The sequence below is a fragment of the Ochotona curzoniae genome, unplaced genomic scaffold (assembly GCF_017591425.1).
Source record: "Ochotona curzoniae isolate NIBS_2020 unplaced genomic scaffold, NIBS_Ocur_1.0 scaffold_274, whole genome shotgun sequence".
NCBI lineage: Eukaryota > Metazoa > Chordata > Mammalia > Lagomorpha > Ochotonidae > Ochotona > Ochotona curzoniae.
Genome location: NW_024467101.1, coordinates 10,418,957 through 10,563,135, shown reverse-complemented (window position 1 = coordinate 10,563,135; position 144,179 = coordinate 10,418,957). Strand labels below are relative to the sequence as shown.

General features: G+C 47.8%; 1 protein-coding gene across 1 annotated transcript; it reads left to right on the top strand.

The window, feature by feature from the left end:
* The first annotated feature begins 88,157 nt into the window (after positions 1 to 88,157).
* SEZ6L (seizure related 6 homolog like) lies at positions 88,158 to 139,542 on the top strand. Its single transcript, XM_041003593.1, has 16 exons — positions 88,158 to 88,827; positions 90,260 to 90,393; positions 90,693 to 90,885; positions 93,237 to 93,422; positions 99,238 to 99,406; positions 102,014 to 102,180; positions 103,152 to 103,346; positions 104,759 to 104,897; positions 117,861 to 118,057; positions 122,269 to 122,463; positions 125,779 to 125,970; positions 132,051 to 132,245; positions 134,445 to 134,477; positions 136,432 to 136,546; positions 137,179 to 137,281; positions 139,513 to 139,542. The coding sequence occupies exons 1-16, from the start codon at positions 88,158 to 88,160 to the stop codon at positions 139,540 to 139,542; spliced, it is 2,913 nt and encodes a 970-aa protein (XP_040859527.1).
* The last annotated feature ends 4,637 nt before the right edge of the window (positions 139,543 to 144,179 follow it).

Here is a 144,179-nt window from a genome sequence, read left to right as displayed (position 1 = left end):
TAGCTCTCATTTTTATGGGTCTTTTAAAAGCTTGCAGGCCTCGGGGTTTAATGGGTGAAGTAGGCTTGCTTCCCAACCCCTTTACTATCCTGCCTGCATTTATTGAATCCTGATAGAAGGGAGACTGGGAAGTAGGGAGGGAGATTATGCAAACGAGCTTTCTGGTCAACCCAAGACAATGCATCAGCTGCAAGAAGAAAACACATGTAGAACCCGTGTCACACCGAAGAGCTGTGTTCACATTCAATCTCCAGCCTTTTAGGCATTCCCATCCCAAATGGAAACAATAACTCCGGACAGATGAGAGAAGAAGATAAAGGCGGCTCCCAGTACTCACCATAAATTGTAATGAGTACCTTCTCTAGCAGGGAGCATTTTGATTACTTTTTGAAATGAGAAATCGCAGATTTATCTCCTGTGATCACATTGGGAGCATTTTTTTTCCTATATAAAAGAAGATTTCAAGAAATGCTGAAAGGTTTAGGATAATGAAAGCAAATTGCTTTTACAACAGCAGGGAATTTTGAGCAGTTTGTATGTCTTTGAACCTGGGTGGCAGGTGGGAAAAAGAGAATTCCCCAGGGAGAAAAAAATCCTCAGCAATAATAATGCAAGAAAAACACGGCCATCCTAGGAGCACAAATACGTCAACCTTTGCCACTCAGCAGAGGGGAGTAACACACAGAGTCAAGGTCAAGGGCTGACCGACCCTGGCCTGATGTCTTCCATTACATGGGGCCACCGTGTCCTGAAAGCCTGGGGAATATGTGAATGGAAAAGCTGCTCTTTTTTTCTGATTTGCTTTTTCCCACTTTGTTGGGCAGTTTTGAACATTTGGGAGGCATTGGGTAGAGGAAGCTCATGAGCCCATCCACACCCCCAGGGCAGCGAGAGTGAACAACCTATTATAAACCTTCTCCTCCTTTCATTGCAATTGTGAAAAGCAATTTTTCCCTTTATGCTTTTAGATGCTTCATGTTCAGACGTTCTGTGGCATTCAGTTCTGCTCAGTTCCTGCAATCTTTGCAGGAATAATGACCCTGCTGGAATTCATGGCCTTCCAGATACAGTACAGCCAGGTTGGGTTTACATGCTTGGAAGTCAGGAGTTCTGGTTCTTGAGAGAAAGAAGTTGATTTGGACACAATACCCTGCTTCTCCCGTATCCACCCTCCCAAAGTTGCTCAGAGGCTGACAGCAGATTTGTAAGCAGACAATTATGAGAAAAAACAGGATGTTCTGTTATAGGAATAGAGTTACAAAAATGCAGGGGTGTACCTGTTCTAAACTGGAGATCAAAGAAGGCCTCCTGGAGGAGGGAATTCTCAAGCCAGACACAAAAGAATGAGTAGAAACTTAACTAAGTAAAGATGAGACATAAGCAGAGCCATTGCAAAGTCAAACGACAATAAACTCAGAGGTGGAGGCTAGAACTTTGGGACTAAAAGCAACCTTAGACACAGGTGGACTACACTTCCACAATTCCTTAATGGAAATTTAAGTCTTTTAAAGCCTGTGGTGCCGTTACACAAGTAAGTTCATTCTGTTATCCTTCTTGTCTTTGTAGAGGTAAATAGGATTGCTTATATGCAGGTTTGGGTTACAATTTCTGGATCGTAAAGCAAAGGAGGTGTGGAGCCAATGGACACATAGAGTTCTATCCCCACCCCACCCCCCAAAATCAGAAAACCTGAACCGACACAAGTTGTGGAAACTGAACCGCACATCAGCCTTTTTGTGCTCTGCCATAACTGTCTTATCCAGCCAATGAAATTTAAGAATCTGTATGAATCAACCCTTAGGTGTAGTCATCAATAGAAGAGGGTATTGTTGGGGGCGGAGGGTGTTTAGGAAATGGCACATGGTGATTAGACGTTTACACCCCAAACTTGACCTTCTTTGATGTAAATCCATTCTCCACCACTGATAAGCTTTCTCGCTTGCCTGGGACATGAGGAAAACAACAGTTCCCAATTGGAGAGACTTTGTCTGGATCCAAATGCACTGAACAATCTGGCTCAAGAGCTCAGCAATGCCCTAAGTGCCCTGTAAATGGTACAATTTGCATTATCTTCCTTTAATCCAATCCAAGTTGCCTCCATCCCCAGAAATTTGCAGGACCAGCTGCTTCCACTGCCTTACTCCTTTTCATAATAGCCGGTGCTGGACATAAAGCGCTAGGGAGATGCTGTGTGCTGCAGAACATGCCCAGTGCCCTGCAAAGCCTCACAGAAATGACTTAAGAATGACTTAGTGCGGGGAGCTATTTTGGTTTGCCCTTTGTCTGCTCTAATCTGCTTGCTCAGATAACTGGCCTTCGCCTGACTTTGCAAGACCTATCAGACTGAGCTCAGTTGCAATGCCCCCTCCGACTCTCAAGCTACCTTTGATATACCTGCTGTCATGAGTAAAACAGTTATTATGTGATGAAACAGGAAGCTAGAGTTCGGTATCAGGAATAGGGTAGTGATGGAAACACCCAGCTTTGGGATTCGGGACCCATCTAGTGTTGATGTCAGTGGAGCCCCCTATGCGACCTCAATTGGACCAGCTCCTCACATCTGAGCTGTTCCTAAGATGGAGGCAGTACTGCTCATCTTAAGGTGTGGCATTCTCATGACAATTGGTTGGTAACAATGTATTAAAAAAAGCAACTGGCATCATGCTTGGGATATCGTCCCTAATCAGCAAATGGTAGCTGCTTTGGATATTCAGTCACTTGCAGCTGTTTTAAGTGTGATCGTCCTTCATTTATTTCATGCATAGAAATACCTTCAAATTCCCCGCGAGTGTCACATCCTGCAATAGATGCTAATGCTATAAGGGCAAAGGAAGTCTCTTCTCCTTGAGGCTCAATTTATCCGAAGAGGAAAACAAGACGCCAAGGCATAGGTTGTATAGATGTGTGTGTGTGTGTGCGTTTCCATTGACAGTCAGTGTTGTAGGAGTCCCATAGCTGGCTTCCTTTCATCTCTACTGTATTTCCCATCACAGCAAAAGAAACCATCTGATCACTCAAGCAGTAACCAAGGGAACTCTGTTCATTCTGTGTTCTGCCTTTCCCCTGCATGGATCTATCAACAAGCAAGCTGAAATCCATGCAACATTTGTTCCTTTTCATAATACGTGTTTTCCAAGAACTTTTGAAGTACCCTTCTACAGCTCTACAGAGATCTAGCTACAAACCTACACATAGGAAGGCCAGTGCTGTGACATATTAAGCTAAACCTCTGCCTGTGACACCAGCATCCCATATGGGTGCTAGTTCATGTCCTGGCTGCTCCATTCAGCTTCCTGCCTATAATCTGGGAGAGCAGCAGAGGATGGCTCAAGTCCTTGGGACCCTGCACCTGCATGGAAGACCCAGAGAAAGCTCCTGGATCCCGGCTTTGGATCAACTCAGCTCTGGTCATTGTGGCCATTTGGGGAGTGAACTAATGGATGAAAGACCTCTCTCTCTCTCTTTCTCTCCATCCCTCTGTAACTCTTTCAAATAAAAGACATTCAGTCTTTTTTTTAATCCTTTTCAAAAAAAATCACAAATAGGAGTAAGTACAGAGAGGGCCTCCTTAAGGTGTGGAGATGGGTGATTGGGGAGGGGTTCCAGGAGGAGACAACCTTTATACTAAGATCTGACAGAGGAATAGGAATCCATCAGGGGATGAAATCTCCATTGCAAAGGCCCTAAGGGAGGTAGGAATTTGTCCTGTGTCTGAGAGAATGAAGGCCAGTGTGGCTGAAGTGCTATGAATGAAGACAAGCATGGTGGCTCAGTAACTAGGAGTTGTAGTCCATGTCCCCAAACCCTACACACACACACACACACATAGACCTTGTAAATAGTTGGAGGTGAGCTAAGAACAGTCAGAAGGAATCCCCCAAGAGGTATTAAACAGAGGAATATGAAGTCAGATTTGAACTCCAGTTCCTTTAAATCATTCATTCATTAATTTCAGATGTGAGAGGGGAAAGGAGAGAGTAATCCCACTTGAAAGTTCACTTCCCAAAAGCCAGGACATGGGCCAAGCTTGAGTCAGGTTGAAATTGGGAGTCAGGAATGCCGGCGTCTCCCCTATGGGTGTCAGGGATCCAAAAACTTGAGTCATTACCTTCTGCCTCCCAGGGTGCATATTACCAGGAAGCTGGAACTACGAGCAGAGTCAGGACCCAAACCCAGGCATTCCCGTACAAGATGCAGGCATCCCAATGGGCATCTTCCCCTGAGTTCCACTTTGGAAAGCTCAAGTTTTGCTTCTGGATGAGGAAATCAACTGCAAGGAGAGACGAGGAAAGAAAGCTGTCACAGTCACCCCAGGGAGGCAAAGTGGAGAGATGGACTTGAGTGGAGAGAGGGAGAGGTGGCAGGGTCAGGACGTATTTTAAAGCAAACGTTGATAGATTTGCTGATAGATACAATATGAGGGAAAGCCCCATTGCAGAGCGTCGGGGTTGTCCTCCCATGAGGGGCTGGATCAGATGGCTGCCTTTGCTGTGCTGGTTAAGATTTCAGAGACTAAATGAGCTCAGCTTCGAGGTTCCTGCAATATTGACACTGGATGGGGAATAGCTACCAACTGCAGTGGAGGGGATGCAGCCAGTGGGTGTGCCTTGTATGCTGATGTATTTCCAAGATGTGCATATAGACAACATTAGATATGCATCCTCTTTCATACACACACACACACACACACACACACACACACACACCCCACTCAGACCCATTCTATCATATTTTCTTGTTTTATTTCCTGTAAAGGACCTAACTATCTCCTTTCTCTCCTCTATCTCTCTCTCTCCCTCTCTCTCTCTGTTTAGTATTTTTTCTCATTCTGTCTGTCACATTACAAAACTAAGACTTGAGCCTAGCATGATGGTCCAGTGTCTAAATCCTCACATTACAAGTGCCATGATTCCATATGTGTCGGTTCCTGTCCCAGCTGCTCCACTTCCCGTGCAGCTCCATGCTTGTGGCCTAGGAAAGTAGTGGAGGATGTTCCAAAGCCTTGGGACCCTGCACCTGCGTGGGAGACCAGGAAGAAGCTCCTGGCTCCTGGCTTTGGATCAGCTCAGTCCAGATGTTTCAACCATTTAGAGAGTGAACCAGCACATGAAAGATCATTCTGTCTCCTTCTCTCCATAAATCTGATCTGCCTTTCCAATAAAAACAAATGAATCTTTTTAAAAAAGAATGTTAAGACCCATGACTAAGAGGCACTGATGCATATTCCCAGTCAGTTTCTCAGTGCCTAACCCTTAGCCTGGCACATAATAGTGTTCTGCATGAATTCCTATTGAAAACATAAGTATTGTTTTACATCCAGCTATGCATTCAAGCTTTGTTTATTTTTCTTGCTTTTCTTTCATCTCAAACTCAACTTCTCAAGCCACCCCCTGCTTCCTTTGCTGGGTACACATAAGCAGGAAGTTTGGAATCAGGAGCAGAGCTGGCACTAGACTAGGCTAAACACCTGTCCCAGCTATGTGTACATTTAACTTCCATTGCTTGTCAGGGGCTTAGTTTCATGTCACTAAAATAGCTCAATGGATTCCCAACAGGTCCTCTCCACGGGTTGGGGAAAGCCTGCAGCTGGTCTAAGCCATGCGCCATCACATATGTTGTCCTTCTCCCAGCAGCAATGCTGGTGGGAAGAGAGCCAGGAGGGGTCCTAGTGTTGGGGGCAAATGAGAGGCATGAGCTTTCTGTTATGGAAATGGAGTGGCTGGTGGCCTTCCAGAAAAGCTCTCCAACATCGATTGACTGCAAGAAGAGTTAATAACTACTCCAGGCCCAGCCAACTGGGCTCAGTTGCTAAGCAACTGCCTCCCTGGAGTTATATAATATGTAAGAGAAACACTTTCTTTCTTTTTTTCTAAATGGAACGCATGCTTCCTAGGTGACAGAGCAGGTTCACCTTGATGCTTCTGGTCTTCAAGTCTACTTGCATGACTTAGATGTAAGCATGGCCTTGGGGGAATTTTCAAGTTGACCAACAGGAAGGCCTGTGTCTAACTGGGGATGAACTTAGAGAAAGAGACACAACCAGGCTCTCTATGCAAACGTTCTTTATCTACAAAGAATTCCTGGGGGTCTCTGGCCTGAGCCAGTCTCCCTCCATGGATTTTCCTGGGATGGGATTTTAGTGACATCAAATGCTTCTGAAAATTTGACAAAACTTACAGCTGGATTTGGGCACAAAAGGGAAGTTACTGATCCATCCAGGTTTTCCTAACCCATAGAATTATCTTTACTTTTTTGAGGCCACTGATACGTTGAACAAAATGAACAAATGAGTCAGTCACTCGACAATCATGGAGTAACACCAGAGAGGCAGAGAGATTCTGGGTGAATCACAAGCCGTCCAGCTAAATGGTTTAAACTGAATCTTAACTTCCATTGGGCAAATAAGTTAACCATTCTCATCCTCTAGGGATAAGAATATTAATTATAATGATGGAGATGAAGAGAAAACCAGGCTTGTGGGCTCTTCAGGGCTATGGTTAAGATCTGGTAGAAAACATAGATGAAAATGCTTCAGAAAATCCACAAGCCTATATCAAGAAATATTCATTCCACTAACAGAAGGCAGAACATACCAACTCCAACTGTAAGGTTCTTCTGGAAGCTCAAAGTATGGACACTAATGGCAAAGGCACACATAAATAGACAATTGAGGGGACCTGTGAAAAACAGGAAAGAAATACAGGAAAGGTCGACTTCTGAAGGCATTATTGTGAATTTCATGATAGATGTATATGATTTGCATAATATGCAAATCAAGAGTTGATGTGTGGAAAGACTTCCCATTGAAATCCTTTAATCTTTTTAATCTCAACTACTCAAGGAACTGGGAAAATTTTGAAATTCACAGATGTCTAGACTCACACCAGGGAGTAAAGATTTCTGCTGGATGATTCTGGAAACTTTTTTGAAGCTCCCAGATAATTCCACCCAATGGGCGGAATTATAATGATATGCCAGATGCTAAGGACTTTGTAGTCATCCTCTCAACCTTTACAGAAATCCTGTAGGAAGCATACAATTGCCTCCACTTTGTAATCAAAGAAAACAAAGACACAGAGAAGTGAATTGCTGTCCAAAGTCACACAGCTAAAAGGTGTCTCCAGCCCTCTAATACTATCACCTATCCCAAAATGTTGCTTCTTCAGGCACATTAAACATGTGATCTAAGGCACAACCATTTTCGCTATCCCATTCCCAGAGTCTTAAACCAAGGTAAACTAAATTTCATCTTTATAGATTGTTTTAGTTAGCAAAGGAGAGCAATTACTTTGACAGAGAAATAAAGATATAATTGTGGCTTAAGCAAGGTAGAAGTTTCTTGCATTGTGATGTTGGTGTGGGCAGTCCTGAGCTAACAAGTCAGCTCTGGAATTACCAGGAGCCCAACCTCCTTCCTTTTCAAAGTTTTGTGTCCTCAACATACAATCTCCTTTATATCATCAAACATGGCTACTTCAGCTTTCATTCTCCTATCTGTCTTCCAGCCAATAGGAAAGGATGGACAGGAAACTGGGAATTTCTTACTGAGAGCATTCGCTGGATGCCCTGCCCATCACTTACACCCTTCCCCATTGGTGAGAATGTGGTCACATGGTTACATCCAACCACAAGAGATACTGGGATTTGTTGTATATTCTAGGTGGTCATGTTTCCAACTAAATAGTGATGCTTAATAAAGAAAGGAGGGGAGAAAATCCATGGGTGGTGATATAACCATCAACTCTAGCATCACCAATCCTAGGGGGGTTATGCTGAAGAACTTGGCAGGAATCTCTGGCCACTCTAGATGGCTGAGGACACAGAAGGGACCTGTGTCAACACTCTGGACATGTCACTCAAACAGGGCTGTTCTGTCCATTAGAAATCTGAAACAGTTGAGGCCTAAAGCACAGAAGACTAAGCCTAAATCACTTGCAAATTAGCAAGAAAGACAATGAGCTCACTGTCAGTAACAAACCAATGACTGGATTAGAACCAGTGGCTCAAAATTGAAGACAGAAAGCCACGTCTGGTTCTCAAGAAACCCAAGTCATGTTGCCAAGCAGGGATAGCACATAGCTCCCAACTTCCAGCTTGCCTTCTGGGATAATCTCAATCCTACTCTCTCCAGAGTGGAAAACAATGGGAGGGGGGATGTCTGGGAACCAAATAGAACTTCCATCTGTTCATCCTAGATGAATCCACAGTTTGATGACATTGGGAACTACTTCATACAAAATGATGACTTCAGGGAGAAGCAAAAGCAATCTCTTTAATTACATTGGTTTTGATTCGTCTGCCTGATGCTTTGGGGAAGAGGCTAATTTAATTGATTCTCTCTGATGTGAAGTCCCATTACCTTTGGATGTTTCCAAAACACAGTTATGTGGTAAAACTTGAGCAAAGAGGGGGACAACCAAGGCCAGAGGCAAAGATTCATTTGAAATCGGTGGTGAGGCTTTTCAGTGAATTCCCTTCTGCCAATTTGTACTTGGAGCAAATAGATAGAGCCCTTTTGCAGTGTGCCAAGCTTATCAATGGCTACATATTCAGTCTCACCGGCCTTTAATCTGAAATACACATATAAGGAGGAGGAAAGGGAGCATATATCTAGAGGGCACCTCCCATGGCCTGAGTAATGAGTGAGATGCTTCTCAAGCATGACTTCTTTTCATCTGAGTTCATCAGGTGGAGTGCTTCACATGGAGTGAATCTTATAAGATCTCACAGCATCCCTAGAGACTTGGCACATGCTATTCTTATTCCCAAGATATAGATGAGGAACTGAGACTGGGTAGTCAAGATGCTTAGCAAAAGTCACACAGATTGGAACTATTAGGAAGGGGATTGAGCTGTAGCTGTTGCCCCAAGTCTCTCCCAATATCTGCTAACCAAAGCCCCATGCAGAATCTCATTGTAACTCATCTCCTCTGGCATCCTCACCCCTTAGGACTGGAACCCTCCCTCTTGAGCTCCAATCATTCCTTGTATCCCCTTTCCTATCCATTTTCATTGCTCATCATACATACCTTTTCTTCTGGCTGACCTCTGGGATATTATAGAAGAGATGTGGTTTATCCAGCTCTGAACTCAAGCTAACACCAAAGCGTGGCACACAACAGACTCATGAGCAAAGTCATCATAGTTGATGTCTCAGGGAGCGGTGGCAGAGTGCACTGTTGAAAAACAGTCCAGTTGGCGAGGACTGACGTATTTAAAGCCCAGGTTGCCTCCATTTGTGACCGCTGCATTCACTTCTCTTGTATTTTCTCATCCTTTCTTTTCTATTTATTTATTCATCTATGTTATTTTGAGATGTAGTTACGGAGACAGCAATACTTTGCACCCATGGGTTCAATGCCCAAATGGCACAATGGCCAAGGCTGGATCAGGCCGAAGCCGGAAAACAGGAAGTCCATCCAGATCTCTTAGATGAGTAACAAGGTCTACAGGACGTGGACCAGTGTCTGTCTCCTTCTCAGACACACTAGTAGGAAGCTGGATTGGAAGCAGAGCAGTTGGGACTTGAAACAGTGCTCAGATATGGGATGCTGATATCCCAGGTGGAGACAACTCACCGAACCATAACATCAGTCCAAGTGTTATCATCTTCAAAATGGAAATGGGACTATCTGCCTTCATAAGTAGTTGGCATTAGTTAAATAAACAAATACCCTCAAGAAATTTTCATGGCCTTGACCCAGAGTAGAAGCCTAACAAACAGTGATTGTTACCACTATTTTTTGAAAAGATAACAATAAAATTGTTTTTCTCTCTCCCTCCATACCTCTGGCCATCACCACCTGTATCTCTTTAAAGAAATGGTTACACCTCTGTTTCCTGTAAAAGTGGAATCTATTACTACCTGCCCCAAAAAGAGGTTTGAAAGATTGCTCCCCCTGCCTCCTTCACCACAGAGTGGTATAGTAGAATAGACAGAAGGGTTCTCCTGAATTTCTATAAATTCACAATGGCATGTTTTCTCCTAGACAGTGAAGAGGCATGGGCTGTCTAAGGAATGTTCCTAACGTTTGAGATTGATGGATGAGAACGTCGCCCAGCCTCCTCCCTCTCCAGTAGCCTCCTTCGAGGCCATCATCAGACAAATAATCTTCAACTAGAAGGACAAGCAGGTGGCAGAGGTTAACTCTAATATTCTTCTCCCAGTAAACAATTCATCAATTTTATGTCTTATTATTTTCTGATGAGGTAGGTGGCAGAACAGAGGGGGGAGTTTAATGATGGATGTGGGTGGGAGGGCAGATCTGCTATTCAGTCACGAGCCACCTGAAAATAGAGAAGACCTTTATTTCAATGAGCGGTCCCTGCTCGATATAGAATATTCTCCTAATAACTAACTCTATTATCAAGCTTGCATTTGACAAATCATTAATCAGTATGAACTAAAGTTTAATAGAAATCATAAAAATACTAACACAAGCAGCACTAACTCTCCTTCATCGTAGCACTGACATGGCACTATTGAGTTTTCAAGTTTGTAACGTTTGGGTCTGTCCCAGTGGTTGAGGATGGACTTATCACTGCAGTTCCCCCTGATGGAGTAGTTCCTAGGGTTGCCTCGATACAAACAGCTCTGTGGCAAATCTCAGCCTGCAATTTGGAGCCTCGGCCTTTGTGTTTTAATTGTGAATAGTCAAAGTGGTGGTGATGCCCTGGGACACGGCAGGTCCCCTAAGCATAGACATTTATTGAATGGGCCAATGAAGCTGGCAGCTGTAAGTTGCTCATGCTCATCTTCACCCTTTGCCTTTGGCCTGGGATACCCTCTGGGATAGGTAGGACCTTGGGGTTTCCTGAGTCCCAGAGATGTCTCAGAAATGATACCTCTTGTGGTTGTTGAACTGCATCTCTCAATCTCCCTCTGCAGCCTCAGAGCCCGTGAAGATGAAGGACATTTCTTGTTCATCTCTGCTGACTAGCAGACATATAAAGTGTTTGTACAGGTTCCTTGGGTAATTGTGCTCTGTCATGGACACGTACTGAGCATATGTTATTTATTGGGCACCCTTTTCTCACTTGACTCTCACAAACTCCTCAGGACAATTTATTCACCACAAACTGTGGTGGAGACATGGAGGTTCCATATTATTTTTCCCAAGTCTGAATGCCAATGGTAGTTAACAATAAGTGTGATCATGTGTGTCATGCTGGAATTGACTCTGATACCTCCCATCATCCTAAATACTGTTCATTATATATTCATATATATATTCATATATTCATACCTAGAACCTAATGCCCTTTCAAGTCTGTTTGTTTTTCAGTTTTCACTCCCCAAGGGTATCTTCCATGCATCCATCTTCAGGGTCTTCTTACTGCTGTAAACACACATCCCTTTTTACCTGTGCTTAACTCTTATCTGAGAACGTGTTCACCCACTCCCTTCTCCATTAAGATTCTGATCGCACTTCCTGATGATGTAGCCCACAAAACCCTGGCTTTGATTCACTATTTCATGGCTTCCTAGTTATGCTGTGCCTGTAACTTCTCCCCAAACAGCTATTTCTCAAAGTGTGAATCCTGGACTGCTTATGTCAGAATCACAGGGGTGCCTACTAAGAAGGGGGTTGCCGCTCCGCAGCCCTAGACTCCGCTCCAGCATCTCTATGTGGGGAGCTCCAAAATGGGTATTTCAGCAGCTCCTCCAACCCTATCATACCGTTCTAACCAAATTGCTTTCTTCTTGAATTAATTTGAACTCTCTGGAGAGTCCCCTCAAGAACCAATTTAGCAGAATCTCTTCCTTCTCAAATGAATGAGTCTCCCTTCTTTCAATGTTTCTCAGGATCGAGTCAGTGTTCTTTGTAATGATTTGAGGCCCCCTGCTTCTCTTTTCAACCCCTACAGCCATCACCTTGTCCAGATCAGCATCTGCACTCATGGGAAACATCACGGTGGACCTTCCAATCCCATTCAGATACCCAAAATATGCCTCCAGAATCCTTCACACGGCCTCATGTTGGAGTGGTCTTTCCCCAAAGCAGTCTCTGCATCATTGGTCGTCTCTGTTAAAGCAGGCACATTCAAATCCCCACAGCACATTTGTGATGCTTCACAACTTGGCAGTGTAACCAATTTCTAATTCTCATCTGTTTTCTACCACATGGGTCCTTGAATCTGTGGCTGATACCAGAAGAATCTTATCATCTTCTCCCTCAGGGCATGACTCTTCATCTAGTGGGATCCAACCCAGATTGTCACTTATCTGAAGGAAAGAAGAAAGAATCCATAGCCATCTCCTTTACTCCAACAGTTCTACATAGCATATACTTCTTCAATTTAATTAACGCACTGGCATTGTGATGCAGCAGAATAGGTCATACTTCCAATACTGGCATCCCACCCATGTCAGAATACAGATTTGAATCCTAGCAGCTGCGTCTGTCCAATCCCCTGCTTATGCACCTGGAGAAACCACTGGACCTCTGCCACTGAATGGGAGACAAGGAGTTCTTGGATATTGGTTCAGCCTGATGCTATTGTGGCCATTTTAAGAATGACCCAATTGGTGGTTCTCTCTCTCTCCCTCTCTCTCCCATTTCTTGCTCTAATTTAAAATCTTTTCACTTAATCCAATTATTCATTATTGTATCACTGTTTTTAGCCTTGACCTATATGGCCTGCTACCTAACCTTTCAAAAAAGACTGTGCAACAGGTACTCTCACATCCTCATTTCACAAATAAACAAAAACCCTGAAAAGACAAAAATCACTTTTCCAAGATAAAACAACTAGTGCCATAAAAATCAAGATCCAAAGCCACAGCCTTCCAACACCCAACTGCTGCCAAAAGGAAACATTTGAATGACCACCAAGTACCAGCTGCTCGTGGTCTGGGTCAAAGCTGTGAGATGGTTCCATCATCCACATTGCATTTTCTCTGTTGTAAATGGGAGAATCAGAGTCTCCTAGGAAACAGGAAACAGCACACATCTGAGCCACTGTCACATAACCTAAAGGAATGTGTTTCAAACTCATCTCTCAGAGAAAGGTGAATGAACCCAAAGAAACTGAACCATCTCTTTCTGAATAGAAAATTGAAAATGGCATTGAAGCATTGGCCTTAAAGCTAATCTGCTATGCCTGATGAAGCCACAGTAATTTATTTTGAAAGCTCCAGGGACAATTTATTCCTAAAAAGGATCTCGAGAATAATCTAGTAATTTTTGAACCCTGACAACCCTTATTTCCTTCTTAATGCGTCTAAAATTTTGTTTAAAGCAAAAAGCATAAACCTCAGTATGGGCTTTCCAGGGTTGGCATGTGGGGTCACCAAGATAGACATTGGGACATCTATTTTCTCTGGCGGTGCTCTTTCCCTGTTGTGATCTCCAGCTGCTCACATCCACTGAAGTTCTCATGAGACAGAAAGCGGGAGGGGGCACCTCAGGATTCCAGTCTTTTTTTTGTCTGACACCAACATACATGGTAACCATCTTAAAGGCTTTGTCCTTAACCTGAAGTTTTTGATTCCAGCAGTGATTAACTTCAGCACCTTCAGCAAGACAATCAATCTTCATGGCCCTCCATTCCTTGATTAAGGAAATTAAAGATTCATCTCACAAAGTTTACTCTTAACAGAATAGGATGAAATCATCGAGGCATAGCACCGGACACACGGTAGGTCCCCAGGAAATGTCAACTATCACTGTGCTAGGATTTGAAAATGGCCATCATCGTTATCATCATCATCATCTGTTCTCTCCTTTCCAGTTATTTAAAAATCACTTTTAGGACTGGACTTGAACCTGTCGGTGTTTTCATTATGTATCTTTGCCTGTTTTGTTGTTATGCTAAGGAAAACAGCACTCAATATATTTGAAGTTAATATTCTATCACTCTGCATAACTCTCAGAAACTAGGCAACTCTAACCCTTGCATTAGCCCCTATCTGTTACCATTATTTCTGCCATAATTGTCTTGTATATGACATCTACTAGAAGTCCACAGACAAATGATGTGACTTTTGCTTTAAACAGTCATTTGTATTTTTTTTTAAAAGAGGATAACTTGTTTGCATTGACTCCAATATTGATACATTCAGTACTGCTGATTGTTCCTGAAGGATTTTGTTTCTATCTGGTGCCATTTTCCTTCCGTCAACGGCACTTCCTTGAGTCTTCCTGAGTGATTAATGTGCTTGGTTATTCTGATCTGAAGATGTCTTTTTCAATTTCGTTCCTGGGAGATATTTTAGCTGGATGTAAAATTTTACTTTGAAAATGATTTTCTCTTTCAATCCTTTAGAGATCATGATTCTTTAACACCTGGCCTCTGTGGTGGAAGATGAAAATCTCATGAAATTGCAGATTGCCATGCCTATGTGATATCCAGGCCTGCCAGGAACACAGAATTTCAACTGTTTACCATGTAGGAGACATTGGTTTTCTTTGCATGGTTTTCTAGCCTTTCTCCTTCTCTTTGATTTTCACTGGTTTAATGTTGATGCGATAGGCATAGTTTAACCTGATTGGAATTGGGTGAATTCATTTAATCTGTAAATCAGTGGATTTTTTGTCAAATGGAGAAATGCTTAACTGTCATATATTTAAATGCTTTTCTGCTCCTTTCTCTTTTCATTCTTCTCGACCCCAATCCCGTGTAGATTACACCTTCTGCCATGTATCACAAACACATAAGTGCTGCTCTTTTTAACACGTGTTTCTTTTTCTGTTTCTGATTGCATGTTTCTGTTGATTTTTAATTCAGTTTTATTGACTCTTCCCTCTGACATTGAACCCAGCCAACTATTAAGCTTAGATGTAATCTTCAATTTTAGAATTTCTATTCTCTTAATGTGGTTACTATTTCTCGGCAGGTGTCACTTATTTTCATTAAGCCTTGTTTTATTCGTCTTAGTTAAATAGCTTTCATGAAACCCATTCCACCACGAGATGAATAACCACTGATTGTGTTTTTCCCGAGTGTGTGTCAAATTTGCCTGAATTTTCAAGATATGCGAAGTGGCATTCTCCATGCTGTTAATTTACACTGCAGAAATGTTAACATTTGGTAATCTCCCTATGAAGACGATTAATGAATCAATGGCTTTAGCAGACAATCAATGTACTTAGACTTCACCCGAGCTCTGTCATTCATGGAACATTCATGTTGCTCAACTCAAAGTTCTGTTCAATCATCCTATCTTTAGCAGAACTGCTTCCTGTCTACCTTGTATCATATGTGAGAAGTTCAGAGAGCAAAGATGGGAAGTTAATCCATCAAGATGTAGGGCTGCTCCTCCATAACACTCTTCTTTCGGGATTTCTATTCAATTGCCAAACATTGTGATTATTTCCAGTTTTGTCCTTGCTTTCTTCAAGCCAGAAAGAGTGAGATTTTCTGGATTTGCAGCTTCTCCAAGCACCACTGAATCCAGCCCATTTTAAATGATAAGCCACGGGCAAGTAATTCACTCCACACCACTGACTTCTTCCCAGGTTTGAATATTTTAAGAAACCTGTCTGATGTTCAGGGTCTTTTGTGTCTCTGGTTGTCATCTGTACCTCAAGGCCTTGGATCGTCGCATTTTTTAAAAAAATATTTATTTACATTTATTGGAAAGAAAGATTTACAAAGAGCAAAGAGAAAGAGAGACAAAAAGAGAAAAAGTTTGCATCTGCTGGTTCACTCTCCGAATGGTGACAGTGACTAAAGCCAAGTCAATACAAAACCAGGAGCCAGGAGCTTCTTATCGGTCTTCCACACGGGTGTAGGGTTCCAAGGACTTGAGTCATCTCCCACTGCTTTCCCAGACCGCAAGCAGGTAGCTGGATCATAAGTGGAGCAACTAGGACACGAACCGGTGCCCACATGGAATGTTGGCCCATATGGGCAGAGTGTTTACGCTGAACCATCATGCCAGCCCTGCATCATCATGATTTTATATTTTGAAAGAATTCTCATATTTGACATTTGAGGAAAGGTTCTTGGAATTTGGATTTAAAAAAAAATACTTTATAGCAGCCACAGTAGCAGTATGTGGGTGTGTGTGTATGTGTGTGTGTGTGTGTGCACATGTGTATTCCCCAATCTTGACCTAAAATCTGCAATTAGTATTTTTGTCTCTATTTAATTATAAGTGAAACCACTTCCTTGGTGAACTTAGTTCCAGTCTGATCCAGGATAAGACTGAGTGGACATATGGAAGATTGCTGGGGCATTCCTTGCTATCACCATTCAATCAGTGAAGGCCAAGTGCAAATACTACTTGTGCAGAAGTGGTCTGTGTGACTGCAGTAGATAAAATATGTTAGAAACAATGGTAATTAAGGTGTTCACTTCCATGGTTAGCCAACTATTATCTTTGTTTGAATTTCTTCATTCGTAAACTGTATAAATAATGTTCAATATGAAGAAAGCGCATCTTTGATTCACGGCTGAGATTCCAAAGTCATCTCATGAAGCAAAAATCACTTGTTATGGTGACACAGCTACCTCACATCTAATGTCTAGTAAGTAAATACATCCAGATTCTCATCCATGCTTGCAATAGATTTTTCTTTCATTTGGCCAGATAACTTTCTGTTAGTTAGGGTAGAAAATTCTAAGTGCTAAAACACACATACTCTAGTACTTCAAGAGCAATAAAACCTACTCTTTTCTCATACACTTTCTGTTGCAGAAATTCCAGGTAAATCAGGAACCTTCTGCATGATGGTTTGGGCTTACAAATCCCTTTTTGTTTTCAGGCTAGACCTTCAGAGCTTTGAAGAAACCTTAGAGGCCATCTAGAAGGCAAGGAAAGAATAAAAGTGGAAGATGACCTTGGAGTTGTGATGGGTTGGGCCTGAAAGTGGCATGATCAAGTTTGCCTTTATTTCTTAAACAGAACTCATTCAGTACCTAACTTCAGGAGAGACTGGGCTATATGGTTGATTCAGCTTTGTGTCCAGGAGAGAAAGGAAATGAAACTTATTGGAAACCCAGTGGCCTCTCCACACTTGTCTTATGTTGTGACATAAAATCACTCAGTGGAGTAAGATGCTGACACTTGGAAAAACAGGAACAGCCCGAGACTGACTGTATAAGGAGTAGAATATCTTTAATAAAGAGGCTTGGTGTCAGATGATTTTTGTTTCACTGTGGTCTCCTGTACATATCTGAGTACTTTTAAGGTGAGCCAGGTTAAGTTCAATGTTTAATAGGAAAAGTGCATTGACTGCATTTTAACTTAGGAGATTTTCAGCTTACGATGGTTTTATTAGGATCTAACACCTATCATAAGTTGAGGAGCTTTCAACATGACTCAAATAGGTGTATTTTTGTCCACTATGCTTAGCACAGTGTCAGCAGATAAAGGATGCTCAATAAGTACTTGCTGAATAAGAGAATGAATGGAGGAAAAACTGGAGGACAAGGAGGAAGCATGGGAGGAAGAAGGACAGGGGAGAACAGAAGAGAGAACAGAAGTATGGATCAGCACTGTCATGCAGTAGGTTAAACTGTTGTTTATAATGCTGGCATTCCATATCAGAGCGTCAGTTCAAGTCCTGACCACTCCACTTCTGATCTAGCTTTTTGATAACACACCTGGGAAGGCAGCAGAAGATAGTTCAAGTAGTTGGATCCCTGTCCTCCACATCCAGGGAGACCTGGATGGGCTTCCTAGCTGCTAGTGACAACCTAGCACAGATCTCACTGTTACAGGCATTTGGAGAGTGAATCAGTAGTTCAAAAATTTCTCCTTTTTCTCAAATAAATTTTTTAAGGGAAGGAAGGAAGGAAGGAAGGAAGGAAGGAAGGAAGGAAGGAAGGAAGGAAGGAAAGAAGGAAGGAAGGAAGGAAGGAAGGAAAGAGGGAAGGGTAGACCAACATAGAAATACGTCTTGTGATGCTGTAAAAAAGAAGAGAAAGAAGATTTAGTCCAAGTCCCTGAAAAGCCTTTTAGTAGACATGAACCTTAACTCTCCCCACCTGCCACACAGTGCTCACCCCCCCCCACTCCATCCTCAACCTCCCCTCCCGCCCATCACCATATATTCCATTGCTCTTCTTGTAAAACTCTCAGGCCAATTTCTGTTGAAGAAAAAAAAAAAAAAAGGACAAGGCAACAGTAAACTCACAAGAAAACTTTTTAGTCAACTAATGCAAGGCTTAATAAATTCTCTTTCTGCCCCCAGAGAGGAGGAGGGAGGGCCCACATTCACAAAGCTCATTTTTCTGAGTGGGTTTCAATAAAACACAGAACATTAGGGTTTCTTTCTTTTTTTCTTTAAGAGAACATAATGCTCCTTTTAGATTCATTGGGACATTTTGGAACACAAATAATAACAGCGGAAGGCACTCGTGTGGCGATAATTTAGTGTAATTCTGATGTCAGTGACACGCCATGATGAGCTAGTCAGCTTCCCTGGAGGAAGGCTCTTTTGTTTTGCCTGGGAGAGTGGGTGCGTATACACTCATACACCAGCCCAGCGCCCTCACGCACACTGTCCCTTTTCCCATCTCCATTCTCAGAATGGTTTTCTGATTGCAATCCAATGGACTCCTGGAGGGACCAAAAGAATTTTAGAAAATGTTCCAGACTCCTAATGAGAAGATAGTCCACAAGCCAAAACCAACCCACATGCATTTTGTGGATTTGGCCTAAAGGCATTTTTATATTCTTATTCAATTATTCTGATGCATGACAAGTCCAGTGTTGGGCAAGCACCGGGTAAGGCCAAGGGTGAACTACATGAGATACACATGGCACACATCAACATTTGGCTGGCATGGGATAACCATACCAGGTCCTTAATACACCATTCTCTGATGTGCCGCAGCCACGCCTGATCCACCTGACTCCTTCTAACACCAACAATCATGCCCTTAAGTCTCTGAATTTCCCAAGTCTAAGTGTCCTCCACTGATTAGTCTGGGTGTCTTGATTTTTCTTGGAGATCAGAACCATGAAAATCAACCCAGGTGATTAGGTGCAATAAAAATTCCCCACCCAGGAAAATGAAGAATTGGCTCAAATGCCTGTTGAAAAATTGAAAAAAAAAAATCAAGAGGTTTTGCTTTCAGAGTCGGCTTTCAGTCACACCAAGGCATTTAGTTGACAGATTCCAATGGAATGAGACTGAGTGTGGATGCTGTTGTCCAAACTTATTGCCATTTCAATGAAGGATGATGCTATCTGTAAGCAAGACGGTGGGCAAAAGTAAAACCCAGCCTGCATCCCCTCTACCACCACTGTCTTGGAACCAGAAAAAAGAAAAATCTAACAGAAGATTGACCCAATTCTTCCCACCTGCCTACATGATTACTTTAGTTTACAAACACCAAAGCTGGGACTATAGCTTGATAGAAGGTTAAGCCCATGAAATATCTTCCAATGCTTCATTCTATAGTTTTTTTCCATCAGAATTTAATAGAAATCAAAGAAGTGAGTGGTCAGATCAGAAGACTTCGGTGGTTCCCTTCCAATTCAAGCATCCAAACATATTTATCAAAGGTCTATTTTATGATAGGTCAATAGTGGTGAGCAAATGTAGGCAGAATCCTTGACAACACACAAACATACACATCACATGATATAACTAAGAGGTAAGGGGCATTAAGTGATGCATTTGTATAATAGGGATGCTGGCAGTGGTGTGGGAAATCATAAAACATGAAAGAGAAGTGGAATGCTAGGGAAAGGAAAGCAGGTAGAGAATATTCTGGAGTTAATGGATGAGACAGATTTCAGAGCGCACAGCGAGCACAGGGAGTTGAAAGAACTGGAAGCAGGTCAGTGAGATGAGCTGAGAAAGAAAAAATCAAGAACCTCACAAATCATAGGGTGGGACCCTGTCTTTAACCCTAAGAAAAGCTTAAAGGTTTTCTAGCCCCATAGAATCCATAGAGCCTGCCAGAGACTCTATTTTTATCTTCCTTCTATATTGGGATTCGTGGTATGTTCTCAGCGCAAAAAGATTTGGAAAAACCATTGCTCCAGACCAAAAGCCATCAAGTAGACCTTGCCCCTTGAGCAGGCAAGAAAGGTTATGAGAGCTGTGATGAAAGCAGAATCCAGGACCTGGGGAGCAAGCTTGCACACAGCAATCAAGCATCAGAGAGGCTTCAAAGGGGAAGCTGGAGACCCAGCGTTGGGATCCTCCCTCCTGTCTCTGGGACATCTATTGGCAGGAATCAAGCGCAACTGACAAAGAAGAAGGCTGGGATTCCTGGTGAAAGACACTGAGGCCCAAGGTTGGAGATCTAAGTATCAGAAAATTTGGGTTCTAAATCTCAGAAGACAGGTGAGCTGAGCTCCCTGAATTCCTAGAAATTACATGGCTGGTAGAGAAGAGGCATCATTTTTCTACAGAAACCTGACCTCCAGGATGAGCTGGGGTGTGTGCTTAAAACGAAGCAGTGGTTGCATCTTGGGTACAGTTCTAATTCTAGGTCAAAGGAAAGCACTAAAACCTCAGTGTGAGGAAGCAAGGATACAAAGTTCCTGGCTTCAGATACAGGCTGAGTGTCATTGGGATTGTCCCGACCCCACAGGGCATGCTCATCTTCAGTCTGCAAGAGTGGAGCCAGTGGTGCTTTTATTCTGTCTTGAACTTGGCCTCTACTGTGGAACCTGTCATATGATCTTTATCTGCTTAGAAAATTGTACTTAACTCAAGGCTCTGGACACCTGTCACTTGCAAATGCACATGGCCACGGAGCATGGAACTTCAAGAGATCCACAGATCACGCCTTCAAAAACCTGTCCTGATGCTCCATCCAAGGCCTCCTGTTGACTTTTCAATTTCTTCCTTCCTTCCAGGTCATGGGTTTGACTTGGCCTTCTATCTCCAGTGCCTAGCAATCAGCTGAACATGACCAATTGCTAAGTTAGAACATGGGCTAAACAGTCAAGTCTGGACTGAGCCCATATGACAAACCCAATACTGTGCAAGGTGCAGAGGCAGCTCAGGGGGCCACGGGACAATGGAATTGATGTGCAGGTTGCTTAGAACTCAGTTGTACTCACGTCAGTCTGTTGAGAACTGAAAGACATCTACCCTCTGCAGGAGAAATTAATGACTTGGTTAGAGGGTTGGGGTATGAGTTCCTGCTTCAAGCATCTGAGTGGAAGCTGCAACAGCTGTGGCTACAGAAGAGGCATGGGAGGGCCTGGCATGATAACTCAGTGGCTAAATGCTCACCTTGCAAGCATTGGGATCCCATATGGACACTGGTTTGTGTCCCAACTGCTCCACTGCTCATCCAGCTCCCTGTTTGTGGCTTGGGAAAGCAGTTGAGCACAGCCCAAAGCCTGGGGACACTGCACCTACATGGAAGACCAAGAAGAGGCTCCTGGCTCCTGGCTCTGGATCAACTCAACTCCAGCCATTGTGGCCTCTTGGGGAATGAACCAGAGGACAGACGATCTTCCTCTCTGTCTTTCTCTCTGTAAATCTGCCTTTCAAATAAAAATAAATAAATCTTTTAAAAAATGGCATGAGAGTAAATTTTGGTTGTGTGTGTCCTTGGGCCGGCTGTTTCTCTCTGAGCCCAGTGTTTTCAACTGAATAATGAAAGCAGGGTGAGCACCTGCCTCACAGAGCTATTCTCAAGATTCAATGAGCTGCTGAATGTAAAGCACTTCACCGAGGCAAGAGAAGGGGAGAACATGAGCTATTCTTAGCTATTGATGTTCTAGATCCATTTTCCCAGACAGAACATTCAGCAGGGCCTGGAATCAAAGGTTAAGCATTTCCTGATGCAGAATAAATGGAAGAGGAAAAAAAAAAAAACAAGAACAAAATGATCCAATTCTGAAGGAACTAGAATTACACAAAACAAGAGCATTATGCCAAGTGTTTGATGAAAGAGAACTAGAGGGCCGGAGCTCGAACAGGATTCAGGGAGGAAGCAGCTTGCCCAGAGGAAGGTGTGAACAGGCAGGCGGCAGCACCTTGTTTTTTAAGAAGCCTCAACAAAAGAATTTGGGAGCCAGTTAGCCTAGATTTGGAGAAGGAGAAGAAGAAAGTGGGCAGCCTATAGTTAGAAAAAGACTGAAGGAGAAGGAGCAAAAACAGACTATAGAGTCATGATTTGGAAAACAAATAAGGTTTTGGTTTTGTTTATTTAGAAGGCAGGCGTTGGGTTTTCAAATGACTGAGAAGCTAAATGATTAAACACATAAGATAAAAAAAATAGGATAATGCATTCAGAGTACCTGGCATGTGCCAACAAGGACTCGGGGAGTTACAAGGTACTGATTGAGTAGGCGGTAAATACATGTTTACTGAACTGAAAAGAAAGGCATTGGTTAGCCAGTGGTTAAGATGCTGATCGGGATGTTGTTGCCACCCCCATCCCTGCCATCAAAGTACCTGAATTTAATATTTCACCCTTGCTCCTGACTCCAGTTTCCTGTCAATGAAGATCCTGGAAGGCAGCAGCAATGGCTCAATAATTTGGTTTCTGCTCCCTAGGGAGAGATCTGAAATAGTTCTTGGCTCCCAGCTCCAGCCAGAGGCAGTTAAAGTCTTTCAAGAAGTGAAACAGCTAGGATTAGAACTGGTGCCAATATGGGATGTTAACACTGCAGGTAGAGAATTAGCCTATCACACCGCAGCATCGCCCCCAGCCCTGGTTATCTTGATTGTTGCTTGAAGAACTTCCCTAACAGATTGCTTCCTGCAGTGGTGGACCAAATGGCAAAGGGCATTCCTCCTGCATCGCCACCAGCCCTGGCCTTTGTGGTCATCTGGAGAATGAACCCCCCAGGTGGAAGATTTCTCCCTGGGCTTCTCTCTGCTTGTCACCCTGCCTTTAAAATATAGAGATTAATGAAAGAATGAAAGCAACTCTTTGTGTCATAGCTTGAAGGTCATGCCCCTGTAACCTGGGGCAGGTTTGGATCAGTTTTCAATCCCATGGCTTATCAGCGATCTTTCAAATGCTTTTACCTGAAAGGAGAAAGGAGCCATTTAGCATGAGAGAGCTGTAGGGAGATTAGGCATCTTGTGCGATTAGCTGGGCCTTATCTGCAGAACCAAGTGAATGGCCTAATGCCTGAAGCAAGCTTTGCAAAGCACTAAACCAGCCGCACTTTTCCCTGTTAGGAGTCTGAGCTGGGGTGATTTATCTGCTGACAGGAGCACTTGGTCAAACCTGGCAAATTGGATTTGAATGATTCTCATCCACTCTTTCTCCCACACCCCACCCAGCCATCCAGTGAGCTTAAAAGGATAGCGCCTGTAGGAAGCAAAGCTCAGAGAGAAGGAGCAGAAGTAGGGGGGACTGGTATCTTGCCCACCCAGTCCTCATTGTCAGGTGGTAGAAGTGTTGCAGATGGAGCCCAGCTCTTCACGCAACTTCAACCTGGCATTGAGTTGTCTTAGAGCATCTCTGAGAAATCATTCCACCTCCTAAGGTACAACTGGCCTGTATCCCTACAGTTCTTTCTTTTTCATTTTAACGTATTGTTGTATATAAAGTGAACAATGTTTGTGTACTTACAATAGGATTTAGGAGCCTAGTGCTACTTCCCAGTCGTCATCCTCCTCCTTCCTTTTAATTTTGACAATGGCACGTTTTCTGTGTACTTTGCAATCACAGGCTTAACACTCCACTAGGTAAAGAAATCAACAACTAGCAAGTAGGAAAAAAGCAAACTATTGTTCCTCAAGAGTACAGACAAAGGCTTTAAACAATAGTCAAATCTCAAAATGTTAGTCTTACTGCTCTATGGTTAATCTTTTCATGCTGTGTATATGAGGACAACTTTGGATAGTTTTTTTTTTTTGGGGGGGGCGGTGGAGAGAGGACTGGCTTATTTTAATGAGCATCCGTGGTTTCTCCCATGTATTGCCCTGAGCAACAATCCAGTGAGTAGAGGCATTGTCCTTCTAAGTCTCAGCAGTTAGTCCCTGGGAAGAATAATAATCTCATCCATGTTTTACCAGACACCATGCTGTTCATGCTCATCAAATTCATACCACCATGCCGTTATTGAATGCTTGTTGCTGCCCCCAGTCTGCATACACAAAAGACAATGGCTCAAGACCCACAAAGCTAAGTGGTGAAGTGCACCCCCAAATGTCTAGGACCAAATCCAATGGTTGACTGGGATCTCCTGCCTCTCTGGGGTGGGTGGAGGAGCAAATGGGCAGCACTGGGGTCTGACCCAGGAATTCTGACATTCTAGTCTGGTGTTCTTTGGGGGAGTGGTGACCACAGTCGCTTGTACATTATTACCTGGTTGATGCTGCTGAATAGTTTAATGAGCTGGTATGACGACCTGCACTCCCAGGGTCACACGGCTGGCAGGCGCCAGAGTCAGAGCTTGGAAATAGCCCATTCTTCCTTTTCTCGCACCATAGTGAAAAGCCCCAGACCCAACCCGATCATGCCAGCATATTGAGCATAGCCCTGCCGCTCTTGAAACCACAATTTGCAATGCCTTCGTGACTCAGCCTTCTTACTCATTCCAAATCACTGCCACCCTCCCTCTCTTTCCTTTCCTTCAGAACACTGACTTTCTTCTGGCTCCTCCCACCACAGGGCCTTGGCACCTGTTCTTATTCTTTGCCAAACATTCTCTACATCAAGTCTCCCCTCCATCTCTTTAGACTTCAAGTGTCATTTCCACAGATGCATCTCTCTCTCTCTCTCTCTCTTTTCTGCTAGGATGTACACACATACTGTGATTAATTAGGTACTTATCTAAGATCTTATTCATACAACAATTCTTTTTTGTGTGACTATGAGACAGTCTCCCCTTTCTCTCTCTCTTCCTCTCTCCCTCTCTCCCTCCTTTCCCTCTTTTCTTCTCCATTTTTCTGGGTCTCACTACACCAATCTGAGAAATGGATGACAAGGGCCTGAGGTCAATTCAAGGTGGGCTCCTATGACCCCAAGTGGACCTGGCAAATTCAACATGATCCTCTCTAGGACTTTCAGCTGGAAATTCCCATTTGATCTTGCCATCCGGAAGCTGCCAAGATCCCCTTGCCACCTGCAGTGATGGAAAGCCAGGTGCCTAGCCTTCTCTCATAAGAGACAAATTGAATTTTGGACACTAAAGGTACTTCAGAGACTGGTGTGGACCCAGGATATGCACAGCCACGTGCTCTTCTGTAAAGTTGGCGAGTCCCTTCTCTGTCCAGCCAGCCTCCTGAGTGTGGGGTGCAGGGAAAATTATGGACGCTTCCTGCCTTTTATACAAAGTAGGGAAACAGATGCAGATATTATATAAGCAATTGTCATGTAGAAAGAAAGAAAAATAATAATGCCTTGTATTTGTCAAGGGCATGTTATGCATTAGGCCAGAGCTAAATGCATTATAAATAGGATTTTGTTACCCCTCTGCAGCTCCAACCAAAGCCTTCTGAAGTGTGAGTAATAGACAGGCATGCCCTGGAACCCATTTGCTTCACATTCACAGATTCAACCAACCTTGGGTCAAAAATACTCAAGAAAGAACTGCATCAGTACTGATCATGCACAAACATCTTCCTTATCATGATTTCACCATAATGGAACAACTGCTTATCTTATGTGAGCAAGTCATCTAAGGATGATTTAAGGATACAGGAGCACGGCATAGATTGTATACAAATATTGAACCATCTCATTGAAGAGACTTGGATGGCTATGGATTTCATCATCCACAACAGAGTCCTTGCACAATCCCTGACGGATACCATGGCATGTATGCCTTTTTCACAGCTGTGAAATAGAACGGAGAACTAAGCCTCCATGCCCTACAGCAAATGGTGGTTTGCTCTTTATATTCACCACAAACCTCCCTCTGGCCTCAAATTTCTGCAGAGGCTGAGTTTGAAAGGGGCATGCTGAAGGGTTAGGGTTAGGGTTAGGAGTCTCAGAAGAGTTAGGGTTAGGGCTTGAAAGGGGCATACTGCAATGTCATGAGTTTGAGTTCTGGTTGAGCCACTAATTAGCCCCTCATTTGCCTTCGCTTCAGGACCCTCCACTGGCCAAGGAGAGATCACACCACCTTCTTCACAAGATAGTTTTGACGTCTCCATGAGCCAGTGCTTGTGAATATGGCCAGCTCTTCAGAGGAGACATTGAAGAGATAGGAACTTTACTTCTTCCCACTCAAACATCAGTAATAAAAGTAGAATAGAGACATCCTCACAATAGAAACAGACACAAGACTAGAGCAGGCTGGGCTCTCTGTGCTTTTTCTTGCACTCCAATTTATAACACTGACATTTTGAAAAAATCAAGAAATGAGAACAGTCGCTGAGCCCAAGACTTGCTCTTCCATTTCCCATAGGAACCATGTCTCTGACTCCAGACCCTTTTTGATATGGATTCATATTCAAAGCCCAGGGAATGTATTTATGCCAATGAACTCACTGTTTTCTAAAGAAGTTTTTCAAACACACACACACACACACACACACACACACACACACACACACACACAGCAAAGTCAGCTGAGAGGAGAAGCCCAAAGGAGTCTCGGGTAGCCGACTAGGGCAGACATGGCCTTGGCAATGCAGGCAGACATGCAATGCCCACAGACAGCGATTGTCATGAGACAAAGAATGGGCACCACTACCAAGACATCAGGTTGGTGAAGAGGCAGCTGAGACGGGGTAGCGGCTAGCTTTGACAGTGGTGGAATGAAGCCTCCTAGGAAGTGAAGGGCAGACATGAGCTTGATCTCTAGAACTCTAGATCTGTCATCTAAGAGGGAACTATGGTTAATTGGTTCCATCCACCCTTCTAAGCTCCAGATGTCCTATCTGAAGAATGGAAGTTATCATTTATTCATTCAGTAAATATTTATTGAGTGCTTGCAACCATCATTGCTCTGAGTACTGGGGTTCATGAATCCTGATCAACAGAACTGGGAAACCCTAGCCAAGGATGCTGATGTCTTCATGGAACAGGAAAACAGCAACTGCAATAGTCATGAGCCTTCCCTCAGCTTGCTCCTCTTCAGTGCTCCCACACCCCTTTGTAGCAGGTAGAATAACAGTTGTGTGTGCCCACTGTACAGATGAGGAGACTGAGACTCAGCTGCATAATTAGCATTAGGTCATGGGAGCTTTTGAATCTCCATGCAGGGTTCTTTGCACTTTCCCAAGTGCCTTAAGGGAACCCCATCTTATTGCCAGGGGAGAGCATGGGGCATATTCTGCACCAGTGTGTTCTCCATGGGGACCTCATCAGCCTCATGCCACTGCCTGCCACCTCTGCTACAGAAGCAGCTGCCTAGGGCTACAATCCTTTGCCTAACTTTCCCTCCATGCATTCTAAACTCTCACATAGCAGGAATCACTGAATATGTACAGAACTAACACTCAGGGAATCCACATTGAGTAAAAGAATGGATGAATAAGGGAAGAAAATAAATGGAAAAAGAAAAGCAAGGGAAGTGGGGAGGGGGTAAAGTGCTGGCCTGTTTCGCACAATAAGTATCAGATGGATTGTGCCAGCATGGTGACATAGCAGGCTAATTCTCTGCCTGCAGCACTAGCATCCCATATGGGAGCCGATTCGTGCCCCAGCTGCTCTATTTCTCATCCAGTTCCCTGCTTATGGACTGGGAAAGTAGCCTTGAAACCCTGTACTCATACAGGAGACTCAGAAGAAGCTTCAGGCTCCTGGCTTTGGGTGGGTTCAACTCCAGCCATTGCAGTCAATCGGGAAATGAACCAACAAATAAAGGATCTCTCTCTCTCTCTCTCTCTCTCTCTCTCTCTCTCTCTCTCTCTCTCTCTCTCTCTCTCCTTCCTTCTCTCTGTAAATCTGCCTGACAAGTAATATTAACTAAATCTTGAAGGAAATTTGACTCACGGCTGATTGGTTTAGGAAACACATGAAGGAATGTAGGGATAAAAGATGAGAGCGAACAAAGAGTTACAAGGAAAGGAGTAAGCATGGGAAGGAGGAACTGGAACTGGCAAGCTTCCTTTGAAAGAGGCAGGCAACGCTGAACAAAGAATGAAATGACCTCAAATCCCTTTCTTTGCTCCCACAGCTCAGCTTCTGCTCCTGTCCATCTGACTCTCCCACAAGCCTTCAAAGCCCAATTAAATATTACCTCTGTTGCCTGCTCCAGTCCATGGAGACGCGATGCTTTTCTAACCTTGTAGTGTTCCCATTGTCTAATTGCCAATTAGCATCTTGGTTACACATGCTCACCCCCCTTAATTGAGACCAACCATTGCACTTGTTAACATCCCAGGGACATGGGAGAAAAACTGGCTGGGAAAATCTGGCTGTGCCACATCTTCACAAAGTGATGGGTGAAATGGTTCCCACTCTGGGAGCCTCTCCGGTGCCCATTGTATGAAATGGAGTCCCTGTGCCTGCCATGGAGAGGTGTTAGGGAGGCTGTGAAGGTGCACGCAGTGACCTTGAGGTGAGACCCAGCACACAGCAGCACTCACTCATGTCTGCTGCTATCAGTATTGTTGTTAGGCTTAGCAATGATTCTTTTATTCAACAAGTCAGTAATATTCTAAGAGACTTAGAATAGGATAATGTCATATCCCCTGTTATGTTTGTATGTACAGATCCTTTCTCTCTCTCTCTTACACACACACACACACACACATACACATCTAGCATACAACTGGGTGTCCCCAATGCTTACTGACTGAAGTCTCCTTATTGAATCCCAGAAGTTTTATTTCTAAAGTTCCACAGGATGCATTAAAAAGTTCATGGACAACGAAATTTAAAGATAAGTTTATTCTGGTTCCAAAACAATTGAAATCATGCATATGAAGTGTCTACAAAGAATACACGATATGGTGAAAAATTGCACATGGATTGCAGTCTTGTGCCAAAATATACTTATCTCGTGATTCCATTGGTTTTGAACTTTTTGAAGTATCCTTGTATCGTGAAAGTGGGATGGAATTGCATAGTTATAACATCATTTGTGACCACAACAGCTGGGCTGGGGCTGAGCCAGGACAAAAGCCCAGAGTCAGTAGCATCAAGTGGGTCTCCCACAGGGGTGCAGGGACCCAAGAACTTGGGCTGTCTTTCACTGTTTTCCCAGTTGCATGAGCAGGAAGATGATTTGGAGGTGGAGAAGCCAGGGTGCAAACCAGCTCCCATATGGAACACTGGCACCATGGGCAGAGGCTTAGCCTCATATGCCACAGAACCAATCCCTAGAAGAATTTTCTAGCCCAAGTCCCTCACTTGATAAACAGTGAGGTTTAGAGAGGGCCTATGACTCAGGTAAGGTTATACAGCCAGACATTGACAAGGATAGAACCCATACCATGAAGAGTTTCGTCTGTGGCATCACACTTCTCTTCCCCTCAAAGAAGCCCCATCCAGCTGTGCAAGGGAAGCCGAGGGCCTGGCATTCAGTGAGCCCTTAATGTATACTCAGCACTTTGCTTGAGACCCGCAAATGATCCTGAAAGCCAGGCACCATCATCCCCTGTATTCCAGCAGAGGCATCAGATGATTGGAGAGAAACAAAACCTGTTGGTTGTTTCCCAATATCACAGGGGAAAACTTGAGGAAGGCCTTTCATCATGCATGCAGTGAAAATGATTTTCAAATGGTTTAATAAAAAGAGATATCTATTTTCTGATTTGTGGAACCAGAGTAAGCCACATGCTGGAGCTCACCAGGACGTCATCCATTATCCCCCGACTCCTTTGGGCTAGAATGTTCTCCAAAGCAGCAGTGCTCCACTGAGAGCAATTTGGCTTTGCAGGAGACATTTTTGGGGTTGCCACACCTGGGAGGAGCTACCTGACATATATTGGGTAGAGACACTCTCCACTGTTTCAGAACAGTTTCCCAGCACACTGACCCAGCCCAAAGTCCCATCACGCAGAGGCTAAGGACTCCTATTCCACAAAGATTCCCACATACATAGAACTTGCAAGATAAGTCACAAAACCTCTTTGCATTGAATACCAGCCATAGTTATTTATATCATAGCTTCCCCAAATTTAGTTTCCAGATAACTTCAGGAGGAATATTACTTAGAGGTTTGAAAAGAAGTTTTTGGGCAGTCTGAGTATGAACCCTAATCTTGCTCATCACCAGCTGTATGACCCTAGGAAAATGCCCTCATTTCTCTGGTCCTCAGATTTCTCACCTGTATGTGGGAGTCATAGAAGAACCCACTCAAAAAGATTATTATTCTTTGTAACTTGGATAAAGCACTTTGAAGAATGTCTGATAAATGGAAATCAGCCAATAAGTACTAACAATAATAATTTTAAAATTTTTTATTTTTGTTATTTATTTGAAAATCAGGGAAAGGGTATGGGGAAGAGAATGAGAATGGTCTTCCAACCATGGGTTGGCTTAATTCCCAAATGCCCATACCAGCCGTGGCTGGACCAGGTTAAAGTTAGGAACCCAAAACTCAATCTAACTTACCATGTGAATGGTCGGGACCCAACAACTTTATTTATCACTCACTGCCTCCCAGGATGCACATAAACAGGAAGCTGGATTGGAAGGAGAGCAAAGCTCCAAATCTAGGCACTCCGATATGAAAATACAAGTACCCGCAAGTAGCCTACACACTGCTCCACCAAATACCCATCCAAACAGTCATTATCATTGCCATCACTGTTGGTGTCATTAGAACCTCCAAGATAGGGAGAAGGCAGAGAATGGAACTGAGAGTTTGGGACTATTCAGCATGTAGTATGTAGAGAGCAGAGCTGTGCTGACTGGCTCTGATCACTTGTAGCTCAGTAAATCTGACATGCCATTTATGCTTTTAATGAAAATATATTCAATATCAGAATTAATTACTATTACAATGGCCTTGTTATTAAGCATCAGGGGACCAATGGCAGACTCAGTGGGCTGTCATCATTGAGTAAAATGTCTCAAGGAACAAAGAGGCAGAATTAATGAAGTAGCCTGAATCCACTAAAAAAAAAAATCCCTAATAACACTGCTGCTGTTGACAGTCACCCAGGGAGGCATAAATCATAAAACAGCTTGGGAGGCAGAAATTCAGTTGGGAGGAGAAATAAGAGAAAGCACCGCCACATAGCCTGACTCTGTGGAGGATTTCTATGTAGGCGTCGGGGGGAGGGGCTGTAACTAGGGGAGGGATCAAGGAAATTTGAGGACACCTGTCATCTCAAGGAGGGTCACTCCTGTAGGGCAAAAGGAGAACGAGATGGAGGGTCCAGAAGGCAGGTCCAGGCACAGGTCTGGCCCACTAGGATGAAAGAGAGGGTGAAAGAGAGGGAAGAATGGGAGATGTTAACGTATAGGTAGGGACAGATCACTTTGTGGTGCCTTGAGACCAGGTCAATAAACTTGGGCTTACTCCAAGTTTGGGCTTACTCCAAGTCCCTCTTGGGAAGAAGGCAGACAACGGTTTGATACAGTGGCATGCAACTCAACTCTGATCAGGCAGGAAGTCATACAAATTGGCCATGCAAGTCTATAGGGACTGATGCAGAGCTGGAAGCTGTACAAGGCTCCTAAAATCATTTGGTCTGGCCTTGCCAAGGCAACTGCAGGTGGAACTTGAAATTCAGTACATCTACAGCAGGCTAATTTGCAATTGGGTGATTTTGTATGGCCACAAATGATGTGAAAAACATCCATATGGCCCTTGGAGGGGGAAGAAAAGGGGGGTTCTCTACCCCTATAAGAAGCACAAAGATGTAGGGTGTTGGCCGCCATTTTGTATTGTTACAACCAAATGCCAAAGACTAAGTAATTGATGAGGAAGGTGGGGGCAGCAGGGTTAATCTGGCTCACAGTCCTGGATGGCTGAAAGCCTGGTGCATCTGGGGAGAACCTCCTGGTTGGATTGTGGCGTGATAGATGATGTCCTGTGGTGATATGGAACCAGAATGCCTCCCATTCCTGCAATAACCCATTAAACAGTTACGTGCACAGATCTGTAGCTGGATTAAGCTGTTCAAGAGGGTAGAAACCTCAAGACTTCATCACTTATCAAAAGTCTCACCTCTGTCATTTACATAGGAACTAGGGGATGTGGGAGTGAAGCACAGAGCACAAAGCACATGCAAACCAAAGCAAAGGGTCTGCCTTGGAAGTCAAGTTGAAGCAAGGTGCCACTGGTTCTGATGCAAGGGTGGAAAGGAAGGCAGGCAATGAACAATGCCTGACTGGATCAGCACTGCAGCAGCAGGTGGATGAAGACATAGATTTTAGTCAATCATTACCATGGTGATCCTGGATAACAAGCCACCCCAACTCAGGAATGACAGCAGCTTGAGTCTGCCCTCACCTACAATTCAGCTTCACATTAGGACATCTGTCTTAGATATGCCACAAGCTATGAGTTTCAAAATTCTACAGTGAACACTTTAAAAAAAAATATTAACTTTGGGATCTCAAAAAATAAAAGCCGAACTTCGTAAAACAAACAAAGCTCTTCCGAATAAAAAGAGAAAATAGCAGTTGTTGGTCATCCTGTGATGCTAAAGTGACTTGAAAACATTTGTCTCCACAAAACTATAACCTGGGGCATAAAGAGAGATGTGTAAACTCCAATTTCGTGTAGGCTTAAGCAATTTCAGCTTTCCTATTAGTTTAGTGGGGCTGGAGGGAAGTTGGTTGAGGAGACAGCTCATCAGACCCAACCCAGAATGAACTTGTCCATGATCAGGAAGCTGATTCGGTCAGAAAGATGGGCCGGCCTCCCTCCCTCTAATCAAGGCTGTCCACATTGACACAAAGAATCACTGCTGTTACCAAGCTGGTAATGCCTTCTTCATTACCAGATTCAAACCACAGGATTCCTCAGCCTGACAAAAGCCGATAGCCTCCGGGCTGGCTGCCTACACCCAGGAGGCTGAGAGGACAGGCTCCAGTCCCAGAAGAGAACACTGGGAATGGCTCTGGCCTGGGCCTCTGTGGGTGAGGCATTTGATGACGCCAAGAAAGAAGATAACCCACAAGACGATGCTATTCGTCATGTTGTTGTGCGCCCTGCTGGGGAAAATAAGAAGGAGGAGGTATTAAGGATGTGCCTGGGGAAGATTGTTACCCAGGCCAAATGCAATTTGCAATGTGGACAGCCAAGTCAGTGAATCAGACACTGCAGAAGACCTCTAACAGCTGTTTTTGGGGGAACAAACCCGGCTCAATGTGGGTCCCCAGTAGCTGGAAGGTTCTTCTGGTTCCACACAGCCACAAATTTGCCTTGGCTCACACCCCTCATGGTGTGGTACCCTCCTGTGGCAGGCCGTGTCTCCTCTCTAATATTTGCTGGCATGGTGATCGGTGCTACCATATGTGTGGTTGAGCACAACAAAACCTTGGAAGTCTTCCATTCCTCCTTGAACTCCCTCACTCCTCTTCTCCATCCATGCTGATTTTTTCCCCCTCATAAATATTTTCTCAAAGCCACACACTTGGCTCCAACCCTACCACCACCACCCCGGTCTGAGCCACCTGCAGCTAGCTCCCACCTGGCCAACTGTGGCCACTCTCTCATGAGTCCTTGGGTGCTTGTAGCTTTGCCTTTCCTCAGGTCACTTTCCCCCACTGCTGCCACAGTTGATCTTTTCAAAATATGAATCTGCCAACGCCACCTCCCTGATTTCAAAGCTTTGCTGTGATGCCCCATGGCTTTCAGAATAAAGACCAAAATTATTAATACGAGCCACTGTTCCCAACATACTCTGGTTGCCTGCCCACCTCTCACTGCTGCACAAGCTGTTCTGCCAGTCTGGAACATTCCCCGCTCCAACTCTCACCACAGTCACTTGGGCATGTCTCAAAATCTAGCCCCAGCATCAGTTCTTCATGGCTGATTTCCCTTACCCCCCAGTTCCTTTTGTGTTTGAGGTCAGAGCCTTAAAGAAGAGAAGTTCATGGAGAACAGAACTAAAGGAAAGTGTGCTTGTTGTTGTTGTCTAAATCTGTGTGTATGAGATCTCCCTCAAAAAGTCCATGAAAATATACAAGATGAAAAGATCATGCATGGGTTTCACATTTTGGCGGGGGAAGGGGAGTGCGCCAAAATAAACTTACCATTTCGTCGTGAGGCAGCAAGGTGGAAAGATGTGTCCATGGTCAGAGAGCCCCTTTTGTTGGTTTGCTCTGCCAGATGGCTCTAGTGGATAGAGCTGGACCAAGCCAGGACACAGGATGTCCATCTCTGTTTCCCACATGGATGGCAGGAGCCCATCTATTTGAAGCAGCACTTGACACACTAGCAGGAAGCAGGAGTACAAAGCTAGAGCCGAGAATCAAACCCATGTGCTCCAATATAAGATGCAAGCGTCTTAACGGCTAGGCCAAATGCACATCCTTAAACTTTAGTTCTGTTTTCTCAGGGACTTTCTGGAATATCCTTGTATATTCAGAATCAAATTCTCTTCCTTCTGGCCTTTATTTTCAACTAGTGATCATAACCATGTTTTTCTGGAATTATTCCATTGAAATATATCTCCCTGGAGACTGACTGGGAGAGTTAACAGAATACCAAGACTACTCCTGATCTCCCCAGCCTTTCTCTCCTATGGTTGAATTCTAAGCCTTCCTTGTACCTGGAAGCTGTCACATGACATTGTCGAGCTAATGAGATGTCAGCAGAAAGAGCTGAGGGAGACATGTGGGGAAGACTTTCAAAACAGGACAGACCCTGCTTGGATGCCCTTTGACCTCTTGTCACTTCCTTCTGTCTTTTCTTATTTTATTTTATATTAGAAAATCAGATATTCAGAGAGGAGGAGAGACAGAGGAACACCTTCCGCCTGATGATTCACTCCCCAAGCAGCTGCAACTGCCAGAACTAAGCTGATCCGAAGCCAAGAGCCAAGAGTCTGTTCTGGGTCTTAGGAAGCAGGGCAGCCGGAATTAAAGCTGATGCCCATATGGGATCCCAGCTCATACGAGGCGAGAATTTTAGCCACTAGGCTACCCCACCAGGCCCCCTGTCTTCTTTTAAATAAGATGTGATGGATGGAGGCAGGTGCAGCAGGCACCTTTCAGCTGTGAAGAGGCAATCCCAGGTGGGGGAGCAGAAGGAGTTCTTTGTTTCCCCTGTGGAGTGTCTCCATTAGCTTGGGTGCACCTAACACGACCTCTCACAGCCTTTCCAGAGATTAGCAGCTGAGTTACATGCTAACCAGCACAAGCTCCTTGCAAACGTGAACATGAGCCACTTCTAGATGTGCTTCCCTCCGTGTGCCCTCCACAGCACCTGGCACAAGGAATCGATCAGCAAGCGCCTGTTGAATGAGCTGTCGTTGGAGTCCCCCAGAGTTGGCTCTGATTCCTGCTCTGTCGTTGATGTCTGTGTGGCCTCTTAACCTCCTCTCTAAACTCTCATTTCCCTCAACTGCAAGATCAAACCAATAACAACAGCTGCCATTCAATAGCTGCCGTTAGGGTGATGCTTATGAGGGTTTGGTTCTGTCTCCTCCAAGTGCCACGCTGAGCATCAGTGACTATGTGCAAGGTTTCAAGATAGACACCCGAGGTGATCGAGAGAGCAGAGGGCAAGGGTCTACAGGGAAAGATTTGCACCAGAGTCATGGGCACAGACCCCAGTGGGAGTAGGGAAAGTCAAAATCCTGTGCCTTGGTAGAACTATCTCTGGGAAGAGTGCAGAAACCGGAAGTCTGTTTCTTTAGTCATTTGTCAGTCACCTCCCCCTATGTGCCCAGATGACCCCTGCACCTTCCAAGAGAGGTACAGCAGGGGGTGAAAGATGTGGTCTACCCGAACAACGGACTCAATGAGCAAACACATGTGCAACCAAACTTGCAAAGAGAAGCCAAGGCACTAGACAGGAGACGTTGGCGGATGCAGGGCCCAGCACCAGCCCTGTGACCCTCATGGCGACAGAACATGAGAGTGTAAGAGAAGATGAAGAAAGGTAGGAGTGCTGTCAGCAGGGGAAACACAAGGCTATTGCTTGACCCAAGGTCCTGGAGGTGGCACTGTGCATTTGGTCAAGCTGCTTACTTCTATGGGAATCTACCCATGCAGAGTGCTGAACCACAGCATCCTGTGGAGAAGATCACCCTCCCCACCTGCTGTGAGCGTGGCAGAAACAGAGGCAGGTTGAGTCCAAGAGCTCGTGAAAGTATTCGTGGAAAAGTTTGGAGCTAGAGTGTGGTACATCAATTAAATTGTCTCCTGGGATGCCAGGGTCCCCTTTTCTCAGAGTATCTGGTTCAAGTCCTAGCTACTAAGCCTGCTTCCTGCTAACATGCACAGTGAGCGGCAACAGATGATGGCTTAGCTCCTTGTCCCCTGGCATCCATGTGAGACCTGGATGGAATCCCTGGCTCACGGCTTCAGCTTGGCCCAAGCCCAGGATAGTCTGGGAATATGGGGAGTGAACCAGCAGATGAAAGCTCTCTCGCTCTCTCTTGTTTAAAAAAAAAAAAAAATGAATTTTCTAATTCTTCAAGCTTTACCCTTTCAATGTGTAGCTCTTAAAGCATTTTGAAGAGTTTATGAAAAAATAGGATTTAAATCCATTGATTTTGATGCACATGGTGTTCTAAATTCATGCGTAAGAGAAGGACCCTCCAAAATCTCACAGAATAATGAGTATTGCAAAAGGAAACTATACATGGATCTTAAAAACTTTTTTTTTTTTTGCACCGTGATAACCTTATCTTTCCATTCCATTTTCCCACCAAAGTTTTGGCTTACATGCCAATCCCATCTCAATAAAGCTGCTTGTTAAGCAATCAGAGTAATTACTGTGCAGGACAATTATCCCTGCTGGTCTTTGGAAGATGCTGACTCAATGCCTCAGGAGACTTTGACTCAGCAGCTCCAGGTGAGTCTTAGAAACCTGTGACTTCATCCCCTAAGTGATTCCAACTCTGATGCCCAACTTATCCAGGCAGTTGGTTCTCGACCAAGGCTGCAGCTCAGCATCATTTGGGGATATTTAAGAAATATCAAGGCATGGGTCTCCTCCCAGATCTGTTGAAACAGACTCACTGAAAAAGGACCCTGGACACAGGTAAAATCGTCTTGGCTGTGCTCCCTGTGATTCCAGCGTGCAGGCAGGCTTGCACATCACCCCTGGGCTCAAGAAGCCTTTTTATCCACATCCATCTGGTGCCAAACAGAGTCAAGTGCAGGCGAGAGAACATGCTCTTCTCTGCTGGGAAAGGTGACTTGGGTCTTGCAGAAATCCCTGAAGAACTGCAGATTTCAGACCTTCTTGTTTATTGAGGCTTTCCACCCCCATTCTGCCTTGGGGTTCTGAGTGCACACAGCACCACGTTTGGCATCCCGCATGTGCAAAGCTCTTAGCTGTTACCGAGGCGTCCGACATGGAGGAGCTGAGGCTGAGCTGAAGCCCAAGGCAGTGGTGTTCCCTGGGACAGGCGGTTCTCCAGCGAAGCTCACAGGCCACAGGGCCAAGGAGGACTGAGACAAGAAGAAGCGGAAACAGAGGGACCAGGAGAACAATCTCATCACTCCTCTCTTTACCTGGAGAAAGATAGTAACCAGTTGAGGACTCTTCCAGGATGACTCAAAGTAGAAGGGAGAAGAAGAATTTCCCCCTGCAGTTTGCTTTGACTGTACCCTTTCTCACAGGCTATGGGAAAGTCATTCAATCATCCAACAAATACATGGCAACTTCAAAAGGATCTAAGAAAAAGATGAAGTTAGAAGAGAAGTTTTAGGGTCTGGCCTTGTGACACAGTGACTTAAGCCACCATTGGAAATGCTGGTATCCCATAGGAGCCATGTTCAAGTCCTGGCTACTCCACCACTGATCTGCAGCCCTGCTACTGTACCTGGGAAGGCACCAGTGGACAATGACCCTCATGCTTGGGTCTCTGCACCCATATGGGAGACTTGGATGGAGTTCCTGGCTCCCGACTTCAGCCTGGTGTGGCCCCTAGCACTGAAGCATTTGGGGAGTGAAGCAGCAGATGGAAGGTCTCTGTCCCTCCCTCCCTCTCCATGATTCTGTCTTTCAAATAAGTAAATAATTGTTGTTATTTTTTTAAATAGAGAGGGAGCTTTTATTTCAGTGAGAAAACACATTGATATCTGGGCATATTTTTTTTTATATCATGCATTTTCTATGAGCTTTTTAAAAAATCTCTTTTACACATGGAGCTCAAAATGTTTTGCACCAAAATAAGCTTTTCTTTTAATTCTGTTTTCCACCAACTGCTCCCGGGATAAACACCAGCCACAGGCCAAGACATGGAAACTGCTAGAACAAGGCCAGAGTGGCCATGGAAAGCTTGTGTGAGAAGAAGACCTGTGAGTGAAGTGTATGGGGGTAGGAAGAGGGAGGGAGAGAACCCTAGAAAGAATAGGAGGGAAGATTCCAGAGAAGGATTCTTAAACTGGATGCACGTTGGATGCCCCCAGGGAATAAGGAGAAAGCCACCGAGAGAGGACAGCAAGGTGGCCATCAAGCACTGCCCCCTGCAGGCTAGGGGAGCTGGAATTATTCTCTCTGCATCTCAGGACACACAAACTCCAATCTCTTCTGCGCTCCCTTGCCTGCCCCCAAGATGCAGAATCCTTCCAGGACCCTTTGGCTAAGCAGCTGCTGGCCCCAAGGCATTCCATCCCAAGCTTTGGGACTTAGCGTCCCCCACCCCAAGCACAGGTGTGAGTGCGGGGGAGATAGAAGATGCTGGTGAACCCGCTCCTTGTCATTCTGCAGAGAGCAGGACAGGTGTGTGCAGAGCAGAGCTACATGCCTGGGGATCCCCAGACATCACTGAGCCAGGGCATCATGACAGGCTTGAGTTTTAGTCTCTGCTTTGCCCCAAGCCTGTCTCACACTCCACATCTCCAAGCCTCTGCATCCTTCGCTATCAATGCGGTGCAAGCATTGCACAAGAAGACACAGGTGAGAGCTTAGTTCCTTGCCTAGCACCCAGGAAGCCCTCACTCTTTTCCTCCTAATGTGGGTGGACAAGGTGCCAGGAGAATGCCTCCCCCATGCTGAGCCTCTGCTCCCCACTTCTGAAAGGAAGAGGCCCTCCATACTGACCCCTGGGGATCTCTGTCCCCTGGAAGTCAGCAAAGTCGCACACACAGGCATACACACCTGTGTGAGTGCTGGGACATTGCACACCCAGGAAGCAGAGAAACACATCAAAAGCTCGTCCTTCCCATCCCTGACCGTGCAACCTTGGTGGGGCAGCATTACCCCTCTGAGCCTCACGGCCTGCTCACCTGTGCAATGGGCAGAGTCATGCCGCCTACTCTATGTAGTTTCAGAGGGCTCCTGCAGGCAAGCACTTAGTACAGGATCTGAGAAGTGCTGTTTAAGGGTCAGCTAATTGGTTCCCCCCATGCACACATACATACATGTACATGTCAGCACGCATATACAATAACATACACACATGTACATGCAGATGCATCTACATAAACATGCGTGTCCATGTAGGGGCACATTGCAAGGTACTGACATACCTACATATGTATACCCAAGCACACATGTGCACACCCATGTCTGTGGACACACATATACCTGCTCATGCATGCATACCCACACATGCATAAACCCACACCTGTGCATCTGTTTACAAACACCACACACACAACCACCTACAAGTACGCCCCCCACATGCACACACACAAAACCCTTGGCGTACCCCACAGATGATGCTCTGCCCTGGGTTAACCTCAGATCAGGGCAGAAACACAAAGTCCCTATTTAGAGCCCACAGCCTGCTTTTGTTCCGTAATGAATCGAAACAAGGTTTTCTCTCCTGGCCATCGTCCCTAATCTCTGACACTTTCCTTTTTTTAGAGATGCAGTGGTGGTAGCCTTGCTGGGAGAATATCAATGAGACACTGCCCTCATCTGTCTTGAGCCAAGGGCCTGTGTTGGGCTATTTGCGCTCACCCACCACCCTCTCATCAGGGCGTCCTGCTGCGAGCAGCCGCCTCCTGCCACGTGGGATGCGGCTGTCACCAGCACATGACTGCAGATGGAAGGGGAACACAAGTCACAGATCCAGAGCCAAAAAAGACCCTGCCGGGCTTTGCTGACTCTTCCTGGCCTGCTTCACCCAATAAGGAGGGCAAAGCATAGAGGAGAAGGACTGTCAGGTGTACACAGCCCCCCAGGCCTCTCAACAGCACCATGAGGAGGAGGATTAGTGTGGCCATTTTACAGATGAAGGGCTTGAGGCTCAGGGACATCAAGACCTTGGCCTTTCTCCACTCCTTTCTCATCTCTCACTCCTACCTTCCCCTTTTTTCTCTGTCTCTCTTTCATTTCTCCCTCCCAAACCATTAAGAGCTGGGGCCACAACATCCTACACCTGACAGGTGGACTCTTTATTAGTTTCAATTTCCAGGCTGAAAGTTCAGCTCCTCACTTCTAAGCTGGGGGCTCTTAATCTGTCTGATTTTTCAGGATAAAATTCTATAAAATGCTGCTTCATGCATAGAGTTTGCAAGCAGCTTTATTGAGATATACTTAGTGTTAAATTAATTGCACAGCTTTGAAATCCACAACGTGTTAAGTTTCTTGAATAGATGCAGATCAATGAAACCGTTTGTACAACCAAAATAATGAAATGGGTTCATCACCCTCCAATGTTCCAAGCCCTTCCCCTTCTTCTCTTCCATCCTTCTCCATCTTCCACAATGTCCCCAGGCCACCACAAGTTTGTTTCCTGTAACTGTACAGTCCAGTTTCCTGGAACATGATATAAATGGGATCCCGTGGAGGACAACTTGCTTTTCTGCAATTGTTGGAGAATGTGTTTTCAAATCCACCCATGATGTTGTGTGTGTCCACAGTTCATCCCTTATAACTGATGAGTGACCGATAAGCACATGGGGTGGAAGGACCATGGTCTGTTAGTCCAGTTGCCATGGTGTGCCATCTGGGTTGTTTCTAATTTGCAGGTGTGAAGTGTCAAACTGCTGAAACTTTCAGGTATAAGCTGTCAGGTGGACAAATGCTTTCCTTTCTCGTTAGGCAAACAGCCAACAGTGGGATTTCTGGCAGGCCTAAGTTTAACTTTGTCCTTAAGATGTGTTTGTTTATATTTTGACAATAGGATGCTGTCTGCCATTGTCCATGCCCACAGCGTCAGGATACACTTAAACAGCGGAGTGATGGACTTGCGACTGCTTAGGAAGGACTGCTTTCCCAGGCTATAAGCAGGGAGCTGGATCAGATGTGGAACAGCTGAGACATGAACTGGCATCCATATGGGATGCTGCATTCACAGGCAGAGGATTAGCCAGTTGGGCCGTCGCACCAGGCACTATAAGTTTAGCTCCTGAAGACACTTGCGGTTGCCCTCCCGGGTTGGTTTCACCATTTTACATTCCTGTCAGACAGAAATGAGAGCTCCAGTTTCTCTTCATCCTCCCCATCATGGGCCCTTGCCTGTCTTTGCTTCTAACTCTTCTGTTGGGAGGAACCTTCTAATCGCATGTAGGAAAATGGAATCAGAAGATAAGTTTGTTTTGGTGTTAAAAACATATTGAAGTCCAGGTGTAGCATTTTTATATTATACTTTTCCCGCAGACTCTTTAAAGACCCTTAAAATGCATTGTTTTCGGAATGTGGGCACCACAATAAACTTATGAGTCCATCATCTCATGAATTTTTTAAAGGACCCCTTTAAAGTTTCTCTTGAGATGCAGCGAGAACAGTTTACGTCTTCCCAGCGACTAATGATGCTGTGTATTATTTCATGGGCTCATTGCCTCTTTCTGCTGTGTTGTCTCTTTAAATAGCTTGTTCACCTTGGTTGTGGCAGGGGAGGAGGAGGGGAGGGGAAGGCCACCCGTTTTGTAATGGAGTTTTGAGAATGATCGATCAATCCTGTCTGTTATCAGCTATAAGATCTGCAAAGACTTTCTCTCCATCTGTGGTTTGTCTTTTCAATTTCTTAGTGGTGTCTTTCAAAGAACAGAAGTTCTAAATTTTAATGAGATTCAATTTACCCATTTTTCCTTTTATGGTTTTTTCCCCTGGTCTCTAGGACGTTAAGATAATTCAGAGTCTGCCACATTAGCAAGTGCTTAGTAAATGGCAGCTGTGGTGGTTATTACTGGGAAGGAGATTGCGGCACTGTGCCTCCCAGTCGTGCTGGGAGACCCAGAGCCTGCACCTGCCCTCCTGGGTGTCCCAGCCTAGGTCCCCTCCCTTTGCCGAGCCTGCATTCCCACTTGTGTGTGTGCACTGGGATGTTGCCATTTAAGGGCAGAGGGTCTCCTTGATGGCCCCATCTCCCTTTCTAACAAACACCCTGCGTGGGTGGTTTCAGGGACCCTCTGCAGGAGATGTTGGAGGATGGAGACAGTAGGGTGGGAGGGAGAGGGATGCCTTTGACCCCAAAGATCTGTCAGCCTTTCCTGAGCTGCTCAGGAGCCAGAGTTTGACAGGAAGGGACATGCAGGTTCAGAGACAAGTCAAAGAAGCCAAGAGGAAGGATGAAATGCTGTCATATGCAGCCGCACCGATAACTAGAAGTTATCCCATTAAGTGGGATAGGCCAGGCCCAGAATGACAGGATCTGCGTGTGGAATCAGAAAGCGATGATCTGTTAGAAGGCATGGAAGGGGAGGGCAGAATTGTGGTTACCAGGTGCTGGGGAGAAGAAATGGGGCATCAGGAAAAGGCCAACTACTGGTAGTGGGGGGAGCACTGAATTATCATTAGACAAGAGTGGCAGATTCTGGCATCCTGTTGCACTGTAGAGAGCACGGGTCACGTGCTCTAGATACACGTTTTTTAAAAACTAGAGAAGGAGTAGGCATTGGCCTAGTGGTTAAGATGCTGCTTGGAACACCTGCCTTCCATATCAGGCACCTGGGTTCTAGCCCTGCCTCTGCTCCTGGTCCAGCTTCCTATTGATGGGGGTGTACTATCTCAGGCCCTGCAGTTTCTGCCACCCACATGGGAGACCTCCATGCAGTTCCAGCTCTCAGTATCAGCCCGGCCTAACCTCCTAGCTGTCATAGAGAGGAAAACAGCAGGTAGAAGGTCTCTCTTTCCTCACCTCTCTCAAATAAATAGATAAGTATTTGTCAATACTTAGAAGAAAGGTCTTTCAACATAACATGTAGGGAAACAACCTCACAGATATTTAAGTGTCAGATACCAGTTTTTTAAAAATGAAATGTGATAGCTCAATAGCTAAATTCTCACCTTGCACATGCCAGGATCCCATATGGGCACCAGTTCGTGTCCCACGTGCTCCACTTGCTATCAAGCTCCCTGCTTGAGACCTGAGAAAGTAGTGGAGGATGGCCCAAAGCCTTGGGATCCTGCACCTGCATGGGAGACCCAGAGGAGGCTCCTGGCTTCAGATCAGATCAACTCTTGCTGTTGTGACCACAAGGGGAGTAAACCAGCAGATGGAAGATCTTTCTGTCTCTCCTCTATGTAAATCTGCCTTTCCAAAAAAATAAATGTATCATTTAAAAAATTTCTTTAAATAAATGTGAAGCAACAGAGCTACCACTGGAACCCAGATCTCCATGGTTTCGAGGCACTGTACCTTCGCTTTCCAGCATCCCAACAGGCTAGACACGGGAGCAGGCTGGGAGAGAGGAACTTGAGCCAAAGAACTATCCCATCTGGAAGTCACAGTGCATTCCTTCCCAGGCAGCTGCGAGTAAAAAATAGAGTGGGTTGGAATTAGCAGACCTTTTTTTTTCTCCCCTTTTTAATTTATAGCTCGCGAGTCGATGTGCTCATGGGGAGAACGGCTTGCTCTCTGGCTTGGCACCAAAGTCAGTGACAAAGCAGATGACAGCTTGCAGCAGGCTTGTTCTGACAGGGATCAGGGCCTCGATGCATGCCTGGACCTCCAGACAGAGGTGTGCTCCTCAGATTCCAGAAGGAAGTGAAGTCTCTACCCCTATTGTCTCCATGTCCACAACAGACCTAACTTGATGCTCTTTGCCCTAAACATGAAGTAAAATTACAGCCTGCTCTCTGTCAGCCAATGGAACCAGACGCTGTCCACAAGCTGGAAGGAAAGAATCTGATAAATTCCAGGACCTGGAGTAGGCACAAAGTACAGTATAAGAGAGATTGAGCCTGGGGTAAGGCTTCTGGGGAGGCTATCTACAGGAAGTGGTATTTGCACTGGGTCTTGAAGGATGGGTAGAAGTTCAACAGGATAAGACACATTCCCTGGTACCAGGGAAGGTTCAACGAATGTGAGTGTTCCCTTCTGTCTCCTGGTGTTTCCTCTGGCAGCATCCTCAGATGCTTCAGCAGGCCATCAGCTCACTGCGGGAGGGAAGGACACTTTTGTCTTCTCACCTCATCCCTACTACAGTGAACACAGGATCTCGTCAGAGAGCTGAGCCACTCAGCTCTGACATGATCGGCAAGTTTGTTTGGAACAGGAGGCCAAGCAGGAGGAGGAGGAAGAGGGTACTTCTGATTGTTTGACAGCATCTTTGCCCTTTGGTGACTCAATGCCGGTAGCTCTTGTTCTTTCCCACACCATCCAGTGTCCCCTAGGCACAAAATCTCCCTTGGTTGAGAACCACTGTCATGTCCATCGTAGTGTATAATTTGTTCATTCAATTTCTTCATCATTCATTCCACAAACGTGGACTAAATCCCAACAATGAGCCAGAAGCATGGAGATGTATAAAGATACAGCCCCAGTCACTGCCCTTGCTGGACCAGGGCTCTGATGGGGAAAACACGGAAGCTGTGAAAGTGTGAGAGCTGGGGACAGCTGAGAGAAGAGCAGATTACAAGAAGTCTTCCTGGAAGAGAAGGTAAACACAAACCCACTACTGTGACACACAAGGTCAACGAAGGGAGTCAGGGGGAGGGAGAGTCTCAATCAATCATGGTCATGGCTTAGGCAAAGGACTGGAGGCTATAGAGAAGTCATTCATGCCAGTAGTCTCTGCCCAGGGCGGCCAGGGCAGGAGGAGAGAGGGGACGACACTCTGGTGTCGCATGAAAGAGGCTGTACTTTCTCCTGGGGGCTCTGGAAGATTTGAAGCAGAGAAAGAAGGAAGCTAATTAGACCAGGGAAGAGAGGAACCCTCTGGAGGAAATGTGGCCAACAGACCCATACAGCTGCCTGCAGAATTGAGCTGGGTCCTGGGAGGAGGCTCTTGAGACACCAGAGGTCCCTCCTGGCCTCCTGCAGGAGCCCTGTCCCAATCCTAGGTGAGATCGGTCTGCAGCTCAACCCTTCCCCTTCTCCACCCCTCACCCCTGGAAAAGCCTTTTCCCCATGCAGCATTTCCCAGCTGTGACAATTTCCTTGATTCAGGAAAGTGTTTCATCCACTTGCCCCCCAAGGGCCCCATCATGGTTAGAGCTTGAAACAGACAGGATGTGTACGTGGCACCTCTGCAGAGAGTCGAAGCTGCCTGTCCACTAGGTCTGCTGGAGCTGAATGGGGCGAGGCAACCCTGTAATTGCTTGGGTACTTGAATGTTATGGAAACTTCCTCAAGCCCAAACGATGTACAACTCTCGGCATGGCTCAGGCATCTCCAGCAGCTCCCCACAGCAGACCACACTGCCGTTTTCATTTTGTGTATGTATGCATTGGGCTTGATCTGTTGAGAAGATAAGTGTACCAAACATGGGGAATGGGAGTGGGAGATGGCCAAGGTTTTCAAGACCGCAGGCTTGGATAATTCTGGTCGTGAAAGGTGTCGTGGGGGTGGGGAAGAGGGACGGGTCTGAACATCTCATCCCCAACCCCTCCTTTCTCTCCAACCTTGGCTACCCAAACACAGGACTGTCAAGTCCCTGATCTAAAATGGTATACTGTTCGCGTGTACCTCTGTACTTTAAAACACCTCTAGATCATGTACAATGTCCAACATAACATAATGCCATGTGGATAGTGGTAATTCTGTAGTCTTTAGGGAATAAGCGACAGGAAAAGCCTTCTGCACAGGTTCTGGATAAATGCAATTTGGTTTGTTTGTTTGTTTTGCAGCTTGCACACAAGTTTCCCCAAACACACCAGTCTCTGTCACTTTGAGGCTCCTCTGCTTCCTGTCTCATTGTTAGGACAAATCTCCCCTCCCAAATCCTGCCAGGTGTCCTCTAGGTAATCAGCCGGATATCAAGTCACACAGAGATCTGAGTTCAAATCCCAACCCAGCGACTTAGCTCCGGGCAAGACTTCACCTCCATTAGCCTCAGTTTCCCCATGTGTCAAGGAAGGATAATCAAGCTCCCAATCAGATGGGTGCCATGAAGATGAAATGAATGATCTAAAAAGGCTTTTAGCAGAGACTTTAGCAGAGCTGCCAATCCATGGGAACCATGGCCTCCTCTGTTCCTTGATGCCTCTGTTTTCTGCCAGTGTCCCCAAAGAAGGCAGGGACCAGGTTGTTAATTCCTTATCCTCAGATTCTGTGGCAATACCTAACTGACAAGAGACATCCAGAGAATGTTTGCATGGAAGGGTTCAATGGTGTCTGTGTAGGAGCCAGAGCTGCTTCAGACCTAGGTGGGGAGGTTTTGCCCTCTACTGTACTCAGTTTTCACATCTCCAAAATGGGTCTCCTGGCAGGTGCTACTTTCGGAGGACCAACAGAATTCATCTGTGTGATGCTCTCGGCAGAAAGCGTATACCCCACACTCTTAGGACTTGACTAATCCCACCAAGGAGTTGAGTGATTTATGACTCAGTCCATGTAATGTGGAAGATAAGAACACATTTTACAGTTCACCCCTCATGGTGAGGGCCAGAGAGCTGGTTACTAAAGATAAGAGGGTTAGGACTTCTGGGGTGGCTACATCTGCCACCCCCACCCCCATCCCCATCTGATCCCAGGCGCCTGAGACCAAAGGGAATAATGACTTGGGTTTTTTTTTTTTAATCAGTGTGGTACTGGCACGCTATTTCACACGCTGGCTATTTAAGTGTATACCTTGTTCCAGCTGACTGCTCTGGATGATTGGCTGAGGGAAGCCAAGTTCCCGTTCCTCCCCAGTCAATCTGGGAACTGCAAAGTGGCCAGAATATTCATTTTTTTTCTGCCATCAGACGCCTGAGATTATTCTGCACAGAGCACCTGCCAGAGCCAGGTTTCTGAGAGCAGGTGGACGTGTGAGGGACCCTCCTTAGGAGCTGGACAGAAACAGGGCCTGATACCAACTGGACACACAGGACAATGGTCAGAGGGGGTTGAGGAGCGGCCCTGGGTGGAAGGCACTGGGTTTCAAAGTTGTCTCCTGAAGAGTCACCCTGGCACGCAGGCTGGGATGCTAGTAAGCTCCTACTGTGACCTGTCACTGAGCAAACAACTCAGAAAGGGAGACACAGAAGGATGCATCTGAGTTAAAAATACACCTCCATCTGGAAGACTCTGAGAGCTGGGGAGCCATGTTTATGAAGATGGCCCCAAGACAAGACGGCATTGGTTCAGTCGCTCCTGCATTGACTTGTGTTGATGAGCACCTACGATGAGCCAGAAGTGGTCCCCATCCCTCACAGATGCCAAATGGGAACAATCTACAGACCCCGCCTTCTGGGAGGGACCAGCATTAAGAGGCCAGCCACCATAGCAGTCACTGTGAAAGCAGCAGCACCTGCTGGGTCCTGGGTTCTGACGATGAACCAGTTTCACAGAGTGATTTCTCTAGATCCCACCAGAGCTCAGCGAGAGGAGCAGTCCTATTTTTACCCTGGGTTTGCAGATGGTGAACCTGTGGTAGGGAGAGGCTTCGTGGCTTGACAGAGACTGGTGCAGTTGACAAGGAACCAAGAGGCAAACCAAGCTCCATCCACCCCCAGCCCCTGCGCCAAATGGCTAGGCTGCTATTCTACCTGCTGGGTCAGAGCTACAGAAAGACCACTGGGACTTTGACTACCAAGATTGGGGGCTAGGAAGAGATGATGGGTTGAGCTCTTGGCAATGCGTTTAGGTCCTCCCCCTTTCTCCCATTCCCGAACCTGATGTAGCATCCAGCCCCCTAGTGTTTGCAGAGAGCAGGTGGGTCAGGAGCACCTGCTAGTTGGTGGGTTCTTGCAAAATCTTTCTGAGCTGTTCCTGTGTGCAGGCAGACAGGTCTGCCCCTTCTCCTTTAATGTCATACATCGGTCATTATATCATCTGTTAAGTCCATGAAGAAGGCTTGCTGCCGAGTCTCATGCTGCCTAGGAGAATACAGGCTAGTCAGAAGTGGAAGCCCAGATCACCAGGGACTCTGAAGTCCAAGTTCTTCCCTATGAGTTTCACAGATTCCTCCAGGACAAAGTCAAGATCCGACCCTAAACTCCAGCCCCGACCCCTTGTAGCTGCACCTGCTGCCTCTTCCCACTGTCCAGAGCACTGGTATAGCCACACACAGCAGGAATTGGCTGTCGTTTTCTGATTCCCAGAGCCACTGGGGCTGTAAAACAGTCTCCTTTCCCTCTCCACAATGGCAAACAATCACATCCTTGACCTTGGGTGACTACACACAAACCCAAACACAAAGTCGTTCATCTCATATGTTCTCTTCCTTCGCCAGTTCTGGGCAGCTCCCAGCACTGCTACCCCCTCCTTCGACTTAACAGCAAATGCTCTTTGTTTCAAACTGAGCTAAGGGTTGAGATTTCTTGAACTACAAGTATTATCTAAATTGCCCAACTGGCTCCTTCCTTCAGGGATCACAGGTACTTCATGGGTGCTGCTTCAGTCCCTGCCCCTCCCAGACAAGGACAATCCCTTGGTAAACTCACCTGCTTTTGCATCACACCTGGGACTAGGTCACATAACGACATCTGGTTGACCCCAGCCCCCTATCCCTGAACTCTCCGGCTATTTGTGCCTGCTCTCCAGTTTCACTTCTCTTTGCAAAGGCTCCAAGCCAACAGCTCCTTCCCCATTGAATCCTCCTTCACCAGGTGCCTTTTACATATGGGCACCAAACAGAACCCAGGTTGAGGTGGTGTGATGCCAACCCCTTGCTCATTGTCAACTATGTACACGAAGACAAGTGGTGTGAGCTCCCTGACTCTTAACTGTGGTGATAGCACCTGCTTCTTGTGAACCCCAAGGTGGGCACGCTTCAAGATGAGAATGATGCTCTCCAAGCAGTTTAAAGAATAAATTTCAGGCTGTCACGTAATATGTAATATGTAATATGCCTATATGCCAGGCACTCTTCTGAGCACTGCAATTCACCAGGGAAATAAGACTAGATATCATTCATTCTAACCCCCAGGGCACTTATCTTTGCATAAAAAGAGATTGTCCTTAGCAAACTCGACAACAACATAAGTTACATTGGTCAGTGCCAGGTGTTGTGGAAAGTATAGAGCATGTTAAGGGAGGGAGCAGGTGAGAGAGCAGCCACTGGGGGGCCCCTGTAGATCATCACAGCAACTTTTTTTTTTTTAAGATTTTACTTATTTTTATTGCAAAGTCAGATATACAGAGAGGGGGAGAGACAGAGAGGAAGATCTTCCATCTGATAGTTCACTCCCCAAGGGACCGCAGTGGGCTGTGCTGTGCCGATCTGAACCAGGAGCCAGGAGCCTCTTCTGGGTCTCCCACGCGGGCGCAAGGTCCCAATGCTTTGGGTCGTCTTCAACTGCTTTCCCAGGCCACAAGCAGGGAGCTGGATGGGAGGTGGGGCCACTGGGATTAGAACTGGTACCCATATGGGATTCTGGCACGTTCAAAGCAAGGACTTTAGCCACTAGGCTACCACGCCAGGCCCCATCACAGCAACTTCTTAAAGTTCTTGTTCATTTGAAATGCAGAAAGACAAAGACAGAAGAAAAAAAATAAAACAGAGAAAAAGGGAGAAAACTCCCATCTGCTGAGTCACTCTCCCGAATGCCTGGGACTAGGCCAGAGCCAAAGCTGGGAGCCAAGAATGCAAGCCCTGGTATCCCATGTGGGTGGCAGGAATCGGATGGCTTGACTCATCCCTGTTGCTTCCCAGGGTCGGCTTTGGCAGGAACCTGGAGTCAGAGGCAGGGCTCAAACCCACACATCTTCATCACAGGGTTAACTGATCATTCCCATCCCAGGGATGTCTGATCTCTGTGACTTCCAACATTGATCACAGAAGCGGACTGAGCACCATCCCCAGCACATGTCGATGCTCCCATAGGAGGCAGTGAGCTTTGCGGACACATTAGCCTAGGGAGCCCAAGAAGGGAGCAGTCCTGAATGGAGATGTGTTGGGCATTGTCCTGGGGAAGTGACAAAGCCAACACATGGAGCCTTGGCTGAGGACAGACCTTGAATGGTATAGTTCCAAACAAAACACCAGCCCTTGTCATGCCTCAGGGTGGGGTGCCCTATAGGATCAAAAGGTTTAGAGGCTCTTTCTGCCGCTGCCTCCACCAGCTTCTGAGCCCTTTGATGCACGAATCCAGCCCTTCCCATGTTCCCTAGGGCCCTTGCTTCCTGCCCTCCCAGGGACCCAACACTGGACTATGAGCAAAAGAAAGGGACATTAGCCACCCTCTCCGCTCCTTCTGGCAGTGCTCCTTCTCTTGGAAAGCAAGCCTCAACAGCTGCTCAACCTCGTCCCAGCATATTAAACCGCTGCTGCAAGTGTATTGTTGCCTTTTTCAATACATAGCAATTACATGGCGTGTTTTGCTCATTAGCGAGAAATTGACACAGAGGCAATCCTGCTTTTTAAATTACCGCTAATCTCACTGCACCTGTTGGGGAAGAAGGCAGGAGAGAGGGGGGGGAAAGGTTGTCAATAACAGTTTTGTAATACTTTAGAAAAAAAACACAAACACTTCTAACACTTCTAGAACTCCCTTAAAAATAGCTGTTGGGTTCGCAGACTCCCAGCTAATTCTGAAGAGGAGTCCCTTTGAGATGTGCCTCAGGCTGGCGTCACTGTCCATCCATGTCACCGTCTTGAGAGCCACACGTGTCTGAGTGCACAGGAGCAGAGGACAAGCAAAGCTTCCTCTAGGGTTCTTCAAAGCGAGGTGTAGGGGCAGGTGCTTGGCACAGCTGCAAAGGCGCCAATTGTAACTCCCCTGGCTTGTGCTGGGGTGCCCAGGTTGAGTCCTGGCTCCAGCTCCTGATGCTTCAAGGCAGTAGTGAGAGCTCAAGTGCTTGGGTCCTTGCCATTCACATGTGAGCCTGTGTGGGGTTTCCAGCTTTTGGCTTCAGGGCCACTGTGGGCATTTAGGAAGTGAATCAGCAGATCTCTCTCTCTCTCTCTCTCTCTCTCTCTCTCTCTCTCTCTCTCTCTCACACACACACACACACACACACACACACACACACACACACACACCTTAGAGACTCATGGAAAACTAACTTCAGGAGCAATGGGTAAGGATGCAAGTGCCTTCACACGGGTCCCCAGAATTCAGAAAAAGGTATGCACCTGTTCTGATCGCACCACTTTCCCGAAACTGACACCCAGGGCGCCGTTGGAGCAAGCTGCAAGGATCATATGGTCTTGCTTTAGTTCCTGGGGGTGCTTGTGTCTGAGGGCAGACAGTAAGCCCTCAATACGCATTTAGCTTAGAAAATCATAATGACAACACTAGGTCAGTCCCCATCCTTGTGGCTTGTTTTGGTGAGAGCCGAGGACAATAGCGGGGCTGAAATTGCTTAAGAAACAGGTGATATTTCTGTTATTCTGGAGTTGGTCACTGTTTGGAGAAGCAGGTATGGGTACACAGTCTCAGGGACCGTCTTCAGAACTTAACCCAAGGCTGAGTTGGTTTCCATGAAGACTTGCAAAAAGGATTCTTTCATTCACATAAAAAGCCTATGGGCAAAGTGTCAGCTTTGGGGAGGTCCAGGAACTGGGAATTCACAGCTCCCATCCTCTGGGAGTTGGTCATTCAGAATGGTGAACATTCATACTTTAGGGCTGCCATAATCCAGTAGTCCAGACGGAGAGTCTCACAGCAGTCTAAAGCCAGGAGGCCAGTGAGGGTGGCTCACTTGCTAACACCCCAGAGTGTCACATCAGCAGGGCAACAGACCACCCAAGCCATATGTGTGTTGAAGAGATCAACCTTGTCAAATAATGCATCCAGTGAAGAAGCACCCCTCTCCCAGAAGAATGTAAAATCCGCGTGCCTTTTAATGCAGATTGGTTCATGGACTAAATCCCAGCTCTTGGGAACCCAGAACTCACGGAGGAGAGAAGGGCTCTGTGCTATCACTCAAAGAGACACAGAGAGCCCTAGAACGCATGGAATATCAGGGATGTCTGCCCTGGAAGAAGTGGCAGCTGAGTTGGGCCCTCAAAGGCTCAGATAGGACTCGGAAGGAGGAGTTGAGGTGTGTACCTGCCTGGTGTTGGCAGAGAAACTTCGTGGAAGGAACTTGAGTTCCACTTTGCCCCTGGGACAACTGAAGCTAAGGATATGGTGATTTCAAAAGAAGTTGGCACTTTATATGACTCCCTTTTTTTTTAGATTTTTCAGGGGGAGGGCTGTGGAAAGTTTTGTGCTGGGGAATGACGTGATTGGAACTGAACAAAAGATGATCATTCGGGCAGCATGTGTAGGATAGACCCGAAGGAGGCCACAAGCAGGAAGGTGGGCTGGCATCAAAAAGAAGAGCTGTGGTATGCCTGCCTGTGTCGGCCTCTCTGGTCGGTCCCCTGGTCCCTGTATAGTGGGGAGGTGGGGGAGGTAGCATCAGGGGAGGGAGAACAGGCTGCAGGCCCGGGAAGGGATGAAGGGTTTCCATGGCAACCTTTGCTTGCCAGTAGCCAAGGTAGCTATGCAAATTCCCCAAGCACCATTCCATGGACCTTGAAGCTGGCATTCCCTAGCAGCTAAGAGCCCCATTTTAGAATGGTTGGGATAGAACTGAAGGGCAGGGGAAGAGCGAGTGAGGACAAAGCTATGCTCCTGGAACTGAGCTGTAGGCTCTCAGGCAATCTTAGAAATGCCCAGTACTTGTTTTCCAAGCTCCTCCTTCCTCCTCAACACAGGGACCCTCCCACACCCTCTTGGCACGAATCCCACATTACAGCGGGGCTTGGGCCATATGTAAAATGGGCTGCACACAACAGTGCCTCCCTACTACCACACTGTGTGCCAAGCTGCTTTCACAATGCCCAGCCTAGGGTAGGCAGGATAAAACGCTGTGGAGACTGCTCCCTTTGGCATTATTATTCCAGGATGCTGGCAAGTACTCTGTATAGACCAAGGGCTGGCATTTCATCTTGAAAATCTCTTGTACATTCCCCCACTCCCAGGGTGGCCGGGGAGGGGGTGATGTTGACCCTTGCCTGAAACCCCACAGGCTCCTCTCCACCCCCACTGCTATGCCCATCCCTGCTGCTGTGGTCCCTATTCTTGTGATGTTGCTTTCATTACCGTAAACCTCATACCATTGGTCTCTGTGCCGAAGGACAAAGAGTCCAGCAGGGACTCCTCCATGTTGAGACCTGTCAAACCTCAGCAGGCAAGGCTCTACCTTTCCCCTTCCCTCTCGCAGACATAATCACAAGAGAAGCATTCGTAGCAATTAAATACTCTATTACACATACTCACATACCAAGACAGGATTCCCCCTGGGTCTTGAGACTTATTAGGCAAGTTAATCCTTCATCGTTCCCTTGTCTTAATCTGACTATAATAGACTCAAATCTCCTTTTCCTGATTTTACCATCTGGTTTTGGCTCTACATCCACTTACATCCTAGGTGATGCTAAATGCAATTGAGAAACCCAGGCTCAAGCCGTTGCACAGCACGGTCTTTCCTATAGACAGCTCAGGCAGGGAGGGCCTGGTTGAGGATGCTCCCACACTGGGTTCTGCTCAAGCTGCAGCACCTGACTCTAGCTTCCTGCTAATGCAGACTTTGGGAGGCAGCAGCGAGGGCTCAAGTGGTTGGGTTCCTGCCATCCACATGGGAGAACCAGATGGAGTTCCCAGCCTACCCTCCCATCTATCCTCTCTCCTCCCTTTCTCACTCTCAAGTAAATAAGAAAAACCCAAGGCCAGGTTTAGCTTATCCCTGTGTCCATAATCCTAAACTAGCCTGAGTATTTGGTACCAAGCAGTAACTCATATTTGTTGGGAGGAAAGAGAGAGAGAAGGGTGAGGGAGGGGGACGAGAGAGGAGGGGGGGAAAGAGGCGGGAATGGGAGAGCAGAGGAGGGGAAAATAAGAAAAGAGAGGAGAGGAAAAGGAAGGGAATGGAAGAGAAGAGAAAAGGAGGGGAGGGTAAGGGATGGGAGTGGAGGGGAGGGAAGGGAAGGGAAGAAAAGAATCATTTGCCTTCTGAGCCCAACACTCTCTGACCATTATTCTGGAGATGAATGTAGACACAGACCTCTCAGAACTCTGTGGAAAAGCCCAGTTCCTCCTTCTAATTCCAGATTCTTTTGCTTTGTAGTCTCTAAAACCCACAAGAAAGACTTTCTCTTGGAGGCTGGGAAAGGCAGAGAAACAGAGAGAGAGAGGGAGAGAGAGAGGCAGAGAGGGAGAGAATGCTCCTATCCATTGATTCAGTCCCACCTACCTGCAATGGCCAGGACTAGGTAGGGACCTGGCCTGACAGCTGAGAACTCGATGCAGGCCTGCCACATTGGTGGTAGGACCCTAGCCGCTGCAGCCAACATTGCTAACATCCAGGAACTACATCAGCAGGGGGCTGGAGTCAGGAGCAAGAGCTAGATGTCATACCTAGACGCCGTGACGTGGGATGGGAGCATCTCACAACTCAGCCAAACACCTGTCCGACAGTCACACTCCAAAGGCCCGAGTGCCTCACTGTCACCAACCTGCTAGCAAGTGTGTTTCCTTCCTACTAAGTCAATTAATCCCACAACATCTCTCCTGGGTTGTTGTCCTTAATTGAATTAAATGAGATAATATTTGTTGAGTCGTTAGCACCATGCCTGGAAATGTGCGTGGCGTGGAATTGAATCTGTAATGGGTAGTGACTATTAGTGCTGTTGTTACTGCTCCTAATTAGGGCTATTAATAACTCCCTTCATTAGCACAGCACTTTGGAACTTCCGGCCCAGATTTCGATGTGTCTCCTCCTCACAGTGCCAGCTGGGTCTTGATTTTTCTCATCAGATGAATGGGAGTGACAGGATGAACCATGTAAAGCTGGACTCCACCCAGCACTGGGTACAGCTACTTTCTGCAGGTGCCAGGGGAATCTGGCACCCAGCAAGGACATGTGATTTTCCTGTCGCCTAAGTTCAGAGACAGAAAGATAGCTCTGTCCTAGCTTTAGGAAGATGCCAGGGGTGATTTAACTGCCTGGTGGGGCTCTTTTTCTGCCCTCAGACCAGCCATTCACCGAGTCCAAATAAACTAGCTTCTTTAGAATGGCAGGAGCCCAATGAGGTTAGGACCAAAATAGCAAAGGGCGTAGATTTGGGCTTCACAGAATCTGAATTTAGCTTTGACCTTGAGCTCTGGTTCTGCCTCTGTTAAAAGTCATAGGTTGGTTTGGGTGCCTTCTCCATCCCCCAAACTTCGTGTCTACCTAGACAAGAAGCTGGAATATGACCTATTTGAAAATAGGACCTTTGCAGAGGTAATTAATTAAAATGAGGTCAGGCTAGGGAGGGCCCCTAAGCCCGATGATTGAGATCCACACAGGAAGATTACATGAAGACACACAAAGACACTCTCAGAGGAGGATACCTTGCAACAACAGAGCCAGAGATCAGAACTCCTAAGGGGCCTGCCCTGGCACCCTGACACCTTGGTTTGGAACTTACCCATCAGAATCAAACTGAGCTTTCCTTTTCAGTTGGTGGTTCTTGGTTATGACAACTCTGGAATCGCTGATTGATTCACCATTCTGAGGCCCGTTCTCTGAAAATCGGGAACAAATGTGGTAGTAATGTGTGTCCAATGAGGGGGTCTTCTGTGGTTCAAGCCAAAATCTTAAAGCCACATTGGACTCAGGAACATCTCCAAGGAACGACATGTCAGCCATTGTCAGCTAGGACCCAGGTTCCCTTGGGTGAATGTCCCCCTGTCTACTCCACCAGCTCTCCCAATTGTCCACTCAGCCACCTAACTCTGGTCAAGAAGGCCAGAACTCCTCCCTGGCCCCCACACCTCCATCACAGGACACCGTCTCAGAGAAGGCCATTGCTGTGTGTTTGTGCGATGGCAGTACAGGGACAAGGGAAAGTTGGACCGAGGCCCTGACGACCATCTAGCAGCAGGACCTGTTGGATGCCAGACATGCCTGTATACATCATTTTTGGGGGCTCAGGAACAACAGCCCCACATTACCTCCCGAAGCCATATTGTCTTCATTTTCCTCTGAACGCCTCGGCGAGGATAAACTAAGCAGACACAGTCCCGTGCATCTAACTAGGGACTGTTACTGGTGATCTGAACTGCCTTTTACTCCTTGCTGAGAGACTGAGGGCTAGACAAACACGAGAACTGGTCTGAGGTTGGGCAGCCGGGAAGCCAGTGACCTAGAACTTGGACAGGGGTCTTTATTATCTCATGCATCTCAAGCTGTCTCCAGAAGAGAAGTACTGCTCCCTCTGCCTCCAGTGGCGGGGGTGGGATGGTTGGCCTGGAAGTGGCCTTTTCCACTCCAAAATGGTTAGGTGGCTGCTGCGTAAAACCTCAACCCTGTATCACTTGGCGTTGTTGGAAAATGAAGCTGCTTTTGAGGTCAAGATTCCCACGGGGCAGATCCTATGGTAAGCTTAGCCCAAGCAGCCCAGCGGCAGGAGCTGTTTTGTGAGGCCGCCTCCCTAGGGGATCGTCAGCCCCCCACAGATGCCGTGTGTACTCCCGATTCACATAGTGTTCTCCAGAGGCCACTCCAGTGCCCGCCGAGGCTGCAGTAGCATCGGGTAGCTTGGGTACACCTGTGAGGGAAGAGACCGAGATGTGTTGTTGCAAAATAGAACGAAAATGTAAACTTGTTCTGGTGCAGAACATTTCTGATTAAATCCCTGCATCCAGGCATTTAGGGTTGAGGGGGAAGGGACTTGGAGTCATATTTGCATTCGAATTCCAATTCTGGTAGTTTGGGGGCTGCTGGATGGATCTTTGAGAGAGTGGGGGTGGCGGGGTTGTGGGGGGCTCCCATATGCTTGTTTATTGGAGCTCAGGGTAGGTTTCCCTCATGGGAGGGAGGGATGCAATTACTTGCGTCATCACTCGCTGCCTCCCAGGTGTGCATCAACAAGAAGCTGACTGACACTGGACCCCAGGCACAACTTCATGGGACCTAGGCTTCCTACCCACTAAGCTAAACGTGCGCCCCCTGCTGGATTCGTTCTTGCAGCACAGTCAGCGGCCACCGAAGAGCTGTTCCTCCAGGGGCTGTTCGGGGTGCAGTTGAAAACTTTACCAAAGGGCCAGGGCTACTCCCAGCCCCTGAGCAGGGGTGAGCATCTGTGGCCAAACCAACATTCAGAGCTGCTGTTTAAATCCGAAGGGACAGGGGCACACACTCCCCTGTCCCCCGGCAGGATGTGGGGAGTATGCCTAGATGCTGTTCCATCTATCCCCTATCTCCATCCAAACCCATGGTCAAGCAAGTATCCCCGGAAAGGGGTTAGCAGTGAGCCAGGCAGCAACACAGACTCTGGAACACACCCCCACTTCCCAGAACTCCTGAAGAAGCAGAACCTGCCTCTCTCTGGGATCCCCAGGTGACCCGTGTGCACGGTCAAATTCAAGGATCTCTGGACTAGAGTAAGGAAAAGGGACAGGTGAGAAGCACAGTGCTGTTAAAGAGAGCCGTTGCACATCCTACTTTAAGAACTTTATGTCCAAACTGCAGTACCAGCACAAACTGATTCAGAGGACCGACCTGGGGCAATAGGCTAGCAGCTAAAGTCTCCCGGGGCAATAGTCTTGCCTTGTACGCACCGGGATCCCATGTGTATACCAGTTCTAATCCTGGTGGTGCTGCTTCCCATCCAGCTCCTTGCTTGTGACCTGGGAAAGCAGTCAAGGATGGTCCAAAGTCCTGGGACCCTGCACCCATGTGGGAGACCCAGAAGAGGCTCCTGGTTCCTGGCTGCAGATCAGTTTAGCTCTGAGCATTGCAGCCGCTTGGGGAGTGAATCATCAGACAGAAGATCTTCCTCTCTGTCTCTCCTCCTCTCTGTATATCTGACTTTACAATAAAAAGAAATACATTTTTAAAAACTCAGAACCAACCACAGGCGTAGCAGCTGGTCAGTAGGCCCTGCTGCTGGACTGGGCACCTGTAAGGGCTTATGGGGCTTAACGTCATATCATCCGCACACTCCCTAGAGGGCCACATACTCCCAGGATCCTCTTCTTTTTACTGACTTGGACTCTGGAATGAAGAGAACATCAGCCGGTGCTCTCGGCAAGGTCTTTCTGTTTGACCATGCCGGTCAAATTCTCCAGCGTAATCCCTGGCTTTAGTTGTTTGCACCTGTGCCAAACGCATCTGCCCACCCAGCTCTGTGTCCTGTTGTGTCATTGTTACTGGCACTGTCTGTCCCCTGACTTCTCCGAGGACTGAGCCTCCCTAGTGCCCACGTGCTGCAGGCTTTTGCACTTCCTCACCTATTTGCATTAAAAACACCAGGAGCCAAAATATCCAAGCCTTTGGTTTCTTCCTTGTCGAATTCGCAAGTGGCTAATCCACTGTTTGCATATAATCGGTACTGAGAAACCAGAGCAGATTTAGATCATTCAGTCGGTTCCCTTATTATTTAGTGCCTTCTCATGAGTTTATTACTGAGATGAACTATATAGTTGAATAGGGTTTATTGCACACATTCTCCACGAGGGCAGTATCGTCCCCAAGAGGACAAAAATGACTTCTTGCATTCCTGTGTGTGCACAAAGCACAGAGGGTCTCCTGAAATGAGTGATGAGATTTTTAAAAGGGAGGGGTGCGAGGGATTTAATGAACATAGATTTATAATGTCTAAATTATATTGTATACATTAGAATGTATAATGATTCATTCAAGGTTATAATTTTTTATTTATTTTGTTTTATCGGAAAAAAACAGAGTTACAGAGAGAGAGAAGGAGAGACAGAGAGATATTCCACCCACTGGTTCACTTCCCTAAATAACTACAATGGCCAGAACTGAGCTGGCCCAAAGCCAGCAGCCAGGAGCCACCTCCAGGTCTCCCACACAGGTGCAGGGTCCCAAGGCTCTGGGCTGTCCTCTGCTGCTCTCCCAAGCCACAAGCAGGGAGCTGGATCAGAAGTGGAGCAGCCGGGACAAGAACCGTTGCCTATACGGGATGCAGGCCCTGCGGGTAGAGGCTTAGTCTACTATGCCACTGCCTCCCCTTCCCATGCCCCCCCCCCCAAAAAAATCTAGATTACACAGCACAAAAGTTAAATAATCCAACAAGGATTAAAACAGGGGGAAAACGCCTTAGAAGTGTTTGTTCTTCTTAGAGGTAGGGAAATAGCAATGACGATCTCATTCAGGGACCTCATTACACAGGCTCAATTAGCTGCAAATGTTTAGACCCACAGCACTGGGCACTGGTGAGGTGACCGTAATATCAGTAAGCTCAGATGCTTGGTCATGTAGAAGATTCCCTCAGGAAAGCCCTGTGGCAACTCTGCTCAGCCAGGGCCCCCCAAAAGTCTCCATCTCCTCTGGCAAAAAAAAAAATTTCATGTCAGGGGATTTGTGCTTGGAAATAGATTCCATGGTATCTTGCATTAAAAAAAAAAAAAAGGCCCATTAGCTAGAGCTGGCAAGGGAAAAAAAAAGGAGAGAAAGAAACTGCACAAGGAGAGGCAAGGAGAAGGGGTTGGGGAAAGGCAGGAAAGAGGAGTGAGGGGATGGAGGGAGAGAGGGAGGGAAGTGGGGAGGACAGAGGGACGGAAAGAAGAAAGGACAGGTGTCAGATGAGATACAAGCTGGGAAGGCAAGCCAGGAGTGCTGAGGGAGGAGCTGAATGGGAGATGAAACAGCAGGGCCCAGCGCTGTAGCCTAATGGCTAAAATCCTTGTCCTGCATGTGCTGCAATCCCATATGGGTGCCAGTTTGTGTCTTAGCTGCTCTACTTCCCATACAGCTCCCCGCGTGTGGCCTCGAGTGAGCTCAACTCCAGCCATTGAGGCCACTTGGAGAGTGAACCAGAGGATAGAATATCTTTCTCGCTGTCTCTCCCTCTCTCTGTAAATCTGACTTTCTCATGAGAATAAATAAATCTAAGAAAAAGAAGTGGCGCAGCCAGGACAGGAACCATTACCTATTTGGGATGCAGTTGTTGCAGGCAGAGGCTTAGTTTACTATGCCACTGTCTCCCCTTCTCCTGCAAAGTTACAATTTCTTAAACCTAAGAGGAGCTAGACAGGAAGCAGAGCAGCTGGGATACGAACCAGTGCCCATAGGGGATCCCAGCGCTTGGAGGTGGAGGATTGGCCAACTGAGCTCTCATGTCAGGCCCTCAACTCCTTTACACAACGGAAATCACTTCTGAGGTCCCACAGCGCTCCTTATTCCTATCCGTTCATTCATCCTCGAACTATTGATTGCAGAGTTGCTGTGTGCAAGCAACTGAGTGAGTGTGAGGGCGATCATGGCAGCCAGACAGCTGCTCCTACCCTCACGGAACTCACAGCCAACAAGTACATCCATGACATCCTAAGGTCTCCTTACAGTAGGATGGCCGGAGGGAGGTGTGTGTGCTGTGAGCCGAGGGCTGGGAGAGACAGGTGCGAGGAGAGGGAGCAGGTGGCACATGGGCTGTCTTGTGTGGGTTCCTCCAGTCCAGGAGGTAAACCTGGCTTTTCCCTGGAGTTGGCTGTGAGCTGCTCACTGCTCAGGAGGGAGTTGCCGGAGTGGGAGAAACACAGGCCTTTGCCTGCAGTGGCATTGAGTCCTGTAGAAATCTGGGAGACTTTATCGCATCTAAGACCCTGATAGCATCTGCATTAGGAAAGAGTATCCGACCAGAGTGCTCAAGGAAGATTAGCCCCAGTTCTTTCAGGAGCACAAGTGGCTTACAGCAACCCTGACTGGCTCTATCTGTGTGCACCTGCCAGCCAGCTGCCCTCTCCCTGCCTTGAGACGGCCATGAGCAAGGACTTCTGGAATGACTCTGTCATTTCCAATTCACTCACACAAAAAGAAAAGTCTTTTGTGAGCGTCCATTCTGACTAGGTCTTCAGGGAGCTCAGTACGGGAGGAAGATGTAGGGGAGAAAGCACAGCCTTGGAAATAAACAGACTTGGGCCAGCCTTGTGATGTAGTGGGTAAGGCTGCTGTCTGTGATGCCAGCATCAGCATCCCATAACAGGTGCCGGTCGGTGTCCCAGCTACTCTGTTTGTGATCCAACTCCCTGCTACTGGCTTGGAAAAGATCAGACGAAGATAACCCAAGATCTCAGGGCCCCTGCATGCAGGTGGGAGAACTGGAGGAAATTCCTGGGTGCTGGCTTTGGCCTGACCTGCCCCCAGCAGTTGTGGCTGTCAGGAGAGTTAGCCAGCAGATGAAGGATTCTCTCTCTCTCTCTCTCTCTCTCTCTCTCTCTCTCTCAGTGTGTGTGTGTGCTCTATGTACTCATAAAGCAAATCAAGAGAGAGAAGAGGGAAGATGTAAGAACAAGCCAGCTTCATATCCCATTCACCGAGTGACTAAGCTCCCCTTTCTATGCTACCATGCCCACTCTGCCTTCATCCCATAGTCAATCTTAGAACCAATGTCTCCTCCTCCAGGAAGCCTTCCTGGGCAACAACGCTGCCTCCCTGTCAAATTCTTGTAAGGAAAGTTTTTTTGGCACCTCTCAGCATGGCATGTTGCCTATGGTCTCTTGGATGCTAAATCCCATCCCTTAGTTCACTCATCCCTTGGTCTCACTTCCACAAGCAGCCAGGAGGTCACGGCAGTCCCTCAATGCCAGGATCACTGTAGAGACCCCAGACATGGGTCCCAAGTCCAGCTTGTTCGCTGACTGTGTGGCTTAGGATAACTGAGTTTCCCTGTCTGAGCTTCCTAGGACTCATCTCTACAGGTGGGCTTGTTGTGGGGTTCGCCTCCACCTGTCATGGTACATGGCAGGGCTGATGGAGACCTACATGTCGATCTTTTAGCACAATGCCTGCCTGTCCATGTCTCCGTGCCACTACAGGAGGAACCAAGATGTAGAACAGAAAGAAATGGCACCCAAGGGCCTGAAGTGATGCTAGATCTGAACCCAGGTCTCTGAATCCAGAGCCTGTTCCTCCCATTCCACCCTCACGCCTCTACTCTTGTCTTTGTCTTCTTAAACCGAGCACTTGGGGCACACCGACTCCACGTTCAGCCCTGCGCAACTATTGCATCACTTGACCTTCCTCGCAACCTTCTGAGATAGCAGGTTCCTCCTTCTGCAAGGAGCGTTCTGACAAACCTGGTTCTCTCCCCAGACTGGTCCTCACTCAGAATTTCCTGTGTGGGTAAAGTGTCCTCTCTCATTGCTCAAGCAGGAACCAGTGCACCATTCTTGATGCTTCCAGCTCTCAACCATCAGATATCCTTACCAGTATTCCTCTCCATATTCAATCCAATGCTAAGAGTTCTCAGCGGGAAGCAGATGTGTCCTAAATCTTGGACACCTTGAAGCCTCTACTGCTGCCCATATCTCCTCACTTCTCACCTGGACAGGCATTTTTTTGCTTTTACCACTAAGCCTTCCCCATGTTCCAGCAGGAAAGTAGAGCAAACTGCAAATGTGCTTAGGTCATCCCTGTCCCTATCACTGTTCAGGGAATGTCCAACTCCTTCCCTGGAGACTGCCAAGAGGACCTTTGGTCATCTCTTGGATCAGGAATTTCAGTCACAAAAAAATACCGGTAGCACAAACAGTGAACTCGGGGTCACTCCAATGCCAGATTCTTGGCAGACTTGGAGTCTGTGTTGACTAGGGCAAGCATTGCAGGGGAGTAGGCTGTCTGGAGAGTGCACAGATTTGGTCAAGGTCAACTGGAGGAAGCACGAGGAGCAGAAGAGCGGTTACTCTGGACCCAAGGTCATAGCCCTGGGTCCTAATCTTGCCACATCTTAGCTGTGTGACCTTGAGTTAGTCTCATAATCTCTCCAAGCCTCGATTCTGTCTATTATGCAAATTCCAGTGGGCATGATGGATAAAAGGAGCCACACAGCTTCTAGCACGAAACACAGCAATGAGATATTCTTTCCTTCAAAGAATAGGACATGTCCATTTCTACGTTTTAGACCCTCTATGGATGTACCATCCCACACAGCAGCCATTTGCCACGTGGGGCTACCAAGTGCTTGCAGTGTGGCCAAAGTGAGATGTGGCACAAGAAAATAGTATTAGAGTTCAGACTTAGAAAATAGTTTATGCACAAAACTGCATCAGCATGGATTGAACTGATGACATTCTGAAATAATATTTTAGCTATATAGATTAAATAAAATATTTTAGTACAATGTTTGAATGACATCGTAAGATTGAACCATTTTTTCCTTCCTTTTTCCTACTAATGTAGTCATCTCATGTTTTCATATTCAAACCAAGGGCTGATCAACTTTCCCTCTGAAGGCTCAAATGACAAATATTTTAGGATTTGATGGTTATTTGGTCTCTAAGACCAAATTTAGTGAGGCTTCTGGGGCGTGAAAGCAGCCACAGACCAAAAGAAAAAAGCACGACTGTATTTCAATAAAATTTTACTGACATAAACAAGAAGAGGGTCACATTAGCCCCACGGGCTGTGGTTTGCCAATTTCTGCTTTATTTTTTTTTTTCCTGAAGATTTATTTATTTGGAAGGCAGTGTGACATAGGAAGGGAGGGAGGGATGAAAAGGTAGAGAGGAAGAGAGAGAATCTTCCATCCACTGGTTCACTCTCCAAATGGCCACAGTGGTCAAGGCTGGGCCATTTCCAAGCCAGCATCCCGAGGCTCCATCCAGATATCCCTCCCTGGGTGGAAGGAGCCCAAATCCTTGGGCCATCTTCTGCTGCTTTCCAGGCTCATTCGTAGGAAGCTGAATGGGAAGCAGTCAAGGCAGTTGGGACTCAAACCAGCACTCCCATCTGGAATATCTATATCACAAGTAGTAGCTTAACCCACTGGGCCACAATCAGGCCCCTGCCAACTCCTGTTTTCAATCAACAAACTGTCGATTGTCACAGAGAGGAAGAAATCGCTACAACTGGAATTTGGGATCTCTGTGGAGCCATTTGCACCTGCCTAGCAGTGCACCTGGGGAACTGCCTAAGCAGGTTCCTCTCCTCCTTTTCTCACATCCTCTTCCCAGAAAGCCAACTGAAAAACAGCATGCGACCATCTTACAGGCCAAGTGCACTGGCACTGCCCTGCAACCTTCCTTCCCCAGAGCCTCCCACTCTTCATTACTGTGTCACAGAGGGTGCTGCAGGGATCTGGAGCTCCTCCTGGGGGCATGGCCTCGTGGGAACTTGCCCTTGAAAGAGGTGAGGACGGTGCCTGAGCTTTTGCCTACTCCCTGCCAGGAACCTAGAAGAGTCCTCTGGATCTGATATGAATTCAGATCTGCTTCTGTGTGAGCAGAGCCTCACTCATGCGCGCTCTGAGCTAGGCAGGAAATAAATGTTTCCCCCAAATTAGGCCAAGTAATACCCATCTTCTCTGGGGAAAAATTATTTAAATAGCATGGAAATCAATTTCCGTGCCATTAAATATTCTAGTCTGTGTTTTAATTGAGACGATGGCGTATTCCCCTAAAAGAGGAGAGCTATTTGAAGAATTTTGCCTTCTCTCTCTCTCTCTCTCTCTGTAAGTGACAAGGAAAGCACCTCAGTGAGAAGCAGACAGTCAGTGAAACTGGCTCTGTTCCTACTCGTCTTCTTTAGCATCAACCTTGGTTTATTATTTTTCTTTAAAATTTTTTTTTTAAATGGAGCTCTGAGAGGCATCCAGGGCCCTGGGAACTGTGAGCTCTTCAAATAGGACAAATCAGGTCATTCTCTCTTTCTGTTCCTTAAGGGCTTGAGTTTGCAATCGGGTACAAGAGGAAGATGCTGTTTTTGATGTCTCAGTAGCTGGCAAGGGTGTTTGGTTAACGGGACAAGGGGCATGAGGGCCATCCCTGACTCTGGCTACTCTTTATTCAGTCATCATAGCAGGTGCATCATCTCCATCCTAGTCCCCACAGGAAGCTCCCAGGCTGGTGAGGAAGAAGTCTACCCAAGAATAACACATTCAAAGGCAACCTGGGGAACAGTAAGACTAGAAGCCAGGACCTCAACGTGTGTTCCCATAGCTCTCCTCCTAGTCATAGTTCATGATCTATGTCATTCTTGGCTATACATCTTCCCCTTTTGCTTCTAGACTGAGGGTATTGACGAGTCAGTCTGGCTTTCACTGTGTGTCCAGTGCTCAGAAGAGTTTCAGGCACAGAGTGAGAGTTCATTTGAAACTAAACCAATGATTGAATGGCTGCATGGATGGATGGATGGATGCAAGGTTCTACAGGGGCACAGAAGAAGGAGTCCCCATCTTTTTCAAATGGAGCAGTAAGGCCAATATTGGAATAAAGGGAGGGTTGCTGGGTCACCAACAAGAGGAACAGTATTGCCAGCCAAGGATTCATGTGTAGTCATAAGGATGTTGTTCGGTCAAGAGCTCTATGCTTGCACCTTAAAGCTACCCTGTACTCTCATGCCCATTTCACAGATGCAGATTCCAAGGTCATAGAGGTTAGCTCTTTAATCTCACCCTGCAAAAACGTAATTTCAGTGGCTTTAATGATTCAGGTGATTCCAGGTCTGGTGGCACCCATATGCCTTCCATGCCATCACATAGAGTTTGAGAAAATATCAAAGGATTTGATTTGGCTGGTGGATGACTGCTGAAAGGTAGAACAAGGGCTTGGCAAGATTTTGTGCTTGCATTGAAAGGGCAGTGTTTTCAACAAGTCTCTGAAATTCTGCCTTACATGCTGAAATGTGGCTCAAGAGGGGAGTAGGATGGGAATCCACGAACAAATGGTAAACACAGTTGCAACCCAGATAAACACACTTTCTGCTGCAAGATTTATCAGAGCCGTTGCCATTACAGTTGTCCAAGGGGAAGAGAGAGCCAGCTGAAACTTAACTTTGGCAGCATTTGTCTCAATAGGACATAGGATAGTGAACTGAAGAGGTGCTGGCATAGTTGATAAAGATCCATGGAGAGCACTGAAGACGGGGCATAGCGTGGTCAGAGGAGAGGGCTTGCCAGGATGGCAGGGTTGGTGACTGCAGGGTCTGCTCCCAGCTCGGAGGTGCATGAACACCATCAGGAAGGCCTGGCCTGCATCTGGCCCATTGGCATCCAAGAGAAGTTTCTACTCCTAGTAGGTACAACAGGGAGCAACTCAATCCATGCGCGTACGGCATTGTCTAAACAAAGCCATGTTGCCTCTGTTTAAAAAAAAAAAAAACAATAGACTGGCTTTTCAGAGTGATTTCATGACCGTGGCAAATTGCCCAAGCCATCAATTAAATTCCAGCCCAATTTCCTTCCAAAGCTGTCTCCGTCCTGGGAGCTGCTTTTCCACATGGAGGAACAAATCTGGCTGGTGCAGCAAGAAAATGAACCAGCCAAAATGCACTTGGACTTTGTCTTTGATAAGGGACACCCTCTTAGATCTTGTTGCACCTTCTGAAGGAGGTCGCCCATCCTGAACAGAAAAGGAGGCAGAATTAGATCATAAAACATGTTTTAAGCAGTAGGCAGAGTCTTGAGGAGTCTAATTCTTCTACCCCTGTTTTATCTAAGAAGAAATGGAGGTCAATGAGGAAAGGCAGCATGACCAAGATCATGCAACTATTAAGTGAAATTGTTTAACTGATCCCCCAGGTTTCACTGTTTCTCCACTCCAATCCACGCTCTTTCCAGTAGCCAGAGAAACCCAATTCCTTAACTCAATCACATAACCACTAGTGAAGAAAAAAAAAATTCTAGAAGTTTCCCAAAGAACTTAAGAAAAAAAAAAGTCTGATTGGGATAGAGCAAGGTATGCATAGGCGAGGGTTAGTCCACCTTGGCACTCTGACATTTGGGCTGGTTAGTTCTCTCATGGAAGGTAGAGGGATACCATCTTATACATTGTGGTAGTAGACATGTCTTTGGCTTCTACTCACTGAATGTCATCATCATTCTTTACCCCGGGTGTGACACCTACAAATATCTCCAGGCATTACTAAATATGCCCAGGGGACAAAACTCAGTCCAAGTGGAGACTTACTGGCCAATGGAAAAACCCAAAAGTACCAGGTGTGGTTGAAGGAGGGATAAGAATCAAACACCAGCTGGATGTAAAGTCTGGCGTGAGAACAGTCCAAACCTCAGTTTGCTCAACTATAAGGGGGCAACCTTTCTCTTGCACACAGTTTTTGCTCTAGGATCAAACAGGGCTTTGGATGTGATTGTTCACCATGCATGTGAAAGGACCTTGAAAATGCCATAGGATGAGATACAATGCCACACACTGCAACAGCACTGATGTAATGGCATGGTTAGGGAGGCATCCGGCGGTAGGATATCTTCCATGTCCAGAAATAATTTCCAGATATCAGTGGGCATGTGAGGCACCTGAGTACCTGGTGAAACTGCAGACTCCTAGGATCTACCCGTCCCCCCAAATTTGACTGCAGTACATCTAAGTAAACCTAGGAACCTTCATCACCCCTGTACTGAGAATGATCTTTCAAGGGATGGTCTGGCAAAGACATGCCCAGACACTACACCTTTATCGCCTCTGGCTAGCTGGCAGAGGGTCAGCAACCTAACTCATGTATAACCCTGTAACAGTAATTGATACCAACAGCATTCCAGGCTCACCCTTGAAACCCTGGCCTCGAGTTTAGGGGATTGAGTACTCCGTGTCTTTTCTGTGTCCTTTTGAAAATGTGAGGTTTACCTGTTTCCAATCTACCAGGCTACACCACGGACTTATTTTTGATTTGCTATTTATTCAGCATGACCACCTCCCAAACACATTTTGATGCAAACATGGCCCAGCCTCTGATCAAAAATTACAGTAAAACATTGTCTTGTCATGAGGCTAATAAAGCATGTTATCTTGCCTGTCACAGCAGCTGCCTTACAGATGCTGTTTGTGATCCATCAGGGTCCCGCGTTAATCTTTCTTCTTCTGAACTCCAAGGAATAGAGTCTACCATGGGAGGATCAATATTGAATTATCTCTCCATGGCATTCCAGCTGTGGCAGAAAGGTTGACATATGTGTGTTACAGACCCAGTGCACAAAGAGGATGAACTGGAAGAAGAGGAAAGAGAAGGTGGGGTCATGAAGAAAAAATCAGGGTGGGGTTAAGGACACATAGACAGACCTGAGGACACTGCTAACTAAGCTGGCTTTCAGTTCGCTTCATAATGACAAACTGGGTTTTTTTTCCCCCTGACCTTTAGTTCCCATGTGCATAAAATGGACCCAAAACAGAGCCTGATACTCAGAGATTGAAAACGACATATGGGTCTGGCATGATAGCATAGTGGTTAAAGTCCTTGCCTTGCAAGCCCAGGATCCCATATGGGCTCCGGTTCTAATCCCGGCAGCTTCACTTCCCATCCAGCTCCCTGCTTGTGGCCTGGGAAAGCAGGAAGAAGTTCCGGGCTCCTGGCTTCGGATTGGCTCAGCTCCAGCCTTTGCGGCTGCTTGGGGAGTGAATCATCGGATGGAAGATCTTCCTCTCTGCTTCTCCTCCTCTATGTATATCTGTCTTTGCAATTAAAAATAAATAAATAAATAAATCTTGGCAGCATCATTATCTCAGTGGCTAGGGAGCTTTTGTGAGGTGCCATGAGCCCTCACAAAAGCTCCCTAGCCACTGAGATTCATATAGATCCCAATTATTGATGGCTTGATAGATGCTGCTTCAATATTGCCATTGCCAAAACAACACACACTAATGGGGACTGTACCTCAAGTTTTGGATGTGGTGGTGAACATGTCAGCCTGGAAATGAAGCCACCAGCATTCCCACATGAGATGCTTAGTTCCAGCTCCTGATTCTGGCTTCCTGCTGATGTAGACTTGAGGAAGATGTGGGCGACAGCTCACTTTGTTGGATTCCTGCCACCTATGTAGGAAAACCAGGTTGAGACCATTGCAGGAATGAAGGGAATGTACCAGTTGTGGAGGATGGGACGGGAAAAGGGGGATACATACTCTCTCAGAGAAGCAAAATCTAATTGTTTTGGTTTGGATTTTGAATAGAAAACTCTTTTCCCAGACCATCAACGTGTGACACAATCTTCTCTGGCAAATCCAGGTGGGACACTGAGCTTCACCCTGCTCTCCATCAGTCCTACAATCACAACACTGCAGGGGACTGTGTTGCTAAGCTATGGTGGTCGGTGGTCGATAGGTTCAGTGAGTTCAATGCATCTTCCACTTCGGATAGCATCAACTTAGGAGGTTCTGAGCAATGACCCTCATAAGGCCGGGAGAGTTCCTATTTTTGTTGTCATCTTCGGTATTTCTTACATCACAGCAGAGGTCATTTTCCTTCTGTCTGCCTCAATTTCCCCAGTTCATAAATTCTTTTGCAACAGTGAAGAGGAAGGACATGCAAAGGGGAGGCTTATACTGTAACTTATACTGTAACTGCAGAATGATCAGATTTGAGACACAGAGACGTTGGGTGCTGGAGTTGGTGATGTGCAGATGAAAGAGAACAGTGCAAGTTAGCTATGTGACAACTGAAAAGAGAGGGTTTTGAAGAATAGCAATTGCAGGCTTCTTCCGTGTCTTACCGAGGGAAGACATGGATACGAACCTGCTAGAGATTGACATTCTGGACTGTGGAAGCAGTGTCAGTTTCATCTTTGTGTCCCTGATTTCATCTCTTCCCTCATCAACAGCAGGTCATGTTGGAGTCTAGGGGATGCATTGCCTGGAAAGCTTTGGTTGCCCCAGGGTGGCATCCTGCCGGAATGTTCTCCCTGTTGCCTACAGGGACTCTTTGTCTTTCCTTCTTTTTCGGGAATCCTTGTCCTCTGGCCTTCCAATCCTCAGATATGGATGGCCTTTATGAGACTTCATTACAGGGGTGCCCAGTCCCCTGGATTTGCTTCATTCCAGTTTCAAGAGGAAACTGGGACTGGTGTTGGATACAGTCATGGAGTCCAACACTTGGCATGCAAGCTTCTTTTAATGGAGTGTCTGGTTTGAGTATATCTGAGACTGGGAAGTTTATGTAGAGCAAATTGATTTGCCTCAGTCAGAAATTCGAAAGCCAAGGGCTGTATCCAAGTGAGAACCCTCTCGCTGAGTCATCACATAACAGAAGGTGGGAGGGCAAGAAAGAACAAGCCAGAGAACAAATGGAAGGAACTCACTTTCCTAACAAGCCTGCTCTCATGAGAATGACATTAATGCATGCATAAGGAGAACCCTTATGACATAATTACCTCTTATTGTTTTCAACATGTGAACCCTGGGGGACGTATTCAAACCATACCAGCTTTTAATAACACCTGAAATGGAATAGAGTGAGTCGATAAGGGACTGGCATAGAAGACAGAGCTGCAGTCTGAATAACAGGGTTTGCCAACCTTCCCCAGAGAATTATTTGGCAGGTGAATGTCCTTGTAAGCTTTTTTTTTTTCCTCATCTGAAAAAAAAATAGAGATAGTAGTGTCCAGCGTGATGGCTCATTGGTTAAAATCCTCACCTTGCACATGCCAGGATCTCATATGGGCTCTGGGTTCGTGTCCCAGACACTCCACTTCCATCCAGCTCCATGCTTGTGGCCTGCGAAAGCAGAAGAGAATGACCCAAAGCCTTGGGACCCTGCACCCACATGGGAAAGCTGAAAGAAGCTTTCAGTTCCTGGCTTTGGATCGGCTCAGCTCCGAACATTGAGGCGATTTGGGGAGTGAACCAGCAGACAAAGATCTTTCTCTGTTTCTCCTTCTCTCTGTAAATCTGCCGTTCCAATAAAAAAAAAAAACAAATAAATCTTTAAAAAAGAGAGAAAGAGAGATGGTAACAGCTCCCACGTTACTCGAAGGTTCCCAAGATTAAGTGGGACAAATGCATTCAAGACACAGCATAAGGTTCAACAAGTGGAAACCATTGCTGTCATTATGGGGGAAAAAGTATTAGTAATGCTGTGAATGAAGTTGCAGTTACCATCCATGAGAAAGGGAGGTTGGAGTATTCCTTGATCTGTCTCACAGTACTTCTCTTTCCTGTGTCACAAGCCCCACATGTGACACAACCAATGAGCCATCATGCTGGACCCACATGTGTTGAGCCTACCTTGGCAGAATTGCCTACTGAGCAGACCAAAGTATATCTGTTCTCCATTCCAGTGGAGATGGCCCAGTGCCCATGTGGCTGGGCACAGTGCCCATGAAGGGGTCAGGTGGGTGCCAGGACACTGAGGCTCTCTGTGCAGCCCCTGCCAGGTGGGTGACTGGCAATGGACACTCTGAAGACTATCAAATCCACCCCCTGTAGAGCATCCCAAAACTCCACCCCTGGCACCTGCCCATTGGCAAGCCTGAATGCAAAGGCAGGCTCTGTGCATTCTCTCATCCCCAGGCCCACACATAACCCATGCATTGTTCTTGTTGGCTGCAACTGCTCATTAGGCATTGGGCAAAGGCTGGCTGGATTCCAAGAGGCAGACATCAAGGCCCAGGAGTCAGAGAAAGGAGTAGCCTGATGCTTGGTGTATGTTGGTGCCAACTCACTTCCCAGAATACACTGGGCTCATCTCCCCCTGGGAGAATCTTTGCTATAGAGGATCAGGGTACAGATGTATATTCTCCTCACAGAGATTGCCACTCAGTATGTGATGATAGCATGGGCTGTGATGAGATGGGAATAGAATGCAGTGAGTGAGATAGGATGGAGTATGTGAGATGGATAGGATGGGATATGATGGGATAGGATGAGTGGGTGGGATAGGATGAGTTGGGATAGGATGAGAAGGGAGGAATTGGGATAGAGTGGGCTCAATGGGATAAAATAAACTCAGAACATTTTCTTCTGTTTGGAGCCCAAGTCCTTCCTGAAGTTTACCTAGAAAATGGCAGGTGTCAGTTTGACAAGCACAATAGCATCACCTTAGAGATCCCAAGATAAGCAGACACTATTGCTCCCTCTAAATCCCGTTACCCCAAAAAAAGATATTGTTCCTGAAAGTCATTTCTTCCTAAGACATCGGTCTGGGAGGAATACTGGAGACCACCCTGTCCAGCATTCTGAAAGTCACATTCAAGTCTATACCCCACCTAACCCATTAGCTGTGTTGCTTTCAACAAGTAACTACACTTCTCTAAACCTCCATTTTCTCGTCTGTAAAATGAGGGTCCATGTCCACCCATTTTCTGTAGGAGCTGGCATGGAGAAAGCTTTCACCAGCACCACCATCGAGGTGAGTCAGATTAGAGGGAAACTCAGCAAGCCTCCTCCTCTCCGGCTCCCGATTCAACCCCGGCACTCCCCATTTATACCAATTATGCCTCCAAACCATCTTTGGGTTCAGTCATTTGCAGGATGGACCCACAGAACAGGAAAGGCTGTCACATCTGGAGTGGAAGCTCAGGACAAGGAAAGAAGGTGGAGTCAGTCAAGGGAAGAGACAGAGAGTTGAATCCTGGCTGTGCCACACTCAATTTCCAGTCCCTGCCATCCCATAGTCTTCAGGACAGAACACCCACCTCCCAACAATAGCCTGGCAACCCTCTCAGAGCAATGCCAAGCAGGGACACTCGCCTGAAACCTTGGTGTCCAAGGTTTGCATGCAGGATTGGTCACATAGACACAATAAGCCCCACCCAACCCCACCGCACCATGGGGCTGGCTCCATGCATGCAGAGATCAAGTTGATGCCGAGTGGAAGGCCTCCACCACAATGACATTGTTAGCACCACCACCTGCATGACCTAAGGCTTGCAGGTAAGCTCAGGATACTTCTGCCAGGCATGACACCCCAAGGACTTCAGGCGTAGGGAAGGGCTGAAATTTCCCTGGAATTAGAAAGGCAGATTTACAGAGAAAAGGGGAAACAGAGAGCTCTTCCATCTGCTCTCCAAGCTGCTGCAACGGCTGGAGCTGAGCCAATCCGAAGCCAGGAGCTTCTTCTGAGTCTCCCACATGGGTGCAGGGTCCCAAGGCTTTGGGCCATCTTCTACTACTTTCCCAGGCCACAAGTAGGGAGTTGGATGAGCAGTGGAGTCACTGGAACACGAGCTGACACCATTATGAGATCCTGGTGCTTGGAGGTAGAGGATTAGCCACTTGAGCTATCACACTGGGCCCCCTGAGTTCATCCTTTACCACCACATAATTATGCACAGCCTTGCCTCAACAGTCATGGGGAGTTGGTTCCAGAACCCCTTGTCCTTCTCCATCAATGCTCATTTCCTCAGATAAATTGGTAAAGCATTTTCAGAACCTGCACATCTCTGTTACTAAGTCATCTTAGATTACTTAAAATACATAGCACAATGTAAATAATTGTTACATATACCACAATTGCTTAGGGATTAATGAAGCTATCCATATGTGCTCAGGACAGATGCAATTTTTTAAAAAACATTCTGTCTTGGATTGCTTGAATGCACAGTTACCATAGACAAAGAGGGCCAACTCTACTGTCATAATTGAAAGATAGGATTCCGTTACAGAGAGGGCAAATAGAGGCCCAGGCAATGAGAACAAGCTGACTGAAAAACCACAAAGGAGTTAATGTCCTAACGCTGACATTTTCCCTTCTTTCCAGGGGCCCTCTGTTTGCCCGTCTGTAAAATGGAGCCACATGGGCAACTACCCTTCTGAGGAGCTGGTCGCTCCCCTGCCTTGTTCCTGTAGTCCAGAGCTGAGTTGGAGTCCCTGGTTCTTTGGAACCTGTGGGGCCACCGAGCATCCTCCTTTGGGGGGCCTTTGAGCGACAGATCCCATGCTACTGTGTGTAGCAAGCGATGCCCAGTGCTGCAAGTAGCCAGGCCTGGCTTCAGCGGCCAGTTGGAGAACGGACAGCCAGGAAATCAACCAGGTCTTTGCTTCCATGGGACATAAATTTGGGGGTCAGGCAGCTCCATTTCAACTCTTGCCTCTTCCCTCTGAGCCTCATCATTAACTTAAGGATTAGGAAGATAGTGATTTCTCAGGGATGTTTTATGTGTCCCCAGCAAATAAAGTCACAGGTGTCCACAGCAGGTCTGAGCAGAGAATGGTCCTATGTCTCAAGGGAGATGGATGAGGGTTTGCATGGGTGAAACTGCTTATTCAAAAAATTTTTTATTTATTGACTTGAAAGTCAGAGTGACAGAAAAAGAAGAGACAAAACAGATCTTCCATCTACCGGTCCACCCCCAAATGGCTGCAAGGCCCAGGCCTGGGCCAGATCAAAGTGAGAAGTCTGGAATTTTCCATGTGAGAGTCATGGGTAGACGGGCTTGACCCATTTTTTGCTCTTTTTCCAAGTGCATTATCAGGGGAGCTGGATTGGGAGTGGAGCAGCCAAAACTTGAACTGGCGCTCAGACAGGATGCCAACAGTACAGACGATGACTTACACACTGCACCTTGACGGGTGGTGCTGCTTTGTAAAGTGCTTTGACATTTTAAAAGTCATGAAGACCCAGAATCCTCTCCCACCTCACCCTCATCCCCTGAAGCCTTGCCCCAATTTCTCTTTCTTTAAGGTGGATAGGAAAGATAACAAAATAGGACACAGAGGATCGGAGGGCTACAGCATGCAGAAGGTCACACAGTGATTTGGGGTCAAACCAGTGCTAGAACCCAGGTCTCCTGAACTTCAAGATACTTCTTACCCTGAGTGTGTCCTTGTCAGTTTCCAAGGGTTGTATTTGCCTACGTGAGCGTATAGGTCATTAAATCCAAAGCCGTCTCCCAGCCCGAGGTCTCTCTCTGAGCTTTCTGCTGTGTCCGTCTCCCCAACGCAATGACTCACTGATTTCCCTGTACACAAATAAATCACACTGTGTTCCTCTCTCCCTCACTACCGGCGAGAAACCACAAAGCGCCAGCATGTGAATGGCATGAATGGTATGGGGGCCACAGGAGGGGAGAGTAGGCGTAAGGGGTTGGAGATGGAGGTGGGAGGGGAGAGGTGTGTTGCCATGCTAATCAGTTAGCACTGATGTCAGTCACAGTTAATCAGATTGTTAAACACATTAGGGCAAGATCACACTGTGTTTCCTCCCATCCCCCAGCTCATTCACAGGGAAAGACATGCAGTGCCCAGTGGATGCTTTTCTGAAATGTAATGCGGGACATAAAAGACTGTAAGATGCTTTCTGAACTCCACATGAAACACAAAGGAGCCCCATCCATCCGGGAGAATTGCAGACTCTCAGATAATCACTCTTTGAGCCAAAACCCTGAATCTTTTCTTGCCTGACCAAGCTTGCCCACGCAGCATCTGCTGCCAAGTCTCCTGCAGCCCCCTGGGTTGATTCTAGGTACCAGTTCCTACGTGCAGTTTTCTTGGCACCAAAAGCCATTTGTGCTGGATGGCGCCACCAGAAAAAAAGGAAGAGACCAACAAGCAAATTCTCTGGTTAGGCTTGTTTGCCTTCCTGCTGTTGCCATAAATGTTGTGGTTCAAGTGGTTGGGCTGTTTTTATGCTCTCTGAAAAACGGAAGCGTTGGGGCCAGCATGTTAACAGGGTAAGCCCCTACCTATGGTGCTAGGGATGCTGGTTTAAGTCATAGCTGCTCCACTTCTGATTCCGCTCCCTACTGGTGACCTGGGAAAGCAGTAGAAGATGATCCAGGACCTTGTGGACCCAGCATCCATATAGGAGATCCGGAAGAAGCTCCTGGCTCCTGACATGAGGCTGGCTCAGCCCATCACAGCCACCTAGAGAGTGAACCGTCCAGTTGATAAAAATTCTCTCCCTCTCTGTTTCTCCTTCTCTCTCTGTTGTAGCTCTGCCTTTCAAATAAAAAAGCAATACATTTTAAAACTAAAATAAAATAAAACCATGCTTATCTGGGATTAAATTATACCAAGGACTAAAACCTATGTGTAATACATTGCATGATACCTTAAATAATTTTGTACATTCACAGTGTGGAATTTTCCACTTGCAACATCATAGCTTTACTCAAAATGCCTTGAGTTTGGGAGCATTTCAGATTAGGGTCGCTTGATTTGACTTATAGTATGAACTGTCTACAGGTCTATAATCTGCTGGTTAAAGTGGTGGACTCTTGTATAACACATTGTATCTGGCTCGCCAAGTCACAGAAGTTGTTATGATTCACTAAATAGATAGTTCTTAGGGAGCTACTATGTGTCAGGTCCATGGCCACAGAACAGGACAGTGACAGGGAAGTTGGGATCACCTGCTTGCAAGAAACATGTCTTCTAGGGGAGATAGACAAGAAGCTAGGCAACTATGGTCATGTGATGAGTGCTTTGAATTCTCCAGTGGTGTTAGGAGGGAAAGAAAGAACCAAGCTAAGCAGAGGTAACTGCACCTGCAAGGGGTTGGAGATATCAACTGGAAAGGTAAATAACGCCGATGGAGTGAACTTGGATGAGTTGGAATAATTTAGTTGCAATTGTGAGGCATCTTGCTGGGACCGATCACCAGGAATCTTATAGGAAAAAACAAAACAAAACAAAACAAAAAAACAGGAATCAGAAGATCAGCAGGCAAAATTCCTGGCCACAGAAGGGGTGTGTGTGGCTTTGAAAGCTATGATGGTTAGGATGAGCTTTGGGGAGAGAAGGGCTGGCAAACAGGTTATATACTGAAGTCCAGGAAAGAAAGATGGTGTTCATGATAATGACTACGGGAATAGCAGGTCTGTGGTTGAATGTCTGTGTGCCCACCCCACTGACCTCATGGAGGAGTTGGGTCCCCAATGTCTTGCACTCTTGGTAACAAGAGGGTAGACACTTAACCCTATGGTAATGCTTGAAGGCGAGGTCCTTAGGGAATGATGAGGTTGGACTATATTGTTAGGGCATTGCCCCATGACTGAAACTGGTAACTATTGGAAGGGATCATCAGACATCGAAGTGCCCCATGCAGTCTCTGTGATGTGTAGCTGCCAAGGGATGGGAGAACTGCCACCAAATCCTTCATTACATCATTTGGACGTCGAACACCCAGAGCCATAAGCTGAAACAAACTTCTTTTCCTTATCAGATTGTCCATCTCAGGCATTTCATGTAGATAAAAGAAAGCTGACTGATGCAATTGGGATGTGTAAAGAATGTCTCTATAGGACACAGCTTGCTGTCCTTGCTTCTCCCCTGGGGATGTCCAGGTTCTCGATGTGTTCTAAAAATGGGAAACTGAGTTTATCCAACTCCCCACACAACTGTGTTGAGTGAAACTTTGATGCCTTGACTGTCTGCCTTGAACACTTCCCATGTTCTGTGCCTACACAGCACCTGCCTAAGCACGTAGGCGATTTTTCTCAAGGTAATGAACTTAGCCTAGTGAGGATGATCCCTGGAGGTTCTTCTAAGGGTCCTTTTTACTCTCTCTTCCCCAGAGGGTGGCGTTGCAGGAAGAGGTGAAAAGGCTTTGCTTGAGACATCTCATTTTTCTCCCAGTGCCTAAATCTGAGAGCGAAAGGAAGTTGGAAAGTCTTACAGTTTCCCTGTGCTTCCACAATGACTATGTTGCAAAGTCAGTCAATGAATCCTGCTTCCTCCTCTTCATCTTCCCTTTCACTGCTCTCTGCCAATAAATTCACCTCCAAGTGGAAAGAGAATGCAGAATGTAAATGTGTCTGGTTGAATTCTAAGGAGAAAACTGGATTGGAACAACTGACCCATGAGACTGGCAGTTGTCCCCAGAATAAGATCTGGCCATCAGGGCCTCTGCTGGACATGTCTACATCCTGCCCCTATCACCCATGCACAGACACATTCAGAATTCTAGAACTCCTGGGAGCTGCATCAATGCCTAAGCATTTTCTAGGCATCTTCAAAATGTTCCTCTTCTCCCTTACTAGTGTCTACTTCACATGAAACTCTAAAGAAAATTCAAAGATAAAGGATGTGTGTCCTGTTCCAACTCCCCGGCATTCCACCCGCTTCCTTTTCTTCTACCTTGCTTCTTGGAGGACTCCAGTGAATATCTGTTGGGTGTGTTCTACTTGGGTGATGTATGTTGTTGACACCATTCATAACTCTTTTGCAAGAACCTATTCCACAGACCATCAATGTGGTGCATAGTAGATTCCTTATAAATATCCATCTGTGCAATCGCGACTGCCTGCAGTGCTGACAGTGTGGTAGACACTTCACAAAGGGACAGGTTGTATCTTTGTACATGGCTTACACTATCTGTTACCCTCGAAAAGTTTGTCCTTGGTCAGCTTTATCCTAGCTAAGCATGCTCTGGTTTCTGATCTCATGAGTGAAGAGGAAAGACAGAGAGTGGGACCACTGCTCAACATTCAGGACAATAGCATGTGGCAAGGGACTATCGAGGCTATAAGCAGTGTCCACCATGCTGAGCCATGAAACAGACCACCCAGATTCAGTCTGTTCTATAAGGTTCCTGAAGGTAGAAAGTGACCTCACAGGTGGAGAAGATGTGATCTAAAGGACCAGAAAGATCCAGCCAAGAAGAAGTACAAAGCTGGAGAGAGTTCCAGGCAGAGGGACAGCATGAGCCAAGGCCCTTCAGTGTAAAAAGAACCTGCTGGAAGCTTTAAGGTGCAGGTAAAGAAGTATGAGGCCACAATATAGTGAGCGGGGAGAAATGAGGACAGAAGATGTAAGAGAAAGGAATCTAAGAGCCTCACTCCCAAAGGCCCTGTGGCCCAGTGAAACGAGTTTTGATCTCAGTGTGATGGGAAGTCACCGGGTTTTAAGCAAAGAAGTCCCTGTGATCCCATCAAAAGAACTAGCCACCCACACCTGATGATTCTTTTTCCCCAACATAAAACACAAAATCAGATCATTTGATCATTCCCAAGGACTTACCTGGCATAAATCCATGGTGGGGCCCGATTCAGAGTGATGTGGAAAGAGGGGAATTTGAGGTATCTGACACTCTACAAATGAAGATTCCCATCTGGGTCTGATTAATCTGCTTGGAGGCAGAGCAGAGGGGTCATTACTCAACCCACTGGTCTTCATCTCCAATTTTAACAAAAAAAAATTAGCAAAGGAGCCCGATGGGACAAGCTTTCCCTTTGGCATAGTGGAATGGCAGGTACCAGACAGATGTCTACACTGTGTCCGTCTCAAGATTTGGGTACCCAGACACAAGAAGAGAAACCAGGAAAGAAAAGAGAAAGAGAAGAGGAAAGAGGGAGGGCAAGGAAAAAAAAGATAGGAAGTGGAAAAGGAGAAGGAATGGAGGGATAAGAAGAAAGCAATTCAAGCTTTTCATCTTTCAATTCAGGGACTCCACACTGTGGGTAAGTGCCCATGAGAGCAGAGACTCCATAATCCCCCTATATGATCACCCTCCTGACTTGGAAGAGAAGAGGAGGGACCGAGAGGTAGATAAGAAGTGTTCCCTGGGACTTCCTGACAGCCCGAAGCAGCCTTACCTGCTCCTTATGGAAATGAAAAAACATCAGGGTGGAGCTGAGATGTAGTCCCAGCCCTCTTCTGCAAATGCAATAACAAATCCAAGGGAGTTCATTAACATTTGCATCGCTGCTATAAAAAGCAGCACACATCTTAGCGAAATAACCAAACTGTACAAAATGAAGATGATCAAAAATGAACCTGTCTCCCACCCCAAAACTCAGTGTGTCACTGAAGCAGCCGTCCACAGTACCTGATTCCAAAGGTGTTTCTATTACACGTGGGAGAGATGGCACTCACACCACTCTGTCTTGATTGTTTTCACTTCACACCGACTTGTGCTGGCTCAGACATGACAATCTTTGTACTATTTTTCAATGTGTCACATCATTTTTGAATAGGTAGTAGTTTCTGCCCACACACATACATACGTACAAACATGTATGAACCAGGATGCTTTGAAAAGCCTGTGGCTTGCAGAAATGGAGTTGAAATATAAGCTCATTAAAGTTCCCCAAAATTGTGAAATTCATGCAATTTTTATATGATATATTTTCTGTTTTTTTTTTTTAAAAAAAAGCCCTCTTCTGCATGGATTTCAATGTTTTTACCTCAAAAACAAACTTGTCTTCTAATTCCATTTTTCCGTGAACATTTTGGAAGTGTCCTCATATTCCGGGACTCTATTTCATTTTTTCGTAGTTGTGCTAATACCTTTTCTCTTTATTTGAGAGGCAGACAGACAGCTAGCAAGAGAGTTCCTAACCAGCCATTCACTCTTGACTCCCTCAAAAGCTTTCAATGGCTGGGACTGAGTCAAGCCAAAGCCAGGAGCCAGGAACTCAGTCCTAGCCTCCCCCAAGAGTGGCAAGGACTGAATAACTTGAGCCATCACAGCCACTTCCCAGAGTCTGCACTGGCAGGAACCTGGAGTCAGGAGCCAGAGCCAGAGCCAGGGCTTGACTGCCAGCACTCCCACCTGGAGTGCAAGCATCTTAGGCAGTGTCTTCAACACCCTGCTGAACACCTTCCCACTGCATCCTAGTTCCTACGATGAAGATGAACGTACATGAGTATTTATTACTTTCATCTATAACTCTGTTTGAATGACTGAAATATTTCAAAATACATTTCTTAGTAAGTGACAGAGAAATATATGCCTTGTAATAACTTGGAATGTTCAGACTGGGAGAGAATGACAAGCCTGCTTATGGTGGCTGACAAGATGTTGGGTGAACTCTGTAATTTACAGGCATGATGCACCTCACCCTTGAACAACCCTGAGGACAAGGCTGGTGGAGCCCCACCCTCCAGATGAGAACAGTGAGTTTCAGAGAGGGGAAGTGGCAGTCCAACATGTTACCAACAGTCAGCAGTGGTGGGCTGAGTCTACAGCACAAGACTCCCAGTCACACATGCCCACACCTTATAAGATGTCATACCTTATAAGGTTTAAAAAAAAACAGCTTTGTTAGTTTTGTACCAATGCATTTTTATTTAGGGACTAAACAAGACCGCATTCGCAATGCTTTCTCTGGAATACAAAACTGGGAGACAGGGAGCAGGGGTGTAGGACAGCGATTACACCTTTGATTTCCTACATTTTGAATTTTTCTGATATTTTCTTGAATAGATTCTTTTCTAAGGGAAAAAAAGTGTAAAAACATGAGGAAGAAGCAAGTACACAAAAAACAATCTCAGGAAGCATCTGCCTCCACCTCAATGCATCCTACACTCCTGGATAGATCTTGAGTTGTTTCAGCTGTAAAACCAGAAGAGCAACTTGTCAACCTCACAGGAGTGCTTAGAGCGGGAATGCACTTTGTGCCGAGTGAATGAAGAACATCGAAAGATCAGGATACCTGGCAAGAGTATGCCACTTGAGCCAAGAGATGAGACCCCAGGTTCGCCCAAGCCAAGCCTCACCTTTATCCTTTGTCTCAAAAGTCCCATCAAGCTTTGGACGATCGACATGACTCTATCCAGGAATCCTCATTCCCACAGGGTTAAATGATCTGAGTTTCTCTCTGAACTTGAACAAACCAGAGCTGTGTTCATCAGCTCTGCATATTCACTGCCCGACACAAACATCTGGGTGCCAGCATCTGTTGCCTGGTCCTATAGCTGGCATGTGGTAAAACTGGATGGATGGATGGATGGATGGATGGATGGATGGATGGATGGATGGATGTGACCAGATGGATCAATAGTTAATGAAACAATCATCACATATGAGTGGGACAAGGAAGCTCAGCCCTCACTCCATTCCGTTTCTTTATCTTTAAAATGAGAATCACACTAAGGCCTTATCCAATACCAAAGTTGAATGATACAAGCAAAACAATGGGCTCCAGGAAGAAGGAGGAAGCTGTGCTCAATGCTGAGGGCAGTGTCAAGTTAACTTCTGTTTTGTTAATTATGATTATATCCCTGTAGTCCTCAACCACAGGAGTTTTTCTGAGAAACATTTGACAATGTTTGAAATAGGTTTTGGGAGAAGGTGATGGGAACTTAGGATTGCCAGGAGACTGGGAATGTTGCTCAGTATATACTAGACATTGACACCCTCACCCCAACAAAGATGATCCCACACAGATGCAGCAGGCATTGAGTGAACTGATTGTCCTCCTGGTGTCCAGATTCCCTGGGTTTTATTTTTGGTTTAGTCTGATGTGTTCTGGGACATGATTTTTTGAGCCTCCGGTAACCTTGTTTAGTGGTTGCCACTGACATGCTGTAGCTCTTTCTCCTCTCTCTGAACCTCACGCTCCTTCGCTGAACAATTTGTAATAGTGATCTTTTGTTTTTGTCCTTGTTGGCATCAAGCAAACCCACCAAGGCAGGCTGAGCAATTATTGAGAAGTCTGAAAAGTCCAGAAAATAACCAGTGGCTGATGACTCAAGTAGTGACTAACATTTTAATCGTGCCTTTTACCAGAAATAAAGCCATTGATTCACCCATCAGTCCTTCCGCCCAAAGGTAATCATTGTAAACGGTCCTGGGAGGGAAGAATTGTCGTCATCTATACCAGGAAGCCGTGTACCAAAGAAGGCCAATGAGTTAGTGGCCCAGGGAAGTGTTTACTGGTTACCGATGTGTCTCTGCCTTCCCTAAACCCCTCAACCATAAAGATAGTATTTGAGCTCAGCTCTTTTTGTATATATTTTTTCATTTCAGAAAGTATTCAGTGCTTATTAGGCCAAAAAATAGAAAGGAAAAGAAATGTCACCGAAGATTCCAGCCTCCCAAAGCAACAACAAAAATTATCATTGTGGTAGAACCATGCCTTCCAGGCAAAATATAAGTCTCTGTAACGCAATTTGTTTCACTTGAGTGTCTCTGGTTGTTCTCAGACCCGCCATAGAATTTTATATCTTTTCATTGACCATTGCAGCAGGACCAATGGCCGCTTCTTGCTCCTTGACTTGCATCACCTTGTGCCTGCAGAGTAATAGGCTGTGACATGAAATTCCCTGCCTTTCCCTGGCATTGCTGCCCCTGGGCTTGGAAGATACACCCATAAGCTTTAGAAGGTGTGATTTTCCTCGTGTTGATGAGTTCCTTTCAGTCTAACCTCCCATGTCCACATCAAAGTTAGGAAGAAGGTGAGAGGCAAGGAGAGGTAGCTCTTCTCCCAATTTGGGTGGCCAAGACCACTGTTGTTCAGGGCTGTCCCTAGGAAGTAAAGCAGCATCCGTTTGCATGTCTTTAAAGATTAATCTCTTCTATTCGATCTCTGTATTTGGTTATCAATGGGTGTCTGTCTTCCTGAGCCTCTGAGGACAGAGGCCTTATTTTTAGAGAGTTTTGTGTCAACCAAAGGAGAAAGTATATGCTCTTACGCGTTCATTGGTTGATTGATGGATTGATTGACATCATTTAAGCAAACCATTGAATGTACGTTGTAAAGGAAAGAGCAGCTAAATGTGACTGCTATAACCAGAAATTTTAAGTGCCCTAAGAATCAAACCAGTGGCCGTTGGAGCCCCAGGGGGAAAAAAAAATCAGCCTATTAGAACAAGTTATTAAGTTGCTGGCTCTCTGAGGCCCTAGAATCCAATTTTAACTAATCCTCAGTGGGACTTGGCGTTGCAAGGCATTCGGCCAGCTAATATTCTAGCTAAGAACAGGGCCTGATGCCTGCACATGTTGGGATGCACATGCACCTATCTTGAACTGAAATCCTCCAGCAAGGTCCCAAGGAATGTACTGTCTCAGAAGGTGGTGACAGTGGGGGAAAGGAGGTGAGTTTACCTGCCACGTGAAAAATCTCTTTTTTTCATGGGTACCTGGATGTACTTCCTGCAGTGCTTGGTAGCTGCAGTGGTTAGCACCTTTTAACCTGGAGACTCTGGAGAATGGGGAAGTAGGAGGCAGCAATGAATGGGGCTGCTCTTGCATTGCCCTCTGCCTTTGTTGGCTTCTCTGAGTCTTGGAGGATTTGGATGACGCAGGGAGGCATGTGTTGGGTCTGTGTTTGGGTGATTGGAGTGGAATCACCCTTCAGAAGGTTAAATGAACACTAAAGCCCATCTACCAGGAACATAGATACAAGAGTGTATGTATATAGAAGGGAAGAGGCTGTTTCAAGCTGAGAACAACAATTGACAATACCCCACAGTTTAATTCTCTTATTTCTTTTTGTTTTTTTTTTTTAATCATTCATTTGAGACGCACAGAGACAGACTGCCACTCATTGGTTCACCTTCCAAACTGCTACAAGCTGGCACCAAAGCAGGGAGCAAGAAACTCAATCCAGGTCTCCCACCTAAGTGGCAGGGACTCACTTCAATGCCCACCCCTGTTCCCAGGCATGAACAGGAAGTGGGAATCAAAAATGGAGCCAGCATTGAAATCCAGCTCCTGCAATGTGGAACTAAGAGTTCTTAGTTGCTGAGCCAAACTCCACCTCCACCATCTCACCCTGCTGCCCAATACCCTATATATCTTACCAGGGCAAGTTGTATAGTCTTTCGAGTCAGGGAAATCTAGATCTGAAACAGCTGTGCTGTGTGAGCTCAACATTAAACTTCATGTAAGAAGCCCCAAACCTCTGCTCAGATGTAAAATAAGAAGACAAATTTCTGCATAATAAAGTTGGGGAAAATTAAAGGAAATAAAGCCTTTAGTGCCTGCCTGGCACACATTCAGCACTCAATGAAGCCATCAAAAATAAAATGTTCTGAATTTCACTGCCGTTAGTGCCAAGGCACACTGCTGAGCTTGCTGTCACCTCCTTGTGTGTAAATGACACACATTGTTTTCCCACAACAATTCTCTCCCCACCTGTCTCTCTCTCCCTCCCGCTTCCTTCCCACCTCCCTCCCCAATCTTTCCCTTTCTCTCATTCTCCCTTGCAATCCATGGGAAGTGTTGATGGAGGCACTGCTGAGCCCCCCAGGATCATCCAGTATCAAGATCTGGCAGTCCCTTGGTCCATCTCAGTAGAGTTAACAAAATGGCTCTAAGAATCACTGATAATGACCTGGTTATTGAAAGAAAACACACACACACACACACACAACTAGTAATGTCAGGGTTGGGCATTGGAGGTAGCAGTTAAGACACCACTTGACACATCCACACCCTGCATCAGAGGTCCTGGGTTCAAGTCCTGACTCTGCCTCCACCTCTAATTTCCTGTTGATGTGCGACCTGGGAGGTAGTAGGTGAAGGTTCAAGGACTTGGATCCCCTGCCACCCTTGTGGGTGACCCGGACTGGGTTCCTGAATCCTGGCTTTGGCCCAGTCCACCCTTAACTTGTATTTGGGAAATGAATTAATGAATGGCCTCTCTTTCTCTCTCTTTTCAAATAAGTCCTCCCTCATGGAGCTGCCCATGTGACACAGAGAATACAGAGACGCTGTCCCTGCTGAGATAGACAAGACAGCAGAGACCTGGACAGAGCAGTTACCCAGGCACCTATCCCCAGCCCCTGACAGCATCCAGGGTTGTCTGCATCGAACCACAGCGTGGTTTATGAGCTGCGTGTCCCGAGCCCTCATTCTCTATTCCTTCTCCCTTCAGCTTCTTCTCCCTCCACAACCCACAAAGGCAACCAACATCTAACATTTGACAAAAGCCACTGTGAGCGTCAAAACCACAGCCTTCCAGCACACCGCCATCCACTCCTGTCCCATGGGGCAAGACGGATTGATTCCATTCTACACAGGATCCTGAACCTCAGAAACATTAAGGGATTGAGGGAAGCTCCATAGCCCTTAACTGCAACAGGGCAGGCTTTAAATCCAGGCCTGACCCATCCCACCTGGGACCAGGAAGCCTACTTGGTCCTCAGTGACCTTGACCTACTTCTCACGTCATCCACACCCTCCCGCCGCCTTCTGATCCCCGGGGCCCACTCCTGCTGCATGGTGGCCTTGGCCAGAAGTCAACACTGGCTGGCAATCAATGCCACGCAACAGGAATCTTTGCCGGTGCCAGCTGCAAACTGTCGCCGTCCCTCCAGATGAAGCCACCGCAGCAGCCAAGTCCATGAAAATAAATGGAGGCTTTCTAATGGTGGAGGAAATAAATTTAAATGACAGTGCTGGAGGTCTGGAGGCTGGAGCTCTACAGGATCAGTGGCAGCAGATCGTCAGAGCCCACACTCCATCCAGGAGCCTTTGTCCCAGTGATGTCATTCCTGTCTGTCTCCCCATCATCGTCATGAATGTTCTCAGATTCCAGTTTCCTACCAAGGGGAGGGGCAGCAGGGGCTGTGACGCCAGTAGCGGGGGACAGCAGGGGGATAGAAGTGATGCAGCTGCTGGCATTTCCTGCACATTCACAAGGGTGTTCAACATATCTCTGCCTACTGCACAATGACAGGCAAGAACAGATCCATTTGACAGCCAGGAAAACTGAAGTTCCAAGCTGATTCCAAGCACAATTCTGCCCGAGAGCTACTTGGGTCGGCTGTGCCAGACACAGACAGAACATCCGCAAGCAGCAGTGAAGCTATTGGCTAGGATGTTACTTCTCACCTCAGACTGCCTGGGTTCAAGTCCCGGCTCTGCCCCCTCTTCCAGCTTCCCGCTGATGGACACTCTGAGAAGCAGCAGGACATGGCTCAGCTGCCTGGGTCTCTGCCCCTCATCTGGGAGATGTGTGTTGAGTGTCCTGGCTGCCAGGTTCAGCACGGGCCAGCCCCAATTGTTGTAGGCACTTGGAGAATGAGTCAGTGACTGGGAGTTTTGTGTATAGGAGTCTGTATCTGCCTGTCAATACATAAATAAACATATTTAAAAAAAAAAACTATTACACTCCCTAACTTGAGGTCATCTTACTTGCATTTTTTTGTTTTTTACTTAAGTAATGTGCATTCAGTAGAACCTGTACTTTGAGTTTCGGCTTCTGCTCTTGCCCTGGGGTTAGCAGTAGGCAGTATGTGATTGCTTCTCTCACTGTGGCTGCAGAAACCACTGTGTCAGGACCTGTGGCATCAACCACAGATCAACTGTGCCATCAACCAGGTCTCTGCAGTGTGTGTGCTGCTAAGCTATGCATAGTGAATTACCTGCATTTTAGGCTGACCATTTTCAGTTTCTGATGTGCTTATCGGGGTATGGCTTCATCAGAGGCACCTGCAGGCAAGTTCACGTTCAAGACAAAACTAAATCATGAGGAGATCACGATGGTGGTGAGGCACACCAGGACCTGGCTCAGCTTCAGCCTCAGCACCCTCCACCCCTTCTCCCTTGCAATTCCTCTCTTGCTTCAGCCAGGCTGTGTTTCTCACAAGGACATATTTATATTAGTTTGTAAAAGAGAAAAGCAAAATTGCCCTCCTCTAGACCTGGGATGCGATAAACCCGAGCTGAGGCGCACAGCTTAGACCTCCCCCATGCATTCTCTTAGTTGGATGTCCCTGTGTAGTGTACACCTGGGAGGCATGGTCCTAGCCAGCAGACTGGGCTAGCAGCTCATCCTCACTGTCCGAAGTCTTTCTCTCTCTCTCTCTGCAGACCACGAGATTCTTACACTCTTGACCTCAGACCCAGAGTGACCAGGCTTATGTCTTCAGGAAAAGGAAGGAGAAACGGGAATGGGAGAAGGAAGAAAGCAAATGGGACAGAAGGAGGCAGGAAAGCCAAGAAGGAAAATATGGAGGGAGAAGGAAGGAAGGAAGGAAGGAAGGAAGGAAGGAAGGAAGGAAGGAAGGAAGGAAGGAAGGAAGGAAGGAAGGAAGGAAGGAAGGAAGGAAGAGAGAGAGAAAGAGAGAAAGAGAGAAAGAGAGAAAGAAAGAAAGAAAGAAAGAAAGAAAGAAAGAAAGAAAGAAAGAAAGAAAGAAAGAGGAAAAGACAAGATAAAATGAAGAAGGGAGGAAAGGAGGAAGAAAGTAAGGGAGAAGGGAAAGCAGGAGAGAAGGGAAGTGCTGTTTAAGTTTTTCTATTTACTTATTTGGAGAGACAGAAACCCACAGACATGGAGAGCTCCCACCCACTGATTTATTTGCCAAATGTCCACAACAGCCAGCACTGAGCCAAGCCAAAGCCAGGAGCTGCAAACTCCCACCAAATTTCCCACGTGGGTGGCAGGCACTGGAGGATCTGAGCCCTCCCTTGCTGCCTCCCAGCAGGCAGTAAGTGGGAGGCAGGAGCTGGCGGCTCTCTAAAGTCATGTAGGGGCATCATAGCCTGAAAAGGAGCATCTTAGGTCAAAGGCCACACACCTGCCCCAAGGAGCTGATGCAGAAGCCAGCCTGGCAGGACAGCGGGGACATCCTTAAGAAGGTCACTCTGAGAGCCTGCTGAAGGACCACTCACCCCCAGCTAATGACTGTCTTTTCTCTCCTTCCAAGATGCCAGCCCAGAGGGAGATACCAGCCCTTCGGGTCCTGCTCTTCTACCCTTGGAGGCTCTGGAAGAAGCCAGTCTGAGCAAAGAGAGCTCCCTGGAGGGAATGACGATGCCGCCTTTGCCATCTGCCCTATCGGAGAAAGAGCTTGGCGAGCTGGAGGTAGACGGCATAGCGACCCCTACTGGTCCTCAAGCCCCAGCTCTGTCCTCAGTGCTGCCGGAGGAGGCGGGTACCAAGCATCCCTTCCTCCCCCGAAAGAAGCTGCCTTCTCTGAAGCAGGTGAACTCAGCCCGGAAGCAACTGAGGCCAAAGGCCACCTCTACAGCAGCCACCCAGAGGGCAGGGTCCCAGTCCTCGGGCTTGGATCTTTCCTCCTCCTCCTCCTCCTCATCTGCCTCCTCCACCTTCTTCTCCTCCTCCATGGAGAAGTCCCAGCCCCTGGACGCCCCGGACCCCCTCATGGATGAAGAGCCATCTTCAGAGGTGGCCCTCTGGCCAGACAGCAAGGAGGAGACTGTCCCCACAACACCTGCGCCGTTACAGATCTCCCCCTTCACCTCGCAGCCTTATGTGGCCCACACCCTGCCCCAGAGGCCAGACCCTGGGGAACCTACAGTGCCTGATGAGTCCCATGAGGCTGCAGCCCAGGACATCAGTCCTGTGACCCTGATGGACAAAGCGGAGAATGAACTGACTGGGTCAGCCTCAGAGGAGAGCCAGGAGACCACCACGACCACCATCATCACCACCACAGTCATCACCACGGAACAGGCCCCAGGTATGCAATCCCCCAAGAGTCCCATGCCCCCCTGCCTTGCACCAGCCAGCAGGCACTCACAGTGTGCAGGACATGGGGGAAGCAGTACAGTGGTTCCTTGGAAGCCCACGCCCCACCATCATAATCCATCTACAGAGCCAGGACTTAGAGCTGGGCCTTGTGCCTCACTCAGAATGGGTGATGTGACTTTTAAGGGGAGAGAGAAGCAAGCATTTGGCACAGCAGATAAGACAGCTTGGTGCAACTACATCCCTTATCAGAGTTCCTGGGCTCAAGTTTCAGCTCCACTTTCCTTTGCAGTGTCCTGTGAATGCGCACCTGGAGGGCAGCAGGCAATGATGGCTCAAGAACTTGGGTCCTTGTCACCCACATGAAAAATTAGGATTCCAGCTTCTGGCTTCAGCCCAGCCCATTCCTGGTCATTGCATGTATTTGACAAGTGAGCCAGGAGACAGTAGTTCCTCTCTCTGTCTCTCTCTCTCTTCCTTTCCAAATAAATAATACATGAACAAGTAAGAAATATAAAGAGGAGATCAACTGAGGGTTTGTTGCTCCTGCTTATCACCTGAGACCACACTGCAAATGGGTGGGGCCAGTGTATTCAACACCTTTTTCTCCCATGGGACAGGATCCTGTTACCTCTTGGGAAGCGAAGGCATGAGCCTGGAAGAGATGTTTCCGCTTGTCCCCCACGGCAGTCAGCCCCTTCTCAGCTGCAGCCCTGATCTGCAGCCATGCCTCCCACCAACCAGATCAGAAAACTAACTGTGCCTGTACTGAACATGTACACACCTTTGCCTTGTTGTCATTCTGCAGCTGGTGCAGCATAACTCCTATTTGCAAAGCGGGTATGCATGTCAGGTGTTGGAAAGCACCCGGAGAGGATCTAGGGGATCTAAAGAATGTACCATACTGGGTCCCAGGAACAATCTCCATGGAGACCAGGGGAAGATGCTCCATGAAGATCCCTCCATGTTGTTGCCCTGGCTGTCCATGTCCCAGCTGCAAGCACAGGAAAGGACCCCCAACACACACCGCAGCTCAGCTTTGCATACATGGGATGTGGCCCTGCCCTGAAGCGTGTCAACTCTAGGTGTGATCCTGGTGCAAGAGGCAGAGCCAGCATGGCCCCTCCCTGAGCTCCAGCTCACACTTCTGGGAGGAGTGTAGCCCAGCCAAGGCCATCGTTCCTGTAGACTGCTTCAGGTGGTCGCTGGCAGCATGCCACTGCCATTCTGTGTCAACTGCGGCTGCTTATACTGCCGCGTAGAGTCTAGAGTTGAAGGAGAAAGAAAGCAAGCGCTGAGTAGGGACAGAAATAAAACACCAAGAGCCCCCTAACAGCCCTATCCAACCCACCGCTCAGCCCCCACCACCTCTTGGAGTTTCTGAGTCACTCGCCTTGCATCCTGATTGAAGTTCTTGCCCACAGCTCTTTGCAGCGTGAGCTTCTCCGATCCGGAGGGGTACATCGACTCCAGCGACTACCTGCCGCTGCCCCTCAGCAGCTTCCTGGAGTGCACGTACAACGTGACGGTCTACACCGGCTACGGAGTGGAGCTCCAGGTAACCCTGCAAGGTGCTGGTGGAGGCGGTGCCTCTACTGGGGAGCGTTAGGGGCGGCGCGGAAGGGAGGATTGTTGGAGTCTGGCTATTCGGTGGGGTCTCCCTTGGCTGCAACCAGGGCACCTTTTAGCTGGGTTGTTTGGAGCATAAATAGGAGTTTCTGCTGAAACAGTTTGGAACACAGGAGAGAATGTGTCACCCAGAGGGGTGATGAGGATGATGGCGTTGGTGCTTACAAGCCTGGGAGGTTCCCGCTGTCAGAGGTGGACACGATTCAGGTGTTTCTCCCTGTCGCTCAGGTGAAGAGCGTGAACCTGTCGGAGGGGGAGCTGCTCTCCATCCGGGCCGTGGACGGCCCCACCCTCACCGTCCTGGCCAACCAGACGCTCCTGGTGGAGGGCCAGGTGATCCGCAGCCCCACCAACACCATCTCCGTCTACTTCCGCACCTTCCAGGAAGACGGGCTGGGCAACTTCCAGCTGCATTACCAGGGTAGGGATAGCCCAAGGCTTAATGAGGTCTCACCCTTGCCTCCGTTTCCCCCAGGGAACCATGGATTCTCACATTGCAGAGCCAGAGACCCTCCCACCCTTCAGGCAGCTTGGTAGAACCACAGAGGAATTTTATTTTTTTAAAATCATATCATAAAATATATACACTTTTACAGGAAGCCAGTCATATCAAATTACAGTTGTCAAAATATTACACTAATCTCTGCTACCCTAATCCATGTGCTTCTTCATCCATCCATGAAATCACAATAAATTCTAGCAGTTCTGATCATTACTGTAATTTCACAGTGCCGGGGAGCATAGGAAATATGTCAAGATATTGGTCGTGGCATGAAAGCCTCTGGGACTGCTCTTGCGGTCACAGGTTCTACGCACACATTAGTTTGTTGCCCAGACTCACCATGACACAAGACAACGCAGCTTGGGGAGGGTTGGCTGGAGACAGAGAGCACTGTCCCCATTCGGGTTCTCAGCCCCTGTGTCCCATCCACTGACCCTGAGTGAGTGCAGAGGATCCTGGTCAGGGGCTTGCCTCACCAGAGTCCTCCTCCCTCCGTGTCCCAACACCTGTGGTTCTTCCTTATCAATGTGACTGCTCAGGTCTCTTCCCTTTAGCCCCATGCTCGATCCTTTATCTTCTTCCTTGCATTTTCTCTCTCTTTGCCTTTCAAATCTAGAAATCTTTTTGAAAGAAGATAAATCTGGGCTCAGTGCAGCAGCCTAGTGGCTGACATAATGTGCTGGAATGTGCTGGAATCTCCTTGCATGTGCTGGAATCTCATATGGGCACTGGTTTGTGTCCCAGCTGCTCTAGTTCCCATCCAGCTCCCTGATTATGGCCTGGGAAAGCAGTTGAGGATGGCCCAAAGCCTTGGGACCCTGCACCTACATGGGAGACCCAGAAGAAGCTCCTGGCTCCTGGCTTCAGATCGGCTAAGCTCCTGTTGTTGTGGCCACTTAGGGAGTGAACCAGTGGACAGATCTTTCTGTCTCTCCTCCTCTGTGTCTTTCCAATAAAAATAAATATTTAAAAGAAGAAGATAAAATTGCTTTTGTACTTTTAAACATAGAAAGTAGGTATGATGAGAACTTACAAATGAATTTCACTCATTTTTTTTTTGCACAAAAACAAACATATCTATCAAATCTATTTGCCATGCACCTTTTTGAAAAGTATCTTCCCATGGGAGAATGCTGTTTTCATCAGAACTTTGAAGATTGAGACTCCCTCTTGTCATTGTAGAGAAAGTCAGAACTTATTTTTAAATGACCTACTGAAGCTTGAACTTAAGATGTGTTTATTTATTTGAACAGCAGAGCTACAGAGATAGACAGCTCTTCCATCTATTTGTTCACTCCCTAAATGGCTGAAAATCCAGCAGCCAGGAACTGCATCTGGGTCTCCCATGTGGGTGATAGGGGTGCAAGTGTTGGGCCATTTTCCATTGCCTCTCCAGGCGCTTTTAGCAGGGAGGTGGAGCAGCTGGGACTCAAACCGACATCCTCACATGGGACACCAGTCATGCAGGCAGCAGCCTAACTTGCTATGCCACAAGCCTGGCTCCTTGAGTTTCTTTTCTTCCTAATCAGCCTAAGGAATACTATTGTATAATGCAAGAATGTGTAGGAATGGAACCAGGACAGCCTTAACCTGTGAGAGCCACAAACACCCACTGACAGCAGAGTTCTGTCTGCGGACCCTGTGCGAAGGGGCTCTTCCTCCCAGCACCTCCTCCCCACGCTCTCCCACCCTCCCCATACCTCCAGCTTTACCATGACCTGGGAGGTAGTGGGGGACAGTCATCAACTCCACTGGGAAGATGAGGAGTGTGGCATTCTGAGCAGACACCATCTCAATATCATGGTTACATGATGACAGAGTAAGAGGGCAAACTCTGTGTCCCCTCCCAGCCCAAACACCACCACCCCCCCACAGGGCCAGGGCTTCCCAGCACCCACATCCTGAAGGACAGATATACATCTTAGCTGGTTGTTTAAAAATGCAGGTGAGACTAACCCAGCTAGCACGCTTATGGCGATCCAAGCCCACAGGGAGAGGGGAGCTAATGAAGCATGGGCATTCATCCTCCTCTACCTCCCCATCCGACACCTGCTGTCCTGGCGAAGCAGAATGGAGAGTCTGGAAGCCCAAGAAAAAGTGCTAACCTGGCAGCTTCAACACCACAGATCAGCAAGAATTACAAAAAACACCCTTTCCCCAGGGGAGTCTGGGCGGGAGTGGGGAGGACTTGTATCTGTAAAAATCAGCATGTGGGAGGTAGAGCTGCCCCTCCACAGCGTGACTGTGTCTGCCTCTGCATTTCCCCCCAGCCTTCATGCTGAGCTGCAGCTTTCCCCGCCGCCCCGACTCCGGGGACGTCACCGTGATGGACCTGCATGCAGGCGGGGTGGCCCACTTCCACTGCCACCTGGGCTACGAGCTCCAGGGTGCCAAGATGCTCACCTGCATCAACGCCTCCAAGCCCCACTGGAGCAGCCCGGAGCCCATCTGCTCAGGTAAACCACCAGCCTCTGCTGCCCTCAGACACAATGGCCCAGTGAAGAGGGAAAATGCTAACACACAGCCCCCCCAACCCCAACTGGGAGTAGCCTCTGGGAACAGCTTGTAGCTGCAGGAAGCAATTGTTCCTGACACCACTGAAATCATCTTGTTGGAATAAAACACAAATAACACAAACTTTATCATTCACTAAGACCCTTGGTCCATTCTCAGTGCTACTACCACTATTGTCTACCCTAGGACGTCTTTGTCTCACCCCACCCATTAGCTGCCACTCCATTCACCATCACCTTCCACCCTGGCAGCCACCAGTCTGCATTGCTGTGTCTGTGGATTTGCCTATGGTGAATATTTCACATGAGTGGGTTTATACAGTTGTTGCTTGTCCGTCTGGCTTCTTGCACTCGGCACGATGTTTTCATCATTCGTCCACCCTATAGCTTAGAACCAGATTTGATTACTTCGTGGGACTGAATACTATTCTGTTGCATGGAGGTTCCATGTTTTGCTTTTCCATTCATTCACTGTGGGAGATAAGCGGTGGTTCCACTTACCAGTCATGATGTTTCTACCCACAGTTACATGCAAGTGTTTATATGAAAAGTTTTCACGTCTCGTAGGAGGGAAGCTGCTAGGTTACACATTGATTCTGTCTGTAACTTTTAAGAAAATGATCCACAGCACCTGCATCAGGTTCTCTTCCCCCTCAACAATACACAAAGATACCCATTTCTCCACACTTTTACCCACACTTGCTGTGTCCCCTAGGGTTGACTTTGTTACTGCTGTCCCAATGGGGAGTGGAGGCATTACACTGTGGTTTTCTTTTATGTTTTCCCTGATGGCAAATGACGTTGGGTGCTGGTTAGGCATGAAGATATTTTCTTTGGAGAAATATCAATTCAAGGCTTTGTCCATTTTTAAAAATTATATTGTGTTTCTGATGTTGAGTTGTAAGAGGGGTTTTTTTTTTAATATATTATGGATGTTAGATTTGTTTAAGACATTGCTTCTCAGGCTTTTGTCTAAGGTAAAGTGTAGATTTGTTTAAGATATGATTTGTAAATATTCCTTCCCATTCTGGATACTGATTTTTCACTTTCTAACGGTCTCATTTAATATGAAATCATTTTGATGAAGTCTATTAACTTTTCTTCTTTTGTTCTTCGTGTTTTGGGTATGCCTGCTACCAACTTCCAAAATATAGCATAATGGCGGGGCTGAAACTCACCCTCACACCAAATCCTATGTAATGGAAACCATCATCCCAACTTTACAGTTGAGGATATCCAGGTTTGCATAGGTGCGAACTGTTTGCCAAAAGTCATCAGAACTTGACCAAGGTAGCCAGTGTGGGTGACCTGAGGCCCTCTAAATAAAAAAGAAGAAGAATCCTGCAGAAAAAACCTGAGACTTAAAGAACAAACCAAAAAATTCTAGGTACAAGGCGTGATTCTTTATTATTCAGACTCTCCTATGAATGAGTTTCTTCCAAGAACACCCACTGGACGCACCATTCTCAGTGCTGGAGCTACCGCAGAACCCTGCGGCAAACCCTGCCCTTATGGAATTTCTAATCTAGTGCAGGGTGCGTCATGTCAGCGATGACAGGTGATGCTAGCATAACCAGGGTGGAATGATAGCAACGCAAAGTAAGTCAGAGACATCAAAGACATTAGTTGCTGTTGCAAGGGGCGTTGCCACGGGGAAAATGCCATAGAAAACCCATCTTGGGAGGAGAAGATGGGTCAGCAAAGGAGCCACCAAAGGCGAAACTGTTACACCAAGATCTAGAGGCTGAGCAGGAAATACTGTGGCTGGAGGTAGAGAGCAGAGGAACCCACCTACTCAAGGATCCAGAAAGGAGTCGGTTCTCAGTGAATGTGAGAACATAACAATGGACCACTGTGGCTAACCCACAGAGATCATGGCCGAGAGGAGGTAAAGGAAGTGGTGAGCAAATGTATTACTCAAGGCCTTCAAGCTGTGTGACAGCCAGGTGCTACCTGCAAGAATTCAACATCACAGTGGTCCCCCCATCTTTCAGTGGCTGAGAGAGTATTGGTGGTCAGAGCAGAGAGATGGAAACCAGGTAGGACAATACCTACTCCTTCCCCAGAGCTCAGGCAGGTGGGATTACCACTTCACAGGTAACAGAGAATAGGGTTAAGGGAGAAGATGTAACATGATTGTGGTGGCAGAACTGAATCTGCACCCTTCTCTTCTGAGCTCTGTCTCTTACACCTTTAACTTCATGTGTGGTCAACAGATGAATGAGTTGATCAGAAACGCACAATCCTGAGCCGCCCAGGAGACCCACTGGCTCAGAATGTGCATCAGAGCATGGCTCTTGGGCGCATTATCTCAGCATGACATCATGAGGAGCCAGGACCGTGCCACAACCAGCCCTGACTGGGTAGAGACTTCACTGTGTTCAACTAGATGCTCAACAAGGGAGCAAAACCCTGGCAGGGTCTCCAAAGCCCCGCTTGTGCCTAGGAGAGCAGAGGTCCCCGTAGCAGCTGAACACCTACTATGTGTGTGTGCCAGTTTATGAGCCACATGTAAAGACAAGGCTGACAACAATAAAATACCATTCCTACCCCCTTCGCATTGCAGTCAAGTGCAATGCCAAAGAAAAAATTTTTTAAGGCAAATGAGATCTGATAATAAATTCTGAGATTTAATTGTTGCAATTTTGTTTTCCCCAAGGCCCTTCAGAATTTTTTCTTTCTTTTCCCTTTAAAAAAAAAAGGGGGGAAAGAAAAAAATAAAAGATTCAAATCCCAGGGCAGTAGGCCTCCGTGCCTCTCTCATGTTAATTTTTATCTATGTGTGAAATCAGAGAGGAATTAAGCTTCAATTTGCACTGAGAAAGATGGATAGGGAACCACGGCTGGCAAATGAAAGGCAAACAGAGCTATCAGTCGGCTTAATAAGGCAGAGAAGAGGGGAAAGAAAGCGAGCAACAGTTGAGAGGACAGATGGCCGGCGCCCTCCATCGGGGACGAAGCCCTCCAGCTCCCAGCTCCCGAGCCACTGGGCAGTGATGCCAGCTGTACATCCAGCACCACTTCTGTGCCAGGAGCGGCATCAAGCTCTCTCCAGACACCGACTGCTGGTTGTTCATGGAGGATGGAGTTATTACTCCCATCCTCCGGGGAGCAGACTTGAGGTCCAGACAGTGAGCTTCATAAAAGGTTCTCATGCTCTTGCTGTGTTCCCAAAAGAAGCCCTACATTTTTGGTGCTCTCCTTGCTGATGGTCACAGCAGAGTCCATAGCAAGAAAGAGGGCAAAAAGGCTGTACTTCTCTTTCTGGAACTGGAATTTTGTCATTCTGTCATTCCACAAATATTGCATGTACACCTGCTTTGTGACAAGCATGGGCTTGGAATTGAAAGTACAAGAAGGAAAAAAAATACATTTTTTTTTTAATTCAGTAGACATCTATAAAACACTTGTTGTGAGCCAAGCACCCACCATTGAGGATCAGCAGAAAACTGAGTATGAATAACAAGGTAAAGCCGGGCCTGGCACAATGGCTCAATTGACTAATCCTCCCCGTTCAAGCATTAGGTTCCCATTGGATTACTGGTTCATGTCCTGGCTGCTCCACTTCCCATTCAGCTCCCTCTGTGTGGCCTGGGAAAGCAGCAGAGGACAGCCCGAAGCCTTGGGACCTGTACCCTCCAGGGAGACCTGGAAGAAGCTCCTGACTCCTGGCTTCAGATCAGTTCAGCTCTAGCCCTTGTGGCAACTAGGGGAGTCAAGCAGCAAATGGATGATCTTTCTCTCCATAAGTCTGCCTTCCGTATAAAGATAAATAAACCTTTTTTTTAAGGGAGCAGGCAAAGTAGTGGCTCCCATAACAGATTCTGGGGTGAGGCTAAAGGAACCCAAGTGCCAGCTGCTGCTCTTAGCTGTGTCTCCTGGAGCAAGTGACTGAACATGCCTGCCCTCCTCCTGCTGCTGCTCAAGAAATGGTTGTGTCTTACTTAATCAGCATTTATGGTGAGCACGCTGCATCCCAGAAAGGTTTCCATAGTAAAGCAGAAAGCAAAGGGAAATATTGTCCCAGCTCTTGTGAAGCCACACACACACACACACATTTATTTTCCTTTCTGTCTTTCTATCCTGCAGAAATGAAGAATCCCTGTCTTTCCCAGGCAGCTGTGCCTGGGGAGGAAGCTAGCACAGGTTTTTTTGATCTTTCTAAAATACAGAAATAGTCTCCCTGATCTGAACCACTGGACTTGACCCAGCTGTGACCTTGGGCTGCATCTCACATTCTTTTCTTCCAGGCTGACTGCTGAACCCTGGCAGAGGTGCCTGTTGCCTACCAGATCTTCTTGGGTTTGGAAAATGCAAAGTAGCTCTCCCAACCAATGCATGAAAAGCAATTCCCTAAGAACCAAACAGTTCTGAGGAACAGCCCCCTTCTTTGTGAACCACAAAGGTTTGTGTGGCTCTTGCTAATGCACAAATCTCTTTGTTTAGTATTCTTATATTAAGTTTTATATGAGAAAAGTCATAGATGGTTCTAGTAAAAATGAATTTCCAAGAATTACAAAAATGTGGGTGATAAGAGTTATTCACTTTTCTGTTCATGATCTCATTTGATGCTTGCAAATAGCTCATTGAAATAGATATGAGAGATCATTTTCTAACTTCCATTTTTTTCTCCTTAAAAAGTACTACTTTCTTATATTTTTGGAGACTATGGTCTTGAATAACTGTATACCTGGAGGATATTGTTTTACCAAACATTTGGGAATGGCTGTTCATTTTTTCACTCTTTTTTTTTTTTCAAAGGAGACTTATGTATTACTGGAAAGAGTTTTTATCTGCTAGTTCATTCCCCACATGGCTGCAATGGCCAGGGCTGGGCCAGGTCAAAGTCTGGAGCCTGGAACTCCAGGGCCCCAAGCATGTTGAGGTCATCTTTCACCGCTTTCCCAGGTGCATGAGTAGGGAGCTGGATTGGAAAGGAAGCATGCCAGCTTCCTGGATGGTGGCTTAACCCTCTGTGCCACATCACCAGCCCCACTCCTCACTCTTAAAAACAGAGTAGCATTGAATGTCCTCATCCATAAATCTTTGCACAAATCTCCAAGTCACTGCTTAGGATACATTCCAGATGTGTGACTACTAAGTCAGGGTGTAGGCACATGTTGTCCAAACGTCTCGCTGAATTGCCCTCCTCTGAGACTCAGGGTCTTCCCCCCAGTCTCTGAAACTCGTTATCTCCCATCGCTTGGACCAACTCCAGAAACTGCTTGAGAATTTTATCTTGACAAGTTAGGTATCAATGAAAGATTACACTACAGATTTTGCTTTTCTCCTGAGTGAGGCTGCATTTTTTTTTAGTGGTCACTAAGTACTAAAAGTATATTTCTTCTTTGAGGAACTTCCTACTCATAATTCTTGATCGTTGTTTTATAATGAAAAGTCTGGCCACAGCTGACACCATAGAGGAAACCTTAAATTGCAACCATTCCCTACTACAAAGTGAACATATGGATGGCTCCAGTTCTAGAGTAAGGGCTTCCATCAAATAGGGTGACCTCTCTCCCCTCAGGAAGACAAGTTCCTTCCAAGATCTTTTTCCCTGTTTCTCCTCTCTCTCATCTCAGATTGCTTCTGTTTCATCCTAGCTGACAGGTAAAGACGGATGGCATGGAGAGAATGAATTATTCACTTGAGCTCTCTCTCTCTCTCCTCCTCCTTTCCCCTTCTTTTCCTTCCCCTTCCCCCTGCCTCTTGCTCTCCTTCCTCATTGCCCACCCAAACTCCTACTCCCTGGACTCAGCCCCTTGCGGAGGGACAGTACACAACGCCACCATCGGCCGTGTCCTCTCCCCAAGTCACCCTGGGAACAACAGCAATGGGAACCAGTTCTGCGTATGGACAATTGAAGCCCCAGAGAGCCAGAAGCTGCACCTGCACTTTGAGAAATTGTCATTGCATGAGAAGGACAGGTGAGCCCCTGGAGATCATCTCCCACCCCCCAGCCCCTTACCTCCCTGCACCTGGGAATGTGCCTTAGGGGTCTGCCATCTTGAAATAGCTGTGGCTTTCGGCTCATGGAATTCAAGAGAGAAAGAGCTTGGACGATGGCAGAGATCCAAGCACACATCAGCTTCTACCTCTTCCCATTACAGATGAGGAAACCAGCACACATGGTGAGGGGCACTCACTCCTTGATGTATAACAGCATATTGAGAGAGGCAAGGAGAGAAGCATTGTTCTCTGCATTGCCTCTTCATTCCCTCACTTGTCTATCCCTTTCTGCAGTCGAAGAAGCAGGGAGCATTTATTGGACACCTGCTCGGTGCCTGGCTCCACAGCAGCCTCAGAATAACCTGGGGGCTTCATTAAGAGCCAGATCCCAATCTGCCTGCTGGAGAAGCCAGGCATGGAAGCCCTCCAAGAAGGATGCTAAGACAGACAGCTTGGGGAAGTCTCTTCTTCCCAGGGGCACTAGAGACAAACCAAGCTCATAGCCGACAGCAAGAATGAGCTGAACAAAGGAAACTCACCAAAAGCTCTTAACATGGACCACACAGACACACAGGTAGAGCTCCCCAGCAGCTTCTTGGGGACCCTGCAAAGTGATCAGTGGAAGAAATGAGTTGGCACTGACCCAGGGAAATTGGTTCTCAAGGGTATCTGCCTGCAAAAAGGTTTGCAATAGTTCATCAAGGTTAAAGATACACACACACACACACACACAATGGTGGCATTCATTAGAAGGAATGAGGACTTGATATTGTCTGCCACAACATGTTCATTGCAAAAACTCAGAGCTAGAGACCAAATGGAACTCTGAGCTCCTCATTGGAAAGAGATGGGGACTGGAACCCAGAGATACAGTGGCATGGGTATTCCAAGGATGGATAATACGTAGGGAAAGCAAAGAGCGAGCCTGTTAGGATAGAGGAGTGCTAGAGCCGAGGTTCTCGTGGAAAAAAAAAAGGTAAAAATAAAGCTGGGAAGATTAACGGACTCTATCTGAGGTAGCCTCTGAATACCGAGCTACCTCTGTGGGCAACAGAGACACGGAAAGGTTTGGGGCAGTGGAAGGACGTGGAGAAGGATTTTAAGAAGACCTCTCACAAAGTGGTGTCTTTCTTTTGTCCCATAATATGCAACAGACATGCTGGGACTTCTGGTCCAACATATTTAAAAGATGTTGTATGACCCCCTCCACACCCTTTCTTGAGAAATCCTAAGACACATGAGCCAGCAAAAGCCCTAAGTTTCTGCAGGAAAACAAAATGTTACCTTTTTGTTCGACGCACCCTTTCCCAAACCCATGTGCCCTCAGACTGTACACGGGATTCAGATGGAAATAATGACTTTCACAGACATTCTGGGGACATAGCTAGGAAGATGGTGTTTTTAGAAGACTAATAGACTGTGGAGATTTGGGGACTGCGATGTTTTCTCCAAAGCAACCGTCTTTGTCAGGGTCTTCTGTTCTTTCCCAGGAGAGTCCTGGTGCTCAGCCCCCAAGATACAACAGGAGTCAGGTGACTGTGAGATGGCCCCCTTCCCATCCCCAGGATGACCCTTGACCTCTACTGCAGCTCTCTCCGCTGGATTGGACACACGGCAAAATGGACAGATTATGGCTGTACCCTGGGTGCATCCTAATCACATCTGAAATTCAACTGGGCAACATAAAATCCACCTTTTACAAATCACAGTTTAAAAAAAAACTCAAAGGATTAAAAATCAATGTTTATGACTCCATAAAAGAAACTGAGTTATTTCTATACTGCGTTCTTCCCCCACTTTTGCATAATTTGAAAAAAAAATACTGGGACTAGCAAAGAATCAAGTACTGAATGCTTTCAATAACCATAAAAAGGATGTTTTGTCTAAAGCATCTATTCTTCATGGAACTTTATTTTTTTCTTCCTCTTTTCAAAACCTACCTGTAAGGTAGGTTGGAAAAATGGTGTGGTGCTACCTTCCCCCATTTGGGAAACTGGTATTTAGGTGAACCCAACTGAAGGGGAATTGGGAGTGGCAGATCTGGACTCCTGACACCCCCCAGGAGTGCTCTTAGCGGACAGGGATCAGCAACAGAGCCTATCAGAGACCATGTGCCTTGTAAATGGCTCATGCCATCCTCCATCCTGAGCACCTGGTGTCCTCTGTCTCTCATCTCCACCCTCAGATGGGAATCTGATTCCTCCCAGAGGCTTCGAAAGGGGAAATGTGCCTGCACAAAAGTCACGCAGTTAATACTCTGATCCAGATCTGCCTGACTCCATGTGTACTGTTCCTGCCATGATAGTCATCTACTAACCCGGCATCTCGTTAGGAATGCTAATTAATAGCTGTTCCTTAGTTTCATCCATGAGGAATGGACAGAGATTTGGTCACATTTCCCCAAAAGAGGCAACAGGTTCAAGCAGGTGATGTGGCCAACCTGTCCAGGCCAGCCAGGGCTAAGCCAGAGATGTGAATGAGACCCCAGATGGAGCAGTCACATGAACCCTCCTGCTACTGCGCATGGGTGCCCCAGGAAGGATAGAGGAAGAAACAGACCCTCTGTTCTCTGTTCCCACTGCCAGGATGACGGTCCACAGCGGGCAGACCAACAAGTCGACTCTTCTCTATGACTCCCTTCAAACCGAGAGCGTCCCCTTCGAGGGGCTGCTGAGTGAAGGCCACATCATTCGCATCGAGTTCACATCCGATCAGAGCCAGGCAGCCTCAGCCTTCAACATCCGGTTTGAGGGTGAGAGTCTTGGAGGGTAACCGGGAGCACAAGAAGCATGTTAGGGTCTGAGCTGGATCCTGGGGAGGCAGGAGTTTGTGCTGCCGGGGAAGAGGGGAATGTGAGGTTGGCTAGACCAATTCCTTCTTTGCCAAAAGCAGCTCTCAACCATCTTTAAAGTACCCTATGCCATTCCTTGGCAAAAAAAAAAAAAAAAAAAGATTGGAGCAACACATCTGTCTCTATAACCTGTTGTGGGTCCTTAAACTCTTTCTATAACTCCACCCCAACAAGACTTCTTGTAGTTCAGCCTCCTGTTGCTTCAGGACTAGCATGGTTGCACATCAGGTTAAACCACCAGCAAGAACGCCAGTGCTGCTTACAAACCTGGCTGCTCCATTTCTAATCCAGTTTCCTGCTAATGTGTCTGGGAAGGCAGCAGAAGGAGGCCCACGTGCCTGGGCCCCTGACACCCACCTGGGAGACCTGAATGGGATTCCAGGCTCCTGGCCTCTGCCTGGTTCAGTAGCCAATTGGGGAATGACCCAGAGGGTAGGACATCTCTTCATGCCTGTCTCTCCTGCTCTCTCTGTCACTCTGCCTTCCAAATACATAAAATGAATCATTTAAAAAGAAGAATTAGCAAACACTGACCTAATCAGAAAGGTGGCACTGGACATTGAGGGGTTCTTGCTCTGACCTCCCCAGGAAACGTTAGTCTTTACCTCAGGCAAAACTATAGTTTCCAGGGGCAGACATCAGGACGCTGGAGCTATGGGATAAGAAAGTTAATCAGAAATTCTAGTTTGGGATAGAAATGAAACAAGGTCCTAAGAGGTCAAGTGTATGCCCTATGGCTACACATCTGGAGGGTTAGAATGGGAACACATGGCCTGGGGCTTATTTCACTTTTCTCAAAAGTGAGGGGCCCACCTTCTTGGAGTCCCATCTGTCGTCCTTAGCTGCCTTCTCTCTTTTGGTCCCCATTTTAGCCTTTGAGAAAGGCCACTGTTACGAGCCGTACATTCAGAATGGGAACTTCACCACGTCTGACCCCACCTATAACATTGGAACCATTGTGGAGTTTACTTGCGACCCTGGCCACTCTCTGGAACAAGGCCCAGCCATCATCGAGTGCATCAATGTGCGGGACCCGTACTGGAATGACACGGAGCCCCTGTGCAGAGGTGAGTGTGGACACGGCCCTCTGCCCAGGGCCCCCAGGGACTCACACCCCATCCCAGGAGAAGACTTGAGTTCTAAGTTGGAAACCCAGTCCCAGTTTGTACCCCAATCTTTTCTGTGGCTCTCCGGTTGCTACTAATCCTCAGGGGAAATGGCAGAGGGGTACATTCTGAAAGGGGCCCCTTGCTCCAAATACAGACCCCCACAGTGCACAGCTTGGTCAGCAGATTCCTGCATGGATATCAACTGCTCTGCTCTGCTCTGCACCTTTATGCAGTCCCCAGCCCGGGCCGACAGCATGGCAGCCTCAAGCTGCATTGATAATAATGATCATAATAGTTACCAATAGGTGTGCAATAATTATGCTGCAGGTGCCCAGCCAAGAGTTGCATTAAATTTCCTTCACCCACAACCCTATCAGTAGATACTATGAGCAACATTGGTGGAGACCACGAGATGACAAGTTTAGGAGCACACTGGAGGCAACTGGTAGACCAAGAGCTGGATCTCTGTGTTTTTAGAGATCTGTGGACCTTGGAGCCTGTGCAGACCCTTGTCTGTACACAGGCTCCCAGTGGCCTACCCACCCCTATCTCCCCCTCGTTCAAGGCTCTCCGGGCAGCATGTGGAGTAATGAAGGGTGCCCTTGCTCTCTGGCAGCTCCAACCTGAACGGGGGCTGGCATAAAATCACAGCTTTGCCACGGTGAGGGATTGAGCCCTGTATTAAATGTGCTGGTTGAACAGAGCGGAATTTATTGGTGCTTTGGCCTCTGCCACATTGAGAGCTTTCCAAAACAGAACATACAGAGTGAAACTGAAGTGGCTCTTGCCACAACCACATCCCTGCTCCCGGTACAGGGCGGAATACTGAACAGGAACGATAACTAAATTATCAAGTCCATGTCATGTGCCATGCACTGAGCTGCCTGCCTAGCATTCATGTGCTCCATCAAGCTTCAACAAAACCCAGGGAATTCAGTGGTGGCAACTCCCCCATTTTATAACAGGACTCTGAGGCTCCAAGGAGTTGCATATCTTATCCCAAGCCCATCCGAGCAGACAAGCCTGGCCCCTGAACTCACCTGACTTGAGTGACCATCTCTTCTCACTATCCATCCTCACTCGCTTCTCACTACTCACAGAGCAGATCCCTTGAGGAGGCCCTCCACCTGTTGAGTTCTGTCCTTGGTCCTGAATTAACCACAGCCCGTTACCTGCCTTTTACCAACCTTCAGCCAAGGAGGCAGGTGACGAGCTTTCATTTAGTCATTCCACAGGCAGGTTCTGACTATCTGAGATGAAACCACCTACCCACGGGACTCAGAGATGCACTAGCATGTGATATGAAAGTCCACATTTTTGTCTACTGTGCCATCTTGGCTTCCTTACCAAATCATGTCTGTCTTTTACAGCTATGTGCGGTGGGGAGCTCTCTGCTGTGGCTGGGGTGGTGCTTTCTCCAAACTGGCCGGAGCCCTATGTGGAGGGTGAAGATTGTGTCTGGAAGATTCATGTTGGGGAAGAGAAGAGGATCTTCCTGGACATCCAGTTGTGAGTGTTTTTGATGGGCAACCTGCGCCCACCAATCAGCTGAATTTAGGAGCTGTGGAAAGAAATTTCTCCTGCTGGTTAAGTGTCTGCTAAGTTCCAGGTACTTTCCTGCAGAGCCCACCAGGAAACCAACAACATCAGCACACATAGAGTCCCTATCTTTTAAGGAAACAAACATTTCATGAGAGTATGCACTGACAATTGCATTCTGTAGCCTTCATCAGTGATCTAGGGAAAGATTGGTAAGCTGGGATTTGGTCTAAGGAGAGAAATCAGAAAATAGTTCACTGAGGATCTGTCCTGAATGTTCAGGACTAAAGGATGAGTTGGAGTGATGTGTTCAGAAAGAGAAGGATATGCAAAGGTCCTGCGTCTAGAACAAGCATGTCATTTGCGAGAGTTTGAGTGGCCATGGTGGCCAAGGGGACAAGGCACTGTTGCTGCTCACAGTCCAACAATAATTTGCTTTCTTGTCTGTATCTCCTCCCTTTAGTCATGACATGGTCTGGCTTTCAGGTTTGGATCTAGAGCCTGGTATGTAATTGGTATTCATGAAAAATGGTTGTTGAATGGACACGTGTTTTTGGAGAATGGACTTATTTGGCTGTGTGATTGTGTTTACTATCTTCAGTGAGGGAAACCAGAACTTCCAGAACTTTCTCCCAGGCGAATGGCTATCCCAGGGAGTAGGATAGCACTGATTCTGTGCAAGACACAACAGGGATTGCCCCTGGCCATTGGAGCCCTGTATGAAGGTCCATGATACCGTGGTCTACATGAGGCTACTGAGACCAACAGAAGCCACACAGCTGCCAAGAGCAGAACTGAATCCAGGCTTCAGTGACTTCTCAGCCATGTGCTTTCCACAGCCCTGGGTGAGATGAGGGTGAGAAGGGAGCACAGACAGAGGGTGGTATCTGAGGAAAGGAGATGGAAAAGCTTCCTGGTAATCCTAGGCAGCTGAGACAGGCTGCAGTGAGCAGGAGAAGATGTCAAAGTGCAGGCTGGGGAGCAGCCCTCAAAAGCCACCCGGCTCTGCAAGAGAAGAAAAACATGACCTGCAAATTATTCATCAAACTTATGAGAAGCAGAACTCCCATCTGCTGGCTCACTCCCCTGTGACCTGCAATGATGGGCTGGGGCTGAAGCCAAAACTCAGAAACTCAATCCAGGTCTCTCATGTGGGTAGCAGACACTCAACTTCTTGCCCATCACCTGCTGCCCCTCCAGAGCGTCATTAACAGGAAGCTGGACTGGAAAGCAGATCCAGGACTCAAAACCTGAGCACTCTGATATGGGACATGGGCAACCCAAGCTGCACCTTTAACTATTGCACCAAATGCTCATCCTATCCCCTCCTTCTGTTGGCTCAACCTTTCTCTCCTAGTATGGGACCTCCCAGATGGATGGTTTTGTTCAAACAAGATTGACTCACACCTCCCTTTGGTGCCAGGGGAATCCTGCTTTCATCTCCTCAGAGTGTCAAATATTCCATTAACCTTCAGCTTGACACTGAATTGAGTTTTATTTCCACTGCCAAACACACATGGGACAGAGCGGCTGATTCTGGGAGCAAAAATCCTCTACCAGTCCAGTCTGTTGGTTTTTGTGTCCTGAAGGGAGCCTTTGCAAGGGACAGGCATAGAGGTCAGTGTTGACTAAGAAAAGATCTCTTCACCCCCTCCTCCATGCCTGGATACACCATGTCCTGAGTGCAGTTCCTACACATAGCCCCTCCAACCTTCAGAGTTCTCTGCAGTCATGGGCTGCCCTAATCCAAGGGTGGGCAGAGACTCTAGCCCTAACAGAACAGGCAAGTACCATACGTATGGGAATTGGGCTGCTACAAAATATTGTAAAGGACAGGAGCTATGGGGAGTGGGGAGAGAGGGCTGGTCTACTTGCTGAATTCAAACTGAAGACCATCAGTTTGCAATCCTTGCTCTGATGATGAAAGTCCCTTCTCATGAAAATGCTTGTGCAATTGAGCACTTACTCTTGGCAAAGATCTTTCCACCCATGAACTTTTTAATAAATATGCATTTTATTTACTTGAAAGGCAGATACAGAGGGATAGAGATAGGAATAGAAATGATTGTTAGAACTCTCATCCATTAATTCATTGGTCAAATGCCAGCAATGACTGGGGCTGGACAGGTGCCAAATGTGGACTCAGAACCTTAATACAGGTTTCTCCTATGAGTGACAAGAACTTAATTGCTGGAAGCATCACCATTGCCTCCTACATTACACACTTAGCACTAAGCTTGGCTCATAGTAAGTGCTCAATAAGTAGGAGCCAATTAAACAAAGTCAGATAGTCATGAATTTTCAAAGTCAGAATTTGAATGCAAACTCCATGTGGCCATGATGAACAAGGAGGGATGGGGAGTGGGTAGGGAAAGGCCAGAAAAACGGAGAGATCATATGCTCTTAATCCCAAATTCTAAGCCAACTGCAGGACAATAGATAGTCTTAAGAGGGGAGCAGGGTCAGTAAGGAGGACTATGTCCCCCACTTCAATGGGGCAAGCAGTTGACATCCTCCCTGGACCTTAGGACTCAAAGTAACATCAAACTGGGGCAGAGGTATGCGGTAGAGACTCTCACCAGCAGGAGGAAGATAGAGTTAACCCTGTCCTTGAGGGCCACATCGTAAGCTGACAAGGCACAAACAAGCAACAACCCAGGGGACCTGCAAGAGACAGGAATGGCTAAATAAGCTTTGTCAACTCCAGGGACAACTGCCAAAGTCTGGAGGCCTTTCTGGTTGTGACAGTTGGGCAGTGACAGGGCGAGCTGACTCTTGTCATCTGGTGGGAAGTAGCCAGGAAGAATACAAAGCCACCTGCAAGGTTTAGAAGAACGGGACCCCCTGTCAAGAATCACCTATCCAAAATGTCAGGAGCAGCAGGGAAACTCTGATCTATGCTGACACCTGAAGGGCGCAGGGGAGGGAGGCACGGGAGAAAGGGAAAAGTGTTCTGGCCACCAGGAACAGTATGTACCAGGGTCCCTAGCCAGGGTGCTCGCTCCTGACCTGCAAGACATAGCAAGAGCTGAGCACACCCCAACTGTCTTCAAGATATTTGCACTCAGAGGCTGCTGTGGCTATTTCCATTGTACAAAGGAGAACCCTGAGACTTGGCAAAGGGAGAAAGGTACATGGGATAGCCTGGCTAGGAACTATCAGCACTTAAATCTGAACTCCACTGGATGGCATTCCAGCATTTTGAAAAGGAAGTGCCATGTGTGCAAAACTCCACGAGGTCTCCATGAAATAGGACAATCAGGCACTTAGGAGGAAGACTCGCCAGCAGGGCCTTAAAGGGCTGCCCCAGGGAACCTGGCTTCCCCAAATGGGGCATCAGGAGACAGGTTGGCAGCACTCACAGGGATTAAAGCCAGGCAGGTGGGAGCTGTGTCCTCCGGTCAGCAGCTCGAGGCTCTCCGCCCTGGACACACTGGCACGCAAGCAAGAAAGCAGAACAGCAGCTACACTCGGAGCCTCTTCCCTCCCACAGACGGGAGTGAAAATAGCATCTCGCCAGCCAGGGTTATGTGAGGCCCAAGAGCTGCTGTGTTTAATTTATCTTGCTTGGTTTCCACTGACAGTTTGAGTAAACCAATTTGGGTTGGATAGTAAAAATAATTCCATCCTTGGGGCTGAGTGAATGCAATTGCTGCTTATCCCATGGACCACAAGAAAGCTTTGGCCCTGCAGACCAAGCTGAGTCGGTGGTCCTAGTGGGTACTGGACGATGTTGGCTGAGTTCTGGGGACAGGCCTGTGGACCAAGCAATGGGGCTCTTGGTTTTCCTCTGAGTCTACTGGGCAGGTCTGCACACGTTCTAGGCTTTGGCATGACCATTCTCCTTCGTTGCCATTTATTAAAGACCTACTGTGTGCTGGACCCTGAGTGCCACACCTTACATCCATGAACAATAATGACTGTGACTCTGTAGAGGCAATAAAAACAGACATTAGAGCTAATGTGGGCGGAGATCATGACAGAAGGATAGCTACCCAAATCAGCCCATGCCTGGCACTTCATGGGTGCTTCCTAAATGAAGATGAGAGTAATCAAGATCCTCAAATAGGACAAACATTGGCAGTGGCCACCTTGTGCACTGGTTCATAACAGCACAGAGAGGTGACCCGGCTTCCTCAGGTCACACAGCTGGTGCAAGTGGAGTGAACACTGTGGCCTCCACTTTCATTGAAAGGGCTTTGGGGTTGGGAGCCCGGGATGATCCAGGAAGTCCTCCAGCCCTGTAGGGGCTCAAAGTTTAGGAAGAAAAATCCTGTTATAAATAGATGACCCAAAGGGCAATAATGTGGAAATGGGGAGGGAGGGTGGGGTGCGAGGTTTATCTTTGCAAATTGTGAAATATCAGAGAGAATGATACTTAGGAAAGATTATTTTTAAGAATTAAATTATTGTGTTTATTTGAAAGTTAGAGTCCCAGAGAGAGAGATCTCCCACCCTCTGGTTCACTTCCCATCCTGGTCACAATGACCAGAGTTGGGCCAGGTGGAAACCAGAAGGCAGGAACTCCAGCCTGGCTTTCCACATGCATGGCAAGGGCCCAGCCACTGGGGCCACTTTCTGTTGCTTTCCAAGTGCATTAGTAGGAGGCTGGATTGGAACCAGAGCCATCAGGACTTAAATCAACACCCTGACAGAGGCTGTTGGCCATGCAAACAACAGTTTAGCCCACAGTGCCACAGCGCTGGTCCTTGCCACTCTGTTTTTAAGACAGAAAGAAACAGGCCCAGAAAAGTAAAGCTGGTCTGCCATGATCACACAGCTGGGAAGTGGGCAGCTAGGATGTGACCAAGACTTGAAGCAGATCCCTGGGGCCATAGCCAGCATGAAAGGACTGCCCCACACCAGAGAAATCTCCATGCCCACCCGCAAAGACACTGATGTGCCACACCCCTGCTGTGAGCACCTGCTGCAAATAGATTTCTGGGAGAAAAAATACTACTCGCCTGCCCAAGCCCCAAACTGTGCCCTCCTCTACTCTGCCCAGCCCCCAGAATCTGCCCTGTGCGTGGGCGCCTGCTCTGTAAGCAGGAATTAAAGCGATCGAATAGCAAATTCTGTTACCATGTGAGTGATGGCTCCAAATATTTCCCTTCAGCGCCTGTCAACCTGCTCCGTGCTAAGTTAATTCCAAGCCCTAAAAGTTAAGTGCCTTGTCCAGAGGCACTTCAGTCTTTCAGATACAGTTGCTTTAGGCTGCAACAATCTATCCCCCGCCAAGAGCCAGGCATCAGAAGAAGCACTGAAGAGTAGAACACACCGTGGACCCCAGGAGAAGAGGTGTCCAGAGGTCAGTAGAAACCACGGGAGACACAGCCACTGTACAGAGAAAACTGGCCGGGTTGGGAGTTGACGTTGTAGTGCAGGGGGTTAAGCTACTACCAGCAATACAGGCATCCCATCCGAGTTCAGGTTCAACTCCCAGATGCTCTACTTCCAATCCAGCTCCCTGCTAATGTGAATGACCGCCCTGCTCCACAGAGTAGAAGTGACTTGATCGCGAGGGCAGCCCAGCCCAGCCCAGCCCAGCTTCCCTGCAGGGTTTGCAGCTGGTCACAGCTTAGCAGGCAGCAGAGCGCTTGCCTCTGGTCCTGTGATGGCCATGGCCTCATGGGAAGGCTCCCCCGGGCTGCCCTGCTGGGGGCCTCAGAGGGGAAATTCAGGGCAAACCCTCAGGGATTCCCAGGGCTCCTGTCTGTCTTCCCAGAGAAGATTTCCCACACAACAGTGCAGGTTACTGACAGGCAGGGGAGGGTGGCGGTGGCAGCTGGGCTGCCCTGAGGGGTGTCTTGGCTGCTCCAGGAGCCACGCCAAGGTGTTCCCAAGGCGATGCCTTCCTCAGCCTGCATCCTGATGGAGATCTGGAGTGACAGGCAGCCTCGATGGCTGCTGTCGTTGGCTGTGACATCTTCCTCCCATAGTGCGCAGCCTGTGTCAAGCCTCCTGTGTGTGTGTGTGTGTGTGTGTGTGTGTGTGTGTGTGTGTGTGTGCGCGCACCGCACATCACCACAGGACGAGCACACACACATCTGACTCCACCCATGCATGGTATTGCTGTCAAGCTCTATTCCTGCACCCTGCCTCAGAAGTCCTAGCTTTCATTCTGGAGCCAGGACCTCCATCCAGGTCTCCCACATGAGTGGCAGAGGCCCTAGTAGTTGTGACATCTTCTGCAGCCTTCCCTGGAACATATGCAGGGAGCTGGGCAGCTGGGATACAAACTGGTGCTCAGACACACGAGCTGGAGTGCAGGTGGCAGCGTAGCTCACACCACCACCACATCGGCCCCCTAATTTTTTTTAAAATGATCTGTGGAGTCTCAGATTTGGGGCAGTAACATGTCTGCGATCCCAGATCAGAGAAGTTAGTGACAGGCGCCTCTCCCTGCTGTCTGCCATTCTCTGTCTTACTGCCTGGCCACCCTGGCCACATATCCTTGTCCATCGCTCATTATGACAAGCAGATGTCACTCTGAGTCAAAAGGACGTGTTGCTGGCATGGCAGCTTGTGTCATGGACAGGTCTCAGCTGTGTTGTTCCCATTTCACAAATGAAGACACTGAGGCTCTGAGAGGTGAAGCCAGATCCTCCTCAAAGTCAGCAGCCTGAAGGCAGCACCCATGCACAAGATGTGCACCTGACTGCCTGCTGTCCCCTGAGACAGGAGAAAGCTGCAAGGTGATGGGACAGGGGCAGGGGAGGTGATACCTGCTCAGCAAAGTATCTGGGAGCCATCAGGCTTTGACTGGGTGCAACACGTCCTGGTGTAGATCCGGCCCACTGCCTTCTGCAATGACTCAGAGCAGGGGACACAGGGAGAGGCGACGTGGGCAACCACAGGGGGATGGGAGGAGGAGGGGATGGCCCCAAAGGACAGGCTGTTCCCAGGCAAGAGTCCCACTCCCTTGCCCCTCCTCCATAGAGATGAAAGGGAAGAACATTCCAGAACAGGAGGTAAGAGAAAAGGAAAATCTAAGAAGCGGACAGGAGGGTCTTGGGCTGGGGTCTCCTTCAAGGGCACACCTCGGGGCAGTAACTGCCCAGTGAGGCCTCCTGGGAGTGCGGGGATGGATGGCTGTAAGTGACCCTGACACCTGTTGCGCACCCTGGTTCGGCTGTTCTGCTGGTCAAGAGATGGGCTGGATTCTGAGCTGACACAGCCAAGTGTTGGGAGAAAAGAGAGGAAGGAAAAGGAAGAAGTAGAAAACCATTTACTTGCTTTATGCCTTAAGAAAAATCTCAGGGAATGAGGGAGAGGCTGATGTGGTGGCACTGTGGGTTAAGCTGCTGACTGCCACACTGAAATCTCATACCAGAGTGCAGCTTCCTATCCCAGCTTCTCTGCTTCAGATCCAGCAGATGCAAGGTCTCACTCTCCTCTCTCTCTCTCTCTCTCTCTCTCTTCTACCTCCCCACCCCCCATTTCTCTCATGAATGTGTGTCACTTGGCCTTTCAAATACATAAATCTGAAAGAAAAAAAAAAGAAGGAAAGAAGGAAGGAAGGAGGGAAATAATTAGGAAACTGTTCGCAAACAGAAGGGGCAGCACAGACCAAGCCAGGGAGGAGGTCCAGGGTGCACCCAGGGTTTGGTATACCAGATGTTTAAAACAGTGAGAAAGGGGCTGGAATCCAGTGGGAAGGACTGTCTGGGCACCCGGGCTTGACTGTGGGCTGGTTCCTGCTGCTTCCACAGTTCAGCTCTTAGCAGCTACTTCTCCCCCTGTCCCCACCCCAACCCCTGCCACCCGCACACCACACAAACCCCAGAACGACGTATCAATTGGCTCTCATGCGAGACCTGCAACTTCGAAGTGCACGTTGACATAAATGCATAAGCATCAGACAGTCGTGTCTCCCCTGAAAGTCCTGGAAATGCTACTTAGGGGGAAACCTCGTAAAGATTTCCCAGCCAGGGTCAGAGGCTTGTTTAGCAAGGAATCGAGGAAAACCAGGCGGTTTGCTCATTTCATCCACACCCTCCGGCTCAATAGTTTGCCAAGCTTCTCTGCCACTTTCTCTGCCTGTCCAGGGTCTCCTGCGAGGGGACAGGTGCAGGGAGAGGAAGAGCGAAGGTCAAAAGGACAAATTGTGAGCCTGCACCGTGACTAGGCATCCTCTGCCCTCTGCTGGCCAGGCTGAGAATTGAGGCGTGTCAGGTTGAATCTCTTTCCCGGCCCTGAACAAACTCCGTAATTCAAGCTCCCTTGGGCTTCTTCTGTCCCTTTTGAAGAAGTTAACAACATTCACACAAACCCAGACTCAAAGGAACAAAAGAATAGACCTTAAAAATGTAGTCTTCCTCCCAGCACACAGCTCCCTCTCCCCAAAGACACTCTCATAGCTTGCTTCAGTACATTCCCCTGACTTGTTAAATACCTTCAAATCTGGAACACAGATCTTTGAGCTATCAAGATAAAGTCACCCAGACTAAATAACAAATTTAACACTGGTTTTATGGCGTGCTCAGTTATATTTCATCAGTAACGATAAACAGAAGAAAATAAATGGTTAGTAAGCAATGGAAAACGTTTCAGAGATAAAATCTTTTTTAACCAAAAAAAAAAAAAGCAGTCCATAAAACGAAGAAATATTACCTTTATGGGAAAAAGCCAGGATATGTCTAACAAAATGCGAATTTAGAGATGATTCTGTAAGAATACAAACTGAGCCAGGATTAGCAAAGCAAAAAGAAGAGGTGACTTCTTCCCACAGGTTTAATTTGCATTTTTTAAAGATTTATTTTTATTGTTATGTGAAAGAATTACAAAGAGAAGGAGAAATAGAGAGACCTTGCATCCGCTGGTTCACTCCCCAAATGGCTGCATTGGCCAAAGTTGGTCTAGCCCAAAGCCAGGAGCCTGGAGTTTCTTCTGAGTCTCCTTCATGGGTACTGGGGTCCAAGGACTTGGGGCATCCTCCACTGTTTCCCCAAGTTATTAATAGGGAGGTTCTAGGAAGTGGAGCATCCAGGTCTTGAACTGGCACACACACACAGACACACACACACAGGATGCTAGTGCGAGAGACAGAGAATTAACATACTGTGTTTTTATCTGTATTTTTAATATGGCACTGAACCAGACACACTTGTATTTTTTTTCATTTTTGTATTTAATTTTTAATGTATTTTTATTGGAAAGAAAGAAAGAAGCAGAGCTGGGAGCTGGCAGGGGCTGGAGCAGACAGTGCTTGGCCTTGCGGGGCGGGGGCGGTATATTATCCTGCAAACTTCTCCTTAAGAGAATCCTACTGCTCCCAGCTCCAATCCCGTCAAGCCTGCCAGCTGGTCCTCCATCACTCCTTCTGTCCTGGGGTCAAAGAGCCACCTGCTTTCTCAGCATCTCCTTAGTTGGTGTCTGACTAACTTCTCAATTCAGACAGCAGCTGAAAACCCTGCTCAGCCAACACCCTTGCAAGCCAGTTCTCTCCCAGTTTCATCCCATGGCTTAGAAATGATTCCTAAGCGTCAGGGACCCTGGATTCACTCAGCACATTAGACACCTAGGCTGAGCAAGCGAGATGCAGGCTCATTGCTACATCGTGGTGGACAGCAGCTGTCCCAGGCGGTCAGCAGCTGCACCTGCAATTAGAACCAGCCTATCAGCAAAGCAGATTCAGATGCAACAGCAATTAGCTTCGTTCTTCCACCAACTGCCCTTTCATATCAGCTTGCTGGGATTCTGCATCTCAGGACGGCAGGTGCATCTTGATGGGATTTCTGGTCCGATCCAATCATTGTGTAACTCAGCATTATTCACATTGAGCTTTACCCCTGCTCCAACACAGCTCCTTGGAGCTGACATTCTGCAGCCAGGAAAGACACGGCGTTGCTTTACTGTCTCAAGAGAGGCTCAGGAAAGTTCAGCTTGCTACTGTGTTGCCTTATGGAACATCCAGGATGATAAGTGGTTTCTCTTACATGGTACTTGGTGAGGGCCTGGGCTCCTGAGTCTGGCTGCTCTGGAATTTCTGCTTTGCTGGGGTCCTGTCCTGCATGGGCCATTTATGACAAGATCTGCAGTTGGCTGCCCACCCCAGTCCCCGCAAAGTGCACAGTCAGATGCAAGAATGAGACTCTTACTCCAGCTCCCATCAATGACTGGCAGCTCTCTCCCAATATCCCTTTTTCTCTCTTCGCTCTGCCCCTAGGCAAGCAGACAGCTCCAGTCTGATTTCCTCACTGCTCTTGTCTCAGTGAACATGAAATTCAGTCACTGTTAGCACATGCCAAAAGAAAGACACCTGCCAAGTCCCCAAGAGTTCTTCTGAAGTCTCCACCATCAACATGAAAGTAAACTGATGCATCTTTATCCCTCCCTGGGTACACCTCTCACAGCAACAACCACCCTTCCCCCTAAGACATTCCTTCCTATCTGCCTCTTTCATGAGCCAGTGAATTTTTTTTTACTTCTCTTATATAAGCTAGAGGTGGAGTGGGGGGATGGGGACAGGGGCAGAATAAAGCTGGAGGCGCCGTATTAGAAGGTGGTATACATGGCTTCTGCTCTGTGGTATACCTACGTCACCATTGTTCAGAGTGACTGGCTGCTGCAAGTCCAGGTCCATCTGTCCACTGGAAACAGCAAGGGCAGGCCAGAGGTGCTAGGGAAATCTGCCTCTCTGGAAGCAGCCCTCACCAAGGAGAGATGGGACTGGGAGGATACACACCTCTGCCGAGCCATGTTCTGTACCATCTCCCGAAGTTCCTGCAATGCATAAAGTGTCACCTGCCTACTGTCTGTCCACCATGCAATGGCTCCTTCCCTGACTGCTGTCTCATTTCCCACACCAATCCCCCAGTGCTCCCCCTGGGGAAGCCTCTCAGGTGAGCCAACATTTCACAGATACCTGTGTAGTTGCTGGGGCTTCTGGGAAACCCAATGCGAGCAGCCACATTTCTCCCTTTAGAAAGTGTCGATGCTCAGCCTCTGTTCTCACGTTTGTGGTGCAGAGGGCCTTTGCTGAAACTCCAGAACAACAGACGTCACTCTAATGCGTTTTAGCTTTGTTTTTGTTCCTGGCACACGGTCTACAGAGTGGATTTTCAGAAGCATGTTTGGATTTGAGGGTGGGAGGGGTGGTGTTCTCTGTGCCCCGTAGGATGTTCAGCAGCATCCCTTGTGCCATCCATTTTGGGGACAAACACTGGATGGCAAAACTGCCTGACTGAGAGCCGCTGGCATCAGTCCTTTGATGTCTGCAAACTGGGCATTGTCTGCAATCTAAAGAGAAAAAAAGGATGATGGTGGTGGTGACTGTGGTCAAGGTCTCTCTTTCCCTCTCTCTCTCTCTCCCCTCAACCCTGTAACTCTGCCTTTCAAACAAATAAATCTTAAAAATGTAAAGCCTCCAGTGTCTCCCAATCGCCAACAAAATAATGGTGCAGACACGTAAGGCTGGTCTCTAAGTCCTTCATAATCTGCTACCCACACAACTTCTCCAGGATCTTGCACCTCTCTCAGTCAGGCACAGCGACCACTGCATCCACCATGTCCAAGATAACACAAGCTTCAAGAGCCTATTGAAGTGCTTTGGGGTTGGGGCGGGGGAGAGGAATTACCCGCCCGTTGTGGTCCCAAGATCTGATGTCAAGGTACTAGCTTGTGTGTGAGCCTTTGGGACGTGTCATCCTTTCTTGCTATGAGTCATAGTTCATAGATTTGAGCATAGTTCATGAGCCCGGCACTCCCCTTCCGCCCTCTACCTCAGCCCTTGACCATGATAGACAGCTCAAGTCATGAGGAAGGATTTGCCACTTGTTGGGTGGGAATACCGTTTCCCCCACGGAGAAAAGCAAGTTGCAATTAGCAACGTGTCAGCAAGTTTTGCATCAGGGGATGACGAAATCTGGTCACAAGCGACAAGGTGTCCAAATGCTACCTCTGGCCGTCACCCAAGAAATGGTTGTTAACAACAGGCATGTGGGTGATTCTTCTTACAACGCAAAGCGTTGATGACTACCACACAGACAAGACCATTCCAGAACGAGTCTTCAACACCCAGGCATTTACAGACCCGTGTGCTGTGTTTGTAGGGAAGAGCAGCATGACCCACTCGTGTTTTTTAATAACAATAATCTTTTTTTATTATTATTTTAGATGATGTTTACATAATTGATCAGGATGGGAAGGATCTAGGGTTAGGGAGAAGTGGGTGTGATCATTATTTCCAAGCTTTCTATTTCTTCTTTCCATTTCTGAAAGGAGGGAGGAGATAGGCCATACCCAGCCTCCCAACCATCCCAGCACCCAAGGATGGGGAAGGGCCACCTCACATCAACCCAGCCTCACATGTGACCCATGCTCTAAGAGTTCTGCCCGGGTGGATACAATAGTTTCAAAACACTGTTGATCTCACAGATCTATGGATGGGGAATCCTTCCCACTGTCCATTGGCTGACATTATCGAGCTTATATCTCCAATTGCCTAGATATTGGCTGTCATCGTTTGGCTTTAGTAGTTGTCCATATGTTCCATTCTCCATTCTCTGCTGTGGTACCGGCTGTCCTCTGCAGGCCCCAAGAGGCTACCATGTCTTCTATGTACACCATGGTATGCCATCCAGCACTCCATCCTTTACACTGAAGAGGACCAGTTTTCCATGGACCTGAGCCAGATGACCTGGACCAAGCCAGACCCTCTACCCTGGGGGCTTACGGATCCAGCACCCATCACACAGGCAGGCCAAAGCCTCAGGCCATGCGACCCGGGACCCAATGGTACCCCCACCCCTGGGGCTCATAGATGACCCACTCAGGTTGGCAACTGACACCTACATCACCCTCACTTCCTTGACTGGGTGGCCTGACACACAGCAAATCTTAAGGAAGTGTGTATCACCTGAGAGAGTCCATCGAAGGCTAATGGAATATTCCACATAACATGTTCTTTTTTCTGCTTCTCCCCCTGCCAAGCTTGAACTTGAGTAACAGCGACATCTTGACCATCTATGACGGCGATGAGGTCATGCCCCACATCCTGGGCCAGTACCTTGGGAACACTGGCCCGCAAAAGCTGTACTCATCCACGCCAGACCTCACCATCCAGTTCCACTCGGACCCTGCTGGCCTCATCTTTGGAAAAGGTCAAGGATTTATCATGAACTACATAGGTAAGTGTCTCATCCAGTCCATTTGGAGGAAGCGTGAATGGGGAGTGTTTAGATGAAGCTTAGGGTGATGTTTTAGTCCCAATTTCTGTTGCTAGAACAAACCACTCGAGGCTGGGTGATGTGTAAAGAGACTCGTTTAGCTCCTGGCTCTGGACATGTAAGATTGTTCTTGTATCACTTGCTGGCAGCTCTGGCAAGGGCATTGTGACCACAGCCCAGCAATGACAGATGGCCTCCTGCAGGGAGCAAGTGCAAGAGAGAGACCACAGGAAGAGGCAGGATTCAGGGCCAGTCTCCTTTAAGAACTAACCAGGATCCCAGAATAACTCATTACTAGCTCCTCCCAAGGAGGATGCCCCCTCTATCTGAGTAACCTCCTACCAGACTCCACTTCTTCAAGATATCGCCACCTCCCAACATGGCATACCGAGGAGCACATGAAACTCTGGGGAACTCTCTAACCCTATCCAAGCCATCATAGATGGTTTCCTCACCTATATCTGTATGGAAGATTTGAGCTGTATGGCTCTTTTGATTGTGTCAAGGGCAAGAGTCCGGCCCTGCTGTTTACCAAGAGTGTGAGTTGTGTCTTAGTACTGTCATCAGGGGCTGTGTGACTTGAACACATCAGTAACCTCTCTGAGCCCTCTTTTTGTCATCTGTTGGGTGAGAATAGGGTTTAAGATGCCTGCATTTCCCTACCCAAATCCCTGAGTTTGAGTCCTGCCTGCATTTCTGATGCAGCAACCCACTAATAGCTCAAGACCTTGGGTGCCTGCCATCCACACGGAGAGCTAGATGGACTTTTTGGTTCCTGACTTTGACCTGGCCCAACTATGGCTGTGGTAGGCATTTAGAAGAAAATCAGCAAATAGAAGATCTTTCTCTGCGTGTGTATCATTGCCACCCCCCCCCCAACCATTGCTGTTTTTCAAGCAGACAGAAATAATCAATGAATAACCATTTTTCAACTGAAATAACAAATCCTACTCCACAAGATTGACATTGGGATTATTAAGATAATGCATCCTAACTCTAAGATTTGTCTGTCTTCCTTTGAGGTCGTCTAGAATTTTCTGTTGTTAGCACACTCTCTTATATTTGCAGCTTCCCAAAGCATTCCTATCTCCCTCTTGCCTGCACGAAAGCTTGGCCCCTTCTCCCTAGCAGGTCCCATCAAATGGAAGGTCTTTCTCCCACCTCACGTACTTTCGGATTCAAGACATGTTACACTTGTCATGCTTGGTCCCCAAAATGGCTTAGTGAATGAAAGAAGTGAAGGAGGGAAAAAGGGAGAGACAGCGAGAGAGAGAGAGAATTAAGAGTATCAGATGGTCAAAGGTGCAATTGGCTGGAACTCCATGGTGGATACTGTTCCTTTTAGTTTGTTCTTGCTTTGTTTTAAAATGAGCAGAAGGCCCAGCCCAACACAGTAGTCCTCACCTTGCACACACCAGGATCCCAGGCCATATGAAGAGAGCTGGACTGAAGGTACAGCAGCCAGAAATCGAGCCGACACCCATTTTGGGGATGCCAGCAGTAGCAGGCAGAGGATTAGCATGCTACACCACTGGGCCGACTCCAACAATTTGAATTCTTTACTCCCGACTCTAAGGTCACTTCACCCCCAGTGTTCTTGGCAGTAACAGAGAACCTAGGAAACTCAGGGAGACAATGAAGACCTAATTTCTTATGATGTTCAGAATGGGTGCGGTGCGAGCTGCACTTTGAGGATTCTAGTGGGCAGGGTTCAGCCAGCAATGAGGGGAGATGCTCGTGCTTCCCGGGAACCAGGCTGGCTCGTAAGATGGTCAGCGGGGAGTGGGTGGATTCACCCAACAGGCTCCACCCACTCCTCACCGCCACCATCACCCTCCAACTGGAGCAAGAGCCCACGCCTTTGATTTGCCCACTGCTATCTGATAGAACCTGTCCTCCCAGTACCACTCTTGATGTCTAACACCAAGCCGCTGCCCTGACCCTGAGCTGTCCTGGGAAGCCTTGGGCCTGTGTGACTGAGGACACAGCACTGTTCTTTCTGGATGGTGAGCATTACTCATAGTTGCCTGCTACATATCCACCTTGCGAAGATACTAACACAAGTATTGATCTTCCTTTTTGATGTTTCTCGGGGGCCTCCTTCTCCTTGATTGTGCTGCTAAATATCTCCGTAGTGGTATCGCTGCTGCTTCCTGCAGGTCTCTGCTCTTTGCCCGGCAGAGCCCTTCGTCTTGAGGGATAGCCTCCTGCGTTGTCTGGCTTACAGAAGACTACAGAGGAGTCTTCTACCTCCCAGCTCAGTTTCTTCTCAGCAAAACCTAAAGACATCCCCGAGGGAGAGACAGTTCCAGAACTTCCACCTAGGGTGCCTGGCAACATGCCGACTTCCAAATCAGGGCCTCTGCCACAGTCTGGGAACTGACAAAACAGGAAGGGACTCAGCCAAGGCCACCCAGTCAGTAAGCAGCAGGGCCAAGACATAGCACAAGGCTGTGCTGTGCCGTGGCCACAGTCGAGTAATCTCCAATGTTGAGAATGCCACAACAGACACAGACACCGGAAGCCCTAGTGGGCTGCGAGGCCATGAGCTCTCGCCCTGAAGAGCCCGACAAGCACCACTTTTGTCTCGCCTCGTCCCCATTTCTTCTCCTTCATCCTCAGTGCGTGTGTTGGCAGCTGTGTCCCACATCCAGGGCTTGGCTGATTTTTTTTTCCCCCGAAGGTCTAAAAATAGAGGCTTTCATTTCCCCCACCAAGCAAGTCGAGGAGCCATTTGCCTGTCCCTTTCTTCCTGCAGACACCCAGGAGGTCTCCTTTCCCCAAATAAAATTTCGATGAGCTCCCAGAAAAACCATCGCTGGCTTCTCAGAAGGACTCCCCTGCAGACGGCGGAGGGGCTGTGCTGGCCCCAGAAGCACGTTGCCACAGCAAATTAATTACTCAACATAATTAGCTCTCTTTCCCGAGTCTGCGCAGCGAGCACTCCGAGGCAGGGATTGTAAGCGTGTGTTCTGATTGATTCCCTTAGCAACAAGGGGCTTGGTCGGAGGCTATCAGAGCTGTATCAGAAGAAGTCTCTGCAGTGATCAGTGGTGGGTTAGCACTTTCTGGACAGGGTATATTAGTCACTAAGGATATGCAGTTTGATTGAAAGAATATGCCAACAATTCATCTAAAACAAAAAACAAAAAACGCATGTCTGGGGTAGCTATCGTGGCCAATTCAAGTCTTGGCTAGTCTGCTTCTAATCCTAGCAGCCAGCAGGTGATGTCTCAAAAACTCAAGTCCCTGCTACCCACGTGAGGGCACAGGTGGAGTTCTGGAGTGCTAGTTATTTATTGCTACCCAAATGGCTGAAATGGCTGGAGCTGAGCTAATCCGAAACCAGGAACCAGGAGCTTCTTCTGGGTCTCCCATGCAGGTGCAGGGTCCCAAGGCTTTGGGCCATCTTCCATTGCTTTCCCAGGCCACAAGCAGCGAGCTGGGAGGGAAGTGGAGCAGCCGGGACACGAACCGATGCCCATATAGGATGCCAACAGATCTAGACTTCGCCTAAGAAGCCAGCTTGTATTCCAGCTGCTATACTCCCTCTTAATGGCCTGAGGAAAGCAGTAGAAGGTGGCCCACGTGTTTTTTGTTTGTTTGTTTGTTTGTTCATTTGGTGTTTTGTTTTGGCCCCTGGCACCCACGTGGAAAACCTGGAGGAAGCTCCTGTCTCCTGGTTTCTTCCCAGTCCAGCCCAGCCTGGCACCTTGCCTTTGGGGGTCAGTGAACCAATACACAGAAGATCTCTCTGTCTCTCCCTTGCTCTCTGTAACTCCAACTTGCAAAATAATTTAGTAACTTAAAGAAAAGAAAAAAGAATAAGCCAGTGAGGGAACTGTTCTTCAAGAGAGAAGAAAGACACAGCAGTCTCTTGGTTCACATAGCTGCTGAACTTGGGTTCCATCTGACTCCATGGTGTATACTGGCTTTATTGAAACAAGGGAGGGTTTGGTAAACACCATGAGAACAGGTCATTGGAAAGTCACACTGCAGGAGAGACTGCCATTGAAGTGATGTGTGTGTGTGTGTGTGTGTGTGTGTGTGTGTGTGTGTTGGTGGGGGAAAGGGGGTCCTTTGCCCCTCGCAGCTTTTGTCTTCTCCGCTTCCTAAGAGCTCCATAGTCAAAGGCCACCTCCCCACCTAAGGGTGATACTCTTGTCTTAAAGAGGTGTCAAGAAACGACTCGTGCTCAGATCTGCCCGAGATCCAGAACGGCTGGAAGACCACGTCCCACACGGAGTTGGTGAGGGGTGCCAGGATCACCTACCAGTGTGACCCGGGCTACGACATCGTGGGGAGTGACACGCTCACCTGCCAGTGGGACCTCAGCTGGAGCAGCGACCCCCCGTTCTGCGAGAAAAGTAAGAAAGCTCTCTTCTTCTGCTACCCCTTGGCACTGCTGGGTAAATTCCTGGCCCTCCTCCCCCACTCCCGACGGAGGTGGGGGGGGGATGTTCTTGCACAGAGGTAGGGAAACTGTGTGATGTCGAATCTGGCCTCCCTCCTTACCCACTCACCCCCATGCCTCAGGGAGTGCTCCCCAATGCCACGTTGCAGCCCCTGGTGCAGCCTGCTAAGAGAAAGTAAATGAGTGGACTGAGCCAGCAGGGAACGGTGCGTCCCATGCTGCTTGGGTATACCAGAAGGCTGTACCAGAAGGTATACCAAAGACGCATGAAAAATAAACTGTGAGAGTACAGGCAGGAAGCTGGCTTAACAGTTAAAATTCCACAGGGAACACCCTCATCACCCATTGGAAGGCCAGCATCTCAGCCCAGGCTCTGCTCCCAGGCCCAACTTCCTGTTAAGGCACACCTCGGATGACAGTAGAGATGGCTGAGGCGCTGGGTTCCTTGCCACCCATGGGAGAGGGTGTGGGGGGGGGACTTGGAATGAGCTCCTGACTCTTGGTTTCAAGCCTGACCTCAGCACCCCCAGCTGCTGCAAGCCTTTGGGAGTGAAAACTGGCAAAGAGATCTCTGTCTACCTTTTCAATAACTTCCTTTTTAAATACATAAAATAATGACGTGCATGAGCCCTGAACTTGTCGAAGCGCCCTTGTAGGGAGTCTGTGTGAAAATAACATTCCGATTCAGGTCTTGGACATCCTGTAACAATCAAGCAAAATGAATCTAAGCCAGTTCTTGCAGCCGAAGTTAATACACCCCTATTCTTATGTCAGCTGACCTCATAGGCTGTCACCATCCCGGACTCCTGCTTCCTTCCTTCTGCTCACTGTGCCGGTCCCACCTAGGGGTGCAGATCTGACACAGGGCAATGGCCAAGTGTGGTGTCCTTGAAAGCAGTAGATTACAAGGTGCTTCTGGTTTTCAGGCTGAGGCTGCAACAGTTGGGCTGGGAACTATATTTGGAAGTGGCCTCGTCAGCCTCTCCTATCCCACCTCCATCAAGTGGTTGGTCCTTGAGCTGCAGCTGGGGATCCAGGGGAAAGCTTGAGCAGACACCTGTGCATGCTGACATGCCTCATCAATTGCACACTAAGAACCAGGAAGCGTGCGCCAAGAAAGAGGCTGTTGGGGAAAGGCCGTGAAGGTCACCTGCTGTCCCCACCACCAAGCTTACCACGTCCAAGAGCACCAGTTCTAAACAGAGGAGACTCAAAAGAACCTTCTCAAGAGCCATCGCACTGGCTACCCAACTGTCCACAGGGGTGTCAGAAGGGTTGCTGGAAGATGGGTCCTGCATTGGGGTGCAGTAGGTGAAGCGGTTACTTGTGACACCCACACCCCATATGCTAGTGCTGGTTTAAGTCCTGGCTGCCCCACTTCCCATCCAGCTTCCTTCTAATGCTCCTGTGAAGGAAATGGAAGCTCACCCAAGTCATGGTCCTCTGCCACCAATGTGGGAGACTTGGAAGGAGCTCCAGGCTCTGAGTGCAGCCTGGTCTACACCTGGCCATCTGGGGAGTCAATCTTCAAATGGAAACCGTTCTCTCTCTCTCTCTCTCTCTCTCTCTCTCTCTCTCTCTCTCTCTCTCTCTCCTCTCTCTCTCTCATTCTGCATTTCAAATAAGTCAATGCTTTTCTAAAAAGGTAACTTTATGTTGGTGCCATATATATACATTATACATATACGAATATACACATGAATATTTATATCCATAGAGTGGTCTTCCAAACGTTTATGAGGAATGTGAATTGTGAAAAAAAAATGTGCATAAGTTTCAAGATTTCTGGCATCAACATAAACACATCTGCTGATCCCACTTCCCAAGATGTTTTTTTTTTTTTTCAGAATATGCAGCTTCCATACTTCCTGAAGTCTTAGGAGGTGTAGAGACGTACACTTTTTTATACACTGATATAAACTTATCTTTTCATCCCACTTTTGCACAAACTTGACAAAGCTCCCTCATGTGTGGGCATGTGTGTGAAGCATGATGGGACACAGGACCAGGGAGACCTAAACCTCAACTGTGGCTCTCTCAACTGCCCTGCATCATAGTCATCCTTACAGCATCTTAAGGGCCTGGCAGAAGCATTAGCTAGTTCTGCTAGAAAATTTCCTCCCTCAGGGAAAGCCCAGATGAGACCAAACAAACTTGCAACGGGTCCATTAGGTCTTTGCTGCATAGAGGTGCTTACCATTCTCTCACTGGCTCCTTGCTCCAGTTTACATCCAAGTGAGGCCAGCAGAAACCCCGGGGACAATGGAATCCCTTGGCCGAGAAATCGCTGGTCACTCTTGATGCTTTCCATTGGCTAAATGACCCTCTCGGCATCTAAAAACATGCAGACTCCTAGCTCAGCCTCACCTTAGAACAAATGCTTGTGGATGTGAGTGTGTCTGTGTTGCCTGTACGGATGTTTGGGGACACACAGAGAATGAGTTGGCTTGGAGATGGCGCGTATTGTACCATAAAGGGATCTATTTATGAAAACTCCCTTGAGACTGCTTTTTTCCCGACTCAGGAATCCGGATATTTTTCATATCACACATTTATCCACTTCATTCTTTTTTAATTGGCTTATTGTTTTCCTCTTATCTGTATTGACTTTCTAATTAAAAGGTAACGAATGCCTATTTTCCTGTAGTCTAACATAAGCACTGCAAGGAAAGCAGTGGGGCCCCTTCCCTCTCCCCTCTGGAGTGGGGATCCCAGGGTTAGCAGATGGTTGTCCCCTAGGGAACTCTTTCTTGTTGGAATGCTTTCTTTCCTTTTTTTAAAAAAAAAATATTGTGAATATTGGTGCAGTGTGCAACCTTACACACAGGCCTCTGTAGTCTGGTGCAAATTCTTGGGCCAATCCCCAAAGGAAGAATTAAATTTAAATTATTGCTGCCACACTGGATAAACAAAAGACATATTGTCTCTCCAAGGGAAACTCAGGTCCTGCTGTGGCAAACCTGTGATGATCATTCTGATGCTATGTGGTCTGATCCCGTGTCCATGGTCTGATCCCGTGTCCGTGGTCTGATCCCGTGTCCGTGGTCTGATTCCGTGTCTGTGGTCTGATTCCGTGTCCGTGGTTGATCCTGTGTCCATGGTCTGATCCCGTGTCCGTGGTCTGATCCCGTGTCTGTGGTCTGATCCCGTGTCATCAGCTTGCGTTCTGATTGCGTGTCACGGTCTGATTTGTGTCTCAGTCTGACTCCACGTCTTAGTCTGAGTCCACATCAGTTCTGATTCTGGGTCTCTGATTCTCTCCTCGCAGTCATGTATTGCACCGACCCAGGAGAGGTGGACCACTCCACCCGCTTGATTTCGGATCCCGTGCTGCTGGTGGGCACCACCATCCAATACACCTGCAACCCCGGCTTCGTGCTCGAAGGCAGCTCTCTCCTCACCTGCTACAGCCGGGAAACCGGGACTCCCATCTGGACGTCTCGGCTGCCTCACTGTGTCTGTGAGTCCTGCTTGTGGGCGTGGCACAGAGGTGCACCAGGGTGGGCAAAGGCTTTCTGCATGGGAGGGGCTTTCTTCATGGGTGTTACCACATGACAGTGACTGACACCACTCGAGAGACTTGCACTACAGTATCCATGGCAAGTTACTTGGGTACTGCACAAGTCCTCTACCAACTGTCCCTCTCGTTGGTCAGCAGCCCCGGCGGGATGGTGCTATCCAGTTCGTGTTGGTGTAAGGATGCTCGTGTTCAAGGGAGCCCCCTACCACACAGCTAGCGAGCACTGCTAACTTGCCAGGGGCCCGGCTAGCTAAGAGCAGAACAGTGGGACAGCTGGTTAACAATAGGACACCTGGAGAACAGTGGGACATTTGGGTAACAGGCAGCTAGCTAACACTGGGATACCTCGTTAATGGTGGGACAACTTGTTAATGGTGGAACAGCCAGCTAATGTTGGGACAGCTAATCAGTGATGGAACAGCTAGTTAGCATTGGAACAGCTAGCTAACAGTGGGATACCTAGCTAACAGAGGAGCCAGATGCAGACTCAGATCACTTTAGAAGCATCCTCAGAGTCTCTGTGACCAAGTTCCTGGCAATGTCTTAAAGAAAGCTGAGTTCACATAGAAGCATCAGAACATCCCACTTCAGTGGGGTCTTCAAAGCTGCCATCTGCGTTGATAGCATAAAATAAGTGTGGCACCAACAGCTCTCTGTGGGGCATGGCCTCAAGTTCCAGAAGCTATTGCAAGGTCTTGCTTCTGCTGGAGAACTAAGAATTCAACTTGGAGGAAAGAAAGGAAAAATTAGAGTCAGTTTGCTGTACATGCACCCTGCACCCAATGCAAATAACAGAGAAGTTTGTTTTGAATCCTGGTGCTGGAGGGTCATAGTTCAAGATCAGAACGGGCTCCACTGGTTCAGCCCCCAGTGATGGCCTTGTGGCCGACAAGGAGCCGAGGTGTCCCGGGGCATGGCGGGAGACAGGAACCCTTGCACCTGAATGTCGTTCAGTCCAGGGCCTCCACAAGGAGTTAAGTACGAGTCCACTTTCCTTCTAGCGACCCAGACTTTCATCGCCTTTCCCCGAGATCTCAGCACTGCACCTGCTGGGCTGAGCGGTGACAGCTTCCCCGACACCCATGCTAATGAGTTCACCAGCAGAGCTGCGGGCTGGAACACTCGCTGAGCTCCCAGGAACCTGGGGAGGAACTCGCATGCTGTGGCCACATTGAGCGAGAGGCACCCCAGGCTGCTTCCCATCCATGGGTCCACTCCACAAAAGCCTGCAACAGCCAGGACTGCCAGCAGCCCAGGGAATGACCCAGCGCCAAGTGTGACCGTCCTGAGTGAACACATGGCCGAACGTGGGGTTCACCTGGTCCAGCCCGCTGACTTGAGAATTGGAGCCCAGAGAGGGAAAGTGACTCCCCATGGGACATAGAGCCCATTCTGGCGCTTGAGTGCGAACTGGGTCCACGAGTCATGTCGCTCTTCTGCCACCAGAGGGTGCTGATGCTACACAGACCTCTTCTCTTGCCCAGGGTGCTGGCCATGTCGCTCTTCTGCCACCAGAGGGTGCTGATGCTGCACAGACCTGGTTTCTGCCACGAGAGGGCGCCACATGGGCATCTTCTCCTGCCCAGGGTGCTGGCAGGGTGCTGGCCAGGGGATCACCCCGAGTTAGAGCCAGAGGAGCTTGAATGGGAGTCACAGCTCAGCCACTTCCTTCTTGTGCCACGGTTCGCCAGTTAACTCCGCCAGAACCTCATGAGATGACCACACGGCGCAGTGGACTGAGAGCATCGTGTCCCCTCGGCTGACCAGCGTGTCTGTGACCCTTGCCGGTCACACAGCATGTCTGAGCTCCGTTCTCTTTCATGGAACGTGAGGGTGATGGCAGCCAGCGATGCAGTTTACAGCGAGTTAAACCGCCGCTTGCCGCAGCGACACTGGTTCAAGTCCCAGCTGTGCTCTGCTTCTGATCCAGCTCCTCGATCATGAAACCCAGAAAACAGCAGAAAATGGCCTAAGAGCGTGGGTCCCTGCTGCCCACGATGGGTGGGAGACCTGGCTGGAGTTCACCCAGCCTCAGCTACTGCAGCCATGTGGGAAGAAAAACATAGATGGAAAAAACAAAAAGCAAAACAAACAAACAAAAAAAAAACTTTCTCTCTGTAACTCTGCATTTCAAATAAATAATCAGTCTACGGCCATACCACCCTGAACGCGCCCGATCTCGACAAATAAACAAATCATTTTCAATGTAGATGGGTCCTTTGTTGCAGTTAGAGTCCCCACCTTTGGTGCCTGTATCCCATATGGGTATTGGTTGGAGTTCTGGCTGCTCCGTTTCCCATTCAGCTCTCTGCTAACGTGGCTGGGAAAGCAGCGGAGGATGCCCTAAGTTCTTGGGGTGCTGCACCCACATGCAAGACCCCAAGGGAGCTCCTGGCTTCGGATCAGCTCGCCTCTGGCCGTTGCAGCCACTAAGAGAGTGAATCAATGGATGGAAGATCTTCCTACCTGCATCTCTTTCTCTCTGTATATCTGCCTTTCCAATAAAAATAAAGAAATTTTTTTTTTGAAAGACAATGTCTGAAATGTATGTAACAGGCGCTCTCATTATTGGTCATGTACATGACTGTATTCGTGAAAGAAAATTCTAAAGGGATGGGAATTTTTAAGGTGCCACTGCCACCTGCTGGTCAGATGGTACCGCTGCAAGTGGCACGCTTGGATTTCTTGGGATTACTTCTTAGGGGCTGATGCCAGAAGGAGGAAGCCGTCCTCGCCACAGGGTTGGAAGGAGACAAGTGCTGGACGCAGAGTTCATACACTGCACAAGTGTGGGACCCGGTAACTCCCATAGAGATACCCACGCATCCCTGGAGACACCACACTGCGGCTGATGGGGGGACCTGGTGGAGCACTGGCTTGGTTTAGCTAAGAAAAATTGAAAGCTCATTGGGGTCTGGGCGATGCGGCACAGCAAATTACGCTGCAGCCTGTGATGGTGAAATCACCTCTTGGACACCTGTTCCAGTCCAGGCTGCTCCACTTTCCATCCAGCTCCCTGCTTACCTGCCTGGCAAAGCAGCAGAGGATGGCCCACGTGCTTGAGCCCTAGCCACCCAGATGGGAGACCTGGATGAAGCTCCTGACTTCAGCCTGGCCCAACCCTGGCCATTGTGGTCAATCATTTCTGAAACCCAAGCAGTTTTCCTATAATCGCATGTCCCCAAACTTGAGCCATGCACAGCTCCCCTCCTGTAAGTCCACGCCTCGCCTGCAGGGCGAGCAGTCTCTTGCTGGTTCCCAGACACAGCACCTGTCTCTTCTCCCCCCAGAGAGAAGTCTCCCAAGGTTCACGCTGTTAACAGCACCAACACATTAGTTCCAGTATCCATTTCCTCCTGTGCTGGCCCCAGAAGCCGTGGAGGGCAGCTGTGATGCCATGCTCCCTGCTGGGCACACTGCTGGGTCCACCGGAAGCACTCCCTGAGCAGGGACTGCCTACAGGCTGCACCTACCAAGTGCTGTGCTGTTACAGCCACACAAGGGCCTCGGGACCGACTCCCAGGCTGACTCCTGCACTGGCTGGGTGTCAGTGGACAGAAGCAGACGACCCCCACTTGCCACTGAAATGCCTTTAACCTCGACAGCAGCATCCCAAGCGCCAGTTCAAGTCCCAGCTGTTCCACTTCCGATCCAGCTCCCTCCTAACGCAGCTGGGAAAGCAGTGGAAGATTGGCCCTAGTGCTTGGGCCCCTGCACGCGCGTGGGAGACCCAGATGGAGTTGCAACCTCCGAGCTTCAGCCTGGCCCAGCCCTGGCCATTGCAGCCATTTAGGGAGTGAGCTAGCAGATGAAAGAGATGGCTCTCTCTCTCTCTCTCTCTCTCTCTCTCGTCTTTTTTCTCTCTCTCCTCTAGCTCTGTATCACTCTATCTTCCAAATAAATAAAAAACACATTCATTTTAAGCACAGACAGGTATCTCCCTCCTCTTGTCTTCCTTCCTTAAACCCACGGTCTAAACAGCCAAGCACGGAGGGTTTGCGCTCAAGCAGGGACCGCACAGGTTCTCTGGAGACACTTCACAGCCTAGAAGAGCCATGTGCCCACAAACGCGACCCCATCCAACAGGGTCCCATTGAGCAGCTATGGAGCTGAGTGCTCTAGAACCATTCTTACAGACGCTCTGTGTGACACACTGGGGGGGCAGGGGCTATGGCACCGCGGCCTCAGACAGGGGAAGAGGGTGGGCAGATCACTTCCTGGTCCCCCACTAAGGCCAAGCACCTAGCCATTTGCTTAAGATGCACTCAGTGTGGGGAGACATGGCTGCTTCCAGGGAGCCGGGCGTTGTGCCGAGCAAATCCTGGGATTCCTGGCATGAAAATTCAGGAAAGAAAAAGAACCACGCAGGTGGCAGACGTGACTCTGCAGACGACAAAGGCTGTTCAGCCCTAGGAGACGAATCTGGAACGGGAAGCTTCTGAAAGTCACCATGCGGGGCTAGACACGACAGAAAATACGTGTGGGCCGGAGTCTGCGCATGTCTGCCCAGGCTGCTGCAGTTCCCAGCTCCCCAGCGGACAGACTGGGGCTGGGGCTGGAAAAGATTCCCCTGCAGGCTCACACACAAGCAGTCCTGTTTGTAAGATGCAGTCCCTCCTTCCTGGCTGTTGTCACTACGAGCTCAGCCTCTCTTCCTTTACGCGTGGCCTAAGCCAGCACGCAGCGGCGTGGCCAATGCCTTCACCCAAGCTGAGGTGCAGCCAGGCACAAGTAGCGATAGTGTGTCACGCTGTGGAAGGGACATCCCATCTCTGACACCACATTCCATTGGCTGAAGGCAAGGCATGGGGTATGCCAGTGCCCCCCAAGAAACCCCCAAGAAACAGCACCAATATGGCCAGCACATTGGCTCAACTGGCTAATCCTCCACCTCCAAGCACTGCATCCCATATGGCATCAGTTCGTGTCCTGGCTGCTCCACTTCCCATCCAGCTCCCTGCTTGTGGCCTGGGAAAGCAGTGGAGGACGGCCCAAAGCCTTGGGACCCTGCACCTGCGTGGGAGACCCAGAAGAAGCTCCTGGCTCCTGGTTTTGAATTGGCTCAGTTCCGGTCATTGTGACCATTTGAGGAGTGAACTAGAAAAATGGAAAATTCTTCTTTCTGTCTCTCCTTCTCTCTGTAAATCTGCCTTTCCAACAAAAATCAATAAATCTTTAAAAACAAAACAACAGCATCGCCCGCCCGGCAGCCTCTTCCAGGCTGTGACAAACACCTGTCTCAAAATGACTAAATTGTAATCTTTCTCAAGGCTTTAGAGCAAGAAGTCTTAGGTCACCAGGTGGAGCAGAGAGGCCACAAGAGGGCAGTGTGGCTCATCAGCCTGCGCCTCCTCCTGCCCTCTCACTGTATCCCAGTCCCTGAGCCTCTAGCCTACCTGCCCAGGTTGGGGGAGAGCCGATAAGCAACCCAACAAAGTGCAGTGTAGGTAGCACTGGGACGGAGGAAGGGAAGACTGGAAGCCCTGATGATGGCCCAGGAGGCTTCCCAGAATTCTTCCTGGAAGAGGAAAAAAGAAAGGAAAAAGGATTTGGGATTGAAAGACAAGACCTGGCCACACTGGATGGGTGGGTCAGGTGCCAGATGAGAAACGAGAAAAAGTTTTTGAGCGTTAAACACCTGCAGCCGCCATCACATCAGGAGCATACTATGTGTTTTGAATCCGTGATCTGATCTTCCCTCCCAAATTCCTGTGACATTTATAGGGGTGTTCTCATGGGGCCGGTGGGCAAGCACGCTTGGAGAGGGGGTGCTGCCTGCTGGAGGACACACAGCTAACAAACAGCAGCGCCCAGACTCTGAGGTCTAGCGTATCCCACCATGCCCACATGCCAACGTCTGTATCATAGAGGGAGAGGTTCGTGTGGACCTAGGAAGCAGGAGACGGTTCCAGAGAAGGTGGGGAGATGAACGGAGCACTGTGGAGAAGCCAGGGCTGTGGGGAGGGAGAGGTCCTGGGGGAGGAGGCTCCATCGGAACCCACCGTGCCTTTGTATTTCAGCCGAGGAGTCTCTGGCCTGCGACAACCCGGGCTTACCTGAAAATGGATACCAGATCCTGTACAAGCGCCTCTACCTGCCAGGGGAGTCCCTCACCTTCATGTGCTACGAGGGCTTTGAGCTGATGGGCGAAGTGACCATCCGCTGCATCCTGGGGCAGCCGTCCCACTGGAACGGGCCGCTGCCTGTTTGCAAAGGTAAAGATGTGCACTCCCAGGGTAGGAAGGCAGGGGACCGGCTCACTGAGGCTCTGGGCTGGCTGTGTGTCAGGGGGCTGGTTCTCTGGGGCTCTGGGCTGGCTGTGTGTTGGGGGGGCAGCTGCAGGGCTGGCTGCTGTGGTGAGGGGGTGCGCTTGCAGGGCTCTGGGCTGGCTGTGTGTCAGAGGGCTGGCTTGCTGGGGCTCTGGGCTGGCTGTGTGTCAGAGGGCTGGCTCTCTGGGGCTCTGGGCTGGCTGTGTGTTGGGGGGGGCAGCTTGCCAGGGCTCTGGGCTGGCTGTGTGTTAGAGGGCTGGCTCTCTGGGGCTCTGGGTTGGGTATGTGTCAGAGGGCTGGCTTGCTGGGGCTCTGGGCCAGCTGTCTGTCATGAAATCAAGGATGCTTTGTTATTCAGTGTTTTGATGAAGTGCCCTCAGAATCTCACCTTGGAGCACAGTTTACAGTTTCAGGTTCAAGCATGGGCATCCTGGTCCACTCTCTCTGCACAGAAATTCTCCTGGTATGAGTCAGACTGGCTGGGCTCCTGTCCCACGCCCTCTGGAGAACCTCCTGCTAGGGAGAGCATCCTCAGTGCCCTAAGACCCTCCCATCCTTCCCACCAGGCTCCACCCCTCATCACCACCCTCTTCGATGCATTCACCCATGACAGTGAGCTTTGTACATCTGTCTGAGCTGCGGAACACGCTCCCGCACACGTGGTGGTTGGTGTGCTGTCCATTAGGGCATGAGCTGCCGCCATAAGAAAACACTCAGGGGCAGGCCCTTTGGCACACCAGGTTGACCCACTCCCTGTAACACCAGCAGCCCATGTTGGAGCGCTGGTTCAAGTCTCAGCTATACCACTTCCTATCCAGCTCCCTGCTAATGCTCCTGAGGAGGCCCAAGTCCTTGGGTGGCCCCTTCCACCCACGAGGGATATCAGGTTGAGACAGCCTACCACTGGTTCATTGCCCAGATGCCAGCCACAGCCCGGATCTGGGAGCTGGAAGCTCAACCCAAATGTTCCCAATGGGTGACAGAGGCCCCATCAGTTTACTCATCACCACTGCCTCCCGGGGTGCACATTACCAGGGAGAGAAAGTCAGGAGCAGGGCCAGGACTTGAACTTGGGAACTGTGATGTGGTATACAGGGACCCCACCAGGATCTTAACCTCTGCCTGTACTCAGCGCTCACCGCTCTGTTGGGTTTTTGTGTCCCTTGTCCTTGCGCATGTATTTCCAACTGCCACGATGACATGGGTGGGAAGCAGCCCCCATCCTCCTGAACACCAAGAGCTCTTCAACTAGGGGTAGATATTTGTAAATATCACTGTCCACGAGTCCACAGGCTAGCCAAATACATGTGGAATAAAACTCCTAAAGGTTTAACATCATTAGGTACAGATGTTCCTCGCTGACCCGGGGGTGCCTTCATGCCAAATCTCAACACGAAATGAAAATATTGAAAGTGGAAGATGCAGGTCGTATTCCCACCCCAAGTCCCCAGCGTAGCAGCAGAGTGCACAGTGCAGTGTCGGTGGCTTCCTTCATGGTCACTGGGCAGGCTGCCACTGGCCAGCACCGTGAAGGAAAACCAGATGACACATCGCTGGCCTGGGAAAGAACCAGACGTCAAAGATCCCCGTGAATGTCTGTCGTCCATGGGCAAGTCCCACATCGTAACCATCATGAGTGACGTGTGCATGGCAGTGCAGTCGAGTTCTATCTCCACTGTGGCTGGCTGCTGTGTGAGTCTTGAGCCTCGCCCTCCAGGAGCGCTTTGTCCTCCAAGAGCATGCTCAGATGACTCCAGCCTTGTAGGGGCAGAAGAGGAGACAGTCTAGCCAGCCCTGTTGCAATCCTACTTGCATCTCTTAGAAGTTGCTTGGCCTCTCCGAACTTCTGTTAGCTCTTGGGCAAGCCGTCAGGAAGGCTGCTGTGAGCATTGAACGAGCAGCAGCTAGGAGAGCTCTTGGCGTGGCGAGGGATCCGTGACGAAGGATGAGCTGCTACTATTACTGATTTTGTGGATTTCTTATTCGTCTGCTCCTCTCTGGGGAACTCAAGAAGAAAACCTACCCGGGGTAGCCCGAGATGCAAAGCGGGGCCTGGGCATTGGCCATGGACCCTTGGGCCCTGGTTCCACGTGAAATGAGTAAGTTCTTTTGACGCTGACCAATGATTCCTGATTTCTCTTACAGTTAATCAAGACAATTTTGAACATGCTTTAGAAGGTGAGTTCTATCCCAGAATTGGAGCAGAAGGGGAGTGGGGGAGAGAAGGAAGCCAATAATTCAAGCTTAAAGCAAAGGCAGGTCCTTGAATAGCTTTATTTAGGTGCTTAAATAAAAAAAGAAACGGCCTTCCGATTCCCCACACTGTCAGCGAGAATTTCAGATCAAGCGGTATTGCGAAAAAAGCAGCATCTAGACTTGTGCCTCCAAGGTTCTCAGTGGAACCCGAACAGAATTTAGACAGCCAATACAGGCTTGAAGACAAGGAGGGAAAGAAAGCTAACTGGGCACCTGAGGCCCTGTCACGAAGCTTTCACACCACGCCGCTCTGGGGAAACCAGATCTAGGGATGGCAGTGACCTGACCATGCACAGCCCTGGGAGTGGCACTGATGCGTTCTCCCCCAAGACTTTTTCTTACCCACCCCAAGTCATCTCCTGGCCTCCTCCCACACACTTCTTGCTCTCTCTTTCATTAAGTGAAATTGAAGCACAGGGAACAGACATTAGAAAGCTGCCCGGCAGTTTCCTGTGGCGTTTTTCTGTGGTTTCTGATCCTCTCCCTTCCCATGGCCTCCATACGGGAAAGGTTCTGCATCTTGAGTCAACTCCTTTCCGTTTGGGACAAGGTTACAGACCGGGACTGTGATGTCAGAAAAATTACGCCATGAATTGCTTCCTTTTCTAAGTTTCGGCCCATAAAGGCAGTCTTTTTATTATGATTTTGGAAGCTGAGTTCAGCCGTCTAGCAGCAGAGAATTCACGCAGAGTCTGAGAATGCATAAACTGCATTTTGTTAATAGCTGTTTCTCGCAACAAAAGGCAGTCCCACTGAACAGGTGGAGTCAGCAAAAAAGGCAGAGCCTGGAGCACGCCCTCCACCTGGAAAACAAAGCAGGGGGAGCTTTGTGATGGGCTCAGCCGAGCACCCCTATTCTTTCCTTTGGCCAACAAGTGAACCCTGGAAGGACTGGGGCTGCCCAGAGCCCATGCGCGCCATTGCAATGTTTTGCACTTCTGCATTTCTTGCCAGCATCAGGATTGGTTTTATTTGTTGCTGTTGTTTTGTTTTTGACTTCATGGAATGGCAATTAATAGCTTCTAGATTGTCACAGAGCTAAGCTTGGCTTAGACATGGCCACGGAGCTAGCAGAGGAATGCTGTTGGGGACCAACTTGCTAGAAGAGATGTTAGCTTCCTTTGAAGCTATGCCGAGGAAGTCTGTCCCCTCACCCATCCTTCTGCCCCCAAAACACCTACCCTAGTGCTCACCATGACCAGGTTGAAGCTGAGAGCGCAGCTTGAGCCTGCGCAGTGTGGGCTTCCGAAACTCAACACGGAATCCTTCCAGGCCTGGTGCCCTCAGAGTGTGCCACACTGAGAGCCGTCCCGGCTGCTCCAAGCCCAGTCCTGCACTGGAATCGGACTGAGTGAACTGGGAGGGACTGTCCCCTTCCCCCAGGGATAAGCAGCCACATTTGGGAACCCCACTAACAACCTGGTGGACAAAGGGTCAGTGTTTGTCCTTCGCTCCTGTGTCCCGGTGTCAGATGCAGGTCTGCTTTTGACTTCCTGGGACACATCCAGCGAGTCTCCCTTCCCAGCTACTATTGTTTTGGGATTCTCCCCCAAGACCTCACTTGAGTTAGATTTCTGCTGTACCAGACGGAAGTGGAGTGTCCAAGATTTAAACCATGTCATTCTCACTGACCCCTAAGGCTGTTGTTCTGCCTGAGGTGCAGCCTGGGCCCCCTTCTGGCACACCACCAACTTTGGACTCTAGTCTCTGCCTTCCTCTCGCCTTCCTTGTGACTGAGGCACCCCTCTGCAAGGCTCAGTGATGCTGGCTTTTCAAAGCAGGTGCACAGGTGCTCGGCCTGCCAAGAGCCGAGATCCAGGTCACCGTGGGGGCGGCGCGCGTGCGCAATGCAGACCTCACTGGTTTGTGTGTTCAGTAGCAGAAGCGGCAGCAGAGTCATCTTTGGAAGGAGGAAACATGGCCTTGGCCATCTTCATCCCGGTCCTCATCATCTCCTTACTGCTGGGAGGAGCCTACATTTACATCACAAGGTAGGGCGCTACCCCCTCCATCACCAGACAGCCAGCGCCAGCCAAGAGCTGAGCCGATCACCTCCGGGAGCCTCGTGGTCTCCACCTGGAGTTCGAGGGGCAGGTCATGGAACAAGTCCCCAGAGCCACCAACAGCACGGCTAAGGAGCAACTAAAAAGTCAGTGCTGAGAGAATTTTCTTAAAACAAGAACTTGAGACAGGAAAGCGTCCATTTTTCCCTTTGTCACTTTGGACCTTCCTGGGCTGCAGGGAAAAGAGGTGGCATTAAGCCTAGCTGGGGAGCCCACGACCCGAGGGCTGCACCCCTGGGATAAGCAGCTGTATCTCTGGGTTGAACAGAGTCATCAGTAGAAGGTGGTGGTGCCACAGAGCCAGGGCGAGGTGTCTGTTAAGGCTGTCACCTTCACTCACCAACCAGCATTCGTTTCAATTAGCCACTAGTCAGGGAGTGAGCCACCCCATGGCTCCCCACTGTCAGCCTCCGGCCCTTGGAATGTAATTGAGGACACCTCAGAATTTTACGCTTATTGTGGGAGATGTGTGTTGCCACCATGCAGTGTCCCTGCCCAAAAGAAGTCACCTCTCTCTCTCTCTCTCTCTCTCTCTCTCTTTCCCTCTCTCTCTACTGTAGATGCCGCTATTACTCCAGTCTCCGCCTGCCCCTGATGTACTCCCACCCCTACAGCCAGATCACCGTGGAAACGGAGTTTGACAACCCCATTTATGAGACGGGGGTGAGCTACCTGCCCTTCTCTCCACCCCCTCCTCCCTGCCCCTCAATCTTTGTTCAGCTTTGCTCAGAATCCCTGCCTAGCTGAAAAACGAAGGAATCACTTCCTCTTGCATGATCATGATGCCACGAACAAGAGCACTGTCCCGTGATATCCGTCTCCCCATCGCCACCAGCACCGTGATCCCTGCTGCGAACGTGGCTGGGAGAACCCAGCTCTGTCTGCAGGCGACTGGAGCGGGTGACAAGACGATGTTCTCTTAGTGGGAGGAATAGGGGGCTGCACTCCTGACCTGCAGAGCCAGGGTCCAGACGAAGGAGGCTCCCGGTGGCCCGGTGGCAATGTGCAGCGGTCCTCTTGTCTTAGCCCCTGTTGTGTCTCTGTACCAGATGAGGTCATTTACAAAGAGCGTGAGTGTGTTTGGCTCACAGCTTAGAAGGCTGAGGAATCCAAGAGTAGGGTGGTTGGTACAGTTCAGACACTGGGGGTAAGGACCCTTTTGCTGCATCCTAGCATGGCAGAGAACATCCCATGATGAAATAGAGGAGTACCAGCTCTACTTTCTCTACCTCATTTGATAAAACCACAGGTGTATTTGGGAGGCCTCTCATGACCTCATATAACCCTTGTAATTGCCCCAATGCCCCTTCCCTCTGCACACGTCAACACCAGGCTTTTTAAAATACTTTTTAAAAAAGATTTATTTATTTCTATTGGAAAGTCAGATTTACAGAGAGGAAGATCTTCCATCCCCTGGTTCATTCCCTAAGTGGCTGCAATGGCCAGAGCTGAGCTGATCCAAAGCCAGAAGCCAGGAGCTTCTTCTGGGTCTCTCATGCAGGTGCAGGGCTCCAAGGCTTTTTCTTGCAGACGACCACCCAGAGGCCATTCCTTTCCCCAGAGGAGGCCACAGCATGGCAGCTTGCTTCAAAGCCAGCAGGAGACTCTTTGAAAGACCAAAGTCACAATCCTGTGCTCTGAGCACCTGTTGGATGCCATTTGCTTATTATCCATCTCCCAAAACACAGAAGCAATGTCCCTTCCCAGCACCTCTCTTTCCTATCAGTTAGAGTCAAGTCACAGGGAAGGGAATGACACAGGGGCACAAACACCAGAGAATGGGGACCACGTGAGAGTTCACCCATCTCATCTCCTGTCAACCAAGTGGCATAGATGAAGTTGCACATCCACCTGGGTCCAGCAGGAACTGAAATCCCCTGTCAGAGCACATGACAATGACCCTCTCTGGGGCTGAGCCTGGGACCCTGCTCTTCAGCTCAGAGCCTGGAATGCGTTGTGCACACTCCTTAAATATTGGGGGGAAAAAATCCAATTGGTTTGAACTACTTGCTACCCACACAGTCGTAGGTAGCGCTTGGAACAGAAGGACCTACATTCTGTTGTTGCACGGAACTTGCTACCAAAGCCTGAAAGAGGACAATGAGGATGAAAACACGTAGCCTTTCAAGATTGGATTTGTATGAATGCCTCTGAACAGGCTCTATCCAATGGCCCGGAGTTGACTAACTATTCCAGAATTTAGTGGCAAACGTGAATGTGCCCCTTAGTCCACGGGAGAATGTGGGTGATGATGTTGGAGACAGTTGACATTGTGGGGGATGGGGCTCTGATGTCTCTGTCTTCCCTCCTTCCCTGGTGGCCCAAGGCTGGTGGAATATACCCCACTCAGGGAGCTGGGAGGAGGAAGAAGACAGAGAGAGAAACACACACACACATTCTGAGCACCTGTTGGATGCCGTTTGCTTATGATCCATCTCCCAAAACAAGCCATGGTCAGGGCAGGAAATGCTGTGACTTGGAGAGGGTTTGATTGTGCCCCACCCCGTGGAGAAGCACGGAGGGTGGGAACTTAATTCAGAGGCGGTGATTAAGAGTAAAGCCCCCATAACTCCGTTCCGAGGGCGGTGCTGTAAGAAGAGAAAAACCAAGCAGACACGCGTACAGATCCTGTGTCTCAGCATGGAATGCTGTGTGCCAACGTGAAACTCCACCAGCAGGAAGGTCCCTAGACCTAACACCTTCAGAACCATGAACCCAAGTAAACCTCTTTTCTTTGTACAGTAGCCTATTTCAGGTATGTCATTTTAGGAATGAAAAATTGACCCATTCAGAAAGACATCACAAAGCCACACACAGCCAAGGGGGCAATGGAGAATGGGTACACACCCTGTCAGCTAAAGGTTTTCCAACCTGCACTTGTGTCTCTCCCACAGGAAACCAGAGAGTATGAGGTTTCAATCTAAAGACTGCTGCTCCAGAGAAAGGAAACTTATGAACTCAACCGCAGCTTCCCTGAGACTCACATCCAGAGATGCCGTGGTATTGGATGGCAACCCCTGGAGCGTCAGCCGTCTTTGCTTTGGACTCTTCATTGAAGAGCTTTGCTGTTTCGTTCGCTGTATTTATTATATTTAAAAACAAAAATTGAGATAGGTGTGGTCCAATGTACCCAGGCTGGGGCCGAATGCGTGTTAACAGCCTCGATTCTGAAAGCAGGTGGAAGACTTACAAACGGCAAGCAGCAGCAGCTACGAAAAATAATAGTAATAAATAAACCACCACAGAGTGAGTTTCCTGCATCGGCAATGCCAGGCTAAGGTGGCATCGACATCCAGCTGCATGAACCTGAGAACCCATGCCCCACGGAGTTTTTCATACAAGTCCCAGGATTAGATCAGAAAGGTGTTGGGTGTTGAACTTGGATTGGGATTCAGTAGGAGTACGTAAGCCCGTTCCCGGAGATCTGCTCCAAAATGAATTGTGTGTCCCCTCTTCCAATTTCACCAGCTTCTTGAAGGTCTTATCTCCCTCCCTCCCTCCCTGACAGGGTCTTACATTCCATTAAGAATTATCTCTTATCACTCTGGCCCCACTGGATGCTGACCAGATAAGGAAACATTTTATTTTGAAAAAAAAAAAAAAAGGTGACCAATCACAAGAGAACACACACAGAGAAGATGAGAGATCTGTGTGCTCTCATGAAGAATTGGGTGAGCGGGGAGCGCTGGGTGAAAGAACGGAGTGAATAAAATGTTCTTTGCTTTGACACTCTTCTGCCACAAAAAAGCAAGTGATTGATGCCACAGGTGGTGGGGTCCACGCCTTTGCTCACAAGGGCCAACCTCGTGCTGTGACGACAAAGCCACAAGCTTGGGAGACACGGACAGCTTTGTCCCAAGGATCGTCAGGGTTTGTATTGAGAAGGAGGAGATGGTCTGAAACTAGGAGTGAACTCTGTTTTTTCTCTTGGGGTCCTGGCAACACTTTGCCTTCATACTAGGGGAGCAAAAAGTGCACTGTGCATCTGTTGACTTTCAAGAATTTCCAGGGTGGAGGATGTGGGGAAGAGGAAGCCTCTCTCTCTAAAGAGCTGTTCATGGGGAACTGCAGAAAACCGGAAGCAGGCATGTAAAATCTCAGCCGCCTTTGTAATGGACTGGGCATCATCTGACATAAACGCCAGTGAAGCGAGAAGGAGGAAGTTCAGGTCAGAATAGACAGCCATAGTGACACAGCTGATCCCACGGGCATCCTTATGTTTTAGCAGCATCGTTTGAGCCCAGTTTGATGGGACTGGTGAGTGTGTGAGTGGGAGATTCTTGGCTAAAAGGCAGAGGACAGAGATGCATGGAAAGAACAGGACACATGGGGACAGATTCGCCTCCTTAGGGCCACAGAGCAAGCATGTGGCAACCACAGGGTTCAGAGAGGCACATCTGCTGGGTGGCGTTGCATGGGGTGGGGAGTTCATCCTGTGATATCCTACAATTGTTTAGATGTGCTATTTTCAGCAAAGAGAAGAGCTTTCTGGTTGTCATGCCCTGAGGAGAATGGCAAGGGATCATTATGCAGAACTTGTTGTGAAAACAGCTAAGGAAACAGAGGGAAGGTGACTTCACACCAGGAGCTCTGCCCTCAGTCTTGGAGATCTAAAGCGAGAACAGTTTACTTCTTCTGCCAGAAAGGAATGCTACATAGGGGCTCCCAAAGGCATGCGTTTGTGACACACAGTAAGCGTTCACTACAGACTGCACCCCATTTTATGAAAGAATGACCAGCGTAGCAGGTACCATTGAGCAGTGTTACATTTAGAGCAGGACAGCACCAGCAATAATGTAAGCTTCTCTTTCTGTTTCATGTTTCTCTTAACCTTAACCCTGGATCATCCGGAATAGATAAAAGATCAAAAGTTGATGTTTGATTTCAGAACATATTAGGGAGAGGTGGAATTGAATTCCTGCCTTGTTTAAGATTGACAATGTGTAGAATCTTTATCCTAACCCTTCTCCATAAGACTGAGCCCGTCAGAGCCCAGGTATTCTGATTGGGTATTGGAGTGATGGGAAAAGGTGTTGGGCTTTGATTTTTTTTTTTTTTCCAGGAGAGGAGTATATTAGTTCTGTTGTGTAGCACCTGTAACCACGTTTTGAAAGTTGGTTTTTGCCTAGAGATGAATCATGCAAACTACGGTGTACAGTGTGATTAAAAAGACAGGTTGGTATTTATTTTTTTCTTTTTCAAGATGTCAAAACATGTGTTTGTAACATGAAGACGAAAGACAATGATCATTGTGCCAAAAACACACAAGGCATCTCATCACGATTCAGAAGATGTCCGGTTTTTATAAGATCAATATTAAACCCATTGGGATTCACTATTTTTGAACAGGACAACCTCCCGAGGAGCTTACAAATGGACTGAGCCTTCCCAGAAGCCACTCTTTGTTTTTTAAAACAACGGGAACTTCAGAGATTGCATGTGATGGCGTGTTACATGCTAAGCCCTATTAGCTGTATCTGTCAGCTGCCACCCTGTACTTACACTCACTCCTCTACAGCTTGGAGCTCAGCCTTTTGTTTTGTGTTGATAGGTTATTTTGGTAGGATTAGCCAGCATAAGTCTTTTAATCACCACCGCAAGACCATCTTCACTTAGTTCCATAGATAAGCTTTGAGCTGTGATCTTTTGAAGCCAGATTCTTGGGATGAGGGTGGAGGGCTGGGAGCCTACAAAACTTCAGGCAGAGAGCTCCGATTGGCCAGCAAGTTCAGAAAGAAGCCAAGCGTCTGCCCGTTTTGGATGGCAAGAGGAAGTTGCATGATTAAGGCATGAGCCTTCAGCAAGAACAACCCTTCCTCGCAATACATCTAAAGGCCATGACCTTCCTACATCTTTGGGCACAGTGAGGCATTGAAGGTCAGATAATGAGTTGTTAAACACATATGTCCCTCCCCATGCCCGCCAAAGGTCGTCTTTTCTCTTGGGCAAGTTTCGCTTTCATTTTCTCGCTAAACCGAAGGAAAACAAACTTTCTAAGCTTAAATAATAAAATGAAGTCATTTTCCACTTTGTATATATTGATGCTAATAAAAAAATGAAAAAGAGTCTACTCTTTTGTGGGGTTTCTGTTGTAAACACTCCTGAATTCTGCCAAGCAGAGCATTTCTGGCTTCTGCAGTGGCAGGGAGGGAGTGGGTGAAGGGGAACCCTTGCAAATACTTTGAATGCCAAGACAGGATGTTCCACTCTGGGATGGCTCTGAGAATATTTAGGAGATATCTAAAATGAGACAGGACTGCCAGCTTCACACACGGGGTCCTCCATCTTAGTTCAGACATGCCCTAAAGCCACAGACCAGATGAGCTACACAACAGAAATGTTATTTCTTTAATCATGTTTTACTTATTTACTCGAAAGGTAGAGAGAGAGAGATTGAAATCTTCCACCCACTGATTCACTCCCCAAACGGCCACAACAGCGAGGGTTGGGTCAGGCTGAAGCATGGAGCCAGGAGCTTCATCCAGGACTCTCACATGGGTGACAGGGGCCCAAATAGTTGGCCTTTCTTCCACTACTTTCCCATAAACAATACCAGGAAGCTGAATCAGAAGTGGAGCGCCAGGATACAAACCAATGCTCATAGGAGCCACCAGGTGGTGGCTTAACTTGTTGTACCATAGCATCTGCCCCAGAAAAGGTACTGCTTACAGTGAGGAAATTTGAACAAGTTCAAGACCAAGGAAGCAGTCAAAATAAGAAAAAAAAAAAAACAACAGGTGCATCAAGGATGAACGTGGCTGGCATTGTACTAATCCTGAAGTTTTAGAACATGAAGTGGTGACATAACACCAGGTCAATAGGAAGAAAATGAACTATCGTAAGAATTCTAATTGGGCTAAAAGTTTCTGCTGTTTAATCACTTTTCATCTGTGCCATGGCCCTGGTTCTTTTACATGTTCTGTAGCATGAGGGAGCTTGGTTTTAATGGGGTATAGGACAAGTTCTGGTGCTTTTGAGCACAGTGATATGGCTAGAGTTTACAACAACTCATTATCTCTTTAAATTAGTAAGAAAAAAGAGAATACCAAAGTCTCCCAGCATACACTAAGGACAAAGAAAGGGAAGTGTTAAATATTCTAATTCGACCAATACATATTGCATGCATTTCCAGAAATATCACAGTGTGCCCCCAGGAACACATGCAATTATTGTTTTATCTGCTTGCCTGTTTATTTATTTTTTTATTTAAAAGGCTGAGACAGAAAGAAACAAAGAAGGGCTCTAGTCTACCAATGTGCTCCCTACATGCCTCCCAATAGCTGGCCAAAGCCAGAGCTTGGAACTCCATGCAAGCTCTTGCCAATCCCTCCCAGGGTGCTTATTTTCCAGGAAACTGGAAGTGAGGCAGAGTCAGAACTCAAATCTAGACATTCAAGTACAAGGGTAAGGAATCCTAAGTATAACTTTAACTGCTGCCTAAAACACCTGACCCAATGAAAAAAAAATTTTTTTTAAAGATTTATTTATTTTTACTGGAAAGTCAGATATACAGAGAGGAGGAGACAGAGAGGAAGATCCTCCATCCGTTGATTCCCAAGCA

Excerpts from the sequence above, each read along its gene's own strand:
- SEZ6L (XM_041003593.1), top strand. The coding sequence starts at position 88,158 with ATGCCGCCTTTGCCATCTGCCCTATCGGAGAAAGAGCTTGGCGAGCTG. Across the intron at positions 90,394-90,692 it reads GCTACGGAGTGGAGCTCCAG|GTGAAGAGCGTGAACCTGTC; the intron begins GTAACCCTGCAA and ends CCTGTCGCTCAG. Across the intron at positions 118,058-122,268 it reads ATTTATCATGAACTACATAG|AGGTGTCAAGAAACGACTCG; the intron begins GTAAGTGTCTCA and ends CTTGTCTTAAAG.